Source organism: Bos mutus, chromosome 4 (genome assembly GCF_027580195.1).
Source record: "Bos mutus isolate GX-2022 chromosome 4, NWIPB_WYAK_1.1, whole genome shotgun sequence".
Classification (NCBI taxonomy): domain Eukaryota; kingdom Metazoa; phylum Chordata; class Mammalia; order Artiodactyla; family Bovidae; genus Bos; species Bos mutus.
The window spans coordinates 84,508,296-84,652,474 of record NC_091620.1 but is presented as its reverse complement, the minus strand read 5'-3'; the positions used below and the strand labels follow the sequence as shown (position 1 = coordinate 84,652,474).

The following is a 144,179-nucleotide window of genomic DNA, read 5'->3' as shown; positions in this document are numbered from 1 at the left end:
GTCTTCTTCAGTTTACCCAGCATATAATACATAGCTCAATCCTGACTGTCCATAAATTAAATTTCATAAATTAAATTGAGAATTCACTATTCTAATCTGTGGAGTTGTTACTGAGAATCTTCCTTCATCATTACCACCAAAACCTAAAAAAATTTTTTTAAATTGAGAAGACTTGCCAGGTACCAGGAAACAATGAATGCCAGATTGGGTATATTACTGTTGCTGATTATGCTTTAAATTTGGAATCTTGTAAGGATCTATATTTTGCTTTTTTTTTTTTTTTGCATTTATTTTCCATGGGGATGGTCTTGATCCCTGAATAGCTGTGAAAAGAAGAGAAGTGAAAAGCAAAGGATTTGAAAAGGAAAGATATAAGCATCTGAATGCAGAGTTCCAAAGAATAGCAAGGAGAGATAAGAAAGCCTTCCTCAGCGATCAATGCAAAGAAATGAGGAAAACAACAGAATGGGAAAGACTAAAGATTTTGTCAAGAAAATTAGAGATACCAAGGGAACAGTTCACGCAAAGATGGGCTTGATAAAGGACAGAAATGGTATGGACCTAACAGAAGCAGAAGATATTAAGAAGAGGTGGCAAGAATACACAGAAGAATTGTACAAAAAAGATCTACATGACTCAGATAATCACGATGGTGTGATCACTCACCTAGAGCCAGACATTCTGGAATGTGAAGTCAAGTGGGCCTTAGAAAGCATCACTATGAACAAAGCTAGTGGAGGGGATGGAATTCCACTTGAGCTATTTCAAATCCTGAAAGACGATGCTGTGAAAGTGCTGCACTCAACATGCCAGCAAATTTGGAAAACTCAGCAGTGGCCACAGGACTGGAAAAGGTCAGTTTTCATTCCAATCCCAAAGAAAGGCAATGCCAAAGAATGCTCAAACTACTGCACAATTTCACTCATCTCACACGCTAGTAAAGTAATGCTCAAAATTCTCCAAGCCAGGCTTCAGCAGTATGTGAACCATGAATTTCCAGATGTTCAAGCTGGTTTTCGAAAAAGCAGAGGAACCAGAGATCAAATTGCCAACATCCGCTGGATCACCAAAAAGCAAGAGAGTTCCAGAAAAATATCTACTTCTGCTTTATTGACTATGCCAAAGTCTTTGACTGTGTGGATCACAATAAACTGTGGAAGATTCTGAAAGGGATGGGAATACCAGGCCACCTGACTTGCCTCTTGAGAAACCTATATGCAGGTCAGGAAGCAACAGTTAGAACTAGACATGGAACAACAGACTTGTTCCAAATAGGAAAAGGAGTACGTCAAGGCTGTATATTGTCAACCTGCTTATTTAACTTATATGCAGAGTACATCATGAGAAATGCTGGGCTGGAAGAAGCACAAGCTGGAATCAAGATTGCCGGGAGAAATATCAATAACCTCAGATATGTAGATGACACCACCCTAAGGCAGAAAGTGAAGAGGAAGTAAAAAGCCTTTTGATAAAAGTGAAAGAGGAGAGTTCTTTGGAAGGAACTCTGAAAGTTGGCTTAAAGCTCAACATTCAGAAAACTAAGGTCATGGCATCTGGTCCCATCCCTTCATGGGAAATAGATGGGGAAACAGTGGAAACAGTGTCAGATTTTATTTTGGGGGGCTCCAAAATCACTGCAGATGGTGACTGCAGCCATGAAATTAAAAGATGCTTACTCCTTGGAAGGAAATTTATGACCAACCTAGATAGCATATTAAAAAGCAGAGACATTACTTTGCCAACAAAGGTCCATCTAGTCAAGGCTATGGTTTTTCCTGTGGTCATGTATGGATGTGAGAGTTGGACTGTGAAGAAGGCTGAACACCAAAGTATTGATTCTTTTGAACTGTGGTGTTGGAGAAGACTCTTGAGAGTCCGTTGGACTGCAAGGAGATCCAACCAGTCCATTCTGAAGGAGATGAGCCCTGGGATTTCTTTGGAAGGAATGATGCTAAAGCTGAAACTCCAATACTTTGGCCACCTGATGCGAAGAGTTGACTCATTGGAAAAGACTCTGATGCTGGGAGGGGTTGGGGGCAAGAGGAGAAGGGGACGACAGAGGATGAGATGGCTGGATGGCATCACTGACTTGATGGACATGAGTTTGGGTATACTCCGGGAGTTGATGATGGAGAGGGAGGGCTGGTGTGCTGCGATTCATGGAGTAGCAAAGAGTCAGACACAACTAAGCCACTGAACTGAACTGAAGGGTCTATATTATGACTATTTACTTGCACTTGGAATACTGAAACAATGAAAAGGATGTGGAATGGAGAATATGTAAGGCAGGTTCAGTAACAGCATGGGATGAAATTATTTCATTTTCAGCTTAAGTGTCTAGTATTAAGCAACACTTGTTCAGTGGCTACGTCATGTCGAACTCTTTGTGAACCCATGGACTACAGCCCATCAGGCTTCCCTCTTCCAATGTTTCCAGAGTTTCCTCAAGTTTATGTCCATTGAGTCAGTGATGCTATCTAACCATCTCTAAGCAACACTAAGTAAGGGGAAATTGAGGAAAATAGATACTAGAGATAAAGATTAGAGATTGATGACAACATTGGATACAGGTTTCATGTATTAGTAAATTTATCTAATAAAAGCTGAGTGCTAAGAATTGGTGCTTTTGAACTGTGGTTTGAAAAAGACTCTTGAGAGTCCTTTGGACTGCAAGGAGACCCAGCCAGTCAATCCTAAAGGAAATCAGTTCTGAATATTCATTGGAATGACTGATGCTGAAGCTGAAACTCCAATACTTTGGCCACCTGATGCGAAGAGCTGACTCATCTGAAAAGACCCTGATGCTGGGAAAGATTGAAGGTGGGAGGAGAAGGGGACGACAGAGGATGAGATGGTTGGATGGCATCACCGACTCAATGGACATGAGTTTGAGCAAATTCTAGGAGTTGGTGATGTACAGGGAGGCCTGGCATGCTGCAGTCCATGGGATCTCAGAGTTGCACACAACTGAGTGACTGAACTGAACTGAAATTTATCTAAATGTAGCAAAAGTGGATTGCTTAGATAGGAAACAAGCCCTAGACTGCTGCCTGGAATCTAGAAAAGGACTACTCCTTGCCCACTACTTCCCTGTGGATTTAAATACTGTGTAAAAAAATGTTGAGGTCTTCTGATTAAAATCACTACCTACCAGGTAAAAACACAAATAATTTTGATAGTGTGACTCATGTACATATTTGTGTCTATATGAACTGTTAATATGCATCTGTATATTAAAATGAATTTCAAAAAGTAAAGAAACCAAGGTAACCAGAATACATATCAAGCAGGGACCATTATCTCAGGTAAAGAATCCACCTGCAATGCATGAAACTCAGGTTTGATTCCTGGGTCAGGAAGATCCCCTGGAGAAGGAAATGGCGCCCCACTCCAGTATTCTTGCCTGGGAAATCCCATGGAGAGAGGAGTCTGGTGGACTACAAAGGGTCACAAGAGTTGAACACATCGACAGCTTAGCAACCAGTGAACTAAAATGGATGGGAATGGGCAAATTGAATTCAGATGACAATTACATCTATAACTGTGGGCAAGAATCCCACAGAGGAAATGGAGTAGCCCTCATAATAAAAGAGTCTGAAATGCAGTACTTATATGCAACCTTAAAAATAACAAATTATCTCAATTCTTTTCCAAGGTAAACAATTCAACAGTAATCCAAGTCTACACCCCAAATACAAATGCCGAAGAAGCTCAAGTTGATCACTTCTATGAAAATCCAGAAGGCCTCCTAGAACTGACACCAAAAAAAGATGTCCTATTCATCACAGGGGATTGGAATGCAAAAGTAGGAAGTCAAGAGATACATGCAGAAACAAGTAAGGTTGGCCTTGGAACACAAAATGAAGCAGGACAAATACTAACAGAATTCTGCCAAGAGAACACAGTGGTCATAGTAACCACCATTTTGCAACAACACAAGAGACAACTTTACACATGGGCATCACCAAATGGTCAATACCAAGATCAGATTGATTATATTTTTTGTAACTGAAGATGGAAAAGCTTTGTACAGTCAGCAAAAACAAGACCTGGGACTGATTGTGGCTCAGATCATCAGCTCCTCATAGCAAAATCCAGGCTTAAAGTAAAGAAAGGGAGGAAAATCACTAGGGCAGCAAGGAACAACTTAAACCAAATCCCCTATAAATATACAGTTGCTGCTGCTAAGTCGCTTCAGTCGTGTCCAACTCTGTGCGACCCCATAGACGGCAGCCCACCAGGCTCCCCCGTCCCTGGGATTCTCCTGGCAAGAACACTGGAGTGGGTTGCCATTTCCTTCTCCAATGCATGAAAGTGAAAAGTGAAAGTGAAGTCGCTCAGTCGTGTCCGACTCTTCGCGACCCCATGGACTGCAGCCTACCAGGCTCCTCCGTCCATGGGATTTTCCGGGCAAGAGTACTGGAGTGGGGTGCCATTGCCTTCTCTGATAAATATACAGTGGAGGGTAACAAATAGATTCAAAGGATTAGATCTAGTAAACAGAGAGCACGAGGAACTATAGACAGAGGTCAGTAATATTGTATAGTAGGCAGTGAACAAATCATCCCAAAGAAAAAGAAATATAAGAAGGCAAAGTGGCTGACTGAGTAGGCTTTACAAATAGTGGAGGAAAGAAGAGAAACAAAAAGCAAGTAAGAGAGGGAAAGGTACACCCAACTAAATGCAGAGTTCCAGAGAATAGCAGGGAGAGACAAGAAGCCCTTTTTCAATGAACAGTGCAAAGAAATAGAGGAAAAACAGCAAATAAGGTAAGACTAGAGATCTCTTCAAGAAAACTGGAACTATCAAGGGAATATTTCATCCAAAGATGGACATAATAAAGGACAGAAATGGTAGAGATCTAATAGATGCAGAAGAAATCAAGAATAGATGGAAAGAATACACAGAGGAACTGTACAAAAAAAATCTTAATGACCTGATAACCATAAAGGAGTAGTCTCTCACTCAGAGCCAGACATTCTGGACTGTGAAGTTAAGTGGGCCTTAGGAAGCGCAGTTGCCAATAAAGCTAGTGGAGGTGATGGAATGCCACCAGGGCTATTAAAATCCTAAATTATGATGCTATTAATGTGCTGTGTGAAGTATGTCAGCAAATTTGGAAAACCCAGCAGTGGCCACAGGACTGGAAAAGGTCATTCTTCATCCCAATGTTCAAGAAGAGCAGTGCTAAAGAAAGTTCAAACCACCATACAATTGCACTCATCTCCCATGATAGGAAGGTTATACTCGAAATTCTCCAAGCTAGGCTTCAGCATTAAGTGAACAGAGAACTTCCAGATCTTCAAATTGGGTACAGAAAAGGAATATACCAAATGCCAACATTCGCTGGATCATAGAGAAAGCAAGCAAATTCCAGAAAAGCATTTACCTCTGTTTCATGGACTATGCTGAAGCCTTTGACAGTCTGGATCATAGCAAACTGAAAAATTCTTTGTTGTTGTTGTTGTTTTAATTTTATGTTCTTGAAGGATAATTGCTTTACAGAATTTGGTTGTTTTCTGTCAAACCTCAACATGAATCAGCCATAGATATACATATATCCCCTCCCTATTCAACCTCCCTCCCATCTCCCTCCCCATCCCACCCCTCTAGATTGATACAGAGCCCCGTTTGAGTTTTCTGAGCCATACAGCAAATTCCCATTGGCTATCTACTTTACATATGGTAAAGTAAGTTTCCATGCTACTCTTTCCATACATCTCACCCTCTCCTCTCCTCACCTCCAGAGGTCAGTTCTCTATGTCTGTTTCTCCACTGCTGCCCTGTAAATACATTCTTCAGTACCATTTTTCTAGATTCAGTATATATGCATTAGAATATGATATTTACCTTTCTCTTTCTCACTTACTTCACTTTGAATAATAGATTCTAGGTTCATCCACCTCAGTAGCACTGACTCAAATGTGTTTCTTTCTATGGCTGAGCAATATTCCATTGTGTATATGTACCAAAACTTCTTTATCCATTCATCTGTCGATGGACATCTAGGTTGCTTCCATGTTCTAGCTGTTGCAAATAGTGCTACAATGAACAATGGGATACATGTGTCTCTTTCAATTTTGGTTTCCTCAGGGTATATGCCTAGGAATGGCATTGCTGGATCATATGGTGGTTTTATTCCTAGTATTTTTAAGGAATCTCCATACCATCTTCCATAGTGGCTGTATCGATTTACATTCCGACCAACAGGGCAAGAGCATTCCCTTTTCTCCGCACCCTCTCCAGCATTTACCGTTTGTAGACTTTTTGATGATGGCCACTCTGACCAGTGTGAAGTGATATCTTATTGTAGTTTTGATTTTCATTTCTCTAATAAAGAGCGATGTTGAGCATCTTTTCATGTGTTTGTTAGCCATCAGTACGTATTTGGAGAAATGTCTGTTTAGGTCTTTTTCCTACTTTTTGATTGGGTTTTTCTGACATTGAGTTGTATGGGCTGTTTGTATGTTTTGGAAATTAATCCTTTGTCAGTTGTTTCATTAGCTATTATTTTCTCCCATTCTGAGGGTTGTCTTTTCACTTTGCTTACAGTTTCCTTTGCTGTGCAAAAGCTTTTAAGTTTAATCAGGTCCTTCTTTACTTTTATTTCCATTACTCTAGGAAGTGGATCATAAAGGATCTTGCTTTGATTTATGTCATCGAGTGTTCTGCCTATGTTTTCCTCTAAGAGTTTTATGGTTTCTGGTCTTACATTTAGGTCTTTAATCCATTTTAAGTTTTTGTGTATGGTGTTAGGAAGTGCTCTAATTTCACTCTTTTATATGTGGCTGTTCAGTTTCCCCAGCACCATTTATTGAACAGGCTGTCTTTGCCCCATTGTATATTGTTGCCTCCTTTGTCAAAAATAAGGTACCCATAGGTGCATGGGTTAATTTCTGGGCTTTCTATCTTGTCCCATTGGTCTATGTTTCTGTGCCCATACCATACTCTCTCAATGACTGTAGCTTTGTAGTATAATCTGAACTCAGAAAGGTTGATTCCTCCAGCTCAATTCTTCTTTCTCGAGACTACTTTGGCTATTTGGAGTCTTTTGTGTATTCCATGTGAATTGTGAAGTTTTTGGCTCTAGTTCTGTGAAAAAATGCCATAAGTAATTTGATAGGGATCACACTGAATCTGTAGATTGCGTTTGGTAGTATAGTCATTTTCACAATATTGAGTCTTCTTACCTAGGAACATGGAATATTTCTTCATCTGTTTATGTCATCTTTGATTTCTTTCATTAGCATTTTATAATTTTCTGTGTACAGTTCTTTCATCTCCTCAGGTAAGTTTATTCCTAGATATTTAATTCTTTTTGTTGCAGTGGTGAATGGGATTGATACCATTATTTCTCCTCCTGAATTTTCATTGTTAGTATATAGAAATGCAACTGATTTTTGTGTATTGATTCTGTATCCTGCAACTTTGCTAAATTCACTGATTAGCTCTAGTAATTTTCTGATACTATCTTCATGGTTTTCTGTGTACAGTATAATGTCACCTGCAAACAGTGAGAGCTTTACTTCTTTTCTGATCTGGATTCTTTCTACTTCTTTTTCTTCTCTGACTGCAGTAGTTAGGACTTCCAGAACTAAGTTGAATAATAGTGAGGAAACTGGTCACCCTTGTCTTGCTCCTGATCTTAGGGGGAATGATTTCAGTTTTTTACCATTGAGAATAATGTTTGCCATAGGTTTATCATACATGGCCTTTACCATGTTAAGGTAGGTTCCTTTTATGACCATATTTTGAAGAGTTTGAATCATAAATGGGTGCTGAATTTTGTCAAAGGCTTTTTCTGCATCTATTGAGATTGTCATATGGTTTTTATCTTGCAATTTGTTCATATGGTGTATCACATGGATTGATTTACATATGTTGAAGAAATCTTGCATCCCTGGAATAAACCCAACGTGATCATGATGTATGAGCTTTTTGATGTGTTGCTGAATTCTGTTTGCTAAAATTTTGTTGAGGATTTTTCTATCTATGTTTGTCAGTGATATTGATCTGTAGTTTTCTTTTTTTGTGTTGTCTTTGTCTGGTTTTGGTATCAGGGTGATGGTGGCCTCGTAGAATGAGTTTGAAAGTGTGCCATCCTCTGCAATTTTTTGAAAGAGTTTCAGAAGGATAGGCATTAGTTCTTCTCTAAACCTTTAAAGAATTCTCCTGTGAAGCCATCTGGTCCTGGGCTTTTGTTTTTTGGGAGATTTTTGATCACAGCTTCAATTTCAGTGCTTGTAATTGGGTTGTTCATAATTTCTGTTTCTTCCCTGTTCAGTCTTGGAAGATTGAACTTGTCTAAGAATCTGTCCATTTCTTCCATGTTATCCATTCTATTGCTGTATAGTTGTTCATAACAGTCTCTAATAATCCTTTGTATTTCTGCGTTGTCTGTTGTAACCTCTTTTTCATTTCTAAATTTGTAGATTTGATTCCTTTCTTTTTTTAATTGATAAGTCTGGCCAAAAGTCTGTCAATTTTTTGTATCTTCCCAAAGAACCAGCTTTTATTTTTATTAATCTTTACTATTGTTTCTTTCATTTTTCATTTATTTCTACTCAGATCTTTATGATATCTTTCCCTCCACTAATTTTGGGGATTTTTTTGTTCTTTTTCCAGTTGTTTTAAGTGTAAAGTTAATTTGTCCATTTGATGTTTTTCTTATTTATTGAGGTAGGATTAAACTGCTATAAACTTTTCTCTTAGGACTACTTTTGCTACATCCCACATGTTTTGAACTGTCATGTTTTCATTATCATTTGTTTCTAGAAATTTTATTTCCCTTTTGATTTCTTCAGTAACCTGTTGGTTATTTAGAAACATGGTGCCTAGTCTCCATGTGTTTGTGTTTCTTACAGATTTTTTCTTGTTATTGATATCCAGTCTCGTAGCGTTTTGGTCTGAGAAGATACTTAATACGATTTCAAATTCTTAAATTTACTGAGGTTTGATTTGTGACCCAAGATGTGATCTATCCTGGAGAATGTTCCATCTGCACTGGAGAATAAGGTGTATTCTTCTGCATTTAGATGGAATGTCTTGAAGATATCAGTGAGATCCATCTCATCTAATGTATCATTCCAGACTTGTGTTTCCTTATTAATTTTCTGTTTTGATGATCTGTCCATTGGTGTGAGTGGGGTGTAAAAGTCTATTATTATTGCATTATTGTCAATTTCTTTTATGTCTATTAGTGTTTGTCTTCTGTATTGAGGTGTTCCTATGTTGGGTGCATAGACATTTACAATTGTTATGTTTTCCTCTTGGATTGATGATCCCTTGATCATTATGTAGTGTCCTTCCTTATCTCTTATAATCTTCTTTAAGGTCTATTTTGTCTGATATAAGGGTTGCTACTCTGGCTTTCTTTTGCTTCCTATTTGCATGGAATATATTTTTCCATCTTCTCATTTTCAGTCTTTATGTGTCTTGAGGTCTGAAGTGTGTTTCTTGTAAACAGCATATATATGGGTCTTGTTTTTGTATCCATTCAGCCAGTCTGTGTCTTTTGGTTCGAGCATTCAGTTCATTTACATTTAAAATAATTATGGTATATATCTTCCTATTGCCATTTTCTTAATTATTTGGGGTTGATTTTGTAGATCTTGTTTTTTGTAGATTTTGTAGATCTTGATTTTGTAGATCTTCTTTTCTTGTACATCTTGACTACATAAGTCCCTTTAACATTTGTTGTAAAGCTGGTTAGGTGGTACTGAATTCTCTTAACTTTTGCTTGTCTGAAAAACTTTTTTCATCAATTTTGAATGAGATCCTTTCTGGGTACAGTAATATTGGTCATAAATTTTTCCCTTTCAGTAGTTTAAATATATCCTGCCATTCCCTTCTGGCCTGCACAGTTTCTGCCAAAAGATCAGCTGTCAAGTGTATAGGGTTTCCTTTGTTACTTGTTGCTGCTCCCTTGCTCCTCTTAATACTCTGTCTTTGTGTTTAGTCTGTGTTAGCTTGATTAGTATGTGTCTTGATGTGTTTCTCCTTGGGCTTATCCTGTACGGGACTCTCTGTGCCTTTTGAACTTTATGGACTATTTCCTTTTCCATGTTGGGAAAATTTTCAACTATAATCTATTCAAAAATTTTCTCATTCTTTTTCTCTTCTTCTTCAAGTAAGTAAGTAAGTGTTAGTCAGTCAATTGTGCCCGACTGTGTGCGATCCCATGGACTGCAGCCCACCAGGCTCCTCTGTCCATGAGATTTTCCAGGCAAGGATACTGGAATGGGTTGCCATTTCCTTCTCCAGGGAATCTTCCCAATCCAGGAATCAAACCCAGGTCTCTTGCATTACAGACCGATTCTTTACTGACTGAGCTACAAGGGAAGCCCTTCTTCTTCTAGAACCCCTATAATTCAAATGTTGGTGTGTTTGATATTGTCCCAGAGGTCTCTGAGACTATCCTCAGTTCTTTTCATTCTTTTTACTTAATTCTGCTCTTCAGAAGTTATTTCCACCATTTTATCTTCCAGCTCACTGATTCATTCTTCTGCTTCAGATAGTCTGCTATTGATTCCTTCTAGAGTAATTTTAACTTCAGTAATTGTGTTGTTTGTCTCTGCATGTTTATTCTTTAATTCTTCTAGGTCTCTGTTAATTGATTCTTGCATTTTTTCCATTTTGTTTTCAAGGTTTTTGATCATCTTTACTATTATTATTCTGAATTGTTTTTCAGGCAGTTTGCCCATTTCCTATTCATTTATTTGGACTTCTGTGATTCTGTTTGTTCCTTCATTTGAGTAGTAGTCCTCTGGCTTTTCATGATTTTTTTTTTAACTTATTGTATTTGAGATCTCCTTTCCCCAGGCTTCAGGATTGTATTCTTTCTTCCTTTTGGTTTCTACTCTCCTAAGTTTTGTCCAGTGGTTTGCGCAAGCTGCTTTGTATAGAGTGAGATTTGTGTTGAGTTTTGTTTGTTTGTTTTTCCTTTGATGGGCAATGGTAGGTGAGGTGGTAATCCTGTCTACTGATGATTGGGTCTGTATGTTTTTTGTTTGTTGTTTAGATGAAGCATCCTGCATATGGTGCTACTGGTGGTTCCTTGATGCTGGGTCTTGTATTCAAGTGGTTTCCTTAGTGTGAGTTCTCACTATTTGATACTCTCTAGGGTTAGTTCTCTGGTATTCTATGGTCTTGAAATCAGTCCCACTCCAAAGGCTCAGGGCTTGATCCTTTGTCAGGAATGAAGATTCCACAAGTGGTTTGTTATGGCATTAAGTGAGATTAAAACAAATACCCCAAAAGGAGAAACCAAAGATGAATCCCAGACAAATGGCAGTTACAAAATCAGGCAAATAATAAATAATGGAATATACATATATATGCTCAGTCGTGTCTGACTCTTTGTGATCCCATGGACTGTAGTCTACCAGGCATCTCTCCATGGGATTTTCCAGGCAAGAGTACTAGAGTGGGTTGCCATTTCCTTCTCCAGGGGATCTTTCTGACCCAGGGATCAAACCCAGGTCTCCTGCATTGCAGGCAGTTGCTTTACCCTCTGAGCCACCAGGGAAGCCCCCATATAGATATATACACATAAGCAAAGTCAAAACAGTCCAACAAAAATAAAGTAGAATAGATTTACCCAGAGAACAAAGGAAATAAAAAATTATATACACCAGTCAAGAACAAAATTAACTAAGGCACAAACTGTAAAACAAAATTAAAGCAAGGTGCCAAGTGGGGAATGAAGCAATGAAAACAAAACTACCAAATATGTTGAGAAGACAGGAAAGAAAGAAAAAATAGATATGCAAAGTTAAATAGAGGTAGATGAAGAATATTTATATAAAGATTAACTGCAAGGGGAAAAGAACAGTTGGAAAGGAAAACAAAGGAATAACTGTAGAAAAATTATAATAGTTTTAAAAAATTAAAAATTAAAATTATAAAGATAAAATTTTAAAAATAAAAGAAGGAAGGAAAAAGGAAAATTCCACAGAACTGCAAAGCCCAACATAGAGGCAGGGATTTATAACAACAATAAAAAGTGTGACTTAATATACCTATATACATATACATAAGCAAAATCCAAAGTGTAAAAAATAAAGTACAATAGATTTACCCAGAGGAAAAGAAACCCAAAATTATATATACCAGTTAAGAACAAAACTAAGCAAAGCACAAACTGGAAAACAAAATTAAACCAAGGTGCCAATTGGGAAATAAAGTTATGAAAATAAAACTAACAAATATGTTGAGATGTAAAGAAAGAAAAAGTAGATATGCAAAATTAAATAGATGTAGATTAAGAAGATTTATCAGAGAAGGCAATGGCACCGCACTCCAGTACTCTTGCCTGGAAAATCCCATGGACGGAAGAGCCTGGTAGGCTGCCGTCCATGGGATCGCTAAGAGTCGGACAGGACTGAGCGACTTCACTTTCACTTTTCACTTTTATGCCTTGGAGAAGGAAATGGCAACCCACTCCAGTGTTCTTGCCTGGAGAATCCCAGGGACGGCGGAGCCTGGTGGGCTTCCATCTGTGGGGTCGCACAGTCAGACACGACTGAAGCGACTTAGCAGAAGGAGATTTATATACTTTAAAGATTAATTACAAGGGGAAAAGAACAGCAGGAAAAGCAAACAAAGGAATAAATGTATAAAAAATAATAGGTCTAAAAAATTAAAATTAAAAAAAGAGAAAATAGAAAAAAAAAAAAAAGGAAAACTTCACAAAACTACAAAAGCCCAATGTAGAGACAGAGGTTTATAATAACAATAAAAAATGTGACTGAGGAGGAAATAAAAAAGCTCAAAAGTTTCATTAGATTTCATAGTGCCAATAAAATCGACAACTACAACAGAAGGGGGAAAAAGGAGGGGGGAGAATCTACAGAACAAGTCAAACTATAAGAATAATATATGTTTTTCTTGAGTCACTGCTGTCAGAGTCCTTTCCCTCGGTCGGGGTCACAGTCCACCTCACCTCCCTAGGATGACCCCAACACTCTGCTGACCTCTGGACCTGCTGTGGGGGCAGCTCAGATTCTAATCTGGTCCTACTCCTGTGTGTGTTTGCCTCCAAGATCCACAACTATCAGAACTAGTGTATTTTCTTTTGTAGGAGCACTCAATGTCCTTTTATATGTTCCATAGACACAGAATCTGCCTAGTTGATCATGTGGATTTAATATGCAGCTTGTACAGCTGGTGGGAAGGTTTTGGGTCTTCTTCCTTAGCCACACTGCCCCTTGGTTTCAATTGTGTTTTATTCCCACCTCTGCATGTGGATCGTCCACTGGGGTTTGCCCCTGTGAGGCCAGCTGTGGAAGTGGTGCAGCTGCTTGGGTTGCAGGGGTTCTGGCAGCACCAGGTACTCAGGGGGAGTCGGCGGCTAGGACAGCAGGAAATATAATGTTCCAGAAGGGTGTGCCAACCAGTATTGGCCATCATGCTTCAGTATTCTTGCCTGGAGACCCCCCATCCCTGACACAGAAGCCTGGCAGGCCACAGTCTACAGGGTCGCAAAGAGATGGACATGACCAAAGCAACCCTGAACGCACAGACACAAGATATTTTTTTGTCCCAGTGAGAGTTGAGCATGAAAGTAATGCAACTGCTTGGTTTGTGGGTACCCTGGTGGCACCAAGTGTGCCGGGACTTGGACTGCCTCTGCAGTAGGAGTTATGGCCCTATCAGAGTTTTTTTTTTGAGTCTCTTGTAGCTGGCAATCAGAAGGCCTCTTTGGCCAGCTTTTCTCTGTAGCTCTGCCTGTTCAGGCACTTAGAGGGCTCCCCTGCCTGGTGTCCTTCTGTTGTTCAGAGTGTCAGGCACATAGAGGGGCCCCCTTGGATGGGGTCCTACTCTGTAGTTCAGCATATTGGTCACTTAAAGGAGTACCCTGAGTGGGGTCTTACTGTGTAGTTCAGTGCACCAGGGATTTGATGGGCAAGCCTCTCTACGGTTCAGCTGCCAATGCTGGTATGTGGGGAGAGAGAGGTGAAGCTGACGGCTCCACCCAGTATGTGTGACTCAGCAGCACAGCTTTCCTCCACAGGTATTTCCCACCACAATCTCCTGCTTCACATCCCCTCATTCCATCTCTCCATAGTCAACAGTAGACTTGTCCTTGTTTGTCCCTAAACTCCAGCTCCCAGCTTCGGTGCCTTCCAAGGGACCTGCATTCCTGTTCAGGTATTTATGGCTATGGCAAGGATTGCCTGATTCTAATTCTATTTAGGCTGCCAGAGATCAGGTGTTTCACTGTCAGCCTTAAATGTTTTTCCTTTGACTCAGACAATTGCCCTAATGTGGGGATCGGACCCCTGCTTCAGTTCCCTCACCCGCCAAGGGCAGGGCCATTCCTAATAACACTCCTGTTTTTCCCCCTATTTCCCTCATCCTATCGAGTTTTGTGTGGTTCTCTATATTCTTTTCTGCTGGTCAGATACACCTGTCTGCTCTCAGCTGGTGTTCTGCATACACTTCTGTGTTTGAAGGTGTATTCCTGATGTATCCGTGGAGAGAGATGTACTCCATGTCCACCTACTCCTCCGCCATCTTGTTCCTGAGGTAGTCAAACTGTGAAAAACTCTGTAAGAGACAGGAATACCAGACTGCCTTACCTGTCTCCTGGGAAACCTGTATGCAGGTCAAGAAGCAACAGTTAGAACCCTGTATGGAACAACTGACTGGTTCAGGATTGAGAAAGGAGTTTGACAAGGCTGTTTATTGTAACCCCGTTTACTTAATTTATACGCAGAGCAAATCATGCAAAGTGCCAGGCTGGATGAGTTACAAGCTGGAATCAAGATTGCCAGTGGAAATATCAACAACCTCAGATATGCAGATGATACCACTCTAATGGCAGAAAGTGAAGAGGAATTAAAGAGCCTCTTGATGAGGGTAAAGAGAGGAGAGTGAAAAAGCGCACTTAAAATGGAATATTAAACAAACTAAGATCATGGCATCTGGTCCCATCATGTCATGATAAATAGAAGGGGAAAAGGCAGAAGCAGTGACACACTTCTTCTTCTTGGGCTCTAAAATCACTGCAGATGGTGACTACAGCCACGAAATTAGAAGACGATTGCTTCTTGGCAGGAAAGCTAGGAGAACCCTAGACAGTGAGTTAAAAAGCAAAGACATCACTTTCCCGAAAAATGGTCCATATAGTCAAAGCTATGTTCTTTCCAATAGGCATGTACAGATGTGAGAGTGGGACAATAAAGAAGACAGAGGGCCAAAGAAGTGATGCTTTCCAACTGTGGTACTGGAGAAGACTTCTGAAAGTCCCTTGAAAAGCAAGGCGATCAAACCAGTCAATCTCAACGTTCATCAACCCTGAATACTCTTTGGAAGGACTGATGCTGAAGCTGAAGCTCCAATACTTTGGCCACCTGATGTGAACAGCTGATTCGCTGGAAAAGACCCTGATGCTGGGAAAGATTGAAGGCAGAAGGAAAGAGGGCAAAGAGGATGAGATATTTGGATGGCATCACTGATTCAATGGACATGAACTTGGGCAAACTCCAGGAGGTGGTGAGGGACAGGGCAGCCTGGCTTGCTGCATTCCACAGGGTCACGAAAAGTTGGACTTGACTTGGCGACTGACCAACAACATTCAAACCCGAAGTTGTATTATTGTCCAAAAGGAAATCTTTAAGTATTCTGCATGTCTGCCCTAAGGCTGCCACTATGGCTGCCTCTCTACTGAAGGGCAATTTTTTAGAAAAAGGCAATTAACTATGCTTCCCTACTGCTCCAAAGGGGAAGTGGGATGGTAATGGATTTTAGTGTGCTGGCACTCAAAGTTACAGAAAAGTAAGGAATACTAGAAGTCCATCAAAATAGCATAAACCTGGGACTTTCCTGGTGGTTTAGTGGTTAAGATTCCGAGCTTCCAAAGCAGGGGTGTGGGTTCAATCCCTGGTCAGGGAACTAAGATTCCACATGTGGAGCCACACAACCAAAAAACAAACAAACAAACAAACAAGAACCTACAACTGAAAACCAAATGATCAAGACTTGTATATCAGAAATGAAAGCAAAAAGATGCCATATAATGCATTTATTTAGGAAAGACACCAGCCATATAGTAAAAGTTTCCAGTATAGGAATATATACTCACTGAATTCAGGAAACATATGATAGTGTACAAAAATATAAGTAACATTTGCTTATTTAGAAAAATTCAGGAAATTGAAAAAATTAAAAACCTTAAGATTATCATCTTCATCTCAGACTGTATGCTTTTCTTACCTATTATAAGAATCTACAATCCGATTTTTTGGCATTCTCAAAATGATTTTACTTTTCTTAAAAATAAGAAAATATAGTTTTTGAATTAGGAATAATGAAGCTGAAAGAACAGAAAAAAGAACTCATAAATTTGAGACCATTTTAGTCAGTTATCAAGAAATTTGGCCAAAGTTTTTAAGATGACAAGAATAAGGAACAGTCTAAGTTGTAAATCATTTGGGCTAAGAACAGAAGATCTCAAATGGTGCTGACAAGGATATTTGACAGATACTCTATAATTATAAAAACAATTTGCCAACTTTCATATTATTTGTATGAAAGCTAGCGAAATGGCAGGGACCACCTACCAGTGCAATTAAAGAGGCAGAAAAGAATAGCAAAAAATGAAACTCTGAGGCTAAAGTGTAGAGGAAATTGTTATGCTTTTTCTTTACGGTACTTATTCTCAACATACACCATTTTAAAAGAACATTGAATGAGTTTATAAATATTTGCAAAATCATTTCTATTCATATTAGCTTATATTACAATATTTTGAGCCATTTAATATAAAATAGTATTTTTAGGCAGCAGAATTAATCTATCTTCAGTTTTCTCTATTATTAGCATTAGATAACAGAGTAATGTGAACACTGCAAAATTTGATAGTGCTTCCAATCAAGAGCTTATCCAGTTTCTTTTATTATTCACGCAGAGCATCCAACGAAGTTAAGTACATCATCTAGGTATGTCAGCATGTGATTATGGATTATAATTGCTGTAACTCATTATTCACAACAATAAAATATGTGAGGAGATTATTACTGACCAAATATTTTAAGAATACCAATAACATTAGCAGTGTTTGGTTTAAATATTAATAATAATATTTAAAAAGGAAAAAACAGTACAGAGATAGCATGAGAGGAATGTGAAGTGAGCTTACCATATGAACTCATAATTATGAAATGAACTCATAATTTAATAGTATTTTAGAGTAAATTTATTATTTTAATCTCTTGTCAGTGGGAAATTATTTTTATCCCTATTTTTTTGGTGTCAATTATTTAAAACATATACTCTTATTTCACAGATTATATGAGCTTTGAGCACTGCTGAATTTTAGCTGAAATGAAATATATATATACATATGTAAATATAAATACATCCATTTAAGGGAAATTCCCAGGCTAAATTTTGCTCAATATATCTAACTTTATAATTTATAAGAAATTAAATGGTTGTATTATAAATCTTTGGGACATTTATAGAACTCATATAATATTTCCCACAACACTCAAAGATAGTTTAATAATAATAGATTTTTAAAGAAAAATAATTGGCCCAATTTTTAAAATGATATAAAATAGAAATTCTCCAATATTTAATGTCTCCATTAAATAATGTATTATTATTTCACTTTACACAAAATTAAAGAATCCATCAGTAATTTGGTATAATCTAAAAACATTTACCTATTTTTAAGTTTATATCTAATAAACACTATAATTAATGATTTTTAAATAACATTAAAACTCATAGATTCATAGCCAGTTTAAAAGTGAAAATGCCAAAAAGCACAGAAATTTACTAAATTTTTTATCACATAAAAATTAATGAGAGCAATACAAGAATTACAAAGTTGGCAAAAAATAAATATGTGTGTATATGTGTTTGTGTATGTGTATAAATCTTTTCTAGGAATGTCCTTAACACAGAAGTCATGCTGAAGTTTAACTGAAGTTGACAAATGTTAGCTTCTGCAAGGCATTTAACTTTTTACAATGTTAATCAAGGAAAAACTTCATTTAGGAAATAAAAAGCACCAGTGTGTCTAGACAAAGGAAGGATTATTAAAATTATCTTTCCTTAGCTCTCAGTCTTGTAACCATTCAATCAGTATAATTTGTAAGGTTATTAAACAGCTGCATTGTGAAACAGCAACCAGCTTTTTAAAAATCTTTATTTCTCAAATGCATTTTAGGAGGAAAAGGATAGATAGTGACTAAGTTTTTGAAGACAAAGCTTATCTTCCCTGTTCCCAAAATAGTTTGGGGAATTGGAATGAAATAGGTTTTACAAAGTAATTTAACTTTCTGAAATAATTAGTTCAAATTATACACAAGGAATCTGAACTACTTTAAATACCAGTACAGATTTGTATAAAGAATTCAGACTTTACGCAGTAGCTACATAATTAAAAACTAATTATTATTACTAGAGTTAATAAAATCAGTATGAATATTATTTTCAATAATCTTTTACAACACTGTCAATATTTCTTGAGAAAATTAAATACTTAGTACCACGGAGGCTCAAATCTTAGTTTGTTCTTAAATTATATTGTCATAAAAGATGTACAAGGGACACAAAGTTTATAAATTTGATAGAGTAGCTCTGAAATCTGTTCACAAACACAAATGAAAGCCCTCAAAGTTTTCTATTTCACTGAAAAAGTTTTAGAATGCAGTTTTACCATCACAACACAAATATTTAAAGAGTGCAAAGATTCAAATATGACTAAACTGAATAGCACCTTTATTTGTAATTTCCCCAAACAGGGAACAACTCAAACGTTCCTCAACTGGTAAACACAGAAAGGCATGCTCTCCAAGAAAATGTTACTTGAAAAACAAGCAGGGACCAACAATTGAGACATATTCCCTGCTTATTTAACTTCTGTGCAGAGTCCATCGTGAGAAACGCGGGGCTGGAAGAAGCACAAGCTGGAATCAAGACTGCCAGGAGAAATATCAATCACCTCAGATATGCAGATGACACCACCCTTATGGCAGAAAGTGAAGAGGAACTCAAAAGCCTCTTGATGAAAGTGAAAGAGGAGTGAAAAAGTTGGCTTAAAGCTCAACATTCAGAAAACGAAGATCATGGCATCCGGTCCCATCACGTCATGGAAAATAGATGGGGAAAGAGTGGAAACAGTGTCAGACTTTATTTTGGGGGGCTCCAAAATCACTGCAGATGGTGACTGCAGCCATGAAATTAAAAGACACTTACTCCTTGGAAGGAAAGTTATGACCAACCTAGATAGCATATTGAAAAGCAGAGACATTACTTTGCCAACAAAAGTCCATCTAGTCAAGGCTATGGTTTTTCCAGTGGTCACGTGTGGATGTGAGAGTTAAACTGTGAAGAAGGCTGAGAGCCAAAGAATTGACGCTTTTGAACTGTGGTATTGGAGAACACTCTTGAAAGTCCCTTGGACTGCAAGGAGATCCAACCAGTCCATCCTAAAGGAGACCAGTCCTGGGTGTTCATTGGAAGGACTGATGCTGAGGCTGAAATTCCAGTACTTTGGCCACCTCATGTGAAGAGTTGACTCATTGGAAAAGACCCTGATGCTGGGAGGGATTGGGGGCAGGAGGAGAAGGGGATGACAGAGGATGAGATGCCTGGATGGCATCACCAACTGGATGCACATGAGGTTGAGTGAACTCCAGGAGTTGGTGATGGACAGGGAGGCCTGGAGTGCTGTGATTCATGGGGTTGCAAAGAGTCGGACATGACTGAGCGACTGAACTGAACTGAACAACATGGATGAATCCTAGTGCATTTCTCTAAGTGAAAGGCTATCTAAAGATTCCTGTCATGTGATTCCACTTCTATGAAACTCTACAAAAGGCAGAGTTCAGGAAATACAAGTGATTGCCAAGGACTGAGAGGATAAAGTACTGCACACAGAGTTAGCATAGGGAACTTGGGGGGTCAATACACCAGTTGCTTATGCAGTCTATGCACTTGTCAAAACTGACAGAAAAATACACTGCAAAAAGATGAGATTTACTCTATTTTAGATTTTAAAATAGAAACTAGGATGTGGGGGGAAAGTGAAACATAATCTGTCACAAATGACTCAAACTGTTTTTCTGTGAATCAAATACTAAACTGAAGAGTATGGGGAAGAAAGTAGCTAACCTATGTAATGGAAAAAAATGTTTTGATTGAATATTGTAAAGACAAAAACAAAAAGAACTGCATGGGTATTTTCCTGGGCAAACTTTTTTGCAAACAGGGGTATGGTTTATGAATCTATGAAGGTACTTTATTAATAAAACCTGTTGGAAAGTGTAAGTAAATGCAGGACAGACAAGAATGCACAGATCTCTCACTGTAGGAAAAAGAAGTTATAAGGAAAAGGGCAAAGACTGAACACTGGAATACTTAATTTAAGGTGGAGGTGTCAATACTGATTCCTGAAAATATTATTAAAATATATATCCAGACAAACAAATACACAAAGGTCTGTGTGAGTGTATGTATAATTGTATGTATGCCTGGGTTCTTGTGTGCACATACACGTGTATTTCCTAGCTCAATTCACTAAGAAAAGTAACAATCAGTGACACTGCCATAGCAACAAACCTATCTGTTCCCAAATCTCAGTGTCTAAATATCATACTGCAATTTAGAAAAAGATATCCAGAAGTAGAGCAAGGGAAGTATAAGATGAGCATGGAGTCTCTTGTGTTGCTAGAAAGTGCTAAAACAATAAGTTTGTTTTGGGGGAGGATGGTAAGTTGGTAATGGTAAATTAAAAGGGCACAGATATCATATGCCAATTATAACTCAATAAAACTAGGGGGAAAAGTTCCAAATGCCCAAAGTTGGAATGGCTTGAGCCACAAAATAAGTAACAACAATATTGAATTATAATCTAAAATAAAATGCATGTTGTTTTATGTGCTTAGTTGCTTAGTCGTGTCCTACTCTTTAAGACCACTATGGACTATAGCCTTCCAGGCTCCTCGGTCCATGGGATTTCACATGCCATTTCTTGCTGCAAGGGATCTTCCCGACCCAGGGATCAAACACTAGTCTTCTGCATTGCAGGTGGATTCTTTACTGTCTGACCCACCAGAGATAAATATCCATAAATCTATACCAATTCAAATCAATGCTGAAGTCAAATAACTAAGGGATAAGTAATAAATGGATTATGAATGGATAATCCTTATAAATGGATTCCAATGATTAAATGGAGAAGGAAAGAGGGATATAGAAAATTGCCATGAGAACACTACTATGGATACTAAAATGGTGAGATTTTAAATAGAAACAGGATATTTGCATAATTTCAAAGTATCTCCCTCAAAACATTTAGTTATTAAAAAGGGAAATGTGGTTAGCTGACAGTCAGAGAATGCTGAAATATGCCACTTTATTCACATGGTCATGGTTAATATTATCAGTAATGAATGTTGACATCATTATACTCTGTAATTTGAGAAATAAGAAGGGCATATCACTTCTCTGGTATCCTTCCCAACAATGCATAACCTTTATTTCATTGGGCTTCCCTGGTGGCTCAGATGGTAAAGAATCTGCCTGCAATGCAGGAGATGCAGGTTTGATCCCTGAATTGGGAAGATCCCCTGAAGAAGGGAATGACTGCCCACTCCAGTATTCTTGCCTGGAGAATTCCAAGGACAAAGAAGCCTGCTGGGCCGCAGTCCATGGGGTCACAAAGAGTTGGACACAACTGAGTGACTAATACTTTCCTTTTAATCATAAAAAATTCATGAAAAAACAAATTCAGATTCACTCTACACAGTACCTCATCATTTACCTTCAAGATGCAAAAAAAAAAAAAAAAAAGTAAAGACAAAAATGTAATGTGAACAAGCTTGTAAAAGCCAAAAACTTCTGCACTTTAATCAGTATTATTATCCCAAATTAATTATTTGATTATGATAAAGATTCTATTGTTATGTAAAAAGATACCATAAGGGTAGGCTGGATGAAGGGTAAACAGAAATCTCTACATTTTTGTGACTCTTCTATAATAAATTTAAAATTAGATCAAAATAAAAAGTTGAAAAATGCTGTCCATGCCCAAATGAAGGTCTATGTTTTTGTCTGACATATTAACTACAATCTACTTTTAATAAAGTATTTCAGGTTCTCATTTTCATTTGTGCTCTGCCTTTTTGGAGCAACAATTTTAAAAGATACAGAAATAATTAGAATGGAAAATGTTCCCTTTTCCACTGTAGTTACAATCTTTGTCAGGATAATATATTACTGTGTTTCCACTTTGCTCCCTCATTGATAATGTTGTCATAAACAGAGAACATCTGAAGTCTAACATTTCAAATTCCCTAAATGCTTTATATTTGAAATATTAAAGATTGAGGATTGTGCTTCTTTGACCTTCTCATTATTCAAGATGCTGTTAGGATGACATTTGCATTCCCATTGATTACATTCAATAAAATCTGACATTTTTAAAGGAGGAGACAATAAAAAAGCAGCTTGCCTATTAATTATGGCTGTTGCCAAATTATATTATGAAACCTCCTTGGTTTTCCAACAATTGTTCTGAACCTGCAGCTTTAACAATATTAAAGACTTTTAGTGAATAGTTTTAATGAGCACTTAATTTTTTTTTTTTAATGAGCACTTAATTTTTAAATCTCAGAACTATGGTACGTTTGTTTCTACATGCATTTTAGACTACTTATTATAAATTATTAAAGTATTGATTCGGTCTGGAGATCATCAGCAGTGTATGCCAGAATGTTTGTGTCACAGAAGTTGCTTAGTCACACAGTTTATATTTAACCACCTCTCCAAATATTTGTTAGAAAAGGACACAAGCAAGTAAAGACAGATAATATTTATAACAAAATCTGTTGGAATAGATCATATTTAGGAAAACACTGAAGTGCTTTGGGTTCATTTTGCATTTCAGATATTCTATACTGGATCGCTGAGTTAATTCCAGTAAGAAGCAATTCAATATCTATTTTTAATATTTTGACTTTACTTTTTAGAGAAGCTGTTTATAGCTACACTGAGGGGAGAGTAATTACTTACATATACCCCTTGCCCCACACATCATTGAACTTGCTTTAATAACCATCTGGATAATCTGTGGGATTATCACTGTTAATGATTTATATTCTTGTGCTTCTGCACTCTTACTTCAGTGGTTTATGGCAGGTCCTAATGGAACAGCTCAGCATTTTGGTTCACATACTTGCCAGTCAAGACCACTGACGCTCCTTGCTTTCTGGAAACACTCCATAGGTACACAGGGGTCGACAAAATACCAGGCTGCCCTCTGGATGCAGGGTTAGCTTGGATCATAAATGTGTCTTCAGCATTTTGTGTTAACACGCTCTCTTGGCAGGCTAAACGGTATCCCGTGAGAAAACATGCCAGTTGTACGTCTGGATCACAAGGTTTCCCAAGAGCTATTCTTCCTTACCACTGTTATCCTACCTCGCTCAAGAAGTCTCCAACAGCATTAGTAAATCCCTGCGTTTAAGCAAGTTATATAGCAAGTTTTTAATTTTCCTTCATCAGAAAGCATGTTTCACTCTAATATCAGTTACATATAAAATACTTTTGGTTTATGAAATCTTTCTTAATCCATTAGCAAGAACTGCTAATATCACCAACTTTGAACTGGGTTTTGTTCTGTCTAATGCTCAGCTAAACTATTCTGTGGTATTGCTGCTAAGGTATCCATTTTGTCTGACCAAGTGGCCTGTAGGGACCTTAAATTGACGAGAACTCCATCACGCAAGCCAAAACCCTGGGTAACAGTCCACAGAGTCATAAGTAAATGTACATTTCTTAAATGACTTTCCCAATAGCCCTTGTAATAAACAGTCTTCCCCATCTCCCAGGCCTTCTCATTATACACCACTTAGATAAGACCCCTGCAGGAGACTACCAAAACCACATTCCTTTTGGTTTGAATTGACCAATGCCGTCTTAGCCCAGGAACCCAAACACACTTCACTTGTGGACCTAATAAAGGCATGGGCCCCAGGTCTCTCTCTCTCTGCCTGCTCCCTTGCCTACCCTGACCTCACCATGTAACTTCTTGAGGCTCACCCCTTGAGGTGTGGCATGTACTTCCTTTAGGACTTGTAATAAGCTTCTCTATTTCAATTTCTCTTGTCGTTCTTTTGTTGAACCGTGGCTTACTATTGAGTACAGTGTGCCTCACTTTGCAAATGTTGTCTTTCAAAGTCATACCATGTTTCCATTATCAAAACATTAACTTGCTGATTTTATGAATGTATCCTATATGTATGAAAGACTGTATTTTAATATGTCCTACAACTGAGGCTAATTCAATCAGTTCATTTTTTCCATTAAAAAAAACACAGTTGTGAGTTTGAAGATAATAATTTATATGCCATCTTTTAAGCTCAACTCCAAGTTTATCATAGTGCTCTGGCCTACAGTACCTTCCATTTAATTACAGAATTCAATCTTAGTTTGATGCCTATATATGTGAATAGATTTCTTCTCCTTCTCTTCCTCTTTTTTTTTTTTTTTTTTTCTGCTTTTGATGACAGCAATTGCCTAAATATTTTTAACTGCAGGTCAAAATCTCTCTGACAGTTTCATTGAATACTTCTTGATTAGTTTTATTATCTTCATAACTAAAGAGGACACCAGTAAATTCTTAATTAAAGGGGAACAGAATCTTAGTACCTTATACTTTAGTATATAGGAGATAATATATCAATAAAGAATAACAGAATATCATAAATAATAAAAATATGACATCAAAATAGCTCAACTTTATGGTATTTGAGTGATTTTCACTTTCACTTTCGCTCACATTCTCTCATTTCATCATGATAACAAAATTAGGTTTACAAGAGAAAAGTCCTACTATATCCTTTTATAGATTAGAATGAGACAGAATGATTATTTGACTCAACTAAAATCTACCATTTAGTAAGAAACAGAGTCTGTCTTGCATAGGGGTCCTGGTGTTTGTTCTTCCCATCTCCCTGTGTGTACTGGAGAACTATTTTTTGTCTGACAATTCGTTCACCCTCAATTTTTCTTCAGGTGATTCTGCCAGCTGTTTCAGTGAACAGCTCCTATTGCTAACTTCAACAGTTTAGTCATCAGCATCAGCTGCTTCTTCCATATTCAGACAAGTAAATGCAGAAATATAAGGTAAAAGTGTGATAATGATTGAGTTAGCGCACATGGCACCCTCTTACTGGCCACTACCAATTTGTCCATTGGTGACCATGACATAAAAGCAGTGAATCAAAGTCCTTCCTCATCCTTGGTCACAGTGCCACTGGAGAAAGGGTCACTCATTTATGAGTGGCTGCTCTGGGATATGAGAAGTGGAAGTTCTCTTCAGCCATTTTTTCCATCATCAAGCCACTGAACACTGAGAAAAAATAAAGCTGACAGTCATGGAGCACAAGGACAAAAGACAGAAAAACAGGGTGACTGGTATACCAAATTAACCCCTAGTTGCATCATGGACCTTTCTGCTGTTTTATAACTCAAACTTTTTGTGGATAATTTGAGATTCCTCAGTATGCTAACAATAAATTTACCTTTTGGCTGCAGCTTGTTCCAGTTAGATTACTGAGTCTTTAAACAAAAAGTACCCTGACTAATCTGCTATGTAAAGAGCAAATTATTAGCCTTTAGAGTATCACTTTTATTTATCTTCCGATGATTTGAAACAATTTTAGTGACTAATCTTGAGCTAACGATGTACATCCTTTACTTATCAGAATCTAATTACATTTAAGACACTACCTTTTTATACTTTCAAATAAGTATTATTTCACACTTGACAGTATCAAACTTATCACTTGCCTACCCCCTCTGTCATGGGATGGCTATCATAACTTTTATTTTGACACACATTATCAATCCCATACATAGTTTGATTCTGCCAGAGTTGATAGTTTCCTTACACTGCTCAAAGTTCTGCCAATGGGTGACTTTACTATCCCTATTTCCACTTACTGTGATGGGAAGAACAACTGAATTCCATAGAATGATCTGTAACTGATTGATTTGAGGTTGACAGGCATTTTTATTTGCAGCCCTTTAGGTTTCCAGTATCTTTACAGCTGAACTAAAGCAAAGCTACTAGAACAACGAGACTTGGGAGCCCCATCTGCTTATTTAATGAATAGTAGAGCCATAGTCCCTGATTCTCTTCTCTACACGAATCTAAAATATTCTCAGCATTGACAGAAGGAAATAAAAAAGAAAAAAAAGGATGGGGTGGTTCTATAGCTAAGATGACAGAAGCAGAGATTGTTCTTTTTACAGTTAATTGTGGAATGCACTTGGCCTCCCCAAAATCTTGGTGATAGTGTGAAGTTTAGTTGCTAAGTCAAGTCTGACTCTTGGTGACCCCATGGACTGTGTAGCCCACCAGATTTCTTCATCCATGGGATTTTCCAGGCATGGACACTGGAGTGGATTGCCATTTCCTCCTCCAGTAATCTACAGAATCTGGAGCCAAGTTAATCATAGCCCCATATGTCAGGTCTTTTAGGACACACTGAGGTCCTCAAGGACCTTGAAATGTAAATACATTAGGTTAGGCCCCTCCAGTTTTCCTGGAAACTCGGAGGCTTAAAGAAGGAGCTTATTCCCGGGCTGTAACCATTTACCTTCTTGGAAGTAGATAACTTCTACTATTCTGTCTTTCATTTTCTTTTTAGAGCACTTATTACAGGTTGGGCTTCTCTGGTGGTTCAGGTGGTAAGGAATCTGCCTGAAATGTGGGAAACCTGGATTCAATCCCTGGGTTGCAAAGGTTCCCTGGAGAAGGAAATGGCTACCCACTCCAGTTTTCTGGCCTGGAGAACTCCATCGACAGAGGAGCCTGGCAGGCTACAGTCCATGGGGTCACAAAGAGTTGGACACGACTGAGTGACTTTCACTTTCACTTTATTACAGGTTAAGATAATCCTATTATTCTTTCATATTAATTAGCTAGACAAATGATTAGCGATGTAATTCTCCTGGGATATCAAGAACCTTTGCAAGCTTGGACTTTTTAAGGAACACTAAAGTATCCATGAGAGCTTCCCAGGTGCCATAGTGGTAAAGAATCTGCTTGCCAATGCAGGAGACGTGGGTTCGATTCCCTGGGTGGGGAAGATTTCCTGGAGGATGAAATGGAACCCACTTCAGTATTCTTGCCTGAAAAACCCCATGGACAAAGGAGCCTTGTGGGCTACAGTCCATGGGGTTGCAGAGTTGGACACAACTGATCATGCACATGTACCATGCAATAAATCCAGGAAAGCTTTACCTTCCTACAAAGGGAAAAATCAACTTCCTTGTGGGAGACCAGGAAACAAAAAAGGAAAGAAGGGGATGAAAAAGGGACAAGTGAAAGAAAGGGAGAGAGATAAATACTATCTTGTTCCTGGCTTGCTAGATAAATCTTTAATTAGTCATAAAAATGAGGGTTATGAAAACCTAATTCTAACAGTATGGAATGAAAAAGGAAGCCTGAAGACATGCTCATAATTGCAATGAGGTGGGAATCATGAACTTAGCCAGAAGCTGCTCTGTGATACCCCAAAATTTGATCGATGAATATAAGTTACAGAGACAAAGAAAATCAGCAGAAATTATGTTTTCTCTATTTTTACAAGTCTAGAGATATTTCAAATGTTTATGATTGATTGGATCAGAAATTAATCATGAGTCACTATGTCACAGAAATATTTGCTTATTATTGATGATATAAATATACATGCTTACAATAAAACATTTTAAAACTACTTGCATCTTTCAGTGTAACAAGAAGAGTATTGTACAATTATCTGGTAAGGGAAAAAACATAATATTCAGATTTATTAAGATATGTTTTAAGACAACACTATCTTATTTTTTATTTGACATAGAGAGACTAATATACAGGCAGATAAGTTTTCGATTGAGCTCATGTTTAAAAAAAAAATACATTCATCATAGCCCACCATATTTTTTCAAGGGTTAAAATAAGATAGTGAGTTAGTTTCAATTGGCATTTTTATAGTATTTAAATATAAATTTTAAGACCTGTGAATGCATTTTAGCCCTTTTATTTTTATTGTTCTCCTGACTTAACAAATATTTTTGAAAGTAACTAGAACACACAAAGGCTGAACTCTAAATGTAGACTAATATTTTAATAAAAAGTATATTTACTTAAAAGAAAATAAGTTAAATAAAAGCAGATGGTTATTGACTGAATACATTATTTTTATAAAAAGTATTTCTCTTTATCCATGAACATTAATTTTAACATGTATTCTGACTCATATTTGAATATAAGTAGACAATGAAAAAATGCTACTTGGACAATTATCACAAAATATAAAATATTTATGGCTCAAAATTTAGCAAGGAAGAAGAAAAAATCCAAATAAAAGCAGGTTGATCAAGGAACTTTTTATAAAAACCACAATGAAATGTGACAAGAACTATATTCTACTGCTACTCAAGTAACAAGAATCAGATTCTAATAATATTTGTAATGGGGTCAGAGTTGTGGCTCAGGGCTGGGTTCTACATCGACAGGGTGAAGTTGTTTAAGGCTTTCCTGAGAGTAGCTGCTGTGGGTTAACAACAGAGATACTAAAGTGAAGAGCAGTATTGAGGACATGAATTCTGGTCCTGCCAGATTGCAGAATCCTTGTTATAACCTCCTTAACTCCTTTAAAAACCAATTAATAGAAAATCCTTACTATAGAAGGATTTCCTAGAACACACTCTACTAGATTTTAACAAAGCTTAAAATAGGGATTAATAAGGTATTATGAAAGTTAAGCCTTTTGGAGAATGAGTTCTGAGCAGTTTGGGGAATACCTGGAACTTTACACAGATTCACATTAAAAAGTATAAATCTATGAGTACACAAATTCAAAGTGATTAGCTAGCCATCTGAATAAGAATCAAGATGCTCAAAAGAAAACAGAATCCAAAGTCTCTACAATGGCCAATGTTCAATACAAATAAGCATATATAGAAAGAAAATTTGATCCACAGTCAACTACATATAAGTAGTTAATAGAAAATGAAGATGATATGACCCCAAAGTTGAACTTACTAGACAACAGACAGCCACATATTCTCAATTTTTTCTTTCCTCATTTTAAAATCCATAGTCAATTATTATAATCCTCCCTTGTACATTACCTTAAATCCCTTGCCCTTCTTGGCTTGGTCAAGAAACCTCTGCCATTTGTCTTGCTTTGTTTTAATGCAATTGGCACTTACCCCAAGCCTGTTTCCACGAAACAATATGACTGGAGAAAAATACAGAACTGTGATTATTACGTCCGTGAGACTACTGAAGCTGCTAACAACATTACATTTCTCTGGTCAGTCACTTTCCTCCTTTTCTGGATGACTACTTCTTACCTTCCCTCTCTTCAGGCATTCAACTCTTATTCTTCACTTTATTATTTTAACCAATACAATAAAAATAGAGGAGAACACCCATATCCTTTCACATCACATTTACGTATGAACTGATAACTGCTTTTAAGCACTTGTACTCTGTCTCCTTCAGTAACTAAGGCTGCAGGGCTATTGCACTGGGTGAGTGCCTCCACCTAAGAACCAGATCCCATTCACTCAACCTACTTAAGAACAAAATTTCAGAATTCTCTCACATAATCATGGTTTCTCTGTCCATTAGGTTTTCTCATCAGTTCTGAATCACACTCTACTCTGTCTTGATAAGCACCCCCATTACTTCATGTCTCCTCCAGCAACTACTCCATTCTTCTGTTCTCCTTTACAGGAAAATTCTCAAGATAATTACATGTGCTCACTGTATTCAAATTCTTTTTTATTCTCTCATAAACCTCCCTTTATGAGGCTTTTACTGGCATCAAAACATAGATTCTGTTAATGAGTGCTTGCCAAAGACTTCTAAATGCCAAATCTAAAGATGACTTCTCATTCTTCATCTTGTTTGAACCATCACCAGTATTTGAAACAGGAATACACTGCCAGTGTTCCTTGGACACTGAAGCACTGCTTTCACTTGATTTCTAAGAGACAATATGCTCTGGTTGTCCTCCTTCTACTGTCTTCCCCTTTAATGGTGGAAAATCCCAGGGCTCCCTATTTGAATATCTCCTCCATTGAACATGCTCTCCCTTTTCTATACCATCCAGACCCTGGCTTAAATGCTTGTATGTTGATATTTATACTTGTGGTGAACAATCTCCTTGAAAACTCCATTTGGGAGTCTACTAAGCCTCTCTAATACAATTTAAAGCTGGAAATCACCTCTCACTCCTACAATTTGCCCCACCTGCAATCTCCCCTAATGCTACAATGTTAACTCTACCTAAAGCCAAAAACTGTGGTGATGTTCTGGTCGACCCTTTCATCTCCCTGATCTAATCTGTCAGCAAATAAAATGATTCTGCTTTCAAAATATTTGTGCCAGAATTCACAAATTTCTCATCACCTCCACTGCTACAACAAGGCTTAAGCCTCAATGCTTCACTTAATTATTGCTTTATCTCTTAAGTAACTATGCTGTCTCTAAGCTTGATACATCTTCCTTTTGAAATCAACAGAGTAACAGCCACGATGAGCCTATATAACACAGACCCTGCTTAAGCCCTGTTCAAAACCCTCTATTTCTCTCCACTTCACTCAGAGTAAAACCCAGCGGCCTTACAATGACCTTCCCAGCAGCAGAGGGTTACCTCTCTGACTTAGTACTCCACTACTCTCACTCACTAATGGTCCACTCCAGCAATTCTGCCTTTCTTGGGGTTCTCTGGATGGTCCAGACACACTCCCATTCAGGGTTTCTGCCCCTGCTGTTTTCTCAGACTGGTACCTGATATTCTCCTTCCCCGCCCCCGCCTTTTAATGCTGGTATAGATAACACCTCTTTGGTGAGTAATTTTATTAAAACTTTGTGCATCTTTACCCTTTCACTCCTTATTTTTACTTCTCTACTAGCAATTATCACCTCCTGATAAACCACTGTTGTCCCTACATATCAGTGGGGTATTGGTTCCAGGACCCAACAGAAATTCCAAAATCAACAAATGCTCAAGTCCCAGGGTTGTCCTATCATATCCTTTAGGATCCAAATCTACAGATTCATCAAACCACCAATCAGAAAGTTAGTGCAAAATCTGGCTGGCTGAATCTGTGGTTGAGGAACCTGAGGTTATAGAAGGCTGACGAGATACAATTTATTTTCTTATCTCTATCAAAAATACACGTTATAAACAAGGTTGTTTTTCTCATTATTCTTTGCTGCATTCCACATTTTTCAGTTCCTGGCATATTGCAGGTGCTCAATATTTATTTTTATAATACATGTTCTGAAAGTTGTATTTCTCTTACATGTGATGTTTTTGAAATTTTTTTTTAAAGGGTTTGTTTTCCTTTTTCTGGGGTAATGTTTTCCTCTGAGGTTTGCTTATTACTTCTAAAAACTTTACCATAACAGTTCATGAAAAATTATTAATTTTCCTGAATTTTTCTCTGGGTGGGAGACAGGAGGAGGGCCCCACAGCAGCCAACAGTAAGAGTCAAAGTACATCTTTTCTTTCCAGGGGACCATTTCATCTTAGGTTTCAGCAGTTCCTCCTTCAAGGTTGAGTAGATCACCCAGAATGAGAGCTGAGCTATTCAAATCAATGTCTTATAACTCACAGGTTATCTTTCTGAAATCACTTGCCACTTCAACCCTTTTCTCCCTCATTCTCCATTTTTAGACTGTATCTGGTCTAAATTTCATCACATAAACAGCTTATTTTATAGAAATTAAGAAAATATCTATTACATTGTTCATTCGACTCTATACTACCTGTTTTCCTGAAATCCCATCTATATTTAACCCTTCTTCTCTCATACACTTGAAAAGGTTTATCTGAGAGTCCATCACTAGAGTGTGGGGACAGAAACAATTTTGCCCTTAAGGGAAAACTGGCAGTATTTGGAGACATTTTTGGTTGTCACATCTGGTATGTTCTGCTGTTATTTAGTGGTTTCAGGTTAGGGACGTTGCTAGACATCTTTCTGTAAGTGAAATGGCCTTCCACAACAAAGAATTTCTGGCCCCAATGTCCACAGTGTCATGCTTTAAAAAAAACTGTGTTCAGTAAGCATCTAAAAAAATGAAAACCATCCAAAGTAATTTTAGTGATAATCCATTTTTAAAACATATGATATATGTCACTTAATAATTAAAGAAGAATTCACTGAGCTAAAAAGTTTCTGTCTATAATGTTATAATGTTCTAAGTCAAATACTTTGAAAAAAACAGTACAAGTTATAATAGAGAAGTTCAATAAAATCATGCTCTTGGCAGGAATTCTATTTTAGTTCAGAGTCATTCATGTGATTTGTTAGATAAGAACTGTTTTAAAGCAATGAATTACAATTGCTCAAATATATTCATTTTATCATAAAGTATCTTCAACTGAACACTGTGCCCTTTTAAAACTTTTTAGATTCAGGCATTCTAATTCCTAAAATATCATTAACTTGAAGCAGGTCAGACCATAAATACCTACATAACTGGCCTACATATTTTTCATTCATGAACAATAAGCTGCAATTCTCTTGTTATGGGTTTTTGAAAGGACTTTTTCAGGACCCACAACTTAGCTATAATATTGAATCCTTCCTTTTATGAAACACTAGATTAAAAAAAAATATGTTTATATATTCCCCTTCCAATCACTTTTCATATCCTTTTCTCGCACAGCAATTTAATCATATTCCTTTTGTAGCTTGCATGGGTAAACAGGAGAGAATGAATCACAATGACTGGCACTAGTTTAGCCCTCTCGTCTGAGGACTAACATATTGGCATCGATTTACTTATTATATGTGTTCCTCTTCTACTCTACTCCAATTCTGTTCCCCTATTCAGATTCTTTATTGCCTACAAAATATCTTGTTTAGTATTCTTTGTTTTGGATATTACAGGATAAGGTAACATGCCATATGCAATCATTTATTATTTATTTCTTTTTCTACTTAAATTTATTATTCCAAAATTTATGTTTTGTAATTTCCACATTTCCAGCATAATAATAATGATGATGATATTTTAGGCAGCATTTCTGTGCCAGACAATGCCTTTATATGCCTTCCATAAACTGCCTATTTTACTATGAGATAGATATAATGAACAGTCCTCTATGCGTAATTTGAGATAAACATATGAAAAAACTGAGAATATTGTCTTACTCTGCCCATTTTTAGGCAGTCAATGGCTAAACTGGATTTTTGAGCCCACATCTAGTTGGACTCAGTATACTTTATATAAATATAAGTACCTAATTTTTCTCCCAGCATTAAAAAATCAGAGAATCCAAAAATGGATTCAGTATAGAGAAGATATGCTTACTAAAAATCATGTATCTTTCTTTTATTTTAACAAAATATTATTAGGTGCTAAAAAAACATGCACCTTGCTTATCATCCCTGTAAGAGTTCAAATATACCCTATAATAACCCTTAGTTCCACTGGTAAATACATCATGAGATGACCTATATAAAAGATCCCCATATTTCTGAAAATAACCAGTTATGAGTATTGGTTTCTCTATTTCTTCTTGTGGATTTAGAGTCCAAGTCACTACAGATCAATGGAACAGAAGAGAAAGCACAGAAATAAACTCACAGATATATCGTCAATTAATCTATGACAAAGGAAGCAAGAATATACAATGGAGAAAAGACAGTTTCTTCAGTAACTGGTTGCTGGGAAACTAGATAGCTTCATATAAAGCAATGAAAGTATAACATTCTCTAGCACTGGAAACAAAAATGAATTCAAAATGTACTATAAACCCAAATGTAAAACTGTATATACAAAATTCTTAAAGGAAAACATAGGCAGAACACTCTTTCACATAACTGTAGCACTATCTTTTGGCTCCACCTCCTAGATTAACAACATTTTAAAAATAAACAAATAGGACCTAATTAAATTTAAATTCGAAAGGTTTTGCACAGCAAAGGAAACCATAAACAAAATAAAAAGCCCACAGAATAGGAGAAAATATTTGCAAAAGCTGTGATTGATGAGATTAATCTCCAGAATATACAAACTGCTTATACAGCTCAACAAAAAAAGAAAAAACTAACCCAATCAAAAAATGGTCAGAAGTTCTAAATAAACATTTTTTTTCAAAGAAGACACACAAATGATCAAAGACACATGAAAAGAGATCCATTATCACTAATTATTAGAGAAATGCAAATCAAAACTACAATGAGGTATCACTTTACACCAGTTCAGAATGGCCATCATCAAAAAAATCTACAAATAATAAATGCTAGAGAGGTGTGGAGAGAAGGCAACCAACCTATACTGTTAGTGGAAATGTAAACTGGTATAGCCACTATGGAGAATGGTATGGAGGTTCCTTAAAAAACAAAAAATAGTTACCTTATGGTCCAGCAATCGATCCTAGGTATATATACAGAGAAAACCATACTTCAGAAAGATATGCACCCAATGTTCATTACAACAGCCAGGATTTGGAAGCAACCTAAATGTCCATCGACAGATGAATGGATAAAGATATGGTACATATACACAATGGAATATTACTCAGCCATAAAAAGGATGAAAAAATGCCATTTGCAGCAACACAGATGGACCTAGAGATTATCATAGTAAGTGAAGGGGATTTAAGTCAGACAGAGAAAGAAAAATATCATATGATAACACGAACATGTGAAATCTAAAAAAAAATGATACAAATAAACATTTATGAAACAGACTCAGAGACTTTGGGAAAAAAAATAAAACAGGCTTTCAAAGGCGAAAAGTAGAACAGAGGGATAAATTAGGACGCTGGCATTAACATATGCATACAATTATATATAAAATAGATAATCTACACTACTATATATAAAATAGATAACCACAAGGACCTACTGTATAGCAGAGGACATTCAAATCTCTGTAACAACCTATATGGGAAAACATCTGAAAAAGAATGGATATATGTATGTGTATAGCTGAACCTCTTTGCTATATACCTGAAACTAACACAACAGTGTAAATCAACTATACTCCAGGATTAAATAAAACGTTTTAAAAAGCAAACATAAATCTAAAACAAAAAATAATAGTTTTTTCTTGAGATGATATTGACCAAAGCAGGGAATCTATATATAGCATGAATCCCTTCTATGAAAAAAGGCAGTGGAAGAGAAATCAGAAGTATTAAGACTAAAATGTCACTATTATTCCTGATAAAGTTAGATTAAGAAGGTGATATTTTTCTCCAAGCAAGTAAGTTTACTAATGCTCCTCCACAATGCTGTAACCTGAGTCCACAAGATAGATCTTATGCTCTGTAAATAATGTATTCATAGTTTATATATATATGTGTGTGTATGTATGTGTGCATGCATATATGTGAAATTCCTGTATGTACTGAACAGTAACAGAAATGCCCTGCAAAATGGCCTTCCTCTCCCACTGATTTTAAATAAGTAGTAACTGTACAGGCCTCCCAGGTGGCCCTAGTAATAAAGAACCTGCCTGCCAATGCAGGAGGTGAAGAGAGATACTGGTGTAATCCCTGGATCAGAAAGATCCCCTGGAGGAGGGCATGGCAACTCACTCCAGTGTTCCTGCCTGGGGAAACGCTTGGACAGAGGAGCCTGGGGGGCTACAGTCCATAGGGTTGCAAAGAGTTGGACGTGACTGAAGCAACTTAGCACATACGCACACACATAGTAACTGTGCATGCCTCTGGATACAGAAATAATAAAAATTAGCTACATAAAAATAATATAAAATAATACAATTTGTTAATAAAATTACAAATTTTATAAGTCAGCTTAAAAATGTCTCTTGTATCTACTTCCTGCAATATGATCTATGCTTTGAAAATATTAGAATGATTAGGAGTTAAGTACTTGTACTAGACAAGCTTACATTTATGAGGTGACCATACAGCTGAATCTCTAAAAATAAAACATACAGGATGTGTTAAATAATACAATGAGTTATAACTTAAAACATAAGAGACTATGGAGAAAAAGGTAAGGCTACTTCTATCTGTGAAGCCTCAATGAAAAGTTAGGTAATGAATGGATTTTTGTGTACCCAGTACCAGATTCACAGATAGAGAGATGACCAATGGCAGTCCAGGTATAGGGGGAAACTGGGATAGTTTCTGGGATCAGTAAATACAGTGTCGCTGTGGGACACGTTTAGTCATCAAAGGGTATGAATGGAAGGTATCTCACTTTCCAACTGTATTCAGATTACTTCCTTTCATTATCTCTTCTCTCTAGCTTTACCAATTTACATGTGTTCCTCAAAAATCCCATGCTATTTTGTCTCTTCAAGATTTCTGCATTAATTTTCTCTCTGTTTGAGTATTCTGAATTTTTTAGAAGTAGCTTTAGTACCATTCCCATCCTCAGAAATCCTAGAAGACAATAAAATAAAACTTGGGGGAAATACTATGACAACTAATCTTTTATGTATTTAGAAAAATCATTTCATGTAACAATTTATTCAATCATTATAACTGTCCATAGAGCTGGCATTTATTTTCTGCACATTTAGAAATATATAACTGCTCTATCTTTGTATGATGATACAGATGATAACCAGACATACTGTGGTGGTCATTTTATAATGTATAGAAATACTGAATCACTCTGTTGTATACCTAGAACTGATAATGTTGTAGGTCAATTTAAAAAATATGTAGATACTGCAAGGAAATGAATTAAAATGGTAATGACTGTTATCTCTATGGGGTGAGGATAATGGGTGATTATTAATTTTACTTTATGTTTTTATGTATTTCTAGGTGACTGCAATGAATACATACTACCTGCAAAAGCAGAAAGAGAATAAATGCCATTAAAAAAGGGAATAAGAGAAACATAAAACTGAGACTCAAAATTAAATGCAAATTACTTCATAAAGTAACTGATAAATTATAGGGGTCATGTTAAACTCTAAACCTCATCTCCCAGGAGGAAAAAAAATAAAAAATAAACTTCCATTAAAACAAAACTCCAACAGAACATTGGCATTTGGCCAAGGTACTTGCTTCTTTTTAATCTCTTGCTGTTATTAACTCACCAACATTCAAATAGAAAGTCAAGCTATTTCAAATTCAATATCCGAACACCTTTGCATATATTGGGGGAAACTGTGGATGCAAGCCAATTGAATTATAAATTTATTATTCTGAAAAAGAACTGTCTTAATCCCCACATTTAAGATTGGCTGAAATGAACATTACACTTTGAAAATATATGGCTCGGCAGTATTTTCATACCCAATGCCAAGAACAGTACATATTTGATGACATTAGACTTGCTACAATTTTAAACTAGAAACATCACTATATCTAAATCTTTCATAATTTTTATTCTATAAATGCTAAACATACACATTGTGTGTGTGTTAATAGCTTTTGTGTATTAGTTGCTTAGTTGTATCTTACTCTTTGCAACCCCATAGACTGTAGCCCACCAGGCCACTCTGTCCATGGGATTCTCCAGGCAAGAACACTGGAGTGGGTTGCCATTTCCTTCTCCAAAAGGAACTATAGAAAGAAAGAAAATGAAGTCGCTCAGTCATGTTCAACTCTTTGCGACCCCACGGACTTCAGCCTACCAGGCTCCCCCATCCATGGAACTTTCCAGGCAAGGGTACTGGAGTGGGTTGCCATTTCCTTCTCCAGCTTAGTCGTGTCCAGTTCTTTGTGACCCCATGGACTGTAGCCTGTCAGGTTCCTCTGTCCATGGGATTTTCCAGGCAAGAATCCTGGAGTGGGTTGTGATTCCCTTCTCCAGGGGGGTCTTCCTAACCCATGGACCAAACTCCCATCTCCGCATTGCAGGCAGATTCTTTACCATCTGAGCCACCAGGGAAGCCCATAACTCATATTTAAAATGTGTTGTAATTACCATCACTAAGTGGTATTTTTATTTAAAGTTGATCTGTTTTTTCTAACCACAAATAGCCACCATTCATTATTGATTTTGCATGTGGAAGACAAATTAAACCTATTTTTGATTTTAAATAAATTCAAGAGGAATACAATATGTTCTTTAATCATTCATTATGCTTGTATTGATATACTGTACTTCAAATTCTTTTTGGAAGCAGATGATGTGTAAATTCATACATAAGTAAACAATGTCATGAAAATCTAGTAGAACCACTGTTAATTGAAAGCTAATTTTGCAAAAAAATAAAACGTCTGCTAAGTTTTAATAGTGTTAACAAATTATTCCTTCAACCAATATTGGTTGTTCTAGTATGTGCCAAGCACCATTCCAGGACAGTTTTTCCTAGACCTTGGATACAAATCAAGATGGGAGATAAATCTTGATGTTCTCAGATTAGTTCTCAAGGCAATTTCAAATCTGTAAGGACAAGGATCACCAGAAGAAATGTCCTTGCTGTATTGAGAGTGGGCCAGATAACAGACAGCATCATTGTCTAATCTGGTGTATATCAAAGAGGGGGGTCTACTGGTAATGCTGAGTTTTGAGTTGGAAGAGCTTCACTATAAATAATGTTTTCTTTGTAGAGATGAGACATACAAGAATCTTACCAAGAGCTAAATGGGTTAAAGCAAAAATATCAAATTATAAGGACAGAAAAGTTTCATTCCTCATGAGTATAAATTCATCTAGCTGAATAAATGCCATATGCCAGAAGTTTTGCTAAATGAGTTGTTTCTGACAAGACCCTGCCATGATCTATTGTCAAAACTCCCTGGCCTTATGGTAATGGGTACCTTGGCTGTCCTTGAACAGGAGATTTAGAAGGAAGACATTTAAGTGGGACTATATTTTCCCAAAGACACATGGTGTCCAGGTTGTCATAGAGCAAGTGAGCAGAAATGTTCTCAAAGCTCATTGACAGGTAGAAATATGATACATTTACTTGAGGCTGCTATGGATCTGTGTGGACAGAGATCTTACTTTACATAGGAGGAGAGACTTAACTAGCAAAATAATTTAAAATCTCACAAGTGATCAGAGTATCATTCTAGAAAATAACAAGTTTTGAGTCATAGAGAGTTCTACAGGCTGTGATGGATCTGGATTAAACAGTTTTGGTTAGACAGAGATGAGGCATTCAGTAGATATTTTCACAGGTATAGACAACAAGTATGTGATAAGAGTGTTTGATAAAATTCTCATTACAGCCTAAATATTAAAAGCCAAAATCTGTTTAGAAATGGAATTTTGATATATTTTAACTACTATGTAACTACTTAAAAATTATTTAAGAATATTTTGGCAAAAAATGTAATTACAACTACTTATTATGTAATTATCAGTAAAATCAATCAGGAGTAAAATATTTAAATGTTATATATATTACATAAATAAATGTATACAAAATATACACATATACAATCTGTAATGTTAAATGCTAAAATTTAAAATCAATATCTCTGGGTGTGTGAAGTTATAAACATTTGGTTTTATATTATATTTTACACCATATTTTAAATTTACCTACTCTTAACTGTTACTGATTATTCATAAAATGTCAGTAAATCAATGATTTATTTCTTACAACAGGCAGAATTCTGTATTTACAAGGCTTTTTTCTCTCTGTATCTAGTAAATGTCCTAGAAATAAACTGCTTTGTATTTAGTATTTAAATGCTAAACAACTTCAGCCACCCAGTATAGACTTACCATGGAAAACAGCCTGCATGGAGTAATATACTTTTTTTTTCAGCAAAGAGACAATTTTTAAGAGTGAAATTTTTATCCTAAACCTTGATATAATCGACAGCCATCTGCAGTTCTCAGGTCAGCAATATCACCTTCCCCTAGGAACTTACTCGAAAAACAAATTCCCAAACCCAACTCTAATATTGAGTCAAAAACAGTAAGTGTGGAGCCCAGCAATCTGTGTTTTAACAAACAGTGCAAGAGACTCTAAGCTATGTCAAAGTTTAAGAACCACAATCTGCACTACAATATAGAAATAAAAGTTTCAGCAGCTTCTACCTGTCTAAATTCACGGAAGGAGAATTCAATATAGTTAACTTAGGTCAGATGCTCTTTGAGTGCTAAGGTCTAAACTTTTTTTCTTCTTTCTCCAAATGCATGCCAAATTAAATAAGATAAATTGCTATTCTACTAAATAATTTGTCAGAGAGATTATGAATTTTAAAAACTTTTTCTTTTTTTAAAGCTCTCAGCATCAGAGGCTTTACTCAACTAACCAAAATCAACCACCAGGAACCAACCACCATCACTTTAGCAGAGCATGTAAGGCACTGTTTAATCAGGAAGCATAGGCAGAAATAGAACAAGAAATCAAATACCCAGAAGACTGTCATAGAAGAATCAGAGTACTTAAAATTATGATTAACTCAAACAATTCTCACACTAACTTGTCACACATGAAAATATAAAATATCTTTTGAGCCATTCCAGACAGACTGTGGGTGAGGGTATCAACAAAAGACACACCAACAAGGTAAAGGGGAAGCTCAACAACATTTAGGATAAATAACTGAGCCTTTTTCCTCAGAAAAAATAGCCCACCCCACACCAAAAAAAAACAAACAAACAAGAAACAGTAGGAATGAATTCCAAAGGAGTGCTGTTGCTCAACACTTAGTACACATTTACACTGGGAGAATGGCTGGTGATATTCTTGACTTTTTTTTTTTTCTTCTTCTTCTTTTTTAACGCAAAAGGTAAAGAACTTTGTTCTTTCAACACCCAAACCAGAGCAGAGAGGCAGAAGTAAACTACAAACGTGGATGGAGTGAGTATATCCACAGTACATGGAGATGGGGTGGAAGGAGGTTTTTTTTGCTGTTGGCAGGAGAGCTAAGCCGTCTTAAGGAACATTCTAGGCTTCTCAGTTTGCCATGAAGGAGTATCGCAAAATACAAGGCCCACCACCTCACCCTTCTCGTCTTCAACCTACCTTACTGAGAAGCTGTGTGTGTGTCGGCCAGGGGACAGATTTACAGAGCTCTGTGAGTGTCTCTTCTCATCTTGCTGGGTTTGGTCAGGTGCGGGAGCCCAGGTGTTTTTGCTGATGGACTCCAACCAGAATCCCCGGCGTCTTTTAAATTCTTTTCACCTGACTTTCTGTTCTTCTGGGGCGAGGCAAACAGATTGAAGTTTCGCTCTCCCTTATGATGGGGCTGCGTGTCGCACACTGTTTCAAAAGGTGACACTTCTCACTCCTAAAAGTCCACCCACCTCCACAAGGAGGACTCGGCTGACGCCTCCACGGTAGAGCCTGCAGCAGCGCTCATCAGCGCCGGTCCTGACTCATCCTGCTCCCCGGCTGTACACCGGACGCTGAATCCTGCAATCTCTCGGGACTCCAGCGATGTCACTATCACCACGTTCACACATCCAATCTGGTCTCCCCTGACATACTTAAGACAAACCCGTGGAGGCCAGGCCTCTGCCCCAGAATTCTCCATCTGCCAGGTTTTTATAAACTGAGCATCAGGAGGTATGGACTCCTCTTCTCCCAGGGTGACATCTTCAACAAAGGACGCAGAGGGGACAGTGATGTTTGGGCTCTCAAAGTCATATAACTGCTGCTCCTAGCTTCCAATTGGTCGTGTCCAGGAAGAAGGTGCAGCCAGTCCGGTTGAGCTGGAAGCTCGGCAAAAACTGGGTCTCAGAGGTGAGCAAGTCCCGGTCCGCCGTGCCTGCTGCGGGCCAGCCTGGAGACCTGGCTCCTTTGAGGTAGGCCCCTCCTTCTCACCATCTTGCGCCAGTAAACTTGCCCAGCCGCTTGCTCTCTAGTTCTTGGCTTCCCTGCAACCCGCCCCCAACACCCCAGTACCTCTGCCTCCGCTGACTCCGCCTCCTCCCCCACCACGCCCACTGGAGGTAGGACAGCATGAGCGAAAGCATTCAAACAAATGAAAGTGTTCCTGTGGAACAGGTAAATCCAAGAGGCCAAATGAAACATCAGAACTACAAGGAAATGCGCAGAGAGAACATCTCAGGTGGTCAGTGGCTCAGTCGTGTCTGAATACCGTGTATAAAATGCAAATGTCCAGAGATCTGATAAGGCCATCTTCTACAAAGGTGTGGATGATTTCTGAATTACAAATAGGAACAATGCCAGCATTCTGTGAAGGCCCTTCCAGTTAAGTTCACCTGAAATCCTTTTTTGGAAACTGGCAGAAGCAAGTAATGAATAAATAAATAAAATTTAAATACCAAGTTAAATCAGGTCAACAGAAAAGCCAGAAACTAAAGCAAACTCCAGTAAGTGACAAAATATGTATAAAAGTCAGAAGTGGCTAGAGTCTTTCTCTCTTTTGGAGACTGCATGCCTTAATATTGTAAAGTGCTCTCATTATATCATCAGCACCTGGGGCTCCTTGTTCTATATGAAACACATCTTCTTAAAAATAAAACATTTAATGGGGCATCTCTATCTTTTTTGACTAATTACTGTGTTTCTAGGTGTTTCCTCAATAATTCCTTTAAGCTATAATTAAAACAAATCAATTTACTGCAAGATGATAGAAGTTTCTTGACCGGCTGACTGGGTTAGGCTTAAGAATGTCATCCCCTGGAGGATTTTTTTTTTCCCATTAGGCTTTCCATCATTAACCAGAAAACAATGTAAATTCATAATCTCTTGGCAACAATTTCGATAGCCCACAACTCTCAAGCAAACCTTAAATTTCAGAAGTCATTCTGATTGTGTTTTAATCTACAGAAAAGTGAGTCTTGTTTGTGGTTCAGTTCATTGAGTATTCTGCTAATGAAACTATAATTTCAATGTCCATTTTAGAGAGTTTACTGTTCTTTTTCTTTCCCTTGGAAATCTGACTTGAATACTATTGAATATATTTTTTTCTCCCACAAGAGGGGAAGAGAATGAGTTAGATCAAAGAAACACTATGAAACCTAATATAAATGCTGATAGTGGGCTGTTACTTATAATGGAACGAGCACATCCTAAGTAAAATGTTCAGATACTACCAGACATTCTGTTGCAGGCCCCTTCCACAGCCCCAAAGTGGGCTCGTCCAACACTCAGAAATTTATTGTCCAAGGAGACACCTGGGCTGACAAAGCAAGAGATTTTATCAGGAAAGGGCACCCTGGCGGAGAGCAGTAGGGTAAGGGAGCCCAGGAGAACCACTCTGCCACATGGCTCACAGTTTTATGGTGATGGAATTAGTTTTCAGGTTGTCTTTAGCCAATCATTCTGACTCAGAGTCCTTCCTGTTGGTACATGCCTTGTTCAGCCAAGATGGATGCCAGTGAGAAGGATTCTGGGAAGTGGTCGGACTTGTGGTGTCTCCTTTTACCTCCCGAACTCCTCTGGTTGGTGGTGGCTTATTAGTTCCGTGTTCCTTACCAGAACCTCCTGTTATAAAACAACTCATGCAAATAGTTACTATGGTGCCTGGTCAGAGTGGGCGGTTTCAGTCAGTGTGCTTCCCCTGGCAACTCTGCTCTTCCATTCCACACGGCACCCCATCTTTTTCTCCCATCACCACCTTGTCCCCCAGTTACTCCCTCTGGGCTATGCCCTTAACACACTTCTCTCAGCAATCCCATTCCCTCTGCAGTGACAATAGTGTTCTTCTGTTTGAAAATCACTGGCATGGACATCAATGTTGATAACATCTGATATGCACCAATACTGCTTCTAACACCATCATGAGCGACTAAACATTAAATTAAATGCAAAAATGCCTTCTGATTGGAGAAAGGACCACAGTTTTTGTTGTCACTGTCACTATTCAATCATTATCACACTTTTAGTTTATATTTCTGCATTTATTTGTCTGAATATAGAAGCAGCAGCTGATGCTAAAGATCTTTGGCCTTTTACTGGAGAAGTTAAAAGCAGACAGTGTTTGACCTTAGTTTTCCTTTAGTGGAAGAACTAAGTACATCTCTTTACACTCTTGTTCTTTTCATGACTCCAGACTAAAACAATTTGCAAATCCTTTTAATTCTCACTTATGCTAAAGTACAAATTAGAGACCAGACTTGAAAATTCCATAAACAGGCAAAACCAATTAAGCCACATAAGCATAACTTAACTTAGCTTACTTTACAGAACCAACAAAACATACTGACTTCTTGCAAATGCCCCTAAAAGTCATAAACAGAACTTAAGCTATTCCCCTAAATTGGCAAGTGGTGTCCACATTTAAACAATCCCCTGTCAGTAGGGGAGCGCCAGTGCTATCACCTATTACTATACAGCATAAACAGCCCCTGTTTGCAAGCTTTCCTATAGCAATACCTCTGAGCCTCATTCCCATGAGGGTTTGAGAGTTTCCAGTCCAGGAACTGTTTTTATGTGCACAATAAACTATTGCTAATTACTATTTTAATGATATGGTCATTTTAGTCTTGCTATTTCTGGATGTTGGACACTAATAAATGCATTCAGTAATTGACTACTTTATGTCATCTCTGCCAGAGAATGATTTCACTTTGATTTTGCATCTTCAATACTACACTTGCCTTTGCAATCTACTATCTACAGCACAGCAATAATAATTGTTTTAAAATGTTAATTTATGCTCAGAATTCTCTAATTGCTTCTCATCTCTCTCAGGGTAAAAACTCAAGTGTAAATATAGCCTTAAAGATCTCTCCCAGTAATCTCTCAACGATTTGAATTTCTCTATACCTCACTCCCCTCATGCACTCAGCTTCTTTCCAGGATACATCAGACCTGATACATTAATTTTTCCATGATTTTAGAAGAAATTAAATAGTAAAATTTTTATGGGTCCCTAAAAAATGTTGTGGGCTCCAGGCACTCTGCCTCAAGGGCCTGGTGGCCAGGAGAGCCCTGCTCCTGAAGCTTTCTGAGGAAATTACCCTATACTTGTCAAGGAATATCTAGAACTTGATTTTTTCAAATAGCCTAGGTGTGTTGTAAGGAATACTTTTTATAATTTAAATGGGTTTTAAGATGAACTGTCAGGTAGGACCATGTGAGTGAAATGGGTTCCAAGGAGCCATGAGAGAGTGAAGACTATGGGCAAGTGCCTTTATTGTGGGGCAGAGTGAAATATACAAGGAAGCGGCATGAGGGGATTTCATGGGCCTATGCGAATGTCAGGAGGTCAAAGTCAGGGAGAGTGAGAAGGGGAACTTATCACAGTGCTGCATCTGGTTACCTAGGCAGGGTGCTCACCAGATGTTCACTGGGATACTGAAGCATCAGGAAATAAGAACATTTAAAACTTTATACTACATGAGATTAATTTCTACCTATGTCCTCTCCCAAAGCTCTTCCTTGCCCTAACTATAAAAATATTCCAAACTCCCACATTCCTTATGCTCCTAGCTCATCTTTTTTTTTTATCTGTATTGCATTTTTTAAGATCTGATATATTTTATTTGCTTGTTTATTTTGTTAAGTATCTCCTCCAACAAGAATGTTACATGAAAAATGTTTTATGCATTGCTTTTTTTCAAGCTCCTTAAAGTATAGTCTGAAATAAGCCTAGCCTGTAATAGATACTCAAAACATAAAGCTGGTAAAACTGAATGCAACTGGAAAGGGTAAGGTTGTTTCTTACAGAATTAAAAAAATTACTTGTCATACTACTTAGAAGCTGCACTTTAGGCATTTTTACAGATAAAATTGATTTCATCATTGTATTTATGCTACTGCTACTAAGTTGCTTCAGTCGTGTCCGACTCTGTGTGACCCCATAGACGGCAGCCTACCAGGTTCCCCATCCCTGGGATTCTCCAGGCAAGAACACTGGAGTGCGTTGCCATTTCCTTCTCCAATGCATGAAAGTGAAAAGTGAAGGTGAAGTCACTCAGTCGTGTCTGTCTGTTAGCGACCCCATGGACTGCAGCCCACCAGACTCCTTCATCTATGGGATTTTCCAGGCAAGAGTACAGGAGTGGGGTGCCATCGCCTTCTCCAGTATTTATGCTAGTATATAGAAAAACAATTGTTTTTTTTTTTTATACATTGATATTTATCCTGCAAATCCGCTGAACTCATACATAACTTCTAACAAATGTTTATGGGTTTTAAGGAGTTTTTGTATATGAGATCATACCTAGATCTCATTGTATTTCTATAATAGTTTTACTTCTTCCTTTCCAATCTAGACCATTTTTCTCTTTCTTGTCTAATTGCGCTGCTTAGTAAATCCAGCTGTGTACTGAAGTGACAGGAGAGTACATTTTTGTCCCATTCCTGATCTTAGGGGCAATATATTCAGTCTTTCCCATATTGCTAGCTGTGGTTTTCTCATACATTATTTTATCAGGATGAAATTAATTTCTATTTCTATTTTGTTGAATCCTTTTTTTTTTTTAGAGGTGTATATTTTGTCAAAATTTGTTTCTGAGTCTATCTAGAGGATTATGCAGATTTTTGTCCTATAGTGCATTACATTGATTTTCATATGCTAACCAAACCTTACATTTCTGGGAGAAACTTCACTTTGTCATGTTGTATAATCCTTTTTATATGTTGCTAGATTTACTTTGCTAGTATTGTGTTGAAGATTTTTATGTCTAAAAAATACTGACTATAATTTTGGGTTTTTGTCTGACTTTGGTATAGGTTACATATGGATCTCTTAGATTCCATGGGAAAGTGACCCTCCTGTACTTTTTGGAAAAGTCTGAGAAGGTTTGTTATTAATTCTTCAATAAACATTTGGTAGAATCCACTAATTAAGCTGTCCATGCCTGAGCTTTACTTTCTTGGAAGTTTTTAAATTATCAGTTCAATTGCTTTACTTGTTAGATCTAATTAGATTACCTTTCAGGTTGTCAGTTTTTATAGTTTGTGTCTTAACAAGAATTTATCCATTTTATCTAAGTTATCTAATTTGTTAGTATACTTTAACACCCTCTTCCAACAACACAAGAGAAGACTCTACACATGGATATCACCAGATGGTTAATACCGAAATCAGATTGACTATATTCTTTGCAGCCAATGATGGAGAAGCCCTATACAGTCAGCAAAAACAAGACTGGGAGCTGACTGTGGCTCAGATCATGAACTCCTTATTGCCAAATTCAGACTTAAATTGAAGAAAGTAGGGAAAACCACCAGACCATTCAGGTATAACCTAAATCAAATACCTTATGATTATACAGCGGAAGTGACAAATAGATTCAAAGGATTAGATCTGATAGAGTGCCTGAAGTACTATGGATGGAGGTTCGCAACATTGTACAGGAGGCAGGGATCAACACCATTCCCAAGAAAAATAAGTGCAAAAAGGCAAAATGGTTGTCTGAGGAGGCCTTAAAAATATCTGAGAAAGGAAGGGAAGCTAAAGGCAAAGGAGAAAAGGAAAGATATACCCATTTGAATGCAGAATTTCAAAGAACAGCAAGGAGAGATAAGAAAGCATTCCTCAGTGATCAGTGCAAAGAAATAGAGGAAAACAATGGAATGGAAAAGACTAGAGATCTCTTCAAGAAAATTAGAGATACCAAGGGAATATTTCATGCAGAGATGGGCACAATAAAGGACAGAAACGGTATGGACCTAACAGAAGCAGAAGATATTAAGAGGTGGCAAGAGTACACAGAAGAACTGTACAGAAAAGATCTTCATGACCCAGATAACCATGATAGTGTGATCACTCACCTACAGCCAGACATCCTGGAATGGGAAGTCAAGTGGGCCTTAGGAAGCTTCACTATGAACAAAGTTAGTTGAGGTGATGGAATTCCAGTTGAGCTATTTCAAATTCTAAAAGATGATGATGTGAAAATGCTGCATTCAATATGCCACCAAATTTGGAAACCTCAGCAGTGGCCACAGGACTGGAAAAGATCAGGTTTTATTCCAATCCGAAAGAAGGACAATGCCCAAGAATGTTCAAACTACCATACAATCTCACTCATCTCACACGCTAGCAAAGTAATGATCAAAATTCTCCAAGCCAGACTTCAATAGTATGTGAACTGTAAATTTCCAGATGTTCAAGCTCAATTTAGAAAAGGCAGAGGAACCAGAGATCAAATTGCCAACATCTGTTGGATCATCAAAAAAGCAATAGAGTTCCAGAAAAACAACTTCTGATATTGACTATGCCAAAGCCTTTGACGGTGTGGATCACAACAAACTGTGGAAAATTCTGAAAGAGATGGGAATACCAGACCGCCTCTTCATGCAGGTTAAGAAACAACAGTTAGAACTGGACATGGAAAAACAGACTGTTTCCAAATCCAGAAAGGAGTATGTCAAGGCTGTATATTGTCACCCTGCTTATTTATCTCACATGCAGAGTACATCATGTGAAATGCTGGGCTGGATGAAGCATAAGCTGGAATTGAGATTTCTGGGAGAAATATCAATAACCTCAGATATGCAGATAACACCACCCTTACGGCAGAAAGAGAAGAAGAAATAAGAACCTCTTGATGAAAGTGAAAGAGAAGAGTGAAAAAGGTGGCTTGAAACTCAACATTCAGAAATGAAGATCATGGCATCCAGTCCCATCACTTCATGGCAAATAGATGGGGAAACAATGGAAACAGTGACAGACTTTATTTTGTTGGGCTCCAAAAGCACTGCAGATGGTGACTGCAGCCATGAAGTTAAAAGACAGTTGCTCCTTGGAAGAAAAGTTATGACCAACCTAGACAGCATGTTAAAAAGCAGAGACATTACTTTGCCAACAAAAGTCTGTCTAATCAAAGCTATGGTTTTTCCAGTTGTCATGTATGGATGTGAGAGTTGGCCCATAAAGAAGGCTGAGAGCCAAAGAATTGATGCTTTCAAACTGTGGTGCTGGAGAAGACTCTTGAGAGTCCCTTGGACTGCAAGGAGATCCAACCAGTCCATCCTAAGGGAAATCAGTCCTGAATATTCATTGGAAGGACTGATGCTGAAGCTGAAACTCCAGTGCTTTGGCCACCTCATGTGAAGAACTGACCTCATTGAAGAAAACCCTAAGGCTTGGAAAGACTGAAGACAGGAGGAGAAGGGGACAGCAGATGGTTGGATGGCATCACCAACTCTATGGACATGAGTTTGAGTAAGCTCAGGGAGTTGGTGATGGACAGGGAAACCTGGCCTGCTGCAGTCCATGTTGTCACAAAGGATTGAACACGACTGAGAGTAAACTCAATATTATCCCCTTATTTTCATAGCATTCTTTGTTTCTATATTAGTAATAGGTTTTCCTCTTACATTCCTGACTTTAAATATTTAGCCTTGTTCTCCCTTGCTTTTTTGCTCTTTTGCTATCTCACTATCTTTGCTTAGTAAAGCCGGGTAAAGTTTTATCAATTTATTAATCTTTTAAAAAATAGATCAGTTTTGTTGCTTTACTGAGCACTATTTCTCTATTTCTATTTCATTAGTTCCCATTCTAATATTTTTAATTATTTCCTTCTGTTTGCTTTAAATTTAGTTTGTTCTTTTTTTTAGTTTACTGATTTGACATCTTTCTTTTTTAATATAGGCATGTGTTTTTCAGAAGAGGAAAGATGTCACATGAAGGAAGGTAGATTTTAGTCACTGAAACTTGGGTTATTATTTAATTCCAGGATTTAGTAAGACATCTAAGTTAGATAAGTTGCTTGACCTCTGTGAAGCTTGGTTTCCTTATGTGTAAAACAGAAATTGTAATTCATACCTTTAATTTTTGTGACAGAAATCATGAATGATGTAGACTTTCTGACATGGTACGTGGGAGAAACAAATTTTCAATACATTTTTATATAGTATTTTTATATAGTATTTATGGCAGCAGATTCACTTATTTGTTATCAGGACAAAAACAGATTTAAGAACATCTGTATCAGAGGAGAAATACACATTTAAGATACATACACATAAGAGAAGAGATAGCATTCATCATACTCATAGTGTGTGAGTATGAGAGATTTTTTATGAGAGACAAAAATCATATACCTAGAAGAGAACCAAATAAATATACTGCATGTGGTAATTCAAATTCTCAAATAACCAAAATATGCATGTGTCCTATTACTGTCATGACAAGGAATATGAAAGTCATATCAGTCTACTTTTTTTAGAAGGGGTATCATGAAATCATTAAAGAGTTCTACTCTTCAGTGCATATTTCCAAAAGCAATTCTTTTGGCATATGATAAAATGCCAAAATGTGTTTCATTTTTTCTCTTTGATAAATAAACACGATATATCTTTGATAAATGAGCTATGTAAGCATTATATGCACATCATTTTTATTTTTTAATAGTTCAGAATACTAAAAGCAATAGCAGAATGCTGGAGACACCAATAAGTTTTGAGTAGCTGAGTACTCAAATTGTGTGCTTGGTACCTAACATTTTAAAATAAATATAGTACATATATAAAAGTAGGGAAAATAAAGAATTTTATCGGCCTCAGTAGAGAAGTAAATATGTTTTCTCATCATCTAAGACTTTCTAAATTTTTTTAAGTAAAGAAAGTGCATTAGAATATTTCTATAAATATCACATATTTTAAATTGAATGAAAGGCATCTGCATCAAAATGTACTTTCCCCCACACACAAAAAAGAAATTGGGGATTAGTTATTACTTAACATTGTAGATTGGCTGAGAATTTTTTTGGCAGCAGGAGAAAGATGACAATCATAGACATTTAGATTTTAAGATTAAAAAGTAGTATAATTACTAAGTATTACTACACTAAATACAGTAGATTTTTTTCATTTTGATGTGTTTTATTTTTAATATACTCACATGAAAGACTTAATGATTGCATACCCCAGAATGTACAATATTAAATGATGTTAAATCATTAAATCCAATACATGTAAGATGTCAAAATTTTTAATATTTGACCTCTTGAGTTCTGTTTCTCAGCTACATTCTGAAATAGAAGCTTTAGTTTTTGTGTCAAAAGGAACAATTACATAATTAGATGAGAGTTCAATTAATTAATTGTGTTTCCTAATGAAAGAGTTGTCAGCTTCTTAAATGAAAATATATTGATATGATGGGAATTAGAGTATTCATGTAATTAAAATAGGAAGTATTGTTTTTAGCAGCTATTAAGTATCATGCCATGCCCTTAAGTAATACTGTGCTGACTAGCCTATTAAAATAGAAGCAACAGAGTAGAAAAATAATATGATTGAAAAATACCTCATATTAGTGTACAGTTGTATTTCACTGGAATTTATTTTTTCAATATATATCTATACAAATCCCACCATACTAGCTTTTTATTCATACTAGTGGAAATGCACTATAAGTGATACACTACTTCATTCTTCTATTGTTTATTTTTCTGTTATGGCATTTAATACCAAGATAAATGTAAACCATGAATTTGAATATATATCATGTTTTTTTATATTTTTTACAAAGCCTAGTGTATTTGCCTGACGAATTTCTGTGGCCTTTCTGGTAACAATACTCTGGTTCTCTTTCCCATTTTCATTTCTAATGGATTGAATGGTGCTCGAAACACCCCTCATCTCCAGACATGAGCAACATACCGTGTGGCTAATCAGCACATTTCATTATGCTGGTCTTGGTGATTAGGTCAGATGGTGCTGGGTTATCCAGTCTAAACCAAATCAGATTCCATCCCCAAATTTTGCTTCTTTCTTTCCCTGAGTTTGGTACATTGTTACAGATAAGTCTGGAGCCACTGCTGCCTATTTATGCCAGCATAAATATAATGGAAGCATGCCTGAAAAGCAAGCCACAGGAAAAGAAAGCAAGTCCTAGGATCTGGATACAGACAGACATGGTGAAAGCCAGGCTGTTCTCTGAATTTCTAATTAAATAAATCAATAAATTATCGCTTTTGTTTAAGCCAATTTAAGTTGATGTTCTGTCCAAATATAAGTATCCTCACTAATACAGGAAGGATAGAAAATTCTTTCATATGCAACAAACTAGAGCACAAAAAAATGTCTAGAAAAACATTCTGCTCTACTATCTTGGCACATGCAGTATGCCTGTGGCATCTATATTTGTTCTAAGATAAAGTATATTAAAATAAATAATCTTACTTATATAAGCTTCATAAATTAATCTATACACATGTATCTCTCAGCTTTATTTTTATGGGGATATATTTATTGGGGGAAGGGCAAGGAGGTCAGCCAGTACAAATATTAAAAATCTTAAAGAACCTGATTTCCTCACAAATCTAATGAAGACTTTTGGATCTTCTGATTTTTCACTTTCCTTTCATCCCTTATGTGCTAAATCACTTCAGTTGTGTCCAACTCTTTGGGATCATATGGACCGTATAGCCTGCCAGGCTCCTCTGTCCATGGCAAGAATACTGGAATGGTTGCCATTCCCTTCTCCAGGAGATTTTCCCAACCCAGGGATTGAACCTGCATCTCTTATGCCTCCTACATTGGCAGGCAGGTATCCTTACCACAAGCACCATCTGGGAAGCCCTTTCATTCCTAAATAAGACTAACAAATATATTTGTGCTTTTAAGCAATGGGTTTTGCCTATCTAGTTGTAAATGTTCCAAAACTACCTGGCTACTTCTTTTTGAGAGTTTTTAATCTTTGCAATCATCTCATCATACATTTTATGAAATGATTTTGTACTTAGAAGTTATTGTATCATTCTAAATAGACACACACGTGCATGGAAAAATGCTCAACATCACTAATTATTAGGGAAATGCAAATTAAAACTACAATGAGGTATCACATCACATCAGTCAGAATGGCCATCATCAAATGTCCATAAATAATAAATGCTGGAGAGGGTGTAGCGAAAAAGGAACCCTCATGCAATGTTGATGGGAATGCAAATTGGTAAAGCCACTGTGGAGAACAGTATGGCAACTCCTGACAAAACTGAAAGTAGAGATACCATATGATCCTGCAATCTCACTCCTGGGTATATATCTGGGGAAAATTCTAATTTGAAAAGATGCATGCACTCCAATGATAATCTAATATGGTGCAGTAGAAGGACATGCACTTATGTTCTCCTGAGAGAACACCAAAATCAAAACTGGTTGCTGAACAACCATGGACAGGAGAATGTCAGATCCCACCAAAAAAAATACCCCACATCCAAAAGCAAAGGAGAAACCCCAACAAGGTTGTAGGAAGGACACAGTCATGTTTAAAATCAAATTTCAGACACGCCAGAGATACTCGGAGGGTGGAAACAAAACATTGTGCACACCAGGACCCAGGGAAAAGGAGCAGTCACTTCCACAAGAGACTGAACCAGACCTGCCTTTAAGTATTTGAGTGTCTCCTGTGGAGGCACGGGTCAGCAGTGGCATGCCGCAGGGACAGGGGCTCTGGCTGCAGGCCTGGGAAGCATGGCCTGTGGCATAAGTCCTTTTGGAGGAGGTATCCATAAGCTCCACTATGGAGCTGCTGAGTAGACAAACTGGAAACAATTATACCAAAGCAGTTGTCACACTGTTGCAAAAATTCTAGGGCCCACAACAGATATCCCAACCTGGGGATTCAGCAAAGGGACTGACAATCCTCAGGGAATTTGACTTTGAAGACCAGTATGATTTGATTACAGAACCTCCCCTGGACTGGGGAAACAGACTCTTGGAGGGCACAACAAAGCCTGGGGCACACCAGGACCCAGGAGAAAGGAGCAATGACCCCATAAGAGACTGAGCCAGACTTGCCTGTGGGTGTCTGGGAGTCTCCGACAGAGGCATGGGTCAATAGTGCTGTGCCACAGGGTCATGGGCACTGACTACAATAGTTGTGTGCTGGCATAAGTCCTTTTGAAGGCAAAACTACAGGGAAGGAACACAACCCCATTCATCAGCAGAAGACTGGATTAAAGATTGACTAAGAATGGCCTTGCCCAACAGAGAAAACCCAGTTTTTCCCACAGCCAGTCCCTCCCACCAGGAAGCTTCCATAGCCTCTTATCATCATCCATCAGAGGGGAGACAAAAGGAAAACCACAATCACAGAAAACTGACCAATGGATCAGATGGATCATAGCCTTGTCTAACTCAATGAAACTATGAGCCATTCTGTGTAGGACTTCTCAAGATGGATGGATCATGGTGGAGACTTCTCACAAAATGTGATCCTCTTAGAAGGGAATGGCAAGCCATTTCAGCATTCTTACCTTGATAACCCCATGAACAGTATGAAAAGGCAAAACGATATGACATAGAGAGATGAACTCCCCAGGGTGGTAGGTGCACAATATGCTACTGGAGAAGAGCAGAGAAATAGCTCCAGAAGTAATGAAGAGGCTGAGCCAGAGGAAACAACACCCAGTTGTGGGTGTGACTCTTGATGGAAGTAAAATCTGATGCTGTAAAGAACAATATTGCATAGGAACCTGGAATGTTAGGTCTATGAATCAAGGTAAATTGGAAGGGGTCAAATAGGAGATGGCAGGAGTGAGCATTGACATTTAAGGAATCAGTGAACTAGAATGGACTAGAATGGGCGAATTTAATTCAGATGACCATTATATCTACTACTGTGGGCAAGAATCCCTTAGAAGAAAATGGAGTAGCCACAGAGTCAACAGAAGACATTGAAATGCACTACTTGGATGCAATCTCAAAAATGACAGAATGATCTCTGTTCATTTCCAAGGCAAAAAATTCACTTTCACAACAATCCAAGTCTATGCCCCAACCACTAATGCCAAAGAAGCTGAAGTTGAACAGTTCTATGATGACCTACAAGACCTTCTAGGACTAACACCAAAAAAAAGATGTCCTTTTCATTACAGGGGACTGGAATGCAAAAGTAGGAGGTAAAGAGATACCTGGAGTAATAGGCAAGTTTAGTCTTGGAGTACAAAATGAAGCAGGGCAAAGGCTACAGAGTTTTGCCGGAGATTGCACTGGTCACAGCAAACACCCTCTTCCAAAAACACAAGAGATGACTCTACACATGGACATCACCAGATGGTCAATACCAAAATCAGAATGATAATATCCTTTGCAACTGAAGATGGAGAAGTTCTAATGGTCAGCAAAAATAAGACCAGGACCTAACCCTGGCTCAGGATCAAACTCCATATTCATAAATTCAGACTTATATTGAAGAAAGTAGGGAAAACCACTAGGCTATCCAGTTCCAGTTCCAGTTCAGTCATTCAGTCATGTCCGACTCTTTGCGACCCAATGAATTGCAGCACTCCAGGCCTCCCTGTCCATCACCAACTCCCAGAGTTCACTCAAACTCACGTCCATTGAGTCAGTGATGCCATCCAGCCATCTCATCCTCTGTCATCCCCTTCTCCTCCTGCCCCCAATCCCTCCCAGCATCAGGGTCTTTTCCAGTGAGCCCACTCTTCGCATGAGGTGGCCAAAGTATTGGAGTTTCAGCTTTAGCATCAGTCCTTCCAATGAACACACAGGGCTGATCTCCTTTAGAATGGACTGGTTGGATCTCCTTGCAGTCCAAGGGGCTCTCAAGAGTCGTCTCCAATACCATAATCAAAAGCATCAATTCTTCGGTGCTCAGCTTTCTTCACAGTCCAACTCTCACATCCATACACGACCACTGGAAAAACCATAGCCTTGACTAGACAGACCTTTGTTAGCAAAGTAATGTCTCTGCTTTTCAATATGCTATCTAGGTTGGTCATAATTTTCCTTCAAAGCAGTAAGTGTCTTTTAATTTCATGGCTCCAATCACCATATGCAGTGACTTTGGAGCCCAGAAAAATAAAGTCTGACACTGTTTCCATTGTTTCCCCATCTATTTCCCATGAAGTAATGGGACCGGATGCCATGATCTTCATTTTATGAATGTTGAGCTCTAAGCCAACTTTTCACTCTCCTCTTTCCCTTTCATCAAGAGACTCTTTAGTTCCTCTTCACTTTCTGCCATAATGGTGGTGTCATCTGCATATCTGAGTTTATTGATATTTCTCTTGGCAATCTTGATTTCAGCTTTTGCTTCTTCCAGCCCAGTATTTCTCATGATGTACTCTGCATAGAAGTTAAATAAGCAGGAAGACAATATACAGCCTTGATGTACTCCTTTTTGTATTTGGAACCAGTCTGTTGTTCCATGTCCAGTTCTAACTGTTGCATCCTGACCTGCATATAGATTTCTCAAGAGGCAGGTCAGGTGGTCTGGTATGCCCATGTCTTTCAGAATTTCCCACCGTTTATTGTGATCCACACAGTCAAAGGCTTTGGCATAGCCAATAAAGCAGAAATAGATGTTTTTCTGGAAGTCTCTTGCTTTTTTGATGATCCAGCGGATTTTGGCTATTTGATCTCTGGTTCCACTGCCTTTTCTAAATCGAGCTTGAACATCTGGAAGTTCACGGTTCATGTGTTGCTGAAGCTTGGCTTGGAGAATTTTGAGCATTAGTTTACTAGTGTGTGAGATGCAGAAAGAATGAAAGGATGGGGCCAAAGCAAAAACAATACCCAGTTGTGGATGTGACTGGTGATAGAAGCAAGGTCCGATTCTGTAAAGAGCAATATTGCATAGGAACCTGGAATGTTAGGTCCTTGAATCAAGGCAAATTGGAAGTGGTCAAACAGGAGATGGCAAGAGTGAACGTCGATATTCTAGGAATCAGTGAACTAAAATGGACTGGAATGAGTGAATTTAACTCAGATGACCATTATATCTACTACTGTGGGCAGGAATCCCTTAGAAGAAATGGAGTAGCCATCATGGTCAACAAAAGAGTCCAAAATGCAGTACTTGGATGCAATCTCAAAAACGACAGAATGATCTCTGTTCGTTTCCAAGGCAAACCATTCAATATCACAGTAATCCAAGTCTATGCCCCAATCAGTAATGCTGAAGAAGCTAAAGTTGAATGGTCCTATGAAGACCGACAAGACCTTTTAGAACTAACACCCAAAAAAGATGTTCTTTCATTATAGGGGACTGGAATGCAAAAGTAGGAAGTCAAGAAATATCTGGAGTAACAGGCAAATTTGGCCTTGGAGTACAGAATGAAGCAGGGCAAAGGCTAATATAGTTATGCCAAGAAAATGCACTGGTCATAGCAAACACCCTCTTCCAACAACACAAGAGAAGACTCTACACATGGACATAACCAGATGGTCAAACCGAAATGAGATTGATTATATTCTCTGCAGCCAAAGATGGAGAAGCTCTATACAGTCAGCAAAAACAAGACTGGGAGCTGACTGTGGCTCAGATCATGAACTTCTCATTGCCAAATTCAGACTGAAATTGAAGAAAGTAGGGAAAACCACTAGACCATTCAGGTAGGACCTAAATCAAATCCCTTATGATTATACAAAAGAAATAGATTTAAAGGACTAGATCTGATAGACAGAGTGCCTGATGAACTATGGATGGAGGTTCATAACATTGTACAGGAGACAGGGATCAAGACCATCCCCATGGAAAATAAATGCAAAAAAGCAAAATGGTTGTCTGAAGAGGCCTTACAAATAGCTGTGAAAAGAAGAGAAGCAAAAAGCAAAGGAGAAAAGGAAAGATATAAGCATCTGAATACAGAGTTCCAAAGAATAGCAAGGAGAGATAAGAAAGCCTTCCTCAGCGATCAATGCAAAGAAATAGAGGAAAACAACAGAATGGGAAAGACTAGAGATCTCGTCAAGAACATTAGAGATACCAAGGGAACATTTCATGCAAAGATAGGCTCCATAAAGGACAGAAATGATATGGACCTAACAGAAGCAGAAGATATTAAGAAGAGGTGGCAAGAATACACAGAAGAACTGTACAAAAAAGAGCTTCATGACCAAGATAATCATGATGGTATGATCACTCACCTAGAGCCAGACATCCTGGAATGTGAAGTTGAGTTTGCCTTCGAAAGCATCACTATGAAGAAAGCTAGTGGAGGTGATGGAATTCCAGTTGAGCTATTTCAAATCCTGAAAAATGATGCTATGAAAGTGCTGCACTCAATATACCAGCAAATTTGGAAAACTCAGCAGTGGCCACAGGACTGGAAAAGGTCAGTTTTCATTCCAATCCCAGAGAAAGGCTATTCAGGTATGACCTAAATCAAACCCCTTACAATTATACAGTTAAGTGAAAAATAGACTCAAGTGATTAGATCTGATAAATGGTTCCTAACATTGTACAGGAGGTGGTGATCAAAACCATTCTCAAGAAAAATGAATTTAAAAAGGCAAAATGTCTATCTGAAGAGACCTTTCAAATAGCTGAGAAAAGAAGAGAAGAAAAATGCAAAGGAGCAAAGGAAAGATATGTGCATCTGAATGCACATAGTTCCAAAAAATAGCAAGGAGAGATAAGCAAGTCTTCATAAGTGAACAGTGCAAAGAAATAGAGGAAAACAATAGCATGGGAAAGACTAGAGATATCTTCAAGAAAATTAGAGATACCAAGGGAACATTTCATGCAAACATGGGCACAATAAAGGACAGAAGCAACATGGACCTAACAGAAGAGGAAGACATTAAGAAGAAGTGGCAAAAATACACAGAACTATACAAAAAAAGATCTTCATGACCCAGATAACCACAATGGTGTGATCACTCACATAAAGCCAGACATCTTGGAATACAAAATAAAGTGGGCCCTAGAAAGCATCACTGTGAACACAGCGAGTGGAGGTGATTGAATTCCAGCTGATCTATTTCAAATTCTAAAAGATGAAGCCTTTGACTCTGTGGATCACAACAAACTGTGGAAAAGACTTAAAGAGATGGGAATACCAGACCACTTTACCTGCCTTTTGTGAAACCTGTATGCAGGTTAGAAGCAACAGTTAGAACCAGACATGGAACAGCAGACTGGTTCAATATTGGGAAAGGAGCATGTCAATGCTGTATATTGTCACCCTGCTTATTTAACTTACACGCAGCATACATCATGTGAAATGCCAGGCTGGATAAAGCACAAGCTGGAATCAAGATTGCCAGGAGAAATATCAGTAACCTCAGATATGCAGATGACACTGCTCTTATGGCAGAAAGCAAAGAGGAACAAAAAAGCCTCTTGATGAAGGTGAAAGAGGAGAGTGAAAAAGCTGGTTTAAAACTCAACTTTCAAAAAACTAAGATCATGGCATCCAGTCCCATCACTTCAATAGAAAGAGTAACAGGCTATTTTCTTGGCTCCAAAATCACTGCAGATGTTGACTGCAGCCATGAAATTAAAAGACATTTGCTTCTTAAAAGAAAAACTATGACCAACCTAGACAGCATATTAAAAAGCAGAGACATCACTTTGCCAACAAAGCTCCATACAGTCAAAGCTATGGTTTTCCCATTAGTCTTGTACAGTTTTGAGAGTTGGACCATAAAGAAGGCTGAGTGCTGAAGAATTGATGCTTTTGAACTCTGGTATTAGGAGATCAAATCAGTCAATCCTAAAGGAAATCAACCCTGAATATTCATTGGAAGGACTGATGCTGAAGCTGAAGCTCCAATATTTTGGCCACCTGATGTGAAGAGCCAGCTCATTGGAAAAGATACTGATGCTGGGAAAGATTGAAGACAGGAGAAGGGGACAACAGAGGATGAGATGGTTGGATGGCAATGGACATGAGTCTGAGAAAGCTCCAGGAGATGGTGAAGGACACAGAAGCCTTGCGTGCTACAGTCCATGGGGTTGCAAAGAGTCAGACATGACCGAGCGCCTGAACAACAACAGAGCACCCAATGTTCACAGCAGCACTATTTACAATAGCCAAGGCATGCAAACAAGCTAAATGCTCATCAACAGATGACTTGAAAAACAAGATGGGATATATATGTACAATGGAATGTTACTCGGCCATAGAGAAATGAAATAATGCCATATATAGCAATGTGGTTAGACCTTGAGATTGTCATATAAGTGAGGTAACCAGAGAGAGAAAGACAAATATACGATATTGCTTATATGTACAATCTTATAATGATACAAATGACCTTACAAAACAGAAATAGACCCATAGACATAGAAAACAAACATAGTTACCAAAGGGGAAAGGGGTTAGGGATGGATAAATTAGGAAGTTGGGATTAACAGATACCTACTGCTATATATAAATACATAGCCAATGAGGACCTCCTGTATAATGCAGGGAACTATATTCAATATTTTGTAATAACCTACAAGGGAAAATAATCTGAAAAAGAATATATGTATTCAGTATATGTATATATATATATATAAATCACATCTGGTGGCATGTGAATCTTATTCTGTCATCACATTTTTCTCAGAGGTCTCAATATTTGAAAATTTTGCTTTTAAAATAATACACAGAACCCATACTCAATAGATCAAAATATCTTCACCTATCCTCCTCATCGTATACCTTGTTTGACTGACAAAATTCATGCTATCTTGCTTCTGTAGACATTTTAGTTAGTGACATTTTAGTATAAAGAGTTTTTCAATAATCATATAATCTTGGGAATACACTGTCATTTGGCATGTAAGATGTATTTTTGTCAAAGGTATTGAAGATACTAAAACCTATAATTCCCAGGCTATCCATTGCATATTTTTTATCTTTACCAATGTTTCTCTGGAGCCCAGCATATGTTAGGAATATTTTAATTGTAATAGAATTATTAAATACTAAATAAATATTAAGTAAATATTTCTAGCAATCATATCTCCCAATGAATGTAAAAATGAATTTGAAAAAAATAACAATAACCCACCCTTTCATTCTGCCTTTGCATATCCCTGTCCCATATTGACTTGTACCTCTAGCCCTGTGACTTAACTGGATTCATGGAAATGTGACACAGAGAAAGAAAAAGAGCTCCTGCTTTGAGCAAGGCATGCCTGATCTCGCTGCTCCTGGGAACTCCACAACCAGCTACTCTGTGAGTGAGGCAAGCAGCACCTGGATGACGAGAAACACTACCCGAATCATCCTCATTCTTAAACTGACACTGAATATGCTGTCAGACATGGTTTGGGACATCAGTGACCCAGTCAAGCTGCCTACTAACCAGTGATCAGCTGGACTATCTGAATTAGAACTTTCCAGTGAATTCATAGAATTGGGACCGCCACTACCACCCCCTCCCACCAAAATAAAATTATTGATTTAAACCACAAGTGTTGGAGTGGTGGCATACTGAACAAAATTTAACTGATATACTTGGGAAATTGAATCTCTTGGGGACATTCATACTAGAAGCTTGAAAGTGATTGGAGAAGAGACATTCATAGCAATCAAAGCATTTCATATCCTTTGGAGGACTATGGATTTATTTTTCCATATTGTGCTCATTGAGGATACAATTGCTATTTACTTGTGTGTTTTTTGATTCAGGGTTGTTTGTAACAACAAAAACGAAGGTAAAATACAGTAAAGAGGGAAGAAAAAATTAATAGTCTGAAGCGAGTTACATGTGTGATATCACTTACTGGTTAAATATATGAGGTTTAATCATATTGTTGTTTGTATTATTTTTTATGTTACTACGTTCTCCCTAAATGACAGTTTATTTTAATGCATAAAGGAAGTTGTAAACCTTTATGTCAGCTTGTCTAAATGCAGCTCTACTCTTTAAAATAATAAAAAAAAAAGTTAAATATGTATCCCTTAAAGTAAACAAATTTTCAGAGGACATGAATATAGTGTTTTGACACTTTGAGGCTTTAGTGAGTTATTTTTAGTGCCAGTCCAAATCATTCTTAATTTTCCTTTCCATCAATCTACAGAAGTTGGCTAGCACTTGTCATTTTCACCATCCCAGAAAAATAAATGAAATAAGAAATGACTGGGTAGACAAAGTCATTTCAGTCTGAGAACAAGATCAGCAGTGGCATTTCACAGTAATGATATATCAGAACATGAACTACAAGATAATTAAAGACAAATCTATATAAAATCAAAGAAAGATGGTACACTTTTCAAAAATCAATAGGTTTAAAATCATAAATACACACTGCAATCTTTAAGGAAGTATTGAATTGCCTCTACTTTCAGTCACATTCATGATGAATAGCTCCCAGCTGCTTACTCATGTAGTAAATGATAGACTATGAAGTTCTGAACTTTTTTCCAATACTGGAAACCAACTGTGAAATAGATACTACCAATTAGTAGTGTTGAGCACATCCTAACTCCCAACTTTATGTTTCCTTAAAGTAGTGGAGACAGTGGCTAATGTCTCAGGGATGTTAGTATTACACAATATATAAAGCTTAAGGATAAAAAGGACTCTCAGAATGAACTAAAAAGAGTATTGCTTTCCCTCTTTTTCCTTCTTTTCCTTCTCGCCTTTCCCCTCCTACTGCTTCACATCCACCTTATTCTCTAACTTCTTATTATCTGATTTTTTCTGTAAGATTTATGAATATTATTTCAATGAAAATTGAACCCTTTAATATTCAGAATTACTATGAACCTCTCTGAACCAAGTAATCTATAGGACATAAATCTGATTCACAAATCTCTATTTAAAGTCTCATCATTTTGAAACATTTCCAAAATGTCATTTAACTCACTTTTCTAATCTGAGAAAATAAAGTACCTGGAATTGAATTTCTAAAGAGTTTGGAAGTGAAAAATAGTGCTATCTTCTAATAAGAGGAAATGACAAAAAGAAAGGAAACTGATCATCTTAAAACAAGGACAAGTTTTCAAGATATGTCTCTAGTTCTAGGATACAAAAGCAGATTATTTTACTTGAAAATTTTGGAAATAGGAAAAGCTTTGATCCTCCCAAGAGCCCCATTACAAGAGACCTGGGTCGTCACTCCTGTTGGTAGCAAATATCTAAGCAGTTTGATTATCACTGAGGAGCCCAGGTCTTAGTGCGACACTGTCTAGATATCACATGATTATGGTTAGAGCAACACAATAGCTTCCAGCATTAGTAAGAACTGGTTCTGAACCAATGAGACCAACTTTGAGAACTGGGCACAGATGGGAAATAAAATAAGATATGTGTTTTAATGGTTCCTCCTGTGAAGAGTGCAGGGAAGGCTGAATAATTCAGATGCTGGCACCATGAACTAGACTGCAACCTCAAAAATTATGAGTTATACAAAGTAGCATTTCAAATAGTGAGTATTTTAACAATGTTATAACAGGAATTACTAATGGTAAATATGCTGAGAAGTAGGTACACAGTTTATGTTAATGAATTGAGTTTTAAAAGCTGAGAATTTAAATGCAAAACGAAGTATAAAGGTAGTTGATTATGTATGTAGGAACGTAAAATACATTCTAAAAACTTTTTTAAAAAGAGAAAAAGTGAGTGGAAGAATGATACATGAGTCAATAAAATCTATTTCCAAGCATTAACAAAGGTTCACAATAAAGAGGTAGTGAATAACAGACTATTTTAGTGTTGAAACTTTGAACTATTACAATAAGAATAAACTTTGTGTTGAAACTTTATGAGACAGAATATAAAATATATATTCATTAATAAAAGATGTTTCTTGATTTTCTACAAGTTTACAGGTTTCCTGATTTTTTTTTCCCCAAATGACCCTTAAATAAGTAAAAACTATGGCATTCCCTCAAGTTGTAAAACTACAGCTTGATATTTAGAACTAACTATGATACATACGGGTAGTATATGTAAGAGAGCCCTTCTTTATATGTGCGATACTGGGTAAAAATTAAGTAGTAAAAATCATAACCAGTTTTCCATTGGAAATTTGTCAGTGTTTCTCAAATATCTTGCCCTTGACAGCCAGGAAATGAAAGTGTTATCAAGACTAGACTGATAGACAGATACAGGTATAAATTATCTGAAATTTATTTCATGTATGCCAGAGCCTATCAAACATCTAAAGATCTATGAAATAGATCCCGACCTGTGAAAAAGCCATAACACCGATATCACTAAAAAAGGGTCATATTCCATGGAAAAAAAAACAAGCAGCACTAACTTGGTGAAAAATTAGGTATTCAATCCCTAACGTTATAAATATTTGCTTTTTTCATTTGTTTTGTTTCAATATATATGCCTTGATGAATATCTGTGTGCGTCACCTTTGCTCTTTAAGAAGTAGATCTTGGTGGCAGTGAAGTTGATTCACTTTTTTTTAAGGACCATTTTACTGTGGACTGCTATAGCTCAACATTTATTGATTACTTACTCTTTGAAGTCCTGTTCTATGTTAGACATGCCATCATTAGACAATTTGCAGTTAGAGTTCTTCGTAAGAATTCAACCACGTTGTGTCAAGTTTCTTGGTCAGGACTGCCCTCTCCCAGTAGCAGTTTAGAAGGATGTCTTCTGTATCCTATTAAATGATACACTTGAAACAAGTCTGAATATAATTCCCTGGCAATCAAACATCTTAGGTTTCTGGAAAAGATGCTGTCTGACCTGAACTCTTTTAAACATATGTAATGGGATCGATTCAGGGACAAGATTGGATGATGTGCTCTTGCATCCAAACACTTCAAAGTTTTTGGAAAAGCAAGTGTTATAAGCACTACATAGGATTATATTTTGATCTAGTCCAGTGATCAGCATCTAAATATTTACTTTGTTCTTTTTTATATAATTGTTGCAAAATAACATGGTGCCATGGAAAGAAAACTATATCCGTTTAGTAAACTCTGGGTGCTATAACACCCTCTCATTGCTCATATTCTGTAAAAGCCTTCTACATCAGATTTCTGCAATCCTGCAATTATAAATTACTACAGTACCTTGAGAGAACACCGTGCATTAGGCGTCCATGTAGTTCTTATCTCCTCAACCAGAGATTCTCATATTTTGCCTCATTCTTAAGAGATCGTTTAAAGAGCAGATGACTTGATGACAACTTGTGAAGATTTAATATGCAGATGCTGAAATATACTGTTACATGGCTCCTTATACACTTCTTCCATAATTCCTGTCATACTCCATATAATTCCTAAGGGAATCAATCAGAAAAATAATATGACTCTGACAGTTGCTAATAAATATTTACTATTATATATGCATAACCATATGTGATTTGAATTCCTAGCAATACCAAACACTCACATGAGCTACATGCTTTCCACGTTAATGTCACTCTCCTTCCCCACCCTCCTGCTTAATTTCTCATTGCTCCTTGTCTTGTGTTTTAAGGCCCAGATTAAATCACCTGGTGATTTCTCTTCACTTGTATCCTGTGATTTGCCTCATTCGACTCTCATCCACTAAATTGTAAACTGTAAATATAAGTCATCACCTAGAGTGTTTATTTCACTGCCATATTACCAGCAACATTGTCTGGCATATAGTAGGTACTCCAAAAAAATTTTGTTTTCAAGAAATGAATAAATGAAAGAAATCTTTAAAGTTTAACTTTTTTGGTCTACTCTTATAGAAGGGCTTCCGTGCTTCTCCCCTAGTACCACCAAACTAAATTACATGCCTCTCCACAGTGCTCCCTTGTTAATACATACATTTATCTATTACTGTAAAAGCTGCATTGCTTGTTAATGCGTGTGCTTATCTCTAGACACATATTTGAATTCCTTTTTATTAGGAATTGTTTTATTCATATTTCTTTTTTCAAATTTTTCATGCCTAGTAGGGCAGATGACATATATTGGGCATTCCATAACTATCTGTTGAATGAATGCATGGATACATTCACTCTTAATTCTATGGGTATGTGCGTGTGCATATGCGTGTATGCATTCCTCCAGGTTCAGTTCTATTCAACCTTCTCTCAGGTTTTGTCAGGCTTAGGTGTGCATTTGCTCTCTGAGCTATATTCTACTTTGGCTCTTTTGATCAAAAGGAACATTTTTAGATTATCAGAAGAGAGAGATTGCTCAAGTTTCTATCTTTGTTGCCGCTGTTCATTTATTTACATGCTGTTTATTCTTTTTCAAACTGAATGCCATAAAAACATTCATTTTATCCATATTTTTTCTGGCCTCCTGCTGAAATGTAAAAATTGTCAGTGTTCTCAATGATTGGGGTGGACAAACTGTCAGTCACATCTTCCTTTAGGTGTCATTTTTACAGAGCTGCCACGAATCTACACTTAATTTGCTGCTGCTGCTGCTGCTAAGTCGCTTCAGTCGTGTCCGACTCTGTATGACCCCATAGACGGCAGCCCACCAGGCTCCGCCATCCCTGGGATTCTCCAGGCAAGAACACTGGAGTGGGTTGCCATTTCCTTCTCCAATGCATGAAAGTGAAAAGAGAAAGTGAAGTCACTCAGTCATCTCCGACTCTTCGCAACCCCATGGACTGCAGCCTACCAGGCTCCTCCATCCATGGGATTTTCCAAGCAAGAGTACTGGAGTGGGGTGCCATTGCCTTCTCCGACACTTAATTTGGGCATTATCAAAAGAGTATCCATGATAAAATTTGCTAAGGTTTCAATATCACAGGAAACCAAGAAAGTGAATATCAAGTGAAATGTGAAGGTCAAGGCAGAAATTGGTCCATTAACAGAAATCAAAATGACAATAAAGATGACTCCGCAAACTAATTCATGCGAATGTCTATAATGGCAGTCCATGGCAGTCCATGGGGTCACAAAGAGCCGGTCACAACTGAGTGACTGGGTACACATGCGCTCACACACACACACAATTTATTTAAGTAGCAACAAAGGGCTAGTCAGGAATTTAGTCAGTTTGAGGCTAAATGGTTAGCAGACAATCCAAAAGAATCACAGAGAACAGCAACAAGTAGTGATAAGTATTAATATTAGCCAAAAAAGGGTCTAGCACTAAGATTGTTGCTTTCTGTGTTTGTTCAGGATGTTGTTCAGCTGCTTATATTACTCTCTCATTCAAATGAGAGTCACGAGTAAACAAACATGACCTGCAGGCTTGTGTATAATTATAATATAAAGCATTCAAATGTCTAATGTTTCAATAAAACTAGCAATAACTCAACAGTTGCAAAACACTGAACGTTTATGTTTGCGGTGTTCGTATCTTAGAATGATTCTGTTTATTCTTTTTTTCACCTTTTTATCTCAGGGGAGACACAAATTGTAAATGTGGTTCTCCATGAAATGTTCACAAACTGCACACACCCATGTTCTCAACCTAAACCAGACACAAAACATTCCTAGCAAAACCCCTTGGTGGGCATGCATGGCCCATAGTGACAGGATCTGAATGCCTGAAGCCAGGAGGTTTTGCCAGGAATGTGTCCTGTTTGAATCCGGGCTGAGAACATGGGTGTGTGCAGTTTGTGAAAAAAGAGACAGGAAATACTTTTTTACTAGCTTTTAATTTACTTATTTACTTATCTAATAATACCTTTTTATACAGAAGGCTCAGGGTGGTCAAAATTACAAAGACACTGAAATCGGGATCAAGAGATGGAGAAAAGCAGATGTTGCAAGCTCTTCCACAAGGAAGCCTACACTGACAAAAGGAGGAAGTGAGTCGGGTTGGCCTGGAAAGGCCATGCCGCCACTGAGGGACCACTCTGCTGCAGGCAGCGGCCCAGAGGGCATGCATGGCCCAGAGTTACAGCATCTGATTGCCTCAAAGAATGACAGAAATGCAGATTTCCTGACTTATAAATATCAGAAACATTATTTTTTTAGAAATTTTAGTTGCAAATCTCTGATGTTAGAAGTCAGGTGGCGGTTTTTCTTAGAGGGGTGGGGATGTCTAGGAGGGGACACCTGGTGTCTTGTTTTGATTTAGTTTCAATTTCTTTGCTCTCAAGACCTTCTATTAAATATTTTCTACCTAGAATAGAAACTAGGTATAACTGTTCAGATCTGCTTTACAACAATTTGGAGTTCCTGTGTTTTGGTGAAGACTTTCAAGGTGTGCAACCCAGAATGCTAGTTCTCTCTCTCCCTTTAATTACAATAGCACCTAATATCTGTACTACATTTGTTACCCATTTCTTGAAGCCAATCTATTTCTTCACAATATTCCCATTTTTAAATTATTTTATGACATGGTAAATGTCCTTAAAATCCACAACTCAGCTTAGCTCATCTTTCATCAAGTAGACACTATTAGGCAGCTGAAAGAAGCAAATGAGTGACTAAAGATACAGACAGTTGGAAAATTTTAAATTGTCCATGTTCTTCTACAGATTATTGAGATGTGGCTACAAAAATAAAAAAAGACCTTCTAATTTAATGTTCCATCCAGGCATAATGTCATCAATTTAACAACTGTGCCTCAGACCCTCCCCATAATTGTGCTTAGAGTAGAATACTAAAAATAACTCTCCTCCAAAATTCACCTCCTGTTATGTCCTCATAAACTTTGTAATGCAATTACCATGATACCATATCCCACCACACCCCTTTCCATGGAAGCATAGTCCTTATTCCATATACCCAAAAAATGAGGAAGAAAAAAGACAGTTAACATAATATTCTTCCAGTATATGGCATTTCATCAAGAGACCAGGGGATTCTGTTCTCTTTTCACCACTGCCTATTTTTGATGTACTTTCCTATTGGCCTATTTTATCACTCTCTCAGTTAATATTAATGCTTTTCAACTCCAAGTCCTGATGTCATTGCAAAAACGAGAGTTATTATGAATGCTTAGTATATTCTAGGCACTATAACAAGCAGTCTATTAATCCTGAAACAACACTATGAGGTAAGTGCCCATTTTTTCAAGCTTTATTGAAATATAATTGATACATTATGTATGTTTAAAGTGCTGATTTGATACGCTTCTATATTGTAAAATAACTACCATCATAATATTAGCTTACACTTGTATCATGGTTAGAATGGTGGTTATCAGGAGCTGGGGGGTGGGAAAAAGGGGGATATGTTGGTCAAAGAATGCAAAGTTACATTTAAAAGATGAGTAAGTTCTAGTGATCTAATGTACAGCATAGTGATTATACTTAATAATATTGTATTATATATTTGAAAGTTGTAAAGATGTACAGCATCTTGGAGTTGATTTTATATTATTTACTAAATACAGTCTATAATCTTCTGTATGACACCTGCGTCAAGTATTTTCAGGACTTAGCCTACTCATTTGAATTCTCTCCCATACCCTCTATTTATTAGCTAACTTCTCATCTAGAATTTTGACCAACTGTTACTTTCAATTTATTTTTTAACAGATTTTCCAGGTATTTTTCCCAGACCCCTAGATACTCAGAATTTCAAATCAAGCCGATTACCTATGTATAGATCATTAAGGAAGTACAGAGAACAGTCATGACCCCAGAGTATCTGAAAGAAAACATCGCTTCAATCTCTATCATTCCTCTTTCACTTGAATGTACCTGCTAGCTCAGTTTTACCCCTTAACTCTATCTTATTTTCATCCCACTTGATTCTGTGAAAAACTCTGGCCAGTACAAACGTTCAAAGCCATCAACATACTATCTAGATCACTATACATGTAATTTAAATCAGCCTCGTGGTTTTGAATTGACTGCCTTCACACTGTAGAAGGAAATGCTTTTGGATTTTTCTCAACCTGCCATTCCACCAAACACTCCACAAATCAAAATAAAAAACACAACTTTATTGCCATGTTAACCTCAGTAAGGACCACACATCTCTAAAAATAAATAACAAAAGGTCATTTTTTAATTGATTATTCAGTCAAGAACGTGTTCCCTGGTAAAATCAAAAGATGATAATTATTACTTCACTGCAGTTTTTAGCATTTCACTCTAGGTGAATAGTTTCAAGGCATTTTTGATCCCATCAGCTTCTACTAGTCAGACCCTTGATTAATACAACACTACTCACCTTGCTTTGCTTACCTATACCAAGAAAATGTTGCTATGAAAGTTCAAACTGTAAAACTCTTATTTGATTAGAAACTGTCAAAATCTATATGTTTTCTATGGAGCCAAATTTCTCACAATAATTTGCCTTTTTAGTGGATTTAGATAAGTGAACTGTTACATGCTATGGATCTGGTATTAAATAATTAAAATGAAAGACAGACACACTTATGGACAATTCAGCTTTAACAAAGGAGGCAAGGATATACAATGAGGAAAAGATGGTATCTTTAGCAAGTGATGTAGGGAGGCTGAACAGTCACATATAAATCAATAAAGTTAGAATACACCCTCACACCACACACAAAAATAAACTCAAAATGGCTTAAAGACTTAATATAAAACAAGATATCATAAAACTCCTAGAAGAGATCATATGCAAAATATTCTCTAACATAAATCACACCAGTATTTTCTTAGGTCAGACTCAAAGGCAATATAAATAAAAGCAAAAATAAATAAATGGGACCTAATTAAGCTTATAAGCTTTGGCACAGGAGCAAAGGAGAAGATAAACAGAAAAGATAACATACTAGGAGGAAATATTTGCAAATGATACAACCAATAAGGGTTTAATTTCCAAAATATATGAACAATTAATACAATTCAGCAGGGAAAAAAAAGAGCAATCAAAAAATAGTCAGAAGGCCTAAACAAACATTTCTCCAAAGAACACATACAGATGACCAATGGGCACATGAAAAGATTCTCAGTATTGCTTATTATTCAGTTCAATTCAGTTGCTCACTTGCATCTGACTCTTTCCAACACCATGAACTGCAGCACACCAGGCCTCCCTATCCATCACCAACTTCTGGAGTTTACCCAAACTCATGTCCATTGAGTCGGTGATGCCATGCAACATTCTCATCTTCTGTTGTCCCCTTCTTCTCCTGCCCTCGACCTTTCCCAACATCAGGGTCTTTTCAAATGAGTCAGATCTTTGCATCAAGTGGCCAAAGTACTGGAGTCTCAGCTTCAACATCAGTCCTTCCAATGAACACCCAGGACTGATCTCTTTAGGTTGGACTGGTTGGATCTCCTTTCAGTCCAAGGAACTCTCAAGAGTCTTCTCCAACACCACAGTTCAAAAGCATCAATTTTGGGGCCCTCAGCTCTGTTTATAGTCCAACTCTCACATCCATACATGACCACTGGAAAAACCATAGCCTTGACTAGACGGATCTTTGTTGGCAAAGTAATGTCTCTGCTTTTTAATATGCTGTCTAGGTTGGTCATAACTTTCCTTCCAAGGAGTAAGGGTCTTTTAATTTCATGGCTGCAGTCACCATCTGCAGTGATTTTCGAGCCCAAAAAAATAAAGTCTGATGCTGTTTCCACTGTTTCCCCATCTATTTCCCATGCAGTGATGGGACCAGATGCCATGATCTTCGTTTTCTGAATGTTGAGTTTTAAGCCACCTTTTTCACTCTTCTCTTTCACTTTCGTCAAGAGGTTCTTATTTCTTCTTTGCTTTCTGCCATAAGGGTGGTGTCATCTGCATATTTGAGGTTATTGATATTTCTCCTGCCAATCTTGATTCAAGCTTGTGCTTCCTCCAGCCCAGCGTTTCTCATGATGTACTCTGCATATAAGTTAAATAAGCAGGGTGACAATATACAGCCTTGACGTACTCCTTTTCATATTTGGAACCAGTCTGTTATTCCATGTCCAGTTCTAACTGTTGCCTCCTGACCTGCATACAGGTTTCTCAAGAGGCAGGTCAGGTGGTCTGGTACTCCCGTCTCTTTCAGAATCTTCCACAGTTTATTGTGATCCACACAGTCAAAGGCTTTGGCATAGTCAATAAAGAAGACATAGATATTTTTCTGGAACTCTCTTGCTTTTTCGATGATCCATAGGATGTTGGCAATTTGATCTCTTGTCTACCTTTTCTAAAACCAGCTTGAACATCTGGAAGTTCACGGTTCATGTATTGCTGAAGCCTGGCTTAGAGAATTTTGAGGATTACTTTATTAGCATGTTCAGTTCAGTTGATCAGTCGTGTCCGACTCTTTGCGACCCCATGAATCACAGCATGCCAGGCCTCCCTGTCCATCACCGACTCCCGGAGTTCACTTAAACTCATGTCCATCGACTCGGTGATGCCATACAGCCAGCCATCTCATCCTCTGTCATCCCCTTCTCCTCCTGCCGCCAATCCCTCCCAGCATCAGGGTCTTTTCCAATGAGTCAACTCTTTGCATGAGGTGGCCAAAGTACTGGAGTTTCAGCTTTAGCATCATTCTTTCCAAAGAAATCCCAGGGCTGATTTCCTTCAGAATGGACTGGTTGGATCTCCTTGCAGTCCAAGGGACTAAGAGTCTTCTCCAACACGACAGTTCAAAAGCATCAATTCTTCGGTGCTCAGCTTTCTTCACAGTCCAACTCTCACATCCATACATAACCACAGGAAAAACCATAGCCTTGACTAGACAGACCTTTGTTGGCAAAGTAATGTCTCTGCTTTTGAATATGCTATCTATGTTGGTCATAACTTTCCTTCCAAGGAGTAAGTGTCTTCTAATTTCATGGCTGCAATCATCATCTGCAGTGAGATGAATGAAATTGTGAGGTAGTTTGAGGATTCTTTGGCATTGCCTTTCTTTGGGATTGGAATGAAAACTGACCTTTTCCAGTCCTGTGGCCACTGCTGAGTTTCCAAATTTGCTGGCATATTGAGTGCAGCACTTTCACAGCATCATCTTTCAGGATTTGGAATAGCTCAACGGGGATTCTATCACCTTCACTAGCTTTGTTCATAGCAATGCTTCCTAAGGCCACTTGACTTCACATTCCAAGATGTCTGGCTCTTGGTGAGTGATCACACCATCCTGATTAACTGGGTCATGAAGATATTTTTTGTACAGTTCTTCTGTGTATTCTTGCCACCTCTTCTTAATATTTTCTGCTTCTGTTAGTTCCATACCATTTCTGTCCTTTATTGTGCCCATCTTTGCATGAAATGTTCCCTTTGTATCTCTAATTTTCTTGAAGAGATCTCAAGTGTTTCCTATTCTATTTTTTTCCTCTATTTCTTTGCATTGATTGCTGAGGAAGGTTTTCTTATGTCTCCTTGCTATATTTGGAACTCTGCATTCAAATGGGTATATATATCTTTCCTTTTCGCCTTTATTATTAGAGAAAGCCAAATCAAAACTACAATATGGTACCACCCTAGTCTACAAATAATAAATGCTAGACAGAGTGTGGAGCAAACAGAATTCTCTTGCACTGTTAGTGGGAATGTAAATTGGTGCAGCTACTATGGAGAACAGTATGGAGGTTTCTCAAAAAGGTAAAAATAGAGTTACAATATGATCTAGCAATTCTACTCCTGGGCATATACCCAGACAAAGCTATAATTAAAAGATGCATGCATGCACTGCTCATAGCAGTGCTACTTACAATAACCAAGACATGGAAACAACCTAAATGTCCATTGGCAGATGAATGGGTAAAGAATATACGGTCAGTATACACAATGGAATATTACCTGGCCATTAGAAATAATTAAATGATGCTATTTGTAGCAGCATGGAAGTACCTAGAGATTATTATACCAAGTGAAGTAAGTCAGAAAGAGAAAGAAATACCGCTTGATATCACTGACATACGGGATCTAAAATACAGCTCAAACAAACATATCTATGAAATAGAAACAGACTCACAGACAAAGGGAGAAGGCAATGGCATCCCACTCCAGTACTCTTGCCTGGAGAATCCCATGGATGTAGGAGCCTGGTGGGCTGCAGTCCATGGGGTCACGAATGGTCAGATATGACTGAGCGACTTCACTTTCACTTTTCACTTTCATGCATTGGAAAAGGAAATGGCAACCCACTCCAGTATTCTTGCCTGGAGAATCCCAGGGATGGGGGAGCCTGTTGGGCTGCCGTCTATGGGGTCGCAGGGACACAACTGAAGTGACTTAGCAGCAGCAGCAGAAGCACAGACAAAGAGGACAGACCTATGGTTGCCAAGTGGAGTCGGGGTGGGGGAGGGAAGTACTGGGAGCTTCAGTTTACAGATGCAAACTGTTATATATAGGAGGGATAAATAACAAGATCCTACTGTATAACATATGCAATATATTCAACATCCTGTGATAAACCATAATGGAAAGAATGTGAAAAATAATATATATGTATAACTGAGTCACTTTGCTGTGACCAGAAATTAACACAATGTTGTAAATCAACTATACCTAAACAATAAAATTTTTTAAAAAAGGTTAAATGTGCAAGCACTTAAGTGCAATTTAGGTAGCAATCAAGTTGTTTTAAAATGTTTCATAAATTCAATGAGAATCATATTATTTTTTAATAGCCTTGATTGATCAAATAATTATATATGAATGTTTCTGAAAACAAGAACCCATTTTTATTTTTATATTTAGGTGGTCTTTTCACCTTAAGAATCGAAACTCATACAAACAAACGTACATATGTGCAGGTAATGCTGGTTTGCTGGTTTGGTAGCAGAAGTTAGTCTTCTCCCTTCTAACATATAGTTACCAAGAGAGAGCTCACTGCTAGGTGGACTTGAGAAACAAGGATAGTCAGCTTTGAAAAAAGAACTCATCAATTCCCAACTTCTCTGGAAGAGATATTTTCAAGGAATGGGGCAGATGCTGCTGTCTAACTGGAGAGAAACTTTTAAGGAAGATAGGATTACGACAATCAATTCTTATTTGGTATTTAATTGCTTGGCCTTCTTCATGTGATAAACATTTAAATAATTTTGCTTGTGTCCTAGTGTTCATTCTTCTGAGAGTTACGTGAAGAGTGGGTTATAGCTGTCACTCTGACCTCTGGCTAGAGACAACTTTGGATTTATAACTGTGAAGTGCATGGTGAAATTCTTGATCACTTAAGTAACTTATTTTCCCATGAAATACCTAAACTTCAAATTGCCAAATGGCACTATGCACCCTTATTATGGTGCCAGTCTGGTCCCTGAACTTTGCATTATCAGGTAATTTTGCCCCCATATTTTCAACTTCCTTATAAATTTATTTGTTTTTCCCCAGAGATAATGATAATCTTAAATTTCTCCCATTATAAAACAAAATAAAATAAAATGAAATGAATTTGTTCTGCATTCTAACAAACACCATTTATCTACTGCTGTTTTTTCTTCCTCAAAGTGTTGAGTTGCTGGGCTCAAAAAATGTTAAGCCCAGTTAATGTCAGTATTTTTTTTAGGAAAATAATACTTCTACAAATATTTCATCACAAAATGACAAGATTTAAATTGGAGAACTTTTGAATTAAATAAAGTAAAACAAAATTTCCTGTTATAACGTTACTCATAATCTTAATTTAAAATTTTCCACTGTGACCTTCTAAGGTGTTTTCTAACCACCATGAAATAACTATGAACACTTACTTTCATTCATTCATGTATGTATTTATACATTCATTCATTCACACATTCATTGATTAAAAAAACTAATATACATTTACAGTCTCTAATTTCTCACTCTAGATATTCACTTCAATCCAGAAGAATGCATATTTTGCCACCTGAACTATTTTTAATCCTCTACAGAAATTTTGGAGAAAAAGGAAAAAAAAGGTTAATGGTCTTTTCGGGCTTTAACTACACTGCAATATTTTACACCAGTGACTGTTCCCTGCCAAAGATCCCTCTCTTATCTTCATTATTTCTCTCTGCCATGATTCTCCTCTTTCTTATAGGTCCTTCTCAGTCTTTCTGGCAGGCTTCTTATCTATTTACCTGTTGTTCACAAAAGCCTGGTCTTTGATCATCTTACTCTACACAGACTCTGGATTATCTAATGCGTTCTTGGGGTTTTAAAAACTATCTGTATTCTCAAGACAGGAAATTTGCTACATCCAAAAATTTTCAGTCTTCTGATTCACATATCTAGCTGTTCACATCTCTTTCTGGGCTTTCCTGGGAAATCCTCAATTTGAATATCTAAAAATATCTATTTTTTTCTCCTGTATCTGAACACATGGCATTACCATCTGTTCAATCACCCATGTCAGAAAACTGAAAACTTTTCTTTTCCTCTTCACTCAAATCTTGACATAAATAAATGACTAGGTTTGACTGCTTCTGGTTACCTGATATCTTGCAATTCCATCTCCTTATGTAAAATTTAAAGGTTACTGACTTATTTCAGTCTCTTACCTTTCCCTTGATTATTGCTAGAGACTCCTCTAGCATTTTGTTTGCCATGTCTTAAACACTTAAAAAGGTTCTCAGAATTTTATAATTCAAACACAAAAGACCCTGTGTCTGTACTACTAAATTCTATCAATAATTGATAGTTCTTTTACAGATCAAGCAATATTCAGTTCATACATGACCTTCTAGAAACTTGTCACTTCCCAATCTTTATTTGGCTTCTATTCTCTCTCTTTTAGCTATTTGTCAAGGGAGTAGACTCTTGAGAGACGCTTAGACAGCAAGGAGATCAAACTAGTCAATCCTAAAGGAAATCAACCCTGAATACTCATTGTAAGGATTGATGTTGAAGCTGAAGTTCCAATACTTTGGCAACCTGATACAAAGAGCTGACTCAGTGGAAAATACCCTGATCCTGGGAAAGACTGAAGGCAAAAGAAGAGGGCATCAGAGGATGAGATGACAGGATGGCATCACCAATGAAATGGAAATGATCTTGGGCAAACTTCAGGAGATGGTGAGGGACAGGGAGGCCTTGGTGTGCTGCGATCCATGGGGTCACAAATAGTTGGACACAACTCAGTGATTGAAAAACAACAATTCTCCTTCCCATTGAAACTTGCTGGGGTATCCTGACTCCTTTTACAGAGATAATAGAACAGAAATGGTGATGTTTGGATTAAGTATGAAAAGTAATAGACTTCTCCTCTGTCCTCTGTTAGGATATTCTTCTTAGGAAACCAATCAGCATATGATGAACCCAGGTACCTGGAAAGGCTGCATAAAGGTCATTTGACAAACAGTCTTAGCTAAGGTCCAGACTGACAACCAATATCACTGGTGAAGTGTGAGTGCTCACATTTGAAGTAATGAACTTTCAGATAACAGGCAGCCATTAAGTACTGAGTCACCCTCCCACAACATAATGACCTCAGTAGGAACACTGTGAAGTCATCTCAGACATCATTAACAGCTTTATTTATTAAGGTTAAGGGAATATGTACATTCAGTTCAGTTCAGTCGCTCAGTCGTGTCCAACTCTTTGTGAACCCATGAGGTGGCCAAAATATTGGAATTTCAGCCTCAGCATGAGTCCTTCCAAAGAACACCCAGGACTGATCTTTAGAATGGACTGGTTGGATCTCCTTGCAGTCCCAGGGACTCTCAAGAGTCTTCTCCAACATCACAGTTCAAAAGCATCAATTCTTTGGTGCTCAGCCTTTTTCACAGTCCAACTCTCACATCCATACATGACCACTGGAAAAACCATAGCCTTGACTAGATGGACCTTTGTTGGCAAAGTAATGTCTCTGCTTTTGAATATGCTATCTAGGTTGGTCATAACTTTCCTTCCAAGGAGTAAGCGTCTTTTAATTTCATGGCTTCAATCACCATCTGTAGTGATTTTGGAGCCCAAGAAAATAAAGTCTGACACTGTTTCCACTGTTTCCCCATCTATTTCCCATGAAGTGATGGGACCGGATGCCATGATCTTTGTTTTCTGAATGTTGAACTTTAAGCCAAACTTTTCACTTTCCTCTTTTATCTTCATCAAGAGGCTTTTTAGTTCCTTTTCAATTTTTGCCATAAGGGTGGTGTTATCTGCATATCTGATGTTATTGATATTTCTCCCGGCAGTCTTGATTCCAGCTTGTGTTTCTTCCAGTCCAGCGTTTCTCATGATGTACTCTGCATGTAAGTTAAATAAACAGGGTGACAATATACAGCCTTGACATACTCCTTTCCCAATTTGGAACCAGTCTGTTGTGCCTTGTCTAGTTCTAACTGTTGCTTCCTGACCTGCATACAGATTTCTCAAGAGGCAGGTCAGGTGGTCTGGTATTCCCATCTCTTGAAGAATTTTCCACAGTTTATTGTGATCCACACAGTCAAAGGCTTTGGCATAGTCAATAAAGCAGAAATAGATGTTTTTCTGGAACTCTCTTGCTTTTTCCATGATCCAGCAGATGTTGACAATTTGATCTCTGGTTCCTCTGCCTTTTCTAAAACCAGCTTGAACATCTAGAAGATCACAGTTCACATACTACTGAAGCCTGGCTTGGAGAATTTTGAACATTACTTTACTAGCGTGTGAGATGAGTGCAATTGTGCAGTAGTTTGAGCATTCTTTGGCATTGCCTTTCTTTGGGATTGGAATGAAAACTGACCTTTTCCAGTCCTGTGGCCACTGCTGGTTTTCCAAATGTGCTGGCATATTGAGTGCAGCACTTTCACAGCATCATCTTTCAGGATTTGAAATAGCTCAACTGGAATTCCATCACCTCCACTAGCTTTGTTTGTAGTGATGCTTTCTAAGGCCCACTTGACTTCACATTCCAGGATGTCTGGCTCTAGGTCAGTGATCACACCGTTGTGATTATCTGGGTCATGAAGATCATTTTTGTACAGTTCTTCTGTGTATTCTTGCCACCTCTTCTTAATATCTTCTGCTTCTGTTAGGTCCATACCATTTCTGTCCTTTATCGAGCCCGTCTTTGCATGAAATGTTCCCTTGGTATCTCTAATTTTCTTGACGAGATTTCTAGTCTTCCCCATTCTGTTGTTTTCCTCTATTTCTTTACAATGATCACTGAGGAAGGCTTTCTTATCTCTCATTGCTATCCTTTGGAACTCTGCATTCAGATGCTTATACCTTTCCTTTCTCCTTTGCTTTTCGCTTCTCTTCTTTTCACAGCTACTTGTAAGACCTCCCCAGACAGCCATCTTGCTTTTTTGAATTTCTTTTCCATGGGGATGGTCTTGATCCCTGTCTGCTGTACAATGTCAGGGACCTCCATCCATAGTTCATCAGGCACTCTATCTATCAGATCTAGGCCCTTAAATCTATTTCTCACTTCCACTGTATAATCATAAGGAATTTGATTTAGGTCCTACCTGAATGGTCTAGTGGTTTTCTCTACTTTCTTCAATTTAAGTCTGAATTTGGCAATAAGGAGTTCATGATCTGAGCCACAGTCAGCTCCTAAGACAACAAATCTACTACTAGGTACATCCAACAACATATTGAACATTTGCACACACAGATGTATACCAAAACTATTTATGTGAAACCAAATATCCTTAAATAGCAGAATGCACAAAAATCATAAATTACTCAAAAAGGGAATATACCATAACGGAAATAAGCCAGAATTATAGGCAAAAGAAAGAGATTTCTTTAAAAATATTCAGCAAATGTAACTAGAAATAAAAAATGTTCTCACTGTTTGAAATAGTTTATATATAGTTGGGTTATGAAGAGTTGGACATGACTGAGCTGCTGAACTGAACTGAACTGATGCATAGTTGAAAAACAGCAAAATTCAAATATAGTGCCAAAAGTCTAAGTAGTAATTAGTGCCTCAGAGGACTGGGGCATAGTGATGAGGATGCTTTTGGGATGTTGTCAGTGTTCTAATTCTTGACCTCTGAGATGAGTTCATAGGTTTCCTATTGAGATAATTATACTAGGTTGTAGAGGGTGACTCAGTGCCTAAAGGCTGCCTGTTGTCTGAAAGTTCATTCACTCAAACGTGAGCACTCACATCTGCCAATGACACTGGCTGTCAGCCTGGATCTTAGCTAAGGCTGTTTGCTGCAAGGCCTATATGCAGTGTCTCCAGGTGACCTGCGCCCACCACATGTTGATTGGTTTCCTAGGATGAATATGTTAACAGAGGAAAGTGGAGAAGTGTATTGCTTTCTTCATTAATGTACCCAAATATTATTATCTTAATTTTCAAATGGCTTTTATGGTTTGAACAGAAACTTGGTCTAGATGGTACAGAATAGAATAACTCATTCAATCAAATAATTTCTCAAGTGTCTATTACATGTCATACTCTATGCTGGGTCCTAGCATTATAGAAGTAACTGTTATAAATCAAATCCTAAGGGTATGAATAGAAACCAAGATTATTATTTTCTCTTTCCTTTCCTCTGTCCCATTTTCTCCTGACCTTAGAAAAAATCTAGGGCATGTTCAATGATTTACACAGTCGTGCTCAGATGACAAAAATTCCTCCTGTCATTTCTGATCACAAGTATAATCTCATTTCAGGGACAGTCAAATCTACAAAGTTTATTTGAATGCAATGTTTTCTTACTGCTCTCCTTTTGTCAGCAGTGAAAGCAGGGCATGATAGGCTGCTTTATTTGCTCACCTTGGTTGTTTATATCAGTCTTTCTGGGACACCTGCCTAGGTCATAGAGGAGTGGGAAACAAGGGAAAGTCTTATTATTAATACATTACTATTGCTTAAAACAACATCGATTTCCTCTGATGATGGTAGATATGGAAAAATAACATAACCCAGCATCAGCCAAATATGTTAGAACATATGAGATGTAAGCAACTAATTTCTTACAGAGATATTGAATAGTAATATATATATATATATATTCCATATAGCCTGATATTGTTGATATTTATGAGTTTTTAGAGGTTATTTAGAAAGTAATCATAATTATTTATATGAAAAATTTGAGGCTTCATTGAAAGAGTGATAATTGAGATGGCTTAGAAATCCTATGTAGAGAACTTCTTCTACCAAGGGATATGGGTGGACAGAGAAGGAGTGAAGTTTTATGCTGAGAGCTTCCCATTTCAATTGTCTGTAAAATGTCAAACCATTTACACATAATAAGAAAGCATGCTAAAGGTATTTAAACTGTAATCATTAATCACAAATATTAGTATGGAATTAAATACACATCAGATTTATCACTCTACCCTATGTCCCCAGAAGTCCTATCTTAATCTTGAGGAAAGTTCTGTGAATAATTCCTAAATCAAACAGGAAATATCCAGTTATATGGAATAAGAATGCCACTTTAGTCACAAGTGATAATCTACAAATGTTCTTCATTATATTTTATCTTTTCTTTCTGTTAGTGTCTACAATTTTAAAAATGAGAACTTATAAAAGATTTTTAAAAATAGTTATTTTCACAGCTTGAAAAAAAACTTTTGTTTTGGTTGAAAAGCTATATTGTAACTTCTATTTCCAGTAACAGTGCTGACCATACACCCCGAAAAACAAAAGCAAAAACAAAACTACTGGTATAAAATGTCTAGAAATGCCATTTCTAAATGCATAGCTGACTTTGTAAAATGTTGAGTGAAATCCCCAGAAGCAGAAAATGAAGAAGAAGCTGAAAACTGGAGCATTTAGTGAGCCCTGAAATCAGGAATGCCCTGAGGGCATTTATTGAGTTTGGTAGCTGAATTTTGGGTTTGAGCATCTGTATAAGGGACACAATTCAAGGCTTCAGGCACAGAAAGGTGGTTACTTAGAAACAAGACTTCTGCCTAAAAGAAGAACATTGCAGACATGCAACGTCAGGAAAGAATGGATAAAAAAGTCCTCCTACAGATAATATCTGACAACAACAAATTATATCAAGGCAGATTTTAAAATATAGAAAAGTAAATTTTGTTGACCATTCATAATGCTATGGGTGACCTCAGGTAGACATTAGTTTGAGTTTACAATTCTTGACTATATATCAGTCAAAGTCAATTTAAATTTTGTTAATGTTTTATAGCATTGTAAGGGTGCTAGACCCTGATGCTGGGAAAGATTGAGGGCAGGAGGAAAAGGGGATGACAGAGGATGAGATGGGTGGATGGCATCACCGACTCGATGGACGTGGGTTTGGGTGGACTCCTGGAGTAGGTGATGGACAGGGAGGCCTGGCGTGCTGCGGTTCATAGGGTTGCAAAGAGTTAGACATGACTGAGTGATTGAACTGAACTGAAGAGTGCTGGTAGAGGGAAATCCTCTTGAGAGAGAAACCTTATTCTGGCCTCACAGAATTTGGAAAGATTTGAGAAAAAAATTGACACAGTTAAAAGAAAAATGGAGTGTTACACAAACATAGTGGGAAATTATAGCACAACAATCACAGTAACTGTTATAACAGTATCCTCAAATTAGTATGCATATAAGATACTTTAAAATCATATATATGTATACACACACACATATATATAGTTATTTCAATAAATACCTATATAGAGAGTTCCAGAAAAACATCTATTTCTGCTTTATTGACTATGCCAAAGTCTTTGACTGTGTGGAGCACAATAAACTGTGGAAAATTCTGAAAGAGATGGGAATACCAGACCGCCTGACCTCCCTCTTGAGAAATCTGTATGCAGGTCAGGAAGCAACAGTTAGAACTGGACATGGAACAACAGACTGGTTCCAAATAGGAAAAGGAGTATGTCAAGGCTGTATATTGTCACCCTGCTTATTTAACTTATATGCAGAGTACATCATGAGAAACGCTGGGCTGGAAGAAGCACAAGCTGGAATCAAGATTGCCGGGAGAAATATCAATAACCTCAGATATGCAGGTGACACCACCCTTATGACAGAAAGTGAAGAGGAACTCAAAAGCCTCTTGATGAAAGTGAAAGTGGAGAGTGAAAAAGTTGGCTTAAAGCTCAACATTCAGAAAATGAAGATCATGGCATCCAGTCCCATCACTTCACAGGAAATAGATGGGAAAACAGTGGAAACAGTGTCCGACTTTATTTTTTGGGCTCCAAAATCACTGCAGCTGGTGATTGCAGCCATGAAATTAAAAGATGCTTACTCCTTGGAAGGAAAGTTATGACCAACCTAGATAGCATATTCAAAAGAAGAGACATTACTTTGCCAACAAAGGTTCGTCTAGTCAAGGCTATGGTTTTTCCTGTCGTCATGTATGGATGTGAGAGTTGGACTGTGAAGAAGGCTGAGCGCCAAAGAATTGATGCTTTTGAACTGTGGTGTTGGAGAAGACTCTTGAGAGTCCCTTGGACTGCAAGGAGATCCAACCAGTCCATTCTGAAGGAGATCAGCCCTGGGATTTCTTTGGAAGGAATGATGCTAAAGCTGAAACTCCAGTACTTTGGCCACCTCATGCGAAGAGTTGACTCATTGGAAAAGACTCTGATGCTGGGAAGGATTGGGGGCAGGAGGAGAAGGGGACGACAGAGGATGAGATGGCTGGATGGCATCACTGACTCGATGGATGTGAGTCTGAGTGAACTCCAGGAGTTGGTAATAGACAGGGAGGCCTGGCGTGCTGCGATTCATGGGGTTGCAAGGAGTCGGACACGACTGAGCGACTGAACTGAACTGAACTGAACTGATACATACATACGTGTATATATAAGTTACAAAGTAAACATTCTTATATAATTGCTAGTGTAAAGAAAACATGATGATAAAACTTGAAAATACTGAGAAAAAAGCATAAAAAGAAAAGTTATGACATCAAAACAGGATGCATATGAAACTTAGAAGTAATAGAGAAGTCAAAACTGCCAAAGTTTGGTTCTTTGAAAGGATCAACGAAATGGACAAAAAACTGAGAATTTCGATGAGACAGAATGAGGAACGTACATCTTCTAAACTATTAAAAAAAAATAAACCACAGATAGATTAAATGAGTAATAATATATAAAATAGTTTAAGCAAATAAGTACAAAAACATACACAGTTGTAACACTAATTAAATACTATATATTGTCAGGAAGCATCTAACAGGAGGCTCCCTGTGTGCTGTTTTGGATCTGTCAGGAATCCTCTGTTCCTTATTAATTCCTGAATATTCAGGAATTAAGAGGAGCAGCAAGCCTCTCCCAGGGCTGAGGAATCCAGGCATTTCCTTCATTAGTTTTTCAATATGGTAATAAGTTCCCTCTTCCTTCTTATGAAGCATACAGTAAAAGTGATTGTTTACAACTCTCTTTCTTTAATATGGATCGCCTATGTTTTGTAAGTCTGAAATTGTAATCTTTATCTTTGCTGAGAATAGCTACCTTGTAAGACAGTATATATGCCCACACCATGTTGATTAAAACACCTTTTGCTCCATCAGAGCTTTGGTCCCTGTGTCTTCTCTCTCTCTCTCTCCTCCTCTCTCTCTTTCTCTCTCTCTCTTTGTCAGGCTAATTCTCTGGAGCACAGAGGCCATCTGGGTTCACTTTCCTGCTCGGGCTTCTAAGACCCTCTCGAGAAGGTGCTCTGCGGCTTCACCCCATCAAGAGAGCGCCTGAGGCCTTAGTGAACAGAGCAAGCCCCATGTCAGGGACTTTATTGGTTTTCTGTATAAACCAAGGAATATCAGTCTCTGTTTCTCCTTTACTTTCTTATCATCGATCCCGGACCACCAGGTTCTGGTCCATTAAAGGACCTCAACAATATATATCAAGTAAGCAATAGGTTAATTGAAAAGTAAAATCCACACATTACTATTAAATACATTTAATCAGTACATCCAAAATCACTGCAGATGGTGACTGCAGCCATGAAATTAAAAGATGCTTACTCCTTGGAAGGAAAGTTATGACCAACCTAGGTAACATATTAAAAAGCAGAGACATTACTTAGCCAACAAAGGTCCGTCTAGTCAAGGCTATGGTTTTTCCAGTGGTCATGTATGGATGTGAGAGTTGAACTGTGAAGAAAGCTGAGCACTGAAGAATTGATACTTTTGAACTGTGGTGTTGGAGAAGACTCTTGAGAGTCCCTTGGTCTGCAAGGAGTTCCAACCAGTCCATCCTAAAGGAGATCAGTCCTGGGTGCTCATTGGAGGGACTGATGCTGAAGCTGAACTCCAATACTTTGGCCACCTCATCCGAAGAGTTGACTCATTGAAAAAGACCCTGATGCTGGGAGGGACTGGGGGCAGGAGGAGAAGGGGACAACAGAAGATGAGATGGCTGGATGGCATCACTGACTTGATGGACATGAGTTTGAGTGAACTCTGGGAGTTGGTGATAGACACGGAGGCCTGGTGTGCTGTGATTCATGGGGTCGCAAAGAGTCGGACACGACTGAATGACTGAACTGAACTGAACTGAAAATATATGCCTATACATCTCACACCTCAAAACTATTCCAGGTTAAAATGATCTAGAAATAAGTTTTACAAAGTTAACAATTACTCATCCAAATATATATGAAAGAGTTCTTGTAGATATTTAAAGAATAAATTAATACAAGTATAGTATAAACAATATAGTATAGGATTAGCAGAAGAATAGATAACCTCTGATCTACCCTGTTTTGTACGTAGATGCAAAATTTCTAAATAAAATATTCATAAATAGTATAACTAAAATGTATATAGAAATACACATAAGAACATTTGATTTACATGAAAAATAAAAGGATAATTTAATATTAGAATTTGAGCACCTTCACTTCTGTAAACAGCCTGTTTTTGTGCTTAAGATACTGAATGAAAAACTCCGTTGTGTGTTGCTGGACTGTTTTGGAAATATTTGGTCAAATGTGTGTTAATTTGGCAGTAATGGCCTTTAAAACAAACAAAAAAATCTGTGAAAATGGCCTTGGAGTATTATTTTTAGTTACTTGCAGAGTTTCTAGTTTTAAAAAATACAATTTATGTTAAAATTAATGAATATATTAATTAATATATGATTAATATAAATATATTAATATTTATTTTATATTTATATCCCTTGCATTCCTATATAATTTATATATTTATATTTATATTATATTTAAAATATAATATATATTATATATATAAAATGTCATTAATATAAAGAAGATAATGTCTATGAAAAAATTGGCTTTTGGATTTCCTCTCATGGTCATTATGAGTGAAATGACCTCTTCCTTTTATTAATTTCACTTTTTCCTTTGTTCTAAAACTTAGACTGACAGCTAGCTTTAACTGTCATTGTATGTTCTATTTTCCTGAGGGAGGAATAACTTATAATGCTGGTTTGGTTTTGTATTATTGGTGTGTTGGTGAATTTTTAAACTGTATGCTAACTGCAATAAATTTTATGAACTGAAAAAAGACAAAATCATAAGTTGTAATTTAGCACATTAATAAATTAAAAGAAAAAAATGCACATAATTATCTCAGTTGTTATAGAGATGTTAAAATATAACATCTATTCATGATAAAATCTCTCAGGAAACCAAGACTTCCTTCTCTTGGAAAAAAAATGTGTCTATCCTAAATTTACAATTAGTATCATATTTAATGATAATATATGTTAGAGACATTCTTTTAAAAACAAGGGGAAAAATTAACATACTTGCTCACACCATTTGTATTTAGCAGTTACAGGACATTGGAATTAATATGTGAAGACAAGAAAGGATAACCAACAAAAAGAATGCAAAAATAAGAAGTAAAATTGGCTCAAATAATGAAAAATTTCACACTATTGATTCAAATAAGCAAAAGAAAATTATTGGACTTGAAAAAAATAATTAAAAACAAATTATTGTATAAAAAGTTAATATATGACGTCTAATTATATACTTAAATACCAGCAAGAAGTACTAGGAAATGTACATAAAAACATTTTAAATTGTAACAAAATCCCCTACTTTTTTTTATGTGCTTAATTCCCTCTAACAAGAAAAATTTCTACTAGTATAGGACCTCTTTGTTAGTATTGCACCTTGGCTACTCACAATCTTTGCTTGGGCTCTTCATGTTCCTCACATTGTTTGTTGGTATCATTGCAGTAATTAAGAGTTGTAGGCTTTAATTAGTTAATTAGATTTTAACTAATTTAATTAGATTTTAATTAGTTTTATTAAACCTTAATTAGTTGAACATGTAGAGAACCTTTACCTTATGGGAAGAGAAAATGGACAGTCTTTTTTTTTTTTTTTTTTCAGAAAGCAACTGTAAACATGGATGAAACTGTCATAAACAAGTATTTCAGCATATTGGAAATTAACTAAAGATATACAAAGAGGTATTTATTCTTGAAAACTGTTAAAAGTTTGCATTAAAAATGGGTTAGTCTTACAGTGGTCTTTGAGGAAGACTCTTCCCATATCTCACCCCAACTCTCTCTGTGTGGTTGAACAACTTGTGTGTGTGTCTGTGTGTGTGTGTGAGAGAGAGAGAGAGAGAGAGAGAGAACGAGAGATGAGACTGCTTGGGAGAAACTAAAATACTAAAGGAAAGATTTAAAAATGGCCTGGCTTTTGAATACACTCTATAAGACGCACACAGATTTATCTTCAGAGTGTGAGCCCTGTTGACTTTAGGGGTTTGCACAGTCTCTTGTCAACTTCTGGCTGGTCACCAGCTGTGCTGACACAGGGATAACCTCAGGAAACCAGGCTTAAAAGATAAGATTCAGAAAATAAACTAAGAAAGAGTTACACAGAAATTCATCACAGATGAGTTGATAAAATTCAAAGAAAAAAAGAAAATGTTGAAAGCAGCAATAAAATGAAAACAAATTATCATGTATAAGAAAACAAAACTGTAATTTGGGATTGACTTTCTATTAGAAAAAAAATGGAAGTTAAAATGTATTGCAAAGATTTTTTTTAAATGGTGGAAGGAAAATATTTTATCTATAAAATATAAAGGTAAAATTTGGACTCCCCTGGTTGTACAGTAGTTAAGACTCTGTGCTTCCACTGCAGAGGGTATGGGTTCAAGCCCTGGTCAGGGAACTAAGATCCCACATGCAACACCCCCTTCCCCTAAAAAGTGATAAAATAACATTATGTTCAGAAAAAGAAATTTAGAGAACTAGTCACTATCAAACCTATCTTAAAAGAAACACTAAAGGTTGTCCTTCAGGCTAAAGAAAGTGATATCAGGAAATAACATGAATTTCTAAGTAGAAGTGAAGAAAATCAGATACATCATATATATAGGGTGAGTATAAAATAATCTATAGATATATTTCTCATTTTTTTCATTAACATTATAAAATTGTATGGAGCAATAAGTATAATTGTCTATAGTGGGGTTTATTATATATATAGATGTACCATATATGAATAAAGCACAAAGGAGAGGGGAAGAAAATATATTGAAACAACAGTGCTATACTTTAACAGAATTAAGTCAGTATTATTCCTAATTAAAGTATGATATGTTAAGATCTATTTTTAATTCCTCAAAAATGAGAAAGAAAATAAATGGAAAGGGTTTTTGTTTTTTTTTAAATCAGCAGAAGAAATAGACAAAAATATTTTTGACACAAAATAGGATATTTTTTCTTCCTCTTTTAGAGGAAGAAGTGAGCAAAAGCTGCATGAATAAAATAGAAAGCAAAGAGGCCATAGCTGGTTTGAAATCCACCATTAAAGTGATGACACAAAGAGTGAGTGGGCTAAATACTCCACTCAGAAGGAAAAAAGAGATATTAATGGACTTAATAAAAAGCTAACCTCAAATATATGATATCTAGAAGAAACACTACTCAGATATAGTGAGAAAGAAAATTGAAACTAAAGGAAAAAAGAAATCATGTGATGACTATAAAAGAGAGAGAATGGTTCTATTAATATCAGGGAAAACCTATAATATTTAGAAGTTAAAAACACTACTACATAACCCATGAGTAAAAAAGGAAATCACAAAATAAGCTTAAAATATATATTTTAATCTGTGTGAGAATGAAAATATAATATATCAGAATTTATTAGGTACAGCTGTGGCAGTGCTTAGAGAGAAATTCATAATTGTAATCTCCTCTATCAATAAAGATAAAACATCTCAAATCAATAAACTACATTTCCACTGAAGGAAAAATAGAAAAAAAAAAAAGATAAACAAATTTCAAAGCAAGCAGGAATAATGGAAAAAATAAAGCTTAAAGCAGAATGCAATGTAATAGAGAAAAACAGACAAAACTGAGAAAAATCAGTACACTGAAGATTTTTTTTAAGAAATCAAGAAAACTGCCAAACATTTAGCATACTGACATTTAAAAGATTAAAATGAAATGAAAGAGGAACCACTATGAGGTACAGAAGTCAAAAAGATTATAATGACATATTATGACCAACATTCTGCAAAAAGTTAGATGAAATGAACAAATGCCTGATAAATACAAAATCTAAGATTGACTAACTAAAGAAGAAATGAAAATTTTGAATTTCCTAGGGAGTAAGACGGAGAAGGCAATGGTACCCCACTCCAGAACTCTTGCCTGGAAAATCCCATGGGTGGAGAAGCCTGGTAGGCTGCAGTCCATGGTGTCGCTAAAAATCAGACACGACTGAGCGACTTCCCTTTCACTTTTCACTTTCATACATTGGAGAAGGAAATGGCAACCCACTCCAGTGTTCTTGCCTGGAGATTCCCAGGGATGGGGGAGCCTGGTGGGCTGCCATCTCTGGGGTCGCACAGAGTCGGACATGACTGAAGTGACTTAGCAGCAGCAGCAGCAGCAGGGAGTAAGATATTGAATTATTTTTTTAAAATCTTGCCACAAAGGAAAACCCCAAGCCAGATATTTCTACTAGAGTATTTAAAGAAATGAAGTATTTAAAGAAATGATACTGGTACTTCAAAAACTCTTTCAGAAAGCACACAAAAAATGGAACATTCACAAACTCATTCTATGAGGGGAGTATTACTATTACATAAAAAAGAGAGATATAGATATTAAAAGAAAGAAAATTATAGATAGCCCTTAAGAAAATAGAATCAAAGTTCTTAATAAAATATTAGCCAATGGAGTCCAGCAACATAAAAAGGTTTATAAATTATGGCCAACCATAATTTCTACTAGTAATGCAAGGTCACATTAGCATCAGAAATAGAATAAATGACAAAACCACATGATATTTCCAATAAGCTCAGAAAAAGCATTTGAAAATATTCTCTATATTTTCATGGTAAAAATATTTAACAAACTAGACCTAGAAGGGAACTTATTCAACCTGAGGATGGCCACTTTTGAAAGGCATGTAGCTTACACTGAATGGGGGCAGTGTTTTCCCACTCTCTTTGGCATCAAGGAAAAGATGTCAACTCCTGACATTTCTATTCAACATTGTATTGGTGGTACTAGAAGATGTGAGAAAAGAACAAAAAAGAGAGAGGGACAGAGACAGAGACAAATGAGAAAGACAGAGAGAGAGAGAAAGATAAGCTATTTTATAAGTAGAAAATCCTAAGGGATCCACAAAAGTATTGCTAGAACTAATACACTAGAGAGGTCACAGAATGCCATACATATATATGTGTGTGTGTGTGTGTGTGTACACACATATTAAAACAAATATATATTTATATATAGGAACAATATTATTTGTAGCTGAAAATGGAGAAGCTCTACACAGTCAGCAAAAACAAGAGCTGGAGCTGACTGTGGCTCAGACCATGAGCTCCTTAATGCAAAATTCAGACTAAAATTGAAAAACATAGGGAAAACCACTAGGCAATCCAGGTATGACCTATATCAAATCCCTTATGATTATACAGTGTAAGTGTCAATGGATTAGATTTGATAGAGTGCTGGAAGAACTATGGACAGAGGTTCATAACATTGTACAGGAGGTGGTGATCAAAATCATCCCCAAGAAAAAGGAATGCAAAAAGGCAAAATGGTTGTCTGAGGAGGCCATACAAATAGCTGAGAAAAGAAGAGAGATGAAAGGTAAAGGAGAAAAGGAAAGAATATACCCAGCTGAATGCAGAGTTCCAGAGAATAGCAAAGAAATATAAGAAAGCCTTCTTAAGAAAGCAATGCAAAGAAATAGAGAAAATAATAGAATGGGAAAGACTAGGGATCTTTTTTTAAGAAAATCATACATTCCAAGGGAATATTTCATGCAAAAATGGACACAATAAAGGACAGTAACAGAAGGGCCTAACAGAAACAGAAGAGATTAGAGGGGTTCAGGATGGGGAACACGTGTACACTCATGGTGGATTCAAGTCAATGTATGGCCAAACCAATACAATATTGTAAAGTAAAATTAATTAATTAATTAATTTTAAAAAAAGAAGACATGGCAAGAATACACAGAAGAACTGTACAAAAAAAAAAAAAAAACTCTTAATGACCCAGATAACCACGATGATATGGTCACTCACCTAGAGCCAGGCATTCTGAAATGTGAAGTCAATTGGGCTTTAGGAAGCAATAATACAAACAAAGCTAGTGGAGATGATAGAATTCCAGGTGAGCTATTTTAATCCTAAAAGATGATGTTGTTCAAGTGCTGCACTCACTATGCTAGCAAATTTGGAAAACTCAGCAGTGCCAAAAGGACTGGAAAAGGTTAGTTTTCATTACAATCCCAAAGAAGGGGAATGGTAAAGAATGTTCAAACTACTGTGCAATTGTGCTCATCTCACATGCTAGCAAGATAATTGTCAAAATCCTTCAAGCTAGGCTTCAATAGTACATGAACCAAGAACTTCCAGGTGTATAATTTGGATTTAGAAAAGGCAGAGGAACCAGAGATCAAATTGCCAACATCTGTTGGATCACAGAAAAAGCAAGGGAATTCCAGAAAAACATCTACTGCTGCTTCAATGACTATGCTAAAGCCTTTGACTGTGTGGATCACAATGAACTGTAGAAAATTCTTAAAGAGATGGGAATGCCAGAACACTGTACCTGCCTCCTGAGAAACCTGTATGCAGGTCAAGAAGCAACAGAACAATATATGGAACAAAGGACTAGTTCAAAATTGGGAAAAGAGTATGTCAAGGCTGTATATGGTCACCCTGCTTATTCAACTAATATGCAGACTACATCATGTAAAATTCTGAGCTGGACCAATCTCAAGGTGGAATTAAGATGGCTGGGAGAAATATCAACAACCTCAGATGTGCAGATGGCAGATATCTTAATGGCAGAAAGCGAATAGCAACTGAAGAGCCTTTTGATGAAGGTAAGAGAGAAGAGTGAAAAAGCTGGCTTAAAACTCAACAATAAAAAAAAAAAAAAAGATTATGGCATCGGATCCCATCACTTCATGGCAAAAAGATGGAGCAAAATTGGATACAGTGGCAGATTTTATTTTCTTGATCTGCAAAATTACTGTGCCCAATGACAGCAGCCATGAAATTAAAAGTGCTTGCTCCTTGGAAGAAAAGTTACGACAAACCTAGAAAGTGAAGTGAAGTTGCTCAGTCATGCCCGACTTTTTGTGACCCCATGGATAGTAGCCTGCACCAAGCTTCTTCGTCCATGGGATTTTCAAGGCAAGAGTACTGGAGTGGGTTGCCATTTCCTTCTCCAAACCTAGACATATAATGTCAAACCTAGACAGACCTATTATGATAACAAACCTAGACATCATATTAAAAAGTAAAGATGTCACTTTGCTGACAAAAGTCCCTATAGTCAAAGCTGTAGTTTCTTCAATAGTCATGTATGGACGTGAGTGTTGGATGATAAAGAAGTGTGAGTGCAAAAGAATTGGTGCTTTTGAGTTGTAGTACTGGAAAAGACTCTTAATAATCCCTTGGATAGCAAGGAGACCAAACCAGTCAATACTGAAGAAAATCAATTCTGAATATTCATTGGGAGGGCTGATGCTGAAGCTCCAAAATTCTGGCCATGTAATGCGAAGAGCTGACTCATTAGAAAAGACTCTGATGCTGGGAAAGATTGAGGGTTGGAGGAAAAGAAGGAAACAGAGGATGAGATAGTTGGATGGTATCACCAACTCAATTGATATTTATTTGTGCAAATTCCAAGAGATAGTGAAGGACAGGGAAGCCTGGTGTACTGCAGTCCCTGTGGTTGCAGGTTTGGACATGGCTTAGCAACTGAACAATGAAAAAAAAATCAACTAACAACAAAATTAATACCAACAAAATAATTTTATTCATAATAACAAAATCAATATGTAAGAAAAATTATAAAGACATTTAATACTGTATGCTAAAGACTTGATATTAAGATAGTAATTATCCCCAAATTAATGTACTGATATAGTAGAATCACTATCTATATTCCAGCAAGAATTCTAATATACTTGGTTAGTTAATTCTAAAATATATATACATACATATTTATGTATGTATATATATTTATACATAGAGAGAGAAGTGCAAAGGACCTAGAATAGTCAAAACAACTTATAAAGAGAAGAGCAAATTGGAAGATTTAAGCTACCAGATTTCAAAACTTATCACAAAGCTATAGTAATAAAAATAGCATGTGGATAGGACAAAATTAAAAGCTATATATGACAAACCCACAGCAAACATTATCCTAAATGGTGAAAAATTGAAAGCATTTCCCCTAAAGTCAGGAAGAAGACAAGGGTGCCCACTCTCACCACTACTATTCAACATAGTTTTGGAAGTTTTGGCCACAGCAATCAGAGAAGAAAAAGAAAAGGAAACCATATTGGAAAAGAAGAAGTAAAACTCTCACTCTTTGCAGATGACATGATCCTCTACATAGAAAACCCTAAAGATTCCACCAGAAAATTACTGGAGCTAATCAATGAATATAGTAAAATGGCAGGATATAAAATTAACACACAAAAATCCCTTGCATTCCTATATACTAACAATGAGAAAACAGAAAAAGAAATTAAGGAAACAATTCCATTCACCATTGCAACGAAAAGAATAAAACACTTAGGAATATATCTACCTAAAGAAACTAAAGACCTATATATAGAAACCTATAAAACACTGGTGAAAGAAATAAAAGAGGACACTCATCGATGGAGAAATATACCATGTTCATGGATTGGAAGAATCAATATCGTGAAAATGAGTATACTACCCAAAGCAATCTACAGATTCAATGCAATATCCATCAAACTACCAATGGTATTTTTCACAAAACTAGAAAAAGTAATTTCACAATTTGTATGGAAATACAAAAAAACCTCGAATAGCCAAAGCAATCTTGAAAAAGAAGAATGGAACTGGAGGAATCAACCTGCCTGACTTCAGTCTCTACTACAAAGCCACAGTCATCAAGACAGTATGGTACTGGCGCAAAGACAGAAATATAGATCAATGGAACAAAATAGAAAGCCCAGAGATAAATCCATGCACATATGGACACCTTATCTTTGACAAAGGAGGCAAGAATATACAACGGAGAAAAGATAATCTCTTTAACAAATGGTGCTGGGAAAACTGGTCAACCACTTGTAAAAGAATGAAACTAGAACACTTTCTAATACCATACAAAAAAGTAAACTCAAAATGTATTAAAGATCTAAACATAAGACCAGAAACTATAAAACTCCTAGAGGAAAACATAGGCAAAACATCCTCTGACATAAACCATAGCAGGATCCTCTATGACCCACCTCCCAGAGTAATGGAAATAAAAGCAAAAATAAACAAATGGGACCTAATTAAAATTAAAAGCTTCTGCACAACAAAGGAAACTATATGCAAGGTGAAAAGGCAGCCTTCAGAATGGGAGAAAATAATAGCAAATGAAGCAACTGACAAAGAATTAATCTCAAAACTATATAAGCAACTCCTGCAGCTCAGTTCCAGAAAAATGACCCAATCAAAAAATGGGCCAAGGAACTAAATAGGCATTTCTCCAAAGAAGACATACAGATGGCTAACAAACACATGAAAAGATGCTCAACATCACTCATTATCAGAGAAATGCAAATCAAAACCACAATGAGGTACCATTTCATGCCAGTCAGAATGGCTGCGATCCAAAAGTCTATAAGCAATAAATGCTGGAGAGGGTGTGGAGAAAAGGGAACCCTCTTATACTGTTGGTGGGAATGCAAACTAGTACAGCCACTATGGAGAACAGTGTGGAGATTCCTTAAAAAACTAGAAATAGAACTGCCATATGACCCAGCAATCCCACTACTGGGAATACACACTGAGGAAATCAAGAATTGAAAGAGACACGTGTACCCCAATGTTCATCACAGCACTGTTTATAATAGCCAGGACATAGAAGCAACCTAGATGTCCATCAGCAGATGAATGGATAAGAAAGCAGTGGTACATATACACAATGGAATATTACTCAGCCATTAAAAAGAATACATTTGAATCAGTTCTAATGAGGTGGATGAAACTGGAGCCTATTATACAGAGTGAAGTAAGCCAGAAAGAAAAACACCAATACACTATACTAACGCATATATATGGAATTTAGAAAGATGGTATCGATAACCCTATATGCAAGACAGCAAAAGAGACATAGATGTATAGAACAGTCCTTTGGACTCTGTGGGAAAGGGTGAGGGTGGGATGATTTGGGAGAATGGCATTGAAACATGTATATTATCATATGTGAAATGAATAGCCAGTCCAGGTTCGATGCATGAGACAAGGTGCTCGGGGCTGATGCACTGGGATGACCCAGAGGGATGGGATGGAGAGACAGGTGGGAGGAGGGGTTCAGGATGGGGAACACATGTGCACCCGTGGTAGATTCATGTCAATGTATGGCAAAACCACTACAATATTGTAAAGTAATTACCTCCAATTAAAATAAATAAATTTATATTTTAAAAAAGAGTCTAAAATAAACCCTCACATTTATGACTTATGACAAGGTACTAAGAAAAACATAATTGAAGAAAGACAGCCATTTCAATCAATAGTTCTGGGACCATTTTTATACCCAACTGCAATAAAATGAACTAAACACTAAGCTTACATTATATACAAAATGAACTTAAACTGGATCATTGACCTAAATTTCAGAGCTAAAATATCAAACCTGCCAGAAAGAGACAAAGGATAAAACCTTCATGATTTTCAATTGGTAAAGATTTCTTGGATACAATACCAAAAGTATAAACTTTAAATGAAGGGGAGAAAAAGATGAGTTGGACTTCAGTAAAATCTTACACTTCAAAAAGTACCCTTAGGTAAATGAAAACACAGGCTACAGACTGGGAGAATATATTTGCAAATAATACATGGAGAAAGACATTAGATAACACCCCCATAGTTACCTCCTGATATCTATATCTTTGTTTAATTCCTTTCTATTCAGTGTAGGCAGCACATTTTCATGCTTGCAACTTAAAATATCTAACAGTGATGAAATAACACTCAGTGTTAGTTATGTTAGGTAAGATTCTTTCTTGGCAGATGGCAAGCTTCTCCTTACTGGGTTGATGAACTAAACAGCCGTGATGAGGAAGTTCATGTATTAAGCAACTGAGAAGACACCAGCCACCAGCCACCAGCCAGCAATAAACCAGGACCAACACTCATACATCAAAAATAAGAAGAATTCTACCAGCAACCTGAATGAACTTGGAAGCAGATTCTTCCCCATTTGAGCTTCCAGAGGAAATTACTGTCCTGTCAAAATCTTGATTTCATCATTCTAAGACCCTGAGCAGAGAACTCAGCTAAGCCATGCCCAGACTTCTGACCCATGGAAATTGCAAGATTATAAATGTGTGTGATGCTTGGCCACTAAATTTGTGGTAATTTATTATCAAGCTATATAAATCAAATGAATCATATATCTTCTAAACTATATAAAAATGGATAGAGAATACATAAATAACCTCCAAATTTAATATCAAAACATCAAATATTCCAAGTAAAAATGAGGAAAATAACTCAATAGACATTTCTCTAAAGAAGATATATAAACAGTTAATAAACACATGTAAAGGTCCTCAACACCATTATTCTTTTGGAACATGCAAATTTAAAGTGCAATGACATAAATGTTCTACCCACTAGAAGGGATATACCAAAATAATAGACGATGCTAATTTTTGGCCAGAAATATGGAGAAACTAAAATCTTCATATAATGTTGGTGGAAATGTAAACTGGTATAATCACCTTGGAATAAAATCAAATGTCCTCTAACAGTTTCCTTAATAGTTAAGCATAAATTTATCATATGATAAAGCAATTTCATTTCTATGAATATTATCCAAGAGGAAAAAAAGTATTTATGCTCACAAAAAGCTTTGTGTGTGAATGCTCATAACTATGTTATTTATAGTAACTAAAATCTGGACCTGATATAAACATCAACTGGTAAACATAATGTGATGCATCTCTACAGTAAAATACTACCCAGCCATACAGAGAGCCAAATACTCATCCATCATGGACATAACTGAAAACACTCATGCTTTGTGAAAGAAGCCAGATGCAAAATTCTACATATTGTATGTTTACATACAATTGGCAAGCACATTTATAGAGGTAGAAAGAGATCAGTGGTTGCCTGGGTTTGGAAATGGAAGCAAGGTTAGATTGTAAGCTAGCTGACGGGGAATTTTAAGGATGCTGGAAATGTTCTAAAAGTCAATTCTAGATCTAGTTTCACAATTTTATAAATATACTGAAGATGACTGAATTGTATACTAGTGTGGTTGATTTTTTTGTTATGTAAATTATATCTCAATACAGCTGTTCAAAAAAACAAATGAAAGGTAAAGACCTATTATAGTTTGGCCTGATTCACTGATTTCTAATTGTTCTTTTCAGTAGTTAAATCCTCCAAAGATTAATGTGGAGTTAGAAATATCCAACCCAAACTGGTTCAAATAGAGTTATCACTCTATGCAATTTGAAGCTTGACAGAAGACACAAACGGATTGAACTAAACTAAATCACACTCTTGAGATTCCTCTGTTTTTGCTACAGTGGTTCTGGATGGTATTTAGGTCCCGCCTTCTCTAATGGTTCTTGTCATCTGCAAGTGGGTATTCTGCTAATAGAATGCACTTTTGCCTATATCGAAGTAGTTTTCTATGATGTGCAACTAAAACTTAATTAATATGGAATTTAACTTTAAAATATATAAATGCTTATATGCATTAGTGAGAGGGCACATAAAACTTTAAGTCACTTATTCAATATATTTATGACAATATCCAGACCTTTAGTCATGTACCCTCAACATTTGTAAAAGAGAAGGGAATTAACAAACTTGAAGGATTTGAAAGATAAAATCACAGAATGCTAAAAATGGGTATGATTCAATCATCAAATACGTTTGTTTGTTTGTTTGCTACAGTGGTGTAATAGGATATCTATAAACTCTAAAGCAAAGTGAAAAATCACTATTATATTTTTATTGGAAAAACCACTATTATAAAATTGCCCTCCACCATGCTGTTCCATGATACCTCCTGTATGCATGTATGTATACTATGACCTAATAGCCCCACTGACAGAGGTACCTTAGAGTAATGATACTTTAAAACAGTGGTCTTATTCTCACAAGTATTAAGTTTTCATTCTTTAAAGAATTTTCAATCACTATTTTCTTGGTTCTTAGAATAACTCTTTTATTACATCCTTAGCTGTATACAAATATATTCTAGAAACAGAAAATGATATCAATTTAAAGCAAAATGTGAAATATAATCACTTTTATTTTTAATGAACTAAAGTTTGATTAAAGGCAGAATTAAGAAGACACCTTCAAAGAAATTTTAAAAATTAATGTTAAATCTTAGATTGTTATAACAAATCAATGAAAGCTATACATCAACAAGTAAAATGTTTGCTCTATCATACTTTCATGTTTCTCTGATAAATTTTCTATCCTGTGATTACAATGTTTCTTCTTATATCTTACATAAAATGAATACTTTATTCCAAAAAACTCATGGAGAAATAGACATATTATAGTGGTGCAAGACAGTATAGGAGCAAGAATTTGTATTTTTCCTAAAGCAAAGCTATGTGGCATAATCACAGATGAAAAAGATTCCTATCTTTTCCAAAACAAGAAAGACACAATGTGTTTTTGTAATCTGACAATTCTGTATCTATTACTTTCAGAATTAAAGTGCTTCCTGAATTGGTTTATCGGTTAAATTGATGTTATCGTGTAATGCTGTTGTGCTTCTCAGTTCATCTCATCTTGTTCACAAATGTTCTCTTCTCTTTCCTTTGGAAGGATTCTCAAATAAGAAAAATAGGCATAGTAGTGCAGTATTTGTGGGAAAATGCACTGACATTTTATACTTCTACCTACAGTTTACTTTTCTTAGAAGCATCTACAAAACAATACTTATTATTTCTAATAATAATTAAGATTATCAAAAAATAAAGGTCTTCATGTAGTGAAAAAAAAGAGAAAGAAAAAAAGCCAAGTGGAGTTTAGTGTACCACTGGAATTTTAAGATGTATAAAATACATGGAAACACTTTTTAAAATATTTCTAATTTACTTGATGTTCATTCAGGAAGTTAAGGTATGATCATTTTGCAGATGATATAGACAATGACTCCATATAATGCTAGAACCTAAAGACAACCACTTTCTGAGATCTAAATCTCTTTGAACACCATTAGTGACTGTCTGGTCTTGGAGTATCTTTAGTAGTCAGGGAATTAATCTCATAAAGTTACCAATTTCATTTTTAGAAAGCTCTGTAAGTTATCAACATCTCTCTGTTAAGTTGAAATATACTCCCATTGGCTTTGAATTCCAAAACCTATACTCTTCACACAGAACAAACGGGACTCCTCCCTTCCACATTGCATTTCACATCCTTGAGGCTCCAGTTTCAATCTACTTTGCCACTGGGGATTCTGTGTTTTTTGCTTGTTTTTAATTTTTGCAGATGTTCCTGAGAAGTGTCCCAGAAACCTCTGTTGGGAGAAAGAAATGGAGATGGAGAGTGTGATGAAGAGAGAAAGACATTGGGAAGTGGAGGTTAGTGGAGGGAGTGATATCCTTTCTCACACCCCTAAATTCTGATTTTTCCAGAGAAGTTCTGCACTTAGACCCTTTCCATTTAGCTCTTCTCTAAATTGGCCTCACATATGAGATTTCAATTTTATTAAAAGTATTTAAAAGTCAGTATAGTATATCACAACTCTAAATATTTTCAAGTCACTTAGAGATTCAGAGACTGTGTCTTACTGGTAATAATTTTCCTCATAATGTAAATGCAGTCACTTTGAAACACTGATATCAATGTGAATGTCAGAACTCATGTATCATGGGATTGAAACAAAATGAACATTAGCTGTTTGGTGGGGACTTTAACTTTCCCACCATTTCCTTCCAAACAATGCTAGAGTCCTTCAGAGGAGTCCTGTTAGTTCACCAAGAAACAATTCTTTTCAATATGTCAAGTACTTGTAATTGCAATGCTGGCCTGCCTATGGATGATTCACTTTAGTTCTGGGAAAACATGAGGCTCTTTTACCACTGACCATCAAAAACAATGCCATCACTTCTCATTACTGTCAAAACAATGGTTTTGTTGCTGATGTCAAAGACAAATTTATCATTGCCCAAGATTAAGATATGGCTGAAATTTGCTCAGGTAAGAGCAATGAAGCCCAGGAACAACATATGCAACTTACCCAACATATCCACTTACCCTGTCATCAGAATGACATGACCGTCCAACCTGGCATGGGCTTTGCATAGACAACACCACCACCAACATGGCAATTTTATAATTAATATTTCTACTACAAACACTGCTGTTTCCACATCAGCATTGTAATCATATCATTTTTAGGCTTTTTCTTTTTAGCTGTAAATCATTTTCAAGTCTTCTTATTTTTACCACAATGCGTGCTTGCTAAGTCGCTTCAGTCATGTCCGACTCTTTGCAACTCTATGGACTATACACTGCCAGGGTCTTCTGTCCATGGGGTTCTCCAGGCAAGAATACTGGAGTGGGTTGCCAGGCCCTCCTTCAGGGGATCTGCCCGACCCAGAGTTCAAACACCCATCTCTTATGTCTCTTGCAATGGCAAGTGGATTCTTTACCACTAGTGAACCTTGGGAAGCCCTTTGACCACAATTGCCTCTGCTATCTAGTCATCCAGGAATTTGAAATGCTTTTCTAAATTTTAGGAATATCCATTTTAAGAATGTCTGTTCTGTAAAGTTAAACCCAGCAACCTATTTCCATTTCCCTTGAGGCCAAGCTCAGATAATTGATACCGGCTTCAGAGTTTGCATACATCCCCTGGAATATTGGTTAAGAGGAGAGGTACATAAATGAGACACTACAGGGGAATCCATTTTCATGAGTGTGGTGGAGAAACAGCCAATGTGCAGGTGTAGCAATGTGCAAGGTCAGACTGGCAGTGCTGCTAGAGGCTGTCATTCATCTCTTGAGCAGCCACGGAAGCAGATTGCTCATTAGGGCGGACAAGTGGTGTCACGTGCTCATTGTTCTTGGCTGTGTACGTGGCGGCCTCGTTCTCTGCAGTATAGGATATTGGCTAGACCCTCTTGACATTTTAATGAATTTATGTCTTGCTTAAACTAGCTAAGTGGGATTTATGATTTTTAATTATGTCCAGACAGCTATAGTTAGAATACTAAATATTTGAGTAGAGACTTGAATAAAAGCCCTTCAAAGAGCAAAATAGTATAAAAAGCAAATTAGTTCTATTTGAAAGGCAAAATTCAAGCTAGGTTAGAACGCTGCTCTGACAGGTGTTTTTTTTAAAACTAGATATTTGCCATATAATTTTATTAATAAGGACAACCACAATCTTTTAGGGCAAATTTATTTTCTTCTAGGTTACAAATACTGTTTAAATTTATATAAGAAAATACATTCAGAGTAAGTATACTGCCATTTGTTTTCTTATTTAATAGTTCTTTATATAAAAAAAATAATGAGACATCCAGGATTATTGGGAGTAACTAATAAAGTTTTAGAAAACTTTGAAAAAAGTATTGTTTATCTCTGGTTAAGTGTCATATTATTCCTTAATACACAGATTAAATTTTTAAAAATGATCAATATAGATAATAGAAAAAATACAAAGTTTTAGTTTATCTATTACTCTCTGAAAACAATATTTACTCCTTTGTTCCCAGTTTTCTTAGCTATATCATGAATGTTATATCTATTTTAGCATAATTCATATGATTTTATTAGGAAAAAACTGCTCTAAGAGTAAAAATCTTATTTTTCATCTGCTGAAAATTTTTGTTAACAAGGACTAACGTGTCATTTTACCAGTCATTAGAAACAGATCCAACATTGCTTACATGGCAAATGTTTGCCAAGAGCTCAGTTACTTATCATAATGAATGTCAGAATGATATTTAATAGGATTTGTGTCAAAGGAAGGAAACGGTGAAAACTCCAATTAAAATATATCTGACCAAAACATTTTTTTTTAACATTGCAGCAAACTCTGCTCTTAGTTCAGTCTAGGTACATTTCAGAAACAGGATAGAGTAAATTATAATCCATCTTTTTGATAATATAGATGATGAGAAAATAATGATGTAATTTGGCTATAAATTTTATTCATAAAAAGCATTCTTTATCATGAGTAACTGAACTAATAAAATGATTTTTATATACCAAATAAGAACCTATAGTATTACATTTACACACACATATGTTTACATATGTAGATATGTGCATGTGTGTGTGTATAGAGAGGAGAGAGACAGAGAAGGAATACATATCCTTAGATGTAAATATAAAATCCAGAGAGCTATGCATCAAGAATTTTCTTCAAAATTCACATTTTAGCAAAGCCTGAAATGAACAATCACTAGGCTATTTGTAGCCTTTAAAAAAAAAAAAAGAGGAAAACTAATTGTGATTGCTCACACATTTTCCTGCAGAAATGCTCAGTTTGATTATAGGTTTCTGCCACTTATCCTTCTGGCGGTGTTAGCTATTGTATAGTATACGAGCTACATTGCCTGTTTAAAAATAAGAAAAAAAAAAGAAAGAATTCTAAAGCATACCTTTCCTCTGAGAATAAAGATGAGGACTGTCAACCTGTATTGTTAAACCTTACAACCCACAGACTGGAGGGATTATTTTCTCACTAAGTCAAGTGTTAATATTACAAATACCTGAAAATTCATCTCAAATGTTCTGAAAAGATAAAGCAAAAGTACTGGTACACATTACTGAAAAGACTAGAAGTAGAATGGGCTTCACAAAAGATGGATCAGAGTGATATCAAAGCTCTAAATTTCCCCCTGGAATTTTCTGAGCTCTGCCCCTATCCAGATGAGTTTTCAGGAGGGCTCAAGGATCAACAGTTCATAGCAGCTGTGGGGATTGCTTTGTCTACAGAGAGAAGCAGTGCTTTGTGCTCCCACATATCAAGCCAGGCTGCTAACTTTCACTCTGAGTTGAGCAATTTAGGTCATAAACTTGAACTGGAGAAGGGATGCACTAATTGATTAAGTCTCTGTCTATCTTCTACCCTTAGAAAGAAGATAGAGCCACCACCAGATTCTGCAAGTTAAAACCATGGATTACTGGAAAGAGGCAAGAGAGAAATTGGTTCTGGGGAATCAGTCAGTGTGCTTACATTATAATTCACATTCTAGAGTGATGGAGATTGAGGCTCAAATAGCCTAAAGTAGCAACAAACATATTTTAAGCTGAGATCTATGCGACATCAAAACATACTCTCAACTTTTTAAAATGTACCTATTCTTGGTTTTCTAACTTACTGATCTTTGATTTTCTTTAACTGAATCTTTTTCAGGAGAGGGGCTCCATAGGTGGTGCTAGTGATAAAGAACCCACCTGCCAATACTGGTAGACATAAGAGACTTGGGTTCGATCCCTGGAGTGGGAAGATCCCACTCCACTATTCTTGCCTGGAAAATTCTAGGAACAGAGGAGCCTGGCGAGTTACAGTCCATGCGGTGACAAAGAGTCAGACACAACTGAAGTGACTTAGCACAGTTTAGGAGAGTTTCTGGTACAGGTAAAACGAGTTTCCAGCTATATAGCTGAAATATATACAATTAATGAACTTTGTTTTTTAAATGCTTTCAGTAACTTAAAATAGAAAAGTATTTTTTGTAAGCAGATATAAGAATAATATGTATATGGATATATAGAGAGCCTATATGAGACTAATAATATCCATCATAAAAGCACATAGAATAGTTTGTTTTTCATGTAAATGAATATTATATTTTTTACAGAACCAGTTAAATATTTTCCTTTATAAAGTTGTTTTATTGAGAAATCAAATGTGCTGAAATGAGATTTAAAATGAATTAGATGCATTATTATGATTATTCATTTAAAGATTATTTAGCAGTATAAAATATTCACTTCTTTGATGTACATAATAAATGAATATTGGCACTATTGGAAACAGTATGCAATTTCATTGTTTCATAGCAATGACAAATACAGAAAAAAATTCAAATACTTTACAGGGAGATCTTAAGTCCCTTGATAGTACAAATGAATCCTGGGGTGAAAAAATCATTTTACTTCAAGTAAGACTTTCATACTACCCCTGTTGAGGCTAACACCCTTTTCTAAACAACAATTTTTTATGAAATATTTGAGATATCTACTCTTAGGTTTATCTTTTCCTGTTTTATGGTGGTTGTTTTTATTCAGAAAATTGATCCAAACAAGCTAAATGACCTGTTTAAGTTCAAATACCAGAGTAGCATATGCAATCCAATATGCGATACTTTCAGAGTGCAAGTGCATTTTCTCTTTGCTTCAGGAAAATTGCTCTGGGGCTTTTGAAAGAAAATTACCTAAGAAATCTTTGAAAGAGATTACCTAAGAGGCAGCTAAGTGAGGGCTGTAGCTTATAGTGGTGTTATACATTTTCTACTAACTTGAGAAAGTGCTTATGTTATATCAAGCTTTAGTTTTCTCATCTGAAAAATGCAAGGACCAGGATGTAACACATACTCAAACAAGGTTGTTGTGGTTGATGTTGTTCAGTCGCCTAGTTGTGTCTGATTCTTTACAACCCCATGGACTGTAGCATGCCAGGCCTCCCTGTCCCTCAACATCTCCCAGAGTTTGCCCAAGTTCATGTCCACTGAATCAGTAATGCCATCCAACCTTCTCATCCTCTGACACTCTCTTTTCCTCTGCCTTCAATCTTTCCCAGCATCAGGGTCTTTTCTAATGAGTTGGCTGTTCACATCAGGTGACCAAAATATTGGAACTTCAGCTTCAGCATCAATCCTTGCAATGAGTATTCAGGGTTGATTTCCTTGCTGTCCAAGGGACTCTCAAGAGTCTTCTCCAGCACGACAGTTCAAAAGCTCCAATTCTTTGGTGCTCTGCCTTCTTTATGATTCAGCTCTCACAACTGTATGTGACTACTGGAAAGACCATAGCCTTGACCATTTGTATCTTTGTTGGCAAAGATTTTTAACACAGTCTAGTTTTCTCTTAGCTTTCCTGCCAAGAAGCAATCATTTTCCAATTTCATGGCTGCAGGCATCATCCACAGTGATTTTAGAACCAAAGAATAGGAAATCTATCGCTGCTTCCACATTTTCCCCTTCTATTTGTCATTGAGCCAAATGTCATGATCTTTTTTTTTTTTTTAATATTTAGTTTTACGTTGACTTTTTGACTTTCTTCCTTCACCCTCATCAAGAGGCTCTTTATTTTCTCTTCACTTTCTGCCATTAGAGTGGTATCATCAGCATATCTGAGGTTGTTGATGTTTCTCCTGCCAATCTTGATTCCAGCTTGTAACTTCTCCAGACCAGCATTTCTCATGATGCCCTTAGCCTGTAAATTAAATAAACAGGGTGGCAACAAACAGCTTTGTCATATTCCTTTCTCAATCCTGAACCAGTCAGTTCTTCCATACACAGTTTTAACGGTTGCTTCTTGACCTGTATACAGGTTTCTCAGGAGATAGGTAAAATGATCTGGTATTCCCATCTCTTTAAAAGTTTTCCATAGTTTGTTATGATCCACACAGTTGAAGGTTTTAGCATAGTCGATGAAACAGAAGTAGATGTTTTTCCAGAATTCACTTCCTTTCTCTATGATCCAGCAAATGTTGGAAATTTGATCCCTGTTTCCTCTGCCTCTTCTCAAACCATTTTGTAATTCTTTTTTTTTTATTTTTTATTGAAGGATAATTGCTTTACAGAACTTTGTTGTTTTCTGTCAAACCTCAACACGAATCAGCCATAGGTATATGTGTATATATATATATATATATATATATATATATATATATCTCCCCTCCCATTTGAACTTCCCTCCCATCTCCCTCCCCATCCCACCCCTCTAGGTCATCTTGGGATTCTTAGTTCACATAATGCTGAAGCCTAGCATACAGGATTTTGAGCATACCTTACTAGCATGGGAGATGAGCGCAATTGTCTGGTGGTTTGAACATTCTTTAGTACTGCCCTTCTTGGGAACTGGGATGAGGACTGACCTTTTCCAATCCTGTGGCCACTTCTGGGTTTTCCAAGGTTGGTTTAATTTAATTAAACTAAATCAGTATTAAGGTTGCATTCAACATGCAAGGTATTAGCCTTTGCATGCATTTCCATGTAACCCTCATTCTTCACATTTTTTTTCACATTTTAATTTTATTTTATTTTTAAACTTTACATAATTGTATTAGTTTTGCCAAATATCAAAATGAATCCGCCACAGGTATACATGTGTTCCCCATCCTGAACCCTCCTCCCTCCTCCCTCCCCATACCATCCTCTGGGTCGTCCCAGTGCACTAGCCCCAAGCATCCAGTGTCGTGCATCGAACCTGGACTGGAAACTCGTTTCTTACATGATATTTTACATGTTTCAATGTCATTCTCCCAAATCTTCCCACCCTCTCCCTCTCCCATAGAGTCCATAAGACTGTTCTATACATCAGTGTCTCTTTTGCTGTCTCGTACACCGGGTTATTGTTACCATCTTTCTAAATTCCATATATATGCGTTAGTATACTGTATTTATGTTTTTCCTTCTGGCTTGCTTCACTCTGTATAATAGGTTCCAGTTTCATCCACCTCATTAGAACTGATTCAAATGTATTCTTTTTAATGGCTGAGTAATACTCCATTGTGTATATGTACCACTACTTTCTTATCCATTCATCTGCTGATGGACATCTAGGTTGCTTCCATGTCCTGGCTATTATAAACAGTGCTGCGATGAACATTGGGGTACACGTGTCTCTTTCCCTTCTGGTTTCCTCAGTGTGTATGCCCAGCAGTGGGATTGCTGGATCATAAGGCAGTTCTATTTCCAGTTTTTAAGGAATCTCACACTGTTCTCCATAGTGGCTGTACTAGTTTGCATTCCCACCAACAGTGTAAGAGGGTTCCCTTTTCTCCACACCCTCTCCAGCATTTATTGCTTGTAGACTTTTGGATCACAGCCATTCTGACTGGTGTGAAATGGTACCTCATAGTGGTTTTGATTTGCATTTCTCTGATAATGAGTGATGTTGAGCATCTTTTCATGTGTTTGTTAGCCATCTGTATGTCTTCTTTGGAGAAATGTCTATTTAGTTCTTTGGCCCATTTTTTGATTGGGTCATTTATTTTTCTGGAATTGAGCTGTAGGAGTTGCTTGTATATTTTTGAGATTAGTTGTTTGTCAGTTGCTTCATTTGCTATTATTTTCTCCCATTCTGAAGGCTTCTTTTTCTGACAATATCTTTTTTAATGGATATACAACTCAGATCAAGTATAAGTAACATGAGTGCAGAAAATATTTATTAACTTCTTAAAGACTTAATAACATTCTAAGAAGCTGATGTGTATTTCACCCACATGAAAAAAAAAAAAAAGAATCTGAGGTAGGTTTTATTATAAACTCATTCATTGTTCTCCTAAGGAAGTTGATCCAAGAAGGTTAAATGACTTGTGTAAAGTCATACAGAAAGGCATTTTGGAACCTAGATTCAAACCTTAGCACAATGTCATTTTTATCTCAATGTCTTTAGACTAACTGCTAAATTTCACCATCTTAAAATTAGTGGTCTGCAAATATTTTCAGGAAAAAATTAATAGTAATTAAATGTATATTTTTAATAATGTTCCCTTGCTATTGTAATTTCAAATATGGTATTTTAACATTACCATGCAGAAGTCTGTGCATGGCTATTTCTCTCTATTTGAATGGAGCAGCTTTAAATTCCTTTAGAAACTGATTGGAGTATAAATAAATAAAAAAGTTTAAAGGTTTTTAGAAATTATTTAGGAGGGAAGAAAATGGAAATAATCAAGTGAAAAAGAACTATTCATTAAATGAAATGGAAAAGAATATGACAATAAAGACATGGATTATAACCAGGTGGGCTGGCTGTCTGCCATGTTTATCAATAATTAATAGTGTTCTTTTCATAAAAATGCCTCAAATACGTAGAAAATAGTTCTGGAATCAGGTTAAGTAATCCATAATCTCTAAAAGGATAATAGTCTTGCCATGTACCTTGGTTTCTAGAAACCAGTAAACAGTACTTTCTTTAATGTCAATGCCTCAGGATTTGTGAAGTGACATTGCAATTACAAACTATGTCCATTCACTTTCCCCCTTCTTTCTACATCATATCAGTGCTTCACTTAGCAATTTTCACTCTGTCGCTACAATATCTTGAGACAAAGTGATAGATCACCTGTCAGCAACAGGAGCAGCTATTAAGATATGGCTGAAAAGAGACTAATTGTAAGAAATGGATTTGCTAGTAATCATTTGCTGGGAACTTTTGAAATCTCAAATAGTTCAAATATGTGAGCATGGTAGCTTTCAGTCAGAGAATCAATATAATTCCATCCTTCACCCAAAAAGTTCGAAGTATAATGTCTCCATCCTAAAGTTCATTAAGTGCCTAATAAGTACAGTTCAATTCAACTAATATTTATTGACGCTGTGTTAAATTCAGTATTTAGGATCTGGGTATTCAGGGAATACTAGGGTATACACTGAGGTGAAAGAGGGATAAATCAAGAACAAACTGACTCATCACTTGTGTACAGAGTCATGGGAGAGACAAAAAGTATATCATTTTAATTAAAGGTCAATTTACTTTGACTGAAGACATGGATAGCTTTCCATTAATATTTACAGCCTGGCAATACAGTTTTTATAAGTATTTATTACTCTAATAATATCACTGGACACAATTTTAGGGCTGCCTTTATTTTTTTTTAGTGTATCAAATAGTTCCTACTTGTGGAGATTATGTATCCTTCATTTTGCTGGAGAAGATATATGTACTAAAAGAGTAACTTATTTTAGTTGATGCTAGTAAAACAACCACTACAACTTGATGGGGTATTTCAAATACGTTCTAATATGCCTTTCAAGTTAATTGAAACCCAGATGGCCTTCCTCTGACTTCAAGTGTCAGGGTACACTCTAAGACCAACTATTAATAAAGACTAAGAGGGTTCTAAAGTGGCCCTAACACCTCACTAATAACCTATATTTGGGGGCCAGGAGCAGTGGATACATGTGTGGTGAGGAGGCTTACAAGAATTAGGCCTTATTCAGTCCAAGGAAGAGTCTACAAAGATCTTTAGCATTCTCAATAGACTTGATCAGGGATCTTATCTGCCTTCCTTTTCATTAGTAGCATGATTTCTCTTCAAAACTTTTGCTGAAAATCTTAGATAATAAAAGAGAAAACAGTTTAGAGTGATATGATACTTGTATTTTAAAAGTTTTTCATTTATATATTATTTTATAATCCTTACAGTTATTTGGTGGAGACTCTAGTTAGAATTGGCTTCTCTGATGGCTCCCATGGCAAAGAATCTGCCTGCCAATGGAAGAGACCCAGGTTCAATCCCTGGGTCAGGAAGATCCCCTGTTGAAAGGAATGGCTAGCCATTCCAGTATTCTTGACTGGAGAATTCCATGGACAGAGAAGCCTGGTGGGCTATAGGCCCCATGGGTCACAAAGAGTCAGACACTACTGAGCAACTAATATTTTTTCAAGTTAGAAGAAGGAATGTATTTAATGGCATTTCACATAAGGGTTGATATTTTTAAATTTGTAGCTCAAAACTTTACTGATAATTATACTTGTAAATATTTGCAATATGTATTGGGTATTAGGTGAGGATGAGGAAGACTGAAGATGGAAATTTGCTAAAAGATCTATAAAAATCAGTTTGCTTAAATAATCATCATACAAAACCCTGTAAACCTCTATCAGTATCTCAGCATCAATTTTCATTTTACATATTCATTTATTTTTAATATATAATTTGAAATATATGTTTCAAATATGCAGTATTATAATTCAGCATGTATAAACACTACAAAGTGATCATCACCATTGTCATCTACGACCACTTAGTTTGTCCCTTTCACCCATTTCAACCACCCTAACCCTCCTCTTTTCTGATAACTATAATCTATTTTCTACATCTTCTATTATTAGTGAGTTTTCCATATTTTCTCTTCTAATGGAGGACTAGAAGTTGCAGATATGGGAGTAAATTGTTTTCTGATTGAAAACTGTAAAAGCAGTCATTTTTGAAGACCAAAACAAAAAAAAATTTATTTAACGGGGAGAGTCAATCAGTATCTTACTTTTTAGCTTAGAAGACAGGAAAATGGTTTAAAAAGCAAAAGGAGGAAGAAAAAAAAAAGTTCATTTAAAAGACGGGAAGAAGAAATGTTGAATGCATTCTTAATTCATTGTAACTTTGATTTTTTTAACCTCTATTCATGAGGTTTGCCTTTGGTAATGCCAAACAATTAACTCTGTGTGTACAAGGCACATTAATCATAATGTGTGCAACTGAAAGTTTTACCTCTTTTTATTCTGACTTGCATTGCATTCATTTTCTCTTTTTTATAACCAGTTGATTCATTGGCTCTTTTTTTATGTGTCTTGGCTAATTATTGTTATTTTTGTCTATGTTACCAACATCTGCTTGGAATTGAAATCCTATATATCTTCCACTTGAATTCATTTTATTTATTTTTTTCTTTTCTCTTGAGCATTAGTGCCCTTTAAAGTGTGAAAAGCAGAGTGGTCTACAACTCCAAAATGCTAAACCCTCACAAATGTAGGACTTTATGTACCTCGCCAAGCTCTCTCAAATGAGCTTTGAAGGAAAAGCAAATATTTAATAACAGAAATGAGAGGCGAGGGGAACTCAAGATTATTCATATAAGCATGGAAAATGTATTAAATAATTCCTAAAATCTTTGTCATTACTCACAGTCCTTCCAGTGATCCACTAAGTCATTCAGAAACAACATACCATCTCTTCTGAGAGGGCATCATGCTGTCTAGTAAAGTGAGATGGTGTATTTCAAGAGTAAAGCATCTTGATTTTAATCAGGGCCGCTAGCCGCTGACTGTGTGTAATGATGTTAATGGAATAGCCTGTGGAATAGCTCTTAATTTCTACTTTTTCAAAAGTCATTTTTACAGTAATCACCACCTCAATCAGTCATCAACTCATAGCAGATCCATAACACTAATTTTTTCAAACACAATTTTAAAACAATTTCTACACACTGCAAGAAACAACAATAAAAAAAAAAGAGAGAGAGAGAGAGAAAAGTAGCAGGGATGCTTTTCTCCTTTTATCTATTACTTGAATATGCCAGAAAACCTCTTCACTTGCTAAAATTCACTTGCTATTAATAAAATAATAAAATAGCCCAGTATAAGAAATGAAAAGAGACACCTGAGGCACAAAAGAGATTATCTAGAAGGAATAAAAATAAGACTAACATTGACTTTCTCATATAAAATGCATGCAGTATTCTAGAATACAATGAAAAAATATTTCAAAGATCAGAGAAAATATACTTGAATCTTAAATTCCAAATCCATTTAGTCACAGGCAAGAGCCAAAAATATATTCAATATGCAAAGAATAAGAACATTTACCTTGGAAGCATTCTCTCAGCAAATTCCTCCTGAACATACTCTATCAAAGCAAGTAAGTAAAACATGAAAGTGGAAGATATAGGATTCAGGAAATTTTCACTTCATTTAAAGAGGGAAGCAAAAGGAAGTCCCAAGGTGACAGATTTGTAACAGATCTAAAAATCGAATATTTTAGTTTGTAGAAGGAAGATGGCAAGCAGGTGGAAGGGGATTTCCAGGAATTAAGAGGAATCCTGAGAATAGGTGCTATGATGGATCATTTGAAAATAATTCATGATATAATAGATACAGGTTTGGCAACTTTAAAAGGAAAATCCAATAAAGAGTTTGGGAAAAGAAAAATCTTGAACAAATAAGGAAATAACTCTCCTAGTTATGTTTTGCAACATAAAAGAACAAAATACTGAAATTTGGTGACTGACAACAATCAGTGTACTAATCTCACAATTTTATAGATTAGGAATGCCTACACTGTTTAGCTGGATAATTCTGCTATTCCATGTAGTATCAATTGAGGTCATTCAGTGGTGCTCAGATGGTAGATGAGCTAGTATGGAGGGTACGAGACTGATTCACTCATATATCTATTATTTTGGAAGAAATGGATGAAAGTGCAGGTCCCACAGTGACTGTCAAAAAAGTATTTACAGATCCTCTCTTCCAGCAGTGAAGCAGGAAGTATTTCATTGGCACATGAGGGATCTCAGATGATCTTCTAAGACACAGAAATGAAAGCTGCCATCTTTTAAATTCTGGGGCTAGAAACCAACATTCCATGACTTCTGCCATGTTCTATTTGTCAAAATAGTCACAAAGCCCAGACTGACTCAAGTAAGAGTCTTCAACCACACTGTCAATGAAAAGAATGTGAATATATACATATATATATGTGTGTGTGTGTGTATATATATATGGCCATATTTCACCTTTTTATCACAGTACATCATTTGGTTCTATTGTCCTTGATTTTTGCATAGATATATTTAGCTTCCCAGGTGGTGCTAATGGTAAAGAACCCGCCTGCCAATGCAGGAGACATAAGAGATGCAGGTTCAGCCCCTGGATCAGGAAGACAGGAACGTCTCCTGAAGGAGGGCATGGCAACTCACTCCAGTATTCTTGCCTTGAGAATCCCATGGATGGAGGAGTCTGGCTGGCTATGATCCATAGCATCACAGAGTCGGATACATAGCACACATGCCCTTGATTTTTACATAGACATATTTAGCTAGACAATTTTGTTGATTTGGGAATTTCACAATCAGACTAGACATAAAAAAACATTTCATGTGGTTTTAAAAGAGAATGGAAATATGACTTAACTTGAGGCATATTAAAGGACAAGCACAGATGACAGAATTTAATAAATGGCAAGAAAAAGAAACAAAATTACGGTAAAAGAATACTACTATCTGTTTTCTGGAGTAAAGTCACTATGGTCTAAATGTTTGTGTCCACCCGTCATTCACATGTTGAAACCTAACCTCAAAAGTGATGATATTGGAACATGATTAAGTCACAAGGGTGGGGCCCTCATGAATGGGATTGTTGTTTAGTCTCTAGGTTGTATCTGACTCTTTGGGATCCCATAAACTGTAGCAACCCAGGCTTCCCTGTTCTTCACAACCTCCTGGAGTTTGCTCAAACTCATGTCCATTGAGTTGGTGAATGCCATTCAACCATCTCATCCTCTGTCTCCCCCTTCTACTCCTGCTCTCAATCTTTCCTAGTATCAAGATCTTTTCCAATGAGTTGACTTTTCTCATCAGTTGGCCAAAGTATTGAAGCTTCAGCTTCAGCATCTGTTCTTCCAGTGAATATTCAGGGTTGATTTCCTTTATGATTGACTGGTTTGATCTCCTTGCAGTCCAAGAGACCTTCAAGAGTCTTCTACAGCACTACAGTTTGAAAGCATCGATTCTTCATTACTAAGCCTCTTTGTGGTCCAACTCTCACATCCATATGTGACTACTGGAAAAACTGTGGCTTTGACTATATGGACCTTTGTCAGAAAAGTGTTATCTCTGCTTTTTAATATGCTGTCTAGATTTGTCATATCTTTTCTTCCAAGGAACAAGCATCATTTAATTTTGTGGCTGCAGTCACAGGCCACAGTGATTTTGGTGCCCAAGAAAATAAAATCTGTTACTGTTTTCACTTTTACCCCAACGGGATTGGTATCCATATATAAGTGCCAGAGAGCTCCCTGGTCTCTCTCACATATGAGGACAAAAGGAGACGTTAGCCATCTGTGAATCAAGAAGGAGGCTCTCACCAGACACTGAATCTGCTGGTGCCTCCATCTTGAATTTTCAGCCTCCAGAAATGTGAGAAATATTAATAAATAACTGTTGTATAAGCCACTCAGTTCACTGTATTTTGTTATAGTGGACAAAATGGACTAAACAGAAATGTAAAACAGTATTGTTTGCTGCTGCTGCTGCTGCTAAGTCGCTTCAGTCGTGTCCGACTCTGTACAGTTGGCATTAAAGGAAATAGAAATACATTATAAACATTTAAACCTATAAAAATGGAAAAGTGAATAAAAAGTAACAGCAATACTACGAAGGTAGGCATTCCAAGAGAAGAGTAATAATTCAGTAGCTAAAGCCTCATCTGACATAGAAAAACCAATAGATAAGTCAGAATGTACTAACTTAAAGAATAATACTACAAATACATTTTTAAAGAGATTTAGATGCAGCTACCTCAAAAAACAAACAAACAAAAATTCTCAAAGTGAAGTGAGAGTAAAGAAAGAGGAATCTAGAAGAAAACTGCTGTTTTTTTTTTTTAATATAAACTATTCAGTTCTACTAGTTTGTAGATATTTTTTAGTTAAACATGTGAATGAATAGACTATGTTAGGTGTGGTCTATCCCACACTTCTACCCCTCGAAGGCCCCAAAAAGTATTTTAGCATAATATCAGGAGTACTGAAATCCAGGAATTCCCAGAGCAAAGGCCACAGGGTAAGCAGTGGTGGTGGGGGATCTAATGAGCAGAAGGAGGAATAGCTACCAAGTCACTGAGTCCAGTGCAATATAAGAAAATTTTCCTCTATCCCAAAAAAATAACCTTCAAGTGGACGAAAACACATAGCTTATACCTAGATTTTTATAAGAAAAGAAACAAAAGATGTGTTAAGCATATAAAGATGAATAAAATTGAACACTTAAGTTAACTCATAATTGGCAAGAGTCAAGAATACTTACTGTGAAGAGTAGACTGTTAAATGGTACAGGGAAAACTAGATATCTACATGTGAATGAATGAAACTGGACTCCTATCTTACATTACTCACAAGAATTAACTCAAAGTGGAACAAGACCTGAAACCATAAAATTGCTTGGAAAAAAAAAAAAAGGAAAATCTTTTTGATACTGGTCTTGTCAACAAATTTTGGGATATGACAGCAGAATTACAAGAAATAAAATAAAAACTAAACAATTTGAACTACATCAAAGTAAAAAGCTTTTTCACAGAAAGTAGAAAAGCTAATAAAGTGAAAACACAACCTGCAGAAAGGGAGAAAATATCTGAAAACCATATATGCCACAAGAGGTTAACATTCAAAGTATGTGAAGAAGTCATACAACTCAACAGCAAAAAAAAAAAAAAGAAAAGAAAAAAAAAGTCAAATTATAAAGTGGGCAAAAGATATGAATAGACATTTTTCCAAAGAAGTTATACATATGGTCAACTGGTTCATGAAAAGGTATTCAATGGCATTGATCATCAGGGAAAGGCATGTAAAATACTGAGGTATCACCTTACCCTTGTTAGAATGTTAGTATGACTATTAGCAAAAAGACAAAAGATAAATGTTAGCAAGGATGTAGATAAAGGAGAACATTTGTAGACAATTGGTAGTGATATAAACTGGTACAGCTTCTAAGGAAAATAGTATGGAGGTTTTTCAAAAAGTTAAAAATATTACTACCAGATGACCCAGCAGCTCTACACATTGATATGGACTGAAATGAAATCATTAAGGAATTTCCTCAGGAAATGAAATCACTAAGTTGAAGAGATATATGCACCCCATGTTCATTGCAACACCATTCACAATAGTCAAGACATGGAAGCAACCTAAGCCTATCCATGGATAAATGAATATTCACATTTATTCAATAAGGTATTGTTCAACCATGAGAAAGAAGGAAATACTACTATTTGCAACACCAGGGTTGAAATTTGATGCCATTATGCTGGCAAAATAAATCAGAGAAAAATAAATACTGCATGATCTCAGGGTGTGGAGAATGGGAATGTCAGCCAAAGTGTACAAAGTTTCAGTTATAAGATAAATATATTCTTGGGATATAATGTACAGCTTGGTGACTATAGTCAACAATACTGCCGTACATACTTGAAAGTTATTAAGAGAGTAGATCTTAATTGGTCTCATCACACACACATACAAAGGTAATTAATTGAGTTACAGATGTTTAACCAACCCTATCGTGGTAATTATGTTGCATTACTACACATTGTATACCTTAAACTTACACAAAGTTACATACCAATTATCACCTCAATAAAGCTGGGGTATAGGGGACTGGAAGACTGAAGAATCTGCGCAGATTGCAGCCGCAGTATTGTTGTTCAGTTGCTAAATTTTGCCCAACACTTTTGTGACACCATGGGACTGTAGCCTACCAGATTCTTCTGACCATGGGATTCTCCAGGCAAGAATACTGGAGTGGGTTGCCATTTCCTTTTGCAGGGGATCTTCCTGACCCAGGGACTGAACCCAACTCTCATGCATGGGAGGCAGATTCTTTACCATTGAGCCATCAGTAAAACCCCAGCCATAGTATATGGTTTGTGGGGAAGAAAGAACTAATGGCTACTCATTTTTAAATGAACTTAAACAAATGTAATTGTAATGGGGTTCTGATATTTATTACCAAAATTATATGCTAGGTATCTATAAAAATCTTCAACCAGGGTGTGCTTATTGAAATAGACAATCTGTTGGTCCATTTTTCTAATCTGTCATGTCCCTTGTTTTGATGCATCCAATAAAGCGCCTTATCAACTGGTCATGTTGTTGTACGAAGATTTTCATTATAAATGCCATGAATGTTTGGGCTCCAGGATTGAAATTGATTCAAGTACCAATTTTAAGAACTGTTTTCATCAAGTTCATTTCATAGCTCTAGTTATTTCTGTTCCTATTTGTTATGCACAGATCTTTGCAAATTCTAAAACTCCAGGAGGTAGATCTCTCCTCCAGTTCTGCTAGCTACAGCTGTTCGTAAATACCAAGGAGTGTTTGAATCTAAATGTCTGCTGTTGTAGGAGGGCTTATATAAGATTTCCTGGCTCTTGGTGGAAAGGGAACATTCTTCCAATTTGAGAGAGAATTCTTCTCTCCACTTTATCCAACCACAATTTACTTAGAAGTAATTTGCACTGTATTCTTTCTAGTTGTTGGGGTTATAAAAGTTATCATTTTACTTTCTCTGAATTTTTACAGTTTAAATATTTCAAGAATATTTGTCATCTTTTACCGTAATATCAACTTCTTATAACAATCCTGAAATATCTAAAGATCAGTCATTTTCTTATTTGAAATAAATCATGCAGTAACACAAAAGGGACACTGGATATATTCAATATATCATTTAGTCTGTTATCCGTTTTCTATTTGTCTCCTTATTTTTAGTTTAGGTTTATGAGGCCTGATTTATTATTTTTCCAGTGACTATTATTTGTTCCAGCAGCTGTTACTTTAGTACAGAAATATATATATATATATATATATATATATATATATATATATAGTTCACTCATTAGAGAATAAGTATTTTTGAACATCTAGTAGTAGCTACTATTTCTGGATGTACTAATTCTGGATCCAGTCATAATCTCTGAGAAACTCACAGCTTAGGGATGGGAGAAGACAGATACACAATAATGAATTTTCACATAACAACATTTTTAATATATAATCACAGAAACATTCAGATAGCTGCAGGTACCAGGGAAGGAAATACCTAACTGCTAAGCAGGTGTGGAAAAGATGGTAAAACTGTGTTTTTGGTTTTATAGTGTTTATGAACCATGCGACAACAGTGATATACACATTTTTCTATTTTCATAAGACCAAAACAAAATGTAAAAAATTAAAAACTCCAAAATCAGAAGGAAAAAAACCAAAAACCAAAAAACAATCAACCAGAATGCAATACTGTAAGTCAAGTTAAACCATCTCATTGAGTACTTAATATTGGAAAATCAACTGTGAAACCAATGTGTATCAACTGGAAAATATATTTGCTGTTCCATTTGCTCTCCAGCTATTATACATAGCATTGTGATCTCATCAGATCCTAGAAGGAGTGAAGCATTGTTCTTTCTCCACAGCATTCCTAAAGTAACAGGAATTGCCTGAACTTTAGATGAACATCAATGGCAACAGCTTTGGTTATTTTTCAGTTATATTTTTAAGTTGTGAATAAGTTCATTTCATAGCTCTAGTTATTTCTGTTCCTATTTGTTATGCACAGATCTTTGCAAATTCTAAAACTCCAGGAGGTAGATCTCTCCTCCAGTTCTGCTAGCTACAGCTGTTCGTAAATACCAAGGAGTGTTTGAATCTAAATGTCTGCTGTTGTAGGAGGGCTTATATAAGATTTCCTGGCTCTTGGTGAAAAGGAACATTCTTCCAATTTGAGAGAGAATTCTTCTCTCCACTTTATCCAACCACAATTTACTTAGAAGTAATTTGCACTGTATTCTTTCTAGTTGTTGGGGTTATAAAAGTTATCATTTTACTTTCTCTGAATTTTTACAGTTTAAATATTTCAAGAATATTTGTCATCTTTTACCGTAATATCAACTTCTTATAACAATCCTGAAATATCTAAAGATCAGTCATTTTCTTATTTGAAATAAATCATGCAGTAACACAAAAGGGACACTGGATATATTCAATATATCATTTAGTCTGTTATCCGTTTTCTATTTGTCTCCTTATTTTTAGTTTAGGTTTATGAGGCCTGATTTATTATTTTTCCAGTGACTATTATTTGTTCCAGCAGCTGTTACTTTAGTACAGAAATATATATATATATATATATATATATATATATATATATATAGTTCACTCATTAGAGAATAAGTATTTTTGAACATCTAGTAGTAGCTACTATTTCTGGATGTACTAATTCTGATCCAGTCATAATCTCTGAGAAACTCACAGCTTAGGGATGGGAGAAGACAGATACACAATAATGAATTTTCACATAACAACATTTTTAATATATAATCACAGAAACATTCAGATAGCTGCAGGTACCAGGGAAGGAAATACCTAACTGCTAAGCAGGTGTGGAAAAGATGGTAAAACTGTGTTTTTGGTTTTATAGTGTTTATGAACCATGCGACAACAGTGATATACACATTTTTCTATTTTCATAAGACCAAAACAAAATGTAAAAAATTAAAAACTCCAAAATCAGAAGGAAAAAAACCAAAAACCAAAAAACAATCAACCAGAATGCAATACTGTAAGTCAAGTTAAACCATCTCATTGAGTACTTAATATTGGAAAATCAACTGTGAAACCAATGTGTATCAACTGGAAAATATATTTGCTGTTCCATTTGCTCTCCAGCTATTATACATAGCATTGTGATCTCATCAGATCCTAGAAGGAGTGAAGCATTGTTCTTTCTCCACAGCATTCCTAAAGTAACAGGAATTGCCTGAACTTTAGATGCTAACATCAATGGCAACAGCTTTGGTTATTTTTCAGTTATATTTTTAAGTTGTGAATACTAGGATGTGCAAAAAAGAATTAACACAGAAGGTTTGACTGCTATCTTTGGAAGGCCTGCTCTCAAGGTTTGCCTTTGGCTGCTGTTTGGGAACTTGGATTTGGGAAGCGTCCCTGACATTAATTGATAAGAGTGACTTACTATGCCTAAACTCCTTGAACAAACAGTATTATGTTATATTATGTTAGTCACTCAGTCGTGTCCATCTCTTTGCAACCACATGGCTCCACTGTCCATGGGATTCTCCAGGCAAGAATACTGGAGTGGGTTGCCATTTCCTTCTCCAGGGGATCTTCCCAACCCAGGGATCAAACCCAGGTCTCCCACATTGCAGGCAGATTCTTTACTGTCTGAGCCACCAGGAAAGCCCTGAACAAACAGTATGGTATATGTTAAATAAACACCTTCTTTCCTTCTGGGGCTCTGGAATTTGGATTACTTCCAGCAGGGCCTGCCTATGTGAATAGCTCCCTGCAAAATCTCTGCTCACTGGTCTCTCACAAATTTTACATATATGTTCACAACTTGTTACTGGGGTGAGTAAGTGTGCCTTATAGACTCTACTAGGAGAAGATCATTGAAAGCTGGTTTCTATTTTGCCCCAAACTTCGCTCCATAAGACTTTTCTCATTGTCAACTATGTTTTGTATTCTTTCACTTTAATGAGCTGTGAATAAGACTATTAGAATCCTGTGAATTCTCATAGTGAACCATCAAACCTCGGATTGCTAATGGGAACTACCAAAAAAAAAAAAAGCTGTATATTAAATTAGCTATACTTTGATAGTTTTTCTGAAATTTGCTAATGTAAAATCACAATACAGATGATCCAAGTGTCAGTAGAAGAGGAGAAAATATTCTTGCCTCAGAGAACATAAAGTTCTTAAAGTAAGCTAATGGCTTTCCAATCATAGCTAGTTTATCAGCAAGGCCAAGTATTTAAATTATACATACATTTTTTTGTTCAGTTGCCAAGTCATGTCTCATTTTTTGTGACACCATGGACTGCAGCACACCAGGCTTCCCTGCCCCTCAGCATCTCACAGAGTTTGCCCAAGTTATGTCAAATGAATCGGTGATGCCATCCAGCCATCTCATCCTGTCGTCCTCTTCTCCTCTGCCTTTAATCTTGCTCAGCATTAGGGTCTTTTCCAAAGAGTCAACTGTTCGCAAATTATTGGAGCTTCAGCTTCTGCATCAGTCCTTCCAATGAGTATTCAGGGTTGATTTCCTTTAAGATTGACTGTTTTGATCTCCTTTAAAGGACTCTCATGAGTCTTCTCCAGCACGACAGTATGAAAGCATCGATTCTTCAGTGCTCAGCCTTTTTTATTGTCCAGCGTTCATATTCGTACATGACTATTGGAAAGACCATAGCCTTGACCGTACATATCTTTGGTGGCAAAGTGATGTCTCTGCTTTCAACACTCTGTCTAGGTTTGTCTTAGCTTTCCTGCCAAGAAGCAATTGTCCTCTAATTTCATGACCACAGTCACCATCTGCAGTGATTTTAGAGCCCAAGAAAAGGAAATGTCACTGCTTTTCCTTTTCTATTTGCCATGAAGGGACTGGATGACATGATCTTAGTTTTTGTAATAATGAGATTTAAGCTGGCTTTTTCAATCTCTTCCTTCACCCTCATCAAGAGGCTCTTTATTTCCTCTTTGCTTTCTGCCATTAGAGTGGTATTATCCACATATCTGAGGTTGTTTATATTTCTCCTGGCAATCTTGATTCCAGCTTGTAACTCATCCAGCCAGGCATTTCCCATGATGTGGTCTGTGTGTAAGTTAAACCAATAGGTTTAAAGGCTATAAATAGCCTTCTTGTATACCTTTCTCAATTCTGAACCAGTCAGTTGTTCCATAAAGGGTTCTAACTCTTGCTTCTTAACCCACATATAGGTTTCTCAGGAGACAGGTAAGATAGCCTGATATTCTCATCTCTTTAAGAATTTTCCAATTTGTTGCAATCCATGTAGTCAAAGGCTTTAGCATAGTCAATGAAACAGAGGTAGGTGTTTTTCTGGAACTCCCTTGCTTTCTCTATGATCCAGTGAATGCTGGCAATTTAATCTCTGATTCCTCTGCCTTTTCTAAATCCAGCTTGAACATCTGGAATTTCTCAGTTCATGCTGAAGCCTAGCTTGGAGGATTTTGGGCATAACCTTACTAGTATGAGATGAAGATGAGTGCAATTGCCTGGTGGTTTGAACATTCTTTACTACTGCCCTTCTTGGGAATTGGGATGAGGATTGACCTTTTCCAGTCCTGTGACCACTGTTGGGTTTTCCAAATTTGCTGATATATTGAGTGCAACACTTTATTTTTTTTTGCTGAGTGCAACACTTTAATAGCATCATCTTTTAGTATTTTAAATAGCTCTGCTGGAATTCCATCACCTGTACCAGCTTTATTGGAACAGTGCTTCCTAAGGCCCACTTGCCTTCACACTTCAGAAGATCTGGCTTTGAGTAAGAGACTACACCATCATGGTTATCCAGGTCATTAAGATCTTTTCTGTACAGTTCTTCTGTATATTCTTTCCATCTCTTCTTGATTTCTTCTGCTTCTATTAGGTCTTTACTGTTTCTGTCCTTTATTATACCCATCCTAGGATGACATGGTCCTTTATTTCTAATATTCTTGAAGAGATCTCTAGCCTTACCCTTTCTGTTGTTTTCCTCTATTTGTTTGCATTGTTCACTGAAGAATGCATTCTTGTCTCTCCTTGCTAGTCTCTGGAACTCTGTATTTAGCTGGGTGTGCCTTTCCCTTTCCCCTTTACTTTTCACTTCACTTCTTTCCTCCTCTATCTGTGAAGCCATCTCAGATAACCACTTTGCTTTCTTGCATTTCTTTTTCTTTGGGATTTTTTTTTTTTTTCCCGCTGCCTCCTATACAATATTATAGACCTCTGTCCATAGTTCTTCAAGTACTCCACTTACTAGGTCTAACCCCTTGAATCTATTCAACACCTACATACATATACATTTATAGAAAATGTTAATTTATATATTAGCTATATATATATAAATTGTATATTTACCTATTAATACATGTGTGTGCACCACTTCTGAGCTTTTAACTCATAAAGGAAAAAGTACCATTCTGCCTAAATCATGGTTAATAGAGTGTGAACTTTTCAAGCACAGGGATAATCACCTCTTCTCCTCCCAGCACTACCATTAACCTACTGAGTGAACTGAAACAAGTTACTCAATTACCTCGACTGAAGCCAGTCATCTCACTTTCCACATTTATAGTTTTAGATGTTGGAATAGATAATTTCCAGAATGTGCTTCATTTCTGAAATTCCAGTTGTTACATGAATAAAGGACGTCTTTGACATTCAATCTATTTTCCGTTTCATCCTAAGGATCAATCACTGATTCAGCTGCTCTGTGGGCAATCCTGTACTTCCTCTAAACCCCTTGTGAGAACTACCAAGCTGCCTGTTCTTTCACTGATGAAGAATATCCAAGTCAGATGTAGGGTAAATCTCTAACTGATGTATTAGTCTGGGTTAAGTCAGGTAAAGGGAGAAACTAAAGTTATTAGAGAAATAAAGCAATATCAAATGTAGAAGAATCAGGTTTATATGTATGTGGGAAGAGCTAAAGGGGGAACTGTGGGAATGATGGTAATGAAAAGATGGTAGAAAGAGCCTTGAAGGATTCCAGCCTGAAGTACAAGAGTTGGGCGAGAGGGTAGTACAAGCTTATCAAGAGGTGTATCAAGAGTTGTGTGAAGCCCTGCATCTGGTCTCTAGGACCTCCTGAGAGGAATGGCTTCTGTTTCACCTTCTTTCATTGGTCAATTCTAATGATCATTCATCTAAAGAAGGGAATTAGAGAACATTAAAGTTCTCAGACTTAGGAGTGTTGGCATGCCTTGTTGAGGAAAGCTAAGTCAGTTGGCATGTTGGCTGTTGGGAACCTATAGAAAACTACACATAAAGGGCTTCTAGAAACATATGAATCTGTATTTAAAAAACAAACTTCAGAACATTTACTACAATATTACAATTCCAGTGACATTGATGGTACTTTCTGTTTACAAAAATGGGAGAAGGGAATCTGATTTTCTAAGATTTATTCAAAGGCTTTTTAGAAACACAGGATTTATATTTTATTTGATTGGAATAATTACTTTAAAAAGTATCAGCCTATTCTCTACTGTCCTGGATAAGGGAATGGCGGCCCACTCTAATATCCTTGCCCCAGGAATCCCATGGACAGAGGAACCTGGTGGGCTACAGTCCACGGGATTACAAAGAGTTGGACATGACTGAGCAATATACACACACACACACACACACACACACACTCTACTATATAACACAAAGACAATGAAATATTTAGTTACCTTAAAGATGAATTGGGAATCTATAAAAGTATTCCCAGAGTTCAAATTTAATTATCATCTATCCATGAAGAGTTTAGCAGACAACTGATATTTTGATGGTAAGCCTCTAATAAAGTGATCTGGCATTTAAACATTTTTGCCCACTGAAAAGTTTATTTGGCACACAAATTTTCTGCAGCCCTTGTAATATTTACTAGTTACTCTTATGGCAGAAAGTGAGGAGGAACTAAAAAGCCTCTTATGAAAGTGAAAGTGGAGAGTGAAAAAGTTGGCTTAAAGCTCAACATTCAGAAAACTTAGATCATGGCATCTGGTCCCATCTCTTCATGGGAAATAGATGGGCAAACAGTGGAAACAGTGTCAGACTTTATTTTCTGGGGCTCCAAAATCACTGCAGATGGTGATTGTGGCCATGAAATTAAAAGACACTTACTCCTTGGAAGGAAAGTTATGACCAACCTAGATAGCATATTCAAAAGCAGAGACATTACTTTGCCAACAAAGGTCCATCTAGTCAAGGCTATGGTTTTTCCAGTGGTCATGTATGGATGTGAGAGTTGGACTGTGAAGAAAGCTGAGGGCCGAAGAATTGATGCTTTTGAACTGTGGTTTGGAGAAGACTCTTGAGAGTCCCTTGGACTGCAAGGAGATCCAACCAGTCCATTCTGAAGAAGATCAGCCCTGGGATTTCTTTGGAAGGAATGATGCTAAAGCTGAAACTCCAGTACTTTGGCCACCTCATGTGAAGAGTTGACTCATTGGGAAAGACTCTGATGTTGGGAGGGGTTGGGGGCAGGAGGAAAAGGGGACGACAGAGGATGAGATGGCTGGATGGCATCACTGACTCGATGGACGTGAGTTTGAGTGAACTCCGGGAGTTGGTGATAGACAGGGAGGCCTGGCGTGCTGTGATTCATGGGGTCATAAAGAGTCGGACATGACTGAGCAACTGAACTGAACTGAACTGATAAACTAACAGATGAATTATGTCTCAAATAGAATTGTGGTACCAAAGTTAGGGAAATCATATTTTCAAATTTTAATTGAAAAGTTAGTTTTCCATGCATGATTCTATAAGTTTTGAAGTTGCAAGCCTCAATATATGCTTTATTATGCTTATCATAGATATTTTGAAGGAAGTATTATTAGTTATGTTTGTGTTTAAACAGTCTTCCAAATTTTTCCAAACATATGTTTATAAAAGTACCATAACGTTCTAGACTGAATAACATCAGTATGCCAAACAAAAATGTTAAATAACATGAACGAACAACTGATAATCTGGGTCAAGTTACCTATCCAAAGGAAAAAGCATAAAGATCTGGATTTGAAATATGATGGGTACAGCAAATACTTGAAGGAATATTTCAAATTAGTGTTGTTGTCCCCAGTTATCGTCAGAAACATGGTAAATGAAGTCCCTCGCCATACTAAAGCAATCACTCTTTCAGACACACGAAGTGTGAAGATAGTGAAGATAGTCAAAAGCACAGCACCTAAGGGTCAATTCTTATAAACCTCAAATACATTTTGGAACTTTAACTCATCATTTTCATTTGGCCTCAGTTCTCTGGTTAAATACTTCTGAGCAGCATACACACTTTTCTTCTTGTCTTCAAAATCCTGACTCTTATTAATGTAATTTTGGATCTTAACTAGATTTTTCATTAAATAACTCCTCCATGAAAGAAGTTAGGACTTCTTGAAAACAAAACAAGTAGATGTTGCCAATACTCAATCAATACCAGAGTTAGAGTTCCCTAATAAAATTTCTATTTTCTATTCATTTTTTACAAGGTTGCCTCATCAATCTGACAGATAATCATACTAAAACACATAACTTTATTAAATACCGTGTATGCAAAGGACATGGAGAAGGCAATGGCACCCTACTCTTGCCTGGAAAATCCCATGGATGGAGGAGCCTGGTAGGCTGTAGTCCATGGGGTCGCTAAGAGTCGGGCACCACTGAGCGACTTCACTTTCACTTTTCACTTTCATGCATTGGAGAAGGAAATGGCAGCCTACTCCAGTATTCTTGCTGGAGAATCCCAGGGATAGAGGAGCCTGGTGGGCTGCCGTCTATGGGGTTGCACAGAGTTGGACACGACTGAAGTGACTTAGCAGCAGCAGCAGCAGCATGCAAAGGAGAATAAAGGAGCACTGGAGAGGGACATCTAACACAGACAATTGGGAAAAGAAAAACATTTTTGTTCAGTCATCCAGTCGTGTCTGACTCTGTGACCCAATGAACCATAGCACACCAGGCTTCCCTGTCCTTATCTATCTCCTGGAGTTTGCTCAAACTCATGTCCATTAAGTTGATGATGCCATCCAACCATCTCATAGTCTGCCGCCCTCTTCTCCCCCTGCCCTAGATCTTTCTCAGCATCAGGGTCTTTTCTAATGAGTCAGCCTTTCACATATTGGTTAATATTTCCTAAAAGGGGGGATATTTTCTCTGAATCTTTAAAGAGTGATAGAGCAGTACTCAGCAGAGAAGAAGAAGATGCAAAGGACAGAGCTAGCTGCGTGTGGAGCACTCAGTCATCCACAGTACAGTTGGTTTTATTGGAGTAATGGTAGCAGTAGTGGCAGGAAATGAACCTGATTACTTAAGAAAAGAACAAATCATGAAAGACTTTGGCTTTTATTTGGGGAAGTTTAGCTTCTTTACAAAAATGGAAACCTATTAAAGAATCTTATATGAAAATATAATTATTAAGATATTTATGTTTTAAAATAACTCTTTTACTGAGAATATATTTAAAATTAGGAAAAATGTTAAGACTGTCAGATTAATCTGAGTGAGAAATCTCATGAATGTAAACTAAAAAAAAAGAGGAGATACAATAAATATTTAGGGTATAAAATATGAAAGTTTAACTGGGTTGAGAGTAGGAGAGAAATGAAGGGTGAATCTTAAATTAATGTTGGATTTCTTACTCGGTTGACTGAAGAAATCATCATATTAACACAAAGATCCAGGTTAGGAATAGACTTGAAGAGAAGATGAGGAGGTTTTGGTGTGATAAATTTGAGACGTCCAAGTGGAAATACAACATTATATAAAGAGGCCAAAAATTCAAGAAGGCTTTTTCTGGAAAATGTTAATTTGGCAGTCACCAGGATATTGGTAAAGTTCTACATAATCAGGTTTCAACAATATATTTCATATCTCCCAGATAGACAGTAACAATTTTTATACCTTTTCTCAATACAGTAAAAATTATAGTCTTCCTCCTACATCAACTTATCCAGGCGTATGTCCCATATCTACATATAGAGCCTTCCATCTCACCCACACATCAAAATTCACATCACACACTATGAAATATAAGATGTTTAAGAGTTATGTAAAACTCAAGTGCCGATAGCACATTTTGCTCTTAAAATTTCCCTGTCTAGGAAAAATGGGACAAAGTGCTTAAGATCTCTAAATTTATAGAATACTAAAATGTTCAAAGGCAAAGATGTAAGATTTCCTCTGAAAAGTACACAGTCATGTGACTTTAATGATAGATCTGAGTTTCGCAAGGAGTGAGTCATTTAGTAGTCTATTAATAATAAGAGAGTTTAAATTTCCTCTTATAAAGTGAGGTGACTGGATTCGTTCAATTCTAAGATTTCTTCTTAACTGAATTTCAAGATTAAATTAAAAATATTGAAGTAATTCATTTTTATTGTAATACTGTTGATGTGAATTTTGAAAAATACACATGCATTATTATGCATTAGATTTATGGACTTACTCTGTACATAGCCATGTGCAGAAACTGACTTTTGTTAAAATATATTGAAAAAAAATCTAACTATTGAAGAATTAATCAATCTTGTCTTTATGGGAATACATTATGTTTATGGATAGTGTTTACTGATTATACTTTTCAAATAATGCCTGAGCAGTCTCATTTTAATATAATAGATAACTGTGTATGCACATCACAAACTGATGGAAATGCTTACCAAAAGAATGAGAGTACATTTACAAATTCAATTATCAATTCTCTACCCTTTGAATTCATGCACTATTTATTTCATAATAGGTGTATGAATTCAAATGTATTTGGCCTTAAAGCTAAGGCTTAATTTTGATAGCCATTGTAACAAAATAAACAGTCATAACATATCTCCTTTCAGAACTGCCTCTCTATTCACTCAACTGACAATTGGTTTCATTTTTACAGTTGCTTTAATTTTGTTTCACTTTAATTATACTCACACTCACAGACATTACTCATTAACATATATTCACACAATTTCACAACCGTACACATGCATACAACTCAAACATATGCACACGTGTATACTCACATTTATGTGCCCTCTCTCTCTCACACTCACAGAGCACTGTGAGGTTTTTTACCTCCTGCATCTGCACCCAATCTTACATATTCAAGACTCATGGAAAGTTGGTAGTTCAGCCCCAATAATGAACAATTATTGAATAAAAAGCTACTGCTCTCTATCCTTAAATATTTTTTAAGCTGGAAAAATGGACTTAAAAAATTTAAATGACCCCTTTAGCTATTTAGAACTTTTAAACTGAGATCAAATGCTTTAGAGATCCTCCTTGGTTCAATTCCAGGGTCCAATTTTACCCCTCTCAGCACTGAACAATCAAAGTAACTACAAAGTAAGAGAATTTGAACCCTTAGAGAACCTAAGAGAGAATCTTAGAGAATTTGAACCAAAGAAAATATGAAAAACTGAGTTTTTTTCTGTTCCACATCACACAGCTGTTAAGTGACACTGTTGATGTATGAAACCAATTTCTTGTTTCTAAATTTAGAGGTCTTTCTAGTACCTCAAAAAGAGACAGGAAAAGATGCATCAAGCAGATTTTTCAACTGGATGTAAAAGATTCATATCTGCATAATCCATAGCTGTTTAATGAGGAGACCTAAAACCATTCCCTGGTTGGTTCAGTATATTCTGTCCTAGCTGGTCTCCCTTACTCAGAAGAATCATTAGCAATCTTGAGAAACTTGGGAAGACCATACAAAGCTGGTTTCAATGATAGAGGTCGTTCAATTCCATGCCTGCACTGAGAACTGTGCACTCTTGAGACTTGATTTCAGGTTTGTGTGGGTAACAAATGTGTCTCCTTACCCACTGGCATCTTTGGAGACATAGATATGTTCATTGTTAGTTAACAAATACCCAGGCCTCTCACTGAACTCACTCTGTTATTCCAATTGATACCTTTTCATTGATTTTCATTGTCTCGAGAATCCCAGGGACGGGGGAGCCTGGTGGGCTGTCGTCTCTGGGGTCGCACAGAGTCGGACACGACTGAAGCGACTTAGCAGCAGCAGCAGCAGCAGGCCTCTCAAGATGAGTTTTTTCCTATACCACATACTTCCAGTCAGAATATTTCATGAATGCTCTCTCAATTTGCAAATACACACATACACACATACATATACATATAATATGACCATTTATTAAATGTTAAAACATAGAAACTTTCAAGAAATGCACTTTGTAAAAAACACTCATGATCTTTAAGATGTATATGTTTAATTTATAATAAAATCAGGCTAAATTTAGGCCCGCTCTACATAAATGAAATGATTCTTGTTGGTGCTACAATTGGTCATTTATCATAGTGACCTTAAGAATAGTTAGTTCATAATAATTTTAACCCCTTGATTCAGAGAACTGGTCCAAGTCTTAGTTCATAAACCCCACTTGTTCCATCTTCTTAGGCTGGAGCATCATTCTAGACATTTTCTTTCAGAACCAGTTCCTGCTATGTGCCTATTCTTGTGGATTTATGGATCCAGACTTCCTTCCTAAATGCATATTATCTCAGAGTGCAAAACTCAAGACTGCCGTTGTGGGTTTGTCTCAGGAGAGCCACTGTGGGTTAATACTAACAAATCTCTTTTCACACCCAGTTCCTTATCAACTCTGTAGTCCTACGCCTCACTTACTCAGCATTAGGGAAAAATTTTCTACTAACTGTCCCAAATTTTAATCTCATATTCCATGAGGCCTGTTTTCAAAATAATTTTAGACTCATCCTATTTAGTTACCTAAGTCTGCCCCCATCTTTTAAAATATATGAACAATAAAAACTGCAAATAAAATAATTGCCTGGATTTTCAGCCCTGGTTAAGGACCTCAGACTCTGACTCTCTAATCAAGTGTTTCAGTTTCTAATCAAGTGTGTCAGTTTTTAGTTCTCCTGACAGCAGCAGGTCTAGCAGTAATCAAAGCTAGCAGAAGAAAAATGAAGCTTCTACTGAACACCAACAGGGCTCTCAAATTTTCTGCAGAAAGATTCACTGTCAGCTTTTCTATGCAGATGTGCTCCTTTGTATGTAGATGCTATTTATTCAGGGCACAGTAAAGTCAGCTTTATGGATGTTCAGTGTGAAGGAGCTGAAAGGTAAGCCCTTTTCTCATTTTAGAAACTGAAGGAAAATAAGAAAAATGAATAATGATATAGACTCCCCCCAAAAAGCAAGGAAACTTTTAGCTCTTTGTCCAAGACTATAAACAGAAGAACTGCATGAAGCTCTATGATCTCACTTCTGTGAAGGAATTAATCAACTGTTGCATACCCTAATCTCTGTTAGCTGACTCAAGCCTTCTTAAGCTCATGGAGGTGACTTTGCTTATTCTCTCAAGATTGAGAATTTGGGCCAGAACCAATTACATACTAGGGAGAACCAATGAAATTTCTGAAACATTTCCATGGTAAACTGATCTTTATGAAATTACTTTCAAAGAAATCTGAAGCACATAATTTTCAAAAAAGACTTTAATTCAAATACTGGATTCATCCAAGAATCTTTGGTTAATGTTACCTAATTCTCCTTTCTGTAAAATGGGAAATATTATTCTTAAGTGTTGCTGTGAGAATTTAAATCAGAAAATACAAACGAAGTGCTTAGTACTATGCCTGGAAGACAGAACCTAAGCAATGAATGGTGGCGAACATTTTAAACTATTATTGTTATAATTCTTAATTAGGGAAGACAAGTTTCAGACTGTAGCACTCTAGATAATACTTGGCCAATTTGAATACATAGAAATGATTTACTCAATACTGTGACCATCTACAAAGAGTGGTGAGTAGAGCTTCACAATTTCCCTAGTGTGATGGGTTATGATATCATGGATAACACTTTGAAATAGCTCCATTGATATTATATCTCATAAGCCTTTAGGCCCATCAGTCCAAAGCTGCTTGTAGCAATACTGCCTCCATGACAACCCCAAAAATCACAGTTCTGAGAGCCTGGATTGATCCCCGTCAACAGGTATCCAGTATCATCACATCTGAAATGCCAGTCTTCCTAATCAACAAAAAATAAGAAATTTCTATATACTAATAGTAGTTTATTTCTCACTTTCTTGCCCTAAGAGAACTATGTACTTCTTCAATTAAAAAAAAAAGTATTTGATTGATCTCTAGAATTTGCTAATACATTAGAGCAACAGAAAATGTAATTTATACCTGAGACTTAAAGATTGCTAAGACCTTTACCACAGAGATTACTGCCTTGTGCTGTCTATTGTCCAGGGTCTGAAAATTAGTGCTTTAAATGTTTTATTTAGCTGACTATTTGTTTAAGGTGTGAATAATTTCACCAAAAAAAAAAAAAAGGTTTGAAACTGTTCACCAGTACTATAATGAATACCAAATAAATGTTAAAAAATATATCATATTTATTGATTGGAGGAATTAACACTACTAAGATAATTACCTTCCACAAGTTAATATATTGAGCAATGCCACCCTGATAAGAATGTCATAATGCTTTTTTAAAGAAACTGACAAGCCTAAGCTAAAATTAATATGGAAGTTCAAAGAACTTAGAATAGGCAACATAATCTGGAGAAAAAAATGACTACATAATTTTAAGACTTACTATAAGTGACAGAAGTTCACTATATGGCATTAATATGATGATACACAAAATAACAGAGAAGAAGTTTTGATAGATAAATATACAGAGAGCCAACTAACTTTAGACACAAGTACTAAGGTAATTCAATAGGGAAAGGGTTGCTTTTCAACAAACAATGCTGAAATAAATTGATATTCTCATGGTGGGGAAGAACTTTGCTTTCTAACACCTGAAACTCCTAGAAACAAATGTAAGAAAGAAAATAATGTAAGATTATTACATTATTAATTATTATATTATTAATGTCATAATGAAAGAAAATAACTTCAGTATTGTGTTATACAGAAAGATTTTATAGATAGCATAAAAATAGTAACAAAAGTATAAAAATATACCATATATTGTATTTTATAAAAATTAATTCTGCTTTTCTAAAGCAGTAGTTGGTCAACTTTTTCTGTGAAAATTGAATAAACACGAAAGGCCTTGGGAGCCACAAGCTATTTGTCACTACTTAACTCAGCTTTTAGAATTGGACATGGAACAACAGATGGGTTCCAAATAGGAAAAGGAGTATGACAAGGCTGTATATTGTCAGCCTGCTTATTTAACATATATGCAGAGTACATTATGAGGAATGCTGGGCTGGAAGAAGCACCAGGTGGAATCAAGATTGCCAGGAGAAATATCAATAACCTCAGATATGCAGATGACACCACCCTTATGGCAGAAAGTAAAGAGGAACTCAAAAGCCTCTTGATGAAAGTGAAAGAGGAGTGAAAAAGTTGGCTTAAAGCTCAACATTCAGAAAATGAAGATCATGGCATCTGGTCCCATCACTTCATGGCAAATAGATGGGGAAACAGTGGAAACAGTGTCAGACTTTATTTTTTGGGGCTCCAAAATCACTGCAGATGGTGACTGCAGCCATGAAATTAAAAGACGCTTACTCCTTGGAAGGAAAGTTATGACCAACCTAGATAGCATATTCAAAAGCAGAGACATTACTTTGCCAACAAAGGTCCATCTAGTCAAGGCTATGGTTTTTCTTGTGGTCATGTATGGAAGTGAGAGTTGGACTGTGAAGAAGGCTGAGTGCTGAAGAATTGATGCTTCTGAAGTGTGGTGTTGGGAGAAGACTCTTGAGAGTCCCTTGGATTGCAAGGAGATCCAACCAGTCCATTCTGAAGGAGATCAGCCCTGGGATTTCTTTGGAAGGAATGATGCTAAAGCTGAAACTCCAGTACTTTGGCCACCTCGTGTGAAGAGTTGACTCATTGGAAAAGACTCTGATGCTGGGAGGGATTGGGGGCAAGAGGATAAGGGGAAGACAGAGGATGAGATGGCTGGATGGCATCATTGACTCGATGGACATGAGTCTGAGTGAACTCCGGGAGTTGGTGATGGACAGGGAGGCCTGGTGTGCTGCGATTCATGGGGTCGCAAAGAGTCAGACACGACTGAGCGACTGATCTGATCTGATCTGATCTGAGATGAGTACAATTGTGTGGTAGTTTGAGCATTCTTTGGCATTGCTTTTCTTTGGGATTGGAATGAAAACTAACCTTTTCCAGCCCTGTGGCCACTGCTGAGTTTTCCAAATTTGCTGGCATATTGAGTACAGCATCATCTTTCAGGATTTGGAATAGCTCAACTGGAATTCCATTACCTCCACTAGCTTTGTTTGTAGTGATGCTTTCTAAGGCCCACTTGACTTCACATTCCAGGATGTCTGGCTCTAGGTGAGTGATCACACCATCATGATTATCTGGGTTGTGAAGATCTTTTTTGTATAGTTCTTCTGTGTATTCTTGCCACCTCTTCTTAATATCTTCTGCTTCTGTTAGGTCCATACCACTTTTGTCCTTTATCGAGCCCATCGTTGCATGAAATGTTCCCTTGGTATCTCTAATTTTCCTGAAGAGATCTCTAGTCTTTCTCATTCTGTTGTTTTCCTCTGTTTCTTTGCATTGATTGCTGAGGAAGGCTTTCTTATCTTTCCTTGCTATTCTTTGGAACTCTGCATTCAGATGCTTATATCTTTCCTTTTCTCCTTTGCTTTTTGCATCTCTTCTTTTCACAGATATTTGTAAGGCCTCCTCAGACAGCCATTTTGCTTTCTTGCATTTCTTTTCCATGGGGATGGTCTTGATCTCTGTCTCCTGTATATGCCTGATATCAGGCATTCTACCTACAGATCTAGTCCCTTAAATCTATTTCTCACTTCCACAGTATAATCATAAGGGATTTGATTTAGGTCATACCTGAATGGTCTAGTGGTTTTCCCTACTTTCTTCAATTTAAGTCTGAATTTGGCAAAAATGAGATCATGATCTGGACTTCCATGGATCAAGGATTTCCATGATCCATGGATCATGGAAAAAGGAAGAGAGTTCCAGAAAAACATCTATTTCTGCTTTATTGACTATGCCAAAGCCTTTGACTGTGTGGATCACAATAAATTGTGGAAAATTCTTCAAGAGATGGAAATCCAGACCACCTGACCTGCCTTTTGAGAAACCTATATGCAGGTCAGGAAGCAACAGTTAGAATTGGACATGGAACAACAGACTGGTTCCAAATAGGAAAAGGAGTATGTCAAGGCTATATATTGTCACCCTGCTTATTTAACTTCTATGCAGAGTACATCATGAGAAACACTGGGCTGGAAGAAGAACAAGCTGGAATTAACACTGCCGGGAGAAATATCAATAACCTCAGATATGCAGATGACACCACCCTTATGGCAGAAAGTGAAGAGGAACTATAAAGCCTCTTGATGAAAGTGAAAGAGGAGTAAAAAAGTTGGCTTAAAGCTCAACATTCAGAAAATGAAGATCATGGCATCTGGTCCCATCACTTCATGGCAAATAGATGGGGAAACAGTGGAAACAATGTCAGACTTATTTTCTGGGGCTCCAAAATCCCTGCAGATGGTGATTGCAGCCATGAAATTAAAAGACACTTACTCCTTGGAAGGAAAGTTATGACCAACCTAGATAGCATATTAAAAAGCAGAGACATTACTTTCCCAACTAAGGTCCATCTATCCAAGGCTATGGTTTTTCCAGTAGTCATGTATGGATGTGAGAGTTGGACTGTGAAGAAAGCTGATCGCCGAAGAATTGATGCTTTTGAATTGTGGTGTTGGAGAAGACTCTTGAGAGTCCCTTGGACTCCAAAGAGATACAGCCAGTCCATTTTTTTTTTTTTTTTTTAAACTTTACATAATTGTTTTAGTTTTGCCAAATATCAAAATGAATCCATCACAGGTATACATGTACTCTCCATCCTGATCCCTCCTCCCTCCTCCCTCCCCATACCATCCCTCTGGGTTGTCCCAGTGCACAGCCCCAAGCATCCAGTATCGTGCATTGAACCTGGACTGGCATCTCGTTTCATACATGATATTTTACATGTTTCAATGCCATTCTCCCAAATCTTCCCACCCTCTCCCTCTCCCACAGAGTCCATAAGACTGTTCCATACATCAGTGTCTCTTTTGCTGTCTCGAACACAGGGTTATTGTTATCATCTTATGGTACTGGCACAAAGACAGAAATATAGATTAATGGAACAAAATAGAAAGCCCAGAGATAAATCCACGCACATATGGACACCTTATCTTTGACAAAGGAGGCAAGAATATACAATGGATTAAAGACAATCTCTTTAACAAGTGGTGCTGGGAAAACTGGTCAACCACTTGTAAAAGAATGAGACTAGAACACTTTCTAACACCATACACAAAAATAAATTCAAAATGGATTAAAGATCTAAACATAAGACCAGAAACTATAAAACTCCTAGAGGAGAACATAGGCAAAACACTCTCTGACATACATCACAGCAGGATCCTCTATGACCCACCTCCCAGAATATAGGAAATAAAAGCAAAAATAAACAAATGGGACCTCATTAACCTTAAAAGCTTCTGCACATCAAAGGAAACTATCAGCAAGGTGAAAAGACAGCCTTCAGAATGGGAGAAAATAATAGCAAATGAAGCAACTGACAAACAACTAATCTCAAAAATATACAAGCAACTCCTACAGCTCAACTCCAGAAAAATAAAAGACCCAATCAAAAAATGAGCCAAAGAACTAAATAGACATTTCTCCAAAGAAGACATACAGATGGCTAACAAACACATGAAAAGATGCTCAACATCACTCATTATCAGAGAAATGCAAATCAAAACCACTATGAGGTACCATTTCACACCAGTGATGGCTGCGATCCAAAAGTCTACAAATAATAAATGTTGGAGAGGGTGTGGAGAAAAGGGAACCCTCTTACACTGTTGGTGGGAATGCAAACTAGTACAGCCACTATGGAGAACAGTGTAGAGATTCCTTAAAAAACTGGAAATAGAACTGCCTTATGATCCAGCAATCCCACTGCTGGGCATACACACTGAGGAAACCAGAAGAGAAAGAGACACGTGTACCCCAATGTTCATCGCAGCACTGTTTATAATAGCCAGGACATGGAAGCAACCTAGATGTCCATCAGCAGATGAATGGATAAGATAGTGGTACATATACACAATGGAGTATTACTCAGCCATTAAAAAGAATTCATTTGAATCAGTTCTAATGAGGTGGAGGAAACTGGAGCCTATTATACAGAGTGAAGTAAGCCAGAAGGAAAAACACTAATACAGTATACTAACGCATATATATGGAATTTAGAAAACCAGTCCATTCTGAAGGAGATCAGCCCTGGGATTTCTTTGGAAGAACTGATTCTAAAGCTGAAACTCCAATACTTTGGCCACCTCATGTGAAGAGTTGACTCATTGGAAAAGACTCTGATGCTGGGAGGGATTGGGGGCAGGAGGAGAAGGGGATGACAAAGGATGAGATGGCTGGATGGCATCACTGACTCGATGGACCTGAGTTTGAGTAAACTTCAGGAGTTGGTGATGGACAGGGAGGCCTGGTGTGCTGTTATTCATGTGGTCACAAAGAGTCGGACACCACTGAGTGACTGAACTGAACTGAAATGAAAGCCTTCTGGATTAGGATACTTGAATAATAGAAGACCACATCTTCCCAGATGGCTGATGATGATGAGTCAGCAGATATCGGGGATCTTTAATCCCTAGGTTAATTTTACAATAATACTCAGGACTTTAGAGATCATCTACTGGCCAGACCAATAAGTAGTGATTTGTTGAAATAAGCATTACAGTCCTTAAGGACAAAATCAGACCTTGGTCCTTATCCTTAATGAGTTTCAGTCTAATAGCATAACACTACTGGCTCAGACGGTAAAGAATTTGTCTGCTGAATGGGAGATCTGGGTTCGATCCCTTGGTCATGGAGATCCCCTGGAGGAGGACATGGCAACCCACTCCAGTATTCTTTTCTGGAGAATTCCATGGGCAGAGGAGCCTGACAGGCTAGGATCCAGGGAGTTGCAACACTTGGACACAAGCAAGTGACTAAAACTTTCAGTTTGTCTCATAGAAAAATGTACATGTTCAAAGAAAGGATAGATTCTGGTTTTTATATTATTTTCTATCAATACCTTTATTGTTAATGGAGTGAAAATAGATTAATATTTTCTTTGATATAACATATTGTAGATACATTTAAAATACTTGGGTGATAATCTTAGCAAAAGCAAATGGAAATATTGTGTCCCGAGCTCCTCTCAACACTTTTATATTCCTCAATTTCAAAAGTCTCTTTTGGTTTAGATAGTTTAGAGTTTTGCTTCTAAATAGTCCTAAATTCATTTAAAAATGATTTACTTAAGAATAATTTTTAGTTTTATAAAATAATATGAATGGTAGGCAATATCATAAAAATTTTCCATTCAGTCCATTCATTAAGACTTGGTGGATTACTCATGTTAGAGTCTTTACAGTCAAAGTAATTCTATATCGTATTTGTGGTGTAGATTTTTTAGTTTAGACTTAGTTTGGGTATTTTTGGTAATTTGTTAGTTCTGCTCACCCAGTAAGTCTATTCCTTCTGTTAAAAGAATAGGCATATCTATATTGGCTTTGTTTCACTAACTGATTGAATATTAGATTCCAGGAACAGTACCTTAGGAACTGAACTCAAGATTTAGCTTATGTCCACTGAAAGTCGTATTTTGTAGTTCTAGAAAAAGTGTATTTACCAGGCAGGGAATAGCTATACTTTATTTTTGTTTAGGCGAGAAAATAACAGGTGTGAGATATATTCTTTATTGTGGTACCTATTAATAGGCAACTGCAACTAGCTTTCTTTTTATAAGGAAATAGAAAAACTGCTGCTGCTGCTGCTGCTGCTAAGTCACTTAAGTCGTGTCCGACTCTGTGCTGTCCCTGGGATTCTCCAAGCAAGAACACTGGAGTGGGTTGCCATTTCCTTCTCCAATGCATGAAAGTGAAAAGTGAAAGTGAACCCCATGGACTGCAGCCTACCAGGCTCCTCCGTCCATGGGATTTTCCAGGCAAGAGTACTGGAGTGGGGTGCCATTGCCTTCTCCGATAGAAAAACTACTTTCATTTAAAATGTTGTTTACTGTGTATCTATGAAATACAATTTTTAGTGATCATAAAATACTAGATTGTGTTCTAAATATACTTTGTCAATGGTGTTCATTTAAATTGGTTGACATAATTGGAAGTCTCAGTGCTTCCTTAGTAGGCTTAGAAACCTAGACAGAAGAAAATCATTTTATATAATCTCAATAAAACCCCAAATTGTTTCAATATTTGTTTATAAATAATACAATTATAAAAAGCAGTATATAGAAGTTTAGAAAACAGGGGATTAAAAAAGAAAATTGATGTTAGTTTTAGTATGACTTCTTATATTTTATTTTTAATATTTCATTCATATGAATTTCAGTATAGAGTGAAACTTACAGATGCAATATGTAGATGTAAGACTTAAAGAAAACTATATTTTAAAAGTCACAGAAAAACGGGCTATATATAAGATCTTGTTGCCAAATGACATATGATATATTCTTCTGACTGCCAGATTATGCACCAAACCATTAAAATAACATCTATCTTGGCATAATCACCCATTGTAAGAATATAAAATATAGGCTCTCTAATTTCACTAACAGAAATCAGTTAACTGAACCTGGCAAGTATTAAAATCTTTGTAGTGGAAACAGAATGTAATGTCAAAAGGTTTGTAATAAAAAATATCAAATGCAATTTACCACTGATTTAGATTGAACATTTGATTCTTTGAGTTAAAGCCATTTGATCAGAGAGAATTATTTGTAACTAAAGGTATCAGTATTCAAATTCTAGAAGAGCAAATAACCTAAGAGTTCATCAGTTCCAAACCATAAACTTTACAGTGCTTCAGACAGATATCATTAATCTGGTTATACACATACAAGTCTATCATTTTGAGGATGATTTAAATGATAAACTCCAAGCGGATTTCATACCACTTCTCAACAAGCTGTCTAGCCAATAAGACCTAAGGTATGCTATTCAACCTTAGTATTATTGAAATAAGAATAGTAAGGTAAACTATTCATACAAATTGATTATAAGTAAAGGGATTTTTCTCTTGAAATGCACATATGGTAATATTATTTAATATAAATCAGTATCAAATATCTGGCATTCTCATCACACTTTTATTCAATTCTGTTAAAGCAAAATATATTGGAGCTATACATGCTGTTACTTTTCCTATAAATCCACATGCATTACAAAATTTTGATTTGGTCACAGGCTAGAAATAGGGAAAGAAGTTGTAGGCAGTAGGGTGTGTGTGTGTGTGTGTGTGTGTGTGTGTGTGTGTGTTTCTATGTGTGAGTGTGTGTGTCTGTGTATAATTGATTAGCTAATCTACAAAGAGAAATTCACCTGATCATCAACATACAGGACTAGTTAGGGAACATATGCATTTAGAGCCTTAAACACCTTTCTTCTGGGTGTAAAGAATCAAAGAAAATTTGTGACGTAATCAAGCTTTGTCCGGGAAGCATTATTCCTTGCAACTGTTGCAGTAATCTTTCCTTTATTTATTTGTTTGTTTATATCAAGATCTCCTTGATGAAAGAAGCAGTATGTTACTTTACATTTTGACACAGTCTTCTTTTATTAACTCTTGAGTCTTCTAAGACAATATATGTAGACACCTAGCATATATATTAATGTTTGAAAGTGAAAAGTGAAAGTGAAGTCGTGTCTGACTCTTTGCCACCACGTGGACTGTAGCCCACCAGGCTCCACCGTCCATGGGATTCTCCAGGCAAGAATACTGGAGTGGGTTGCCATTTCCTTCTCCAGGGGATCTTCGTGACTCAGGGATCAAACCCAGGTCTCCCACATTGCAGGCAGACTCTTTGACCTCTGAGACACCAGGGAAGCATATTAATGTTTACCTTTTCTTTTTTTCTATATTAGCTCAAGATCTCAAATGTTATTGTAGCTAATCTGGTTACTGAGTCTCTGCTTATCATAATATCATTTTCATTTTGTTATATGATAAAAAAAACAAATAATAGCATAGTTTCTGATATTCCAATAGATTTTACATATTCATTATCTCATTTTTTCTCTCAATAAACCTAGAAGATAGATTACATAATCCTTATATCTGTATTTGAAAATATTCAAATTATAGCTCTCTCAGCTCACGCTTGTATCTATATTGGGAAGAAGTCTCTTATGATAGAAAAGGATATGACCTAAGGGCAGTTCATGGATGATGTGGCTTTGTGTATAGGTGTGAAGAAAAAAGTGTATTGCTACTTCATTAACATTCAATCAGAGGTGGCACTGAAAGGTTATAATGAGGTGAAATCCTCCCACAGTGCTGAGCCTTACTTAGGTGTCACACCTACTCATTGACTTGCTACATAGAAGTATCTTAAAATCAGTATGCATGTGAAATAAAAGGGGTAGTAAATGGCTTGCTTGGCTAGCTGACTGGGGCCTTGAAGGAGACTGAGAGGGTGGGGGAGGATAAGGAGGCGTGGACAAGAGTTATATGGATGGCCTTATGGGGGTGGGTACAAGGCAACCCACATGGAAGAGGCCCTAAAAAGCTATGTAGATCCAACAACTCATTCAGTTGATGTCAACCCACCCCTTTCTTCAGCTCTCCAAGAGCAGACTCATGAATAGAGTAGTCATGATGACCAGAGGTGGAGTCTAAAGTGCTTTGGAATGGAGTCTAACAGCTATCAACTGTTAGCCTTCCATTCTCCAAATTGAATTTAGCTACTGCTATTGGGGAATCTCAGATCTTACAGAAACAGAAATCAATACTGAGCACCTAATCAAACATTATTCTGTGAAGAGGCTAATTATCCACATAGTGATTAACTGATTACAACAAATACATTATACCCTGAACATGCAGTAATCCTTATTGACTTGGATAAATATGACACAGGTATGGATTATCCTTTCCTATTGAAAGTGGAATAAACAGAACCATTGCATAAGATCTTACAGAACATTTGATTTTGGCAGGACTTTGTACTATATAATATCACCTCTGACCATTAGGAATGGGACACTAAAGCTTTGGAGATTGAGGCTTCCAGTGACTCACAGCTGAGATGCTTACAGAGACTTGCACTTGGCCAAAGTGAATTGTGTCACTCTATGTCTCACTCTCTCCAGGGGCAGATCAGTGTGGGGAGATACAGACCTATCCGGCTAGCCTCAATTTGGCACAAATATTAAGAGCTGTCCCAATTCTAGAACCTCTCATTAAATTGATTGTGGGCTTGCTCTGGTGGCTCAGACAGTAAAGAATCTTCCTGCAATGCAGGAAACCCAGGTGTGATACTTGGGTCAGGAAGATCCCCTGGAGAAGGGAATGGCTACTCATTCCAGTATTCTTGCCTGGAGAATTCCATGGACAGAGGCGCCTGGCAGTCTACAGTCTATGGGGCCTCAAAAAGTCAGACACAGGACACCACTGAGCAACTAACAATATCTCTTTCTTTCTCTTCCAACTGCACTGGAAATTAGCTTCCTCCACTCAAGCCTGCTTCTGTTACTTCCTTGCAGAAGTTATTCCCAAGAGCACTCTCCAATTATTAATAAATCCTTAGGAAGAATTTCTTCTCCAAATCTTTTTCATGGGAAATCCAACGTAAGGTAGGGACAGACATCAACCTACGTCTCTCAAGATGCATCGAACAGTTTGTCTGTATAAATTTAAAAGGGACAAACAGCTCAAGCAGCTCAAAAGGAAAAAAAGAAAAAATGAAAAATGGGCAGAAGACCTAAACAGATATTACTCCAAAGCAGTCATACAGATGGTTAAAATGGCACATGCAAAGATGCTCAACATCACTAATTATTAGAAAAATGCAAATCAAAATTACAGATATCACACACTGGGAGATATCATACACTGGGCAGAAAGGCCATCATCAAAAACTCTACAAACAATAAATGCTGGAGAGGATGTGGAGAAAAGGGAACCTTCCTACACTGTTGGCAGACATGTAAATTGATGCAGCCACTAGGGCAAATAGCATGGAAGTTCCTTGAAAAATGAAAAATAGAGTTACCAAATGACCCTGTGATCCCACTCTTGGACTTATATCCAGAAAAGAAGAAAATTCAAATTCAAAAATGTACATGCATTCCAATGTGAGTAGAAGCACTATTTACAACAGCCAACATATGGACACAGAAATATGTCCATCAACAAAAGAATGGATAAAGAAGATTTTGTGTGTGTATATACACAATGGAATATTACTCAGCCATAATAAAGAATGAAATAATGCCATTTGCAGCAACATGGATAAGTGTTTAATTGCTCAGTCATGTCTGACTCCTTGTGATCCCATGAACTGTAGTCTGCCAGACTCCTCTGTCCATGGGATTTCTCAGGCAAGAATACTGGAGTGGGTTGCCATTTCCTCCTCCAGGGGATCTTCCCACCCCAGGGATTGAACCTGCATCTCCCACATCTGCTGTGTCTCCTGCATTGCAGTTGGATTCTTTATCCACTGGGCCATTGGGGAAGCCCAGCAACATGCACGGACCTAGAGAATATCATACTAACTGAAGTACATCAAACAGAGAAAGACAAATAACTATGATATCTTATACATGGAATCTAAAATATGATACAAAGGAACTTATTACAAAACAGGTTCTGAGACATAGAAAACAATCTGATGGCTATCAAAGGGGAAAGGGTAGGGAGGGATAAATTAGGAGTTTGGGGTTGGCAGATACAAATCAGTTTATATAAAAATGATATACAACAAGGACCTGCTGTATAGCACAGGGAACTATATTCAATATATTTTAATAACCTGTAATGCAAAATAATCTGAAAAAGAGTGTGTGTATATACATATACATACATATACATAGTATGTGCGTGTATACATATATATATATATATAAAACTGAATCACAGAAACCAACACAATAATGTAAATTGACTATATTTCAATTTTAAAAAGAGAGAAAATACTTCTCCTCTGAAATCTAACAAGAAATGAGGTAGAAATTGTGAATTATTAATTGATATTAAGATTTTATTCCTTGCATCATGACTAGAGGGTGCTAACTCCATTTCTCCTTTATCTTGTATCCCTGAGAAAAGATGAATTAAACTAAAATATGCCCAAGGAAAAGAGGATAAATGGTTATGAATCCTTGCCGTATTTGTAACAGAGTCTCTTCTTTGGACATTTACTTATATTTTTGGTTACATTAAATATATATTTATCCTTCTGGGGTATTTGAAAATATCCATAGTGACTAATGATGTCACATTATTTTCAGAAAAAATCAGCATCTTTTTTTACAATGAAAAAAGGCTATTATTCAAACTTTAAGTTGAAGTTCAAAGAGCATTTCTCTTTTTCAAATCTCTATGGTTTAATATATTTAACGCTTTGAAAATTAATTTTGAAACCTGTGGATAATCTGAAACTCAAGGATCTTATATCAATCTTAAACATGTGTGACTCAGCTCTTTGATGTTAGTACAGTGCAAGAATTTTCAGGTATTGTTAATGTGGCTCAGAATTCTTTGAATAAATTTACATACCTAGCACATAATTCACCTAAGTGACTTTGGGAAGTTGCTGTAAACTAAATAAATTAAAACTGTGTTTCTGCACATAAATAATATGTGGATGCATTTATATTCCACAATATAATTTCTGAAGTTAATCTCAATAATTGTTTATCAGGTCTAAATGATTACCCCAATATCTTAGATTAATTTTTGAAAAAAAAGTTAAATACATATATAGTAAAAAAAAAGAGGAATGATAAATACAATTGAACACAAATACACATTCAAAAAGTAACTGAGCACAGCAGATCCCAGTTAATTATCTGAAGTTGGCAAGGATATTTCATTTCATACATCATTTAGAGACTAATTTGCCACAATGATTCTATAAATATAGTGGTTCTTAAGATGTCAGCAGAATGAGAAAGGGAAAAAAAATATTTGTTTTCAACAAATGTGTGTGCCAAGATGTGCAGAGCTGGTAAACCCTCCAGTTCTGTCAGGACTATATTCACATTTAACTGAGTTAATATGCCTGACTTTTTGTAAGCTCGAAAATGAGATAAAATCAATAACAGAAATTATTTATTTCAAAACAGGGAGTTAATTTTCATGTATCCATAATATTTAACAGCATATTAGTTAGATGCTGGAATATAATGGCTTATCCCCTGTCAATATTTAATTAATAATTACATTTCTTTTGAGGCCAATTTAGAGAGAAGGTAAATGACAAAAAAAAAAAAAAAACAGGCCCAAGTGTTCTAGAAAGATAAAAGTGAAAGAAAGTGAAGTCACTCAGTCGTGTCCGACTCTTTGTGACCCCATGGACTGTAGCCTACTAGGCTCCTCTGTCCATGGGATTATCCAGGCAATAGTACTGGAGTGGATTGCCATTTCCTTCTCCAGGGGATCTTCCCGACCCAGGGATCCAACCCGGGTCTCCCGCATTGTAGACAGACGCTTTACTGTCTGAGCCACCAGGGAAGTCAATAGAAAGATAAGTCAATATCAAATCCTGGTGACAAACATGCAGGTTTGAACTTGAACATTAGATAAGAAGATATAACAAAGAAATAATTCATGAATTTCGTTAATTCCTTCTCACAATATTGGACAAAGTACATACATGCTAATCTTTTTCCAAATTTATCAACATCTATAACTAAAGATGATGTCAGTCAAGAACTTTT

General features: G+C 36.7%; 1 pseudogene; it reads right to left on the bottom strand.

Moving 5' to 3' along the window:
- Nucleotides 1–39,732: 39,732 nt before the first annotated feature.
- Nucleotides 39,733–121,378, bottom strand: LOC102277951 (protein ILRUN-like; annotated as a pseudogene).
- Nucleotides 121,379–144,179: the final 22,801 nt, after the last annotated feature.